At 36.8% G+C, this 144,179-nt stretch overlaps 2 protein-coding genes and 1 pseudogene across 3 annotated transcripts; 1 reads left to right on the top strand and 2 right to left on the bottom strand.

Annotated features, from left to right (window-relative positions):
- Positions 1-29,140: 29,140 nt before the first annotated feature.
- Positions 29,141-30,723, bottom strand: LOC131143898 (zinc finger BED domain-containing protein RICESLEEPER 2-like). The gene is made up of 2 exons (XM_058092257.1): positions 29,406-30,723; positions 29,141-29,157 (listed from the first exon to the last, which is right to left on the bottom strand). The coding sequence occupies exons 1-2, from the start codon at positions 30,721-30,723 to the stop codon at positions 29,141-29,143; spliced, it is 1,335 nt and encodes a 444-aa protein (XP_057948240.1).
- Positions 30,724-56,456: 25,733 nt separating this feature from the next.
- On the top strand, positions 56,457-128,059 carry LOC131144522 (SH3 domain-containing protein 3). 2 transcript variants are annotated; one of them, XM_058093220.1, is made up of 10 exons: positions 56,457-56,953; positions 60,073-60,195; positions 92,926-92,995; positions 93,113-93,258; positions 125,158-125,259; positions 125,342-125,539; positions 125,676-125,738; positions 125,830-125,919; positions 126,331-126,405; positions 127,590-128,059. In XM_058093220.1, the coding sequence occupies exons 1-10, from the start codon at positions 56,894-56,896 to the stop codon at positions 127,707-127,709; spliced, it is 1,047 nt and encodes a 348-aa protein (XP_057949203.1). In that variant the 5' UTR covers positions 56,457-56,893; the 3' UTR covers positions 127,710-128,059. The 2 variants fall into 2 exon arrangements, with proteins under 2 accessions (XP_057949203.1, XP_057949204.1); XM_058093221.1 differs by lacking the exon at positions 125,830-125,919 and having other exon boundaries at positions 56,512-56,953.
- A 281-nt stretch (positions 128,060-128,340) lies between these two features.
- LOC131143897 (ABC transporter B family member 9-like) lies at positions 128,341-134,231 on the bottom strand (annotated as a pseudogene).
- Between the last annotated feature and the right edge of the window lie 9,948 nt (positions 134,232-144,179).

Genomic DNA, 144,179 nt, shown 5'->3' with positions numbered 1-144,179 from the left:
CAAAGGATTCAAGACTTGTTAACTGCAAAAGAGGCTGCAGAATGCTTGACTAACTACGCTGGTGATGATACCGCTTCGTTCAAACGGTTTGGCCGAGAGGGAAACAGTGGAAAGTCTTTCAAGAATGGTAAACCCAAAAGTGGGGAGCCAACTCTAAACCATCAACGTCAAAGGAAGTTTCGTCATCTTAAGGGTTCAACACACCCAATGGAAAGGGGAAGAGTAAAATTTCATGCTACTTGTGTGGTGGATCTCACAAAATGAGTGAGTGTCAACACTAGAGATTACTCAATGCCTTACAAGCTTCTACTTCGGGTAAAGGGGTGGAAAGCGAGGAGGAAGAGGATGATGCCTCGAGGGTGGGTTTAGTGCAGCTGGTGAGCGCATTGGAAAAGCAAGAAAAAACACCAAAAGTTACACGAGCAAAAGGGTTAATGTTTGTGGACTTGAGGATAAATGGGAAGAGTACTTGCGCTATGGTGGATACGGGGGCTACTCATAATTTTGTTTCATAGTTGGAAGCATGGAGACTCAACTTATCCTTAGAGAAGGGTACAGGACATATGAAAGTAGTTAACTCTGTAGCCTAGCCTACTCTGGGAGTAGCCAAACAAGTGATTGTAAAGCTTGGACAGTGGGAAGGTCATGCGAATTTCACAGCGGTGCCATTGGTTAACTTTCTAGTCATTCTAGGAATGCAGTTCCTAAGGGGGACGAGGGCAGTGCTGATGCCTTTAGCTGGTTCCCTGTGTCTGATGGGAGATCACTCGTGCATGGTGCAAGTCGTTGCAACGAAAGGAGACGATGGGAAGTCTCTTTCAGCCATACAACTCAATAAGGGATTAGGTTAGGGTGAGCAGACACGTCTAGCCACGGTGGTGGTAAACAAAGAATTAGGCCAAGAGCTAGAGCCTACGACCATCCAAGCGGTGTTGGATGAGTATAAGGAGGTGTTGCCAAATAAGCTGCCTCACAATTTGCCTTCACGATGGACTGTGGAGGATGAGATCGAGTTGTTATCAGGAGTGAAACCACCTGCTAAAGGGCCATGTCGGATTGCGCCTCGAGAGATAGTAGAGTTGGGGAAGCAACTTGATGAATTGGAAGCAGGATGTGTTTACCCTTCCAAAACATCGTTGGGAGCATCGGTGTTGTTTCAGAGGGAACATGAAGAGCATCTATGGAAGGTGTTCGACAGGCTGAGGGGAAACAGTCTAGATGTGAAGAAGGAGAATTTCTTTTACGCTCGGCGAAGCAACAAATTCCTTGGTCAAGTGGTTGAATAAGGTCGTTTCCGGAGGGGTATGAAGGAGGTAAGGATGATTCAAGAATGGAAGATCCCCACGACAGTGAAGGAGTTGCGTTCCTTTCTTGGCCTTACTAAATACTACAGGAAGTTCGTTGAGGGATATTCGCGGAGAATGACTCCAATGATAGAACTACTGGGGAGGTATTATTGGCTGCACACGCGGGATGATGTGGTTGATTATACCAAAACTTGTCTCACTTGCCAACAAGACAAGGGGGAGCGGAAGAAGTATGGTACTTTCATGGCTGCACCAAAGTACTGTTTGGCATAGGAGACGACACAATTGTTCTTTGTGACTGTTGTGAAACATTGGGGTGTTCCCCAAGTTATTATTTGTGACCAAGATTTAACGTTCACTAACAACTTCTTAACAGTGTTTTTCAGGATATTCAGGTCACATCTTTACATCTCTTCGAGTTATCACCGATAGACATACGGACAGATGAAGAGATTCAGAGAGCTGTTAGATGAGTACTTGTGCCATTTTGTCAACGACAACCAGAAGAATGATGTGCAACTACTTGATGTGGCTCCATTCTGTGGCAACACCCAAAGACGCTCAACAACCAATAAGAGCCCTTTTGAGCTTGTTACATGCCAACTACCGCTGTTACCTCACACAGTGGGCGAGCCTTACAGACAAAAGAGTCCTAGGGCGTACATCTTCACCAGTGAAGGGAGACAGAATGCAAAGTTTGCCCAAGCCTATCTGGAGAAAGCTTCTGAGCAGATGAAGAAGTGGGCAAATCATGAGAGAAGATCGCAGTTTCTTGTCAACTGCCTCAAGCCATTCAACGCCAACACCATCGACTTGAGCAGAAGTCATTCAAATAGCGCAAAGTTGAAGACAGTGCAATTTGACAGACATGAAGTTGAAGAGATCCTTGTAGATAGAAAGTTCATATCCTCAAGGAAGAAGTGGCAGAAGTTCCTAGTGAAGTGGAAGTGCCTTGATGACAAATAAATCAGCCGAATTTCTGTGAAAGATTTGAAGCCATTCGTGGACAAAGTTGAAATGTACCTACCGCCAAAAGTCTATGAGGACATCGACCACATAAGTGGGGGAGAATGTCACGAGCTAACCTTGTCCAGGGCATTATGCTGCCTGTGACCGCTTATCTCGTGTGCTTTGGATGAGTTTCCATCATGTAAATACTAGTGTAGGGTTATTTTCTGCTAGTAGAATCTTTCTAAGCCAAATAAGGCAATATGACTCCTCGGTCACTTTGATGTTTCCAAGTGTCGAGATGATAATTACATAAAAACCTCTTTAGGGCAGGTTGAGTGTTCATCAGTCATTGTAAAACTCACTAGCAATTGTCAACGTGCTTAGCCTACTTGCCTCCCTCGCTAAGTACACCATGTCAACGGAGGATTTGTTAATGAATTACGTTTGCTTCAATGTTTACTGTTTGCTTACCATGGCTTTCATGAATTGATTATTGTTTCCGCTGCTATCTAAATGAAAGTTAAGGAAAGTGCTTTGTGGATGAATGTTGGTAAACGATAGGTTGGTTAGTTAAACAAGAGTGTTTTAGCTAGCGCCGCACGACCCTTCACAAGGGTGTGAAAATAGTCGGACCGTGACATTTGGTGCCACATCGGGAGGTTCAAAGGGTTTGTCGATGGCTGAAGTTCCCATGTATACCCAAAAAAAAAATTTATAGAATGTTCAGTACTTCAAAAAAAAAAACATAACATAATACATCAAAAAATATGTCAATAACTTTTTTTTAATAGTTTAAAATCATTTCTATTGAGTACTGAGATTGCAAAATATAAATAAAAGTGTAATGCAGCATAATACGTGTAGTTGCAACTTTTCAAAAAAATAATTAAAATATATACCTATAATATATTTTTTTTATTCAATAACGAGTTACATTCAACCTGAAACATGCAACTAATTCTATGTTTGATTTACAAAATATTTATTTTTAGGAATAAATTAGTTATATAAAAGTTTATGTTGATATCATAAAGTGAATAATGATATAAATTTTTTATTAAACTTTACTATGAGAATATTTCTTTCTTATTCTATATTGAATGAAATAATAAGAAATATATAATAAATAACTATTATTAAAATTTTCAAAATTTCACTATATTTTATTTTCTTATAATGAATAGTTATTTTGTGAACCAAATGAGGCATATAATTAAATTCCTCCCTTTAGAATTTGGTAATATTATTTTTTTAAGTCGTCCTTGGATCAAAGATTTTGTTTATAAAATAAATAAAAAAAAGAAGAATGAAATTCAACTTCCATTGCTATTTCTCTTTATTATAAAAAAAATGAAAACTTATTTCAATATGAAAAATTAAGAAATGTAATATGCTAATGATGTGTAAATCAAAATTTTCTTCCTTGATTTTGTATTTTATTTATTTGATTTCTCACTTTTCTTGATAATCAAATATTAAAAAAAATCCTTCATATTTTTTTCTTCCTTAATTTTATATGCTATGTATCTTTGTGATGGATTATTTATTTAACTAGATATATTTGATGCTAGGAAAATGTTTCATTTTGGATTTGTTAGGTATTAAGTAGGTTTTATATGCAATAACTTTTTAAGTAAACTGTGTGGATACACGTGCATAGCTTAACATTATGCAAATGTTTCAAATTAGTTTTAAAAAAATCTAAAATTAGATATTGTGATTTGTGGTTGAACGTTAGTCATATTAATAAACAAAATTATCATTTAAATTTAATGCAATATTTAATATCTAACAACAAATACTACTAAAATTAAACTATTAATTTGATTTGTTGAAAGGAGCTTCCATCATTTGAATTTTGAAATTTCTATGAGCTAAAAAAATTAATAAAAAAAGAAAAGACAATAAGTGAGGACAAAAGAAACCACCTATAAATTTGAATAAAAGGAAAGGTGTAATGTAAATGAGGTTCCCATTATTAAAGAAGGGAAAAGTTAGGCTAATTCCAAGTTTGTAATTGACAGCCAAATAAATGCAAGTGGTCATGCTTTTAAAGACAAACAAATGGACCAAGTTTGAATTTGGGCAAGAGAAAAGGGGAAAAAAAAGAAGTCATGAATTAATATCAATACATTTCCCATGTTGGAATCAAATTTAAGTGAGAATTGAGTTGCATGCCCTCCTAATATATATATATTTTTTTGACCCCAAACTCCTGTTTAGACAGACCCTTTAGATTCATTCAAATGGTACCAAATCAAATAAAATCATTGTCATTTGCCTATTAATGCACTGGTGTTAATTCACTAGGCAAATCACAGTTGTGAATCGAACTTAGGATTTTAAGATCTTCAAAGCCCAATTTCGCCTTTACCTATTGAGTAAACCCAGTTGTACTCTCCCCAACATTGAATTTAAATGACATAATCTATATGTTAATTACTTACTGATTTATTTATGTGAATTCTTTTGAAAGCTTGTAAAATAGAAAGTTCGTGGAGACGAGGAGTGAGATTACAACAGCAGTAGATGTTTTTATTAAAGTTTTCACATCCTCTATGTAACGACCCCAAAACTATATATATAAGATTAGTAGAATAATTTTAAAAATAAAAAATAAAAAAAATAAAAAATAAAAAATAATTAATTAATTAATTAATTATTATAATGTAATATAATAATATATTAATATAATATTATATATATATGATTACTTCCTAAGCTTCAAGAATCAAAATTGAAATCCCCCCTTTTGTTCTCCCCCTTTTCTCACCCTCTCTCTCTCTCTCTCTCTCTCTCTCTCTCTCTCTCTCTCTCTCTCTCTCTCTCTCTACTTTCTCTTTCTATCTCTTAATTTTTTTACCATTTCTTGGCCAAATTGAGATACCAACATCATTCTCGGGTCCCAGCTCCATTCTCCAAGGATTTAAATAGAGAGATTTCGTCATTCGCACGTCGTAGGCACCACTCCAGGGTTAGTATAAGTGGGTTAGATTATATCAGATTTTACTTTAAAATATGCCTGAATTAAATTGATTACGTTAATTTAATTATATCCTTATGCCTGAGTTAAATTGTACTGCGAGGATTTGATTATATCGGTTTTCTGATTATATTAGTATTAAATTAAATAGGTGGATTATTATACATTTTCTATGATAATTTGTTAAAACTATAATTATTAGACAAATTGTCTGGCATGAGTTAGTTTTATATTTTTGCATAATTGACCAAATTTAGGTTTTTTGCAATGTTATGCTTATTATGTGATTCGTTGAAAATATTCACGCGATTTGATTATAAATTTGATGTTGGGGAAATGTTCGGATTATTATACGGTTTAATTGTATAAATTGTATTATATGTTTTAAGAACCTGATGGTTATAGTTACAGACGAATATTAGTGCGGTCACATTGTTGTGGAAGTGTTGGTGGTGGATAGTCAATTTGGCCTGAGTATGAGAATGAGTATGATGATGTGATAGGCAAACTGATCTTACAGACATAAACTTTTGATTTAATCTAGTTGGTTGGTGGCCAACCAATTGAGTCCAGTCTTCGGACCGCACAACCCGGTCATGGGGGTTAAACATGACATGACCAAAAAGGAGTTCTTTATACATATTTGTGTATTTATGTGATTATAATCATATGATAGACTTAAATTATGATTTGAAGGAAATTATGTATTATTAGAGAAATATACACTTTCTATTTAGAGAAATATACACTTTCCACTTTTTCAATTCTTTCATGTATATATATACCCTTGTAATCCCTGTAATAAACGAGTATCAATAAAGAAAATTATTTTTCTCCAAATTTAACATGGTATCAGAGCCATTACCCTAAATTTTTTTCTTCCTATGTCCCGCCACCGTTGGCAGCTCTCTCGCTCAGTCCGGCGTTCCCTCAGCCCGGCGCTTTCTCGGCGTGCTCTCTCACTCATTCTCAGCTGCATCTCTCGGCGTTCTCTCGAACCGTTGCCATTGGCATCACTCTCTGCTTGTGTTCAAGCAACTCTCTCTCTCTCAGTCCGGCGTTCCCACAGCTTCTCCGGCATTGCTCCCTTCTCTCTCTGGTTTTTTTCTCAACCGACTTGCAATCCCGACTTCTCTGGCTAGTCTCTCATAGTTCTTTGACTTCTCTAGTCCTCTATATTATTTTTTTTTTGTTTTTTGGCTATTTTTCAGTCCCGGTCATCTGCGTCTTCTCCATTCTAGCATCTTCTCTAGCATTCTCGGAACGTGTCTTAGTCCTTCAGCAGTTTCTCAAGAGGGGGCAAGCAGCAGTCTTCTCCGGCCATATCTCTAAGTCTCAACCTTCAGTGCTCGTTGTATTTCTCCGACATGTGCTTGAAGTTCTCTCAATTTCTCAGAAGTCATCATCTTCGTCACCAGCGAAAGCAGCAGCAGCGGCAGTACTATTGTTTCTCTTAGTTCTCTCATCGTCTCTGGTGCTCACGTGTTCTCAACAGCAGTCCTCTTCACCGGCACTCATCATCGTTCACTCTATCTCTCCGACCTCTGGCTTTCTCTCATCCCTTAGTTATAAGTTCTTACAGCGAGATTATTAAATCGAAGGTTTATTTTTTTTGGTCGTCGCAAAGATCGACTTTGATCTGATTCGGCGGTTTTATTTATCTGAACTATCTGACGTTATGGAAGTATCTGGTTCTTCAATGGTTGCAAATACTGTCATAGGTTCTTCAACCTATTTTAAGATTGCTATCCCTGGTCTCACCAGCTAACAATATTGTCAACTCTTGGATCTTCTATCGCCCTTGAACACCAACTCTGCAAATTTTGCTAGTAACCTTGCCTCTTGTCATTCTGCTTCTTTTTCTAATACTAAATGGATTGTTGATTCAGGTGCCTCCGATCATATGACTTCCAATTTGTCTTTTCTTGATAATATTAAACTTCTTAACCAGCCATGCCCCATTAAGCTTCCAAATGGTGACATTGGTCTTGTAACTCAAATTAGCACTATGCGGTTTTCTCCTAATTTTTCTCTTTCTAATGTTCTTTATGTGCCTTCATTTAAATTTAATTTATTATCAATCAGCAAACTTACCACTGATCTCAATTGTGTTGCTATATTTTTTCCTACCTTTTGTATTTTTTAGGACCTATCAACGAAGAGGCTGATTGGAACGTGTGAAGTACAAGATGGGCTTTACCACTATAAACCTCCCTCCACCTCAATTTTCCACTCTTAGCATGTTCCTGACACTTCTCTTTGGCATCGACATCTTGGTCACCCTTCTACCCCATGCATTCCGAAAACCTTAAATATTTCTTCTTCTCATTTGCCTTATGATGTTTATGCTAGAGCAAAGCACACTCATTTACCTTTTTCTTTGAATATAAATAAGTGCACATTTTGTTTTAATCAAATTTATTGTGATATATAGGGTGGTTATCCTACAACTTCACTTTCTGGTGCACATTATTTTTTAACAATCGTGGATTACTACTCCCATGCTAAATGGATCTATCTTATGTGCATGAAATCTTATACTTTCTCTTGTCGTAAGAATTTTTGCGCCATGGTTAAAAATCAATTCAATTTCACCATTAAGCATGTGCGCACTGATAATGGTAGAGAATTTCTATTCACTCCACTTCAAAAATTTTTCCATGATCAAGGCATTTTTCACGAGCGCACATGTGTGGATACACCTCAACAGAAGGGTGTTGCCGAGTGTAAACGTCGTCATCTTCTTAATGTGGCTCGATGTTTACGTTTTCAAGCTAATCTTCCCATCTCTCTTTGGGGTGAATGCATTCTCATAGCCATTTATTTAATTAACTGCACTCCTTCACCCAGCCTCAATCATAAGTCCCCTTATGAACTTATTTTTCAGAAACCACCATTGTATACACACTTGCAAGTGTTTGGGTGCTTGTGCTATGCCTAAACTGCTCGCCAACATCGCGATAAATTCGCTCCTCGTGCTTTTCGATGTGTTTTCTTAGGTTATCTTGCTCATCATAAGGCTTATCGTGTATACGATCTTGAAAACAAAAAAAAGTTCATCTCCTGTGATGTCACTTTTGAAGAAAAAGTTTTTCCCTATTATCTCATACCTCCAACTCCTATATCCTCTCCAGTCCTTTCCCTTCCTATTCCTGATATACACCCTTCCTACCCTTTACCTAGCCCCTCATCTCTCCTTCCTTCTCCCTTGGTATCCTCACCAACACCCTCACCCTCACCCCCTTCCCCACCACCCCCTCCACCCACCTCTTCACGACCCAAACGAGCTGTCACTCATCCCTCTTACTTGGCTGATTATATCTATCTTATTTTACCACAGTCCTCCACGACTTCACAGGTTTCATGATGTCCCTCAGGTACGGTTCTTTGTCTCTCCTCTTTTTTATCTTATCATCGTTTCTCTAATCAACATTGTTTATATGTGGTCCACTGTTTTTCAAATACGGGTTTAAGAGTTAAATTATTAAATTAAATATTTACAAATGCCATTTATATTAGAATAGAATTATTGAATGTATTTTTATACTACAACTCATTTTAGCCATATACTGATAATAATTTAGTCCATACTTATTGAGAGGTGTCTCACCCAATTATTTGCATACATTTCAGATACCCTAAGGAGCCTAACCGAAATCAAAGTAGCGTAGTGAAAGCGTGGGTGGGATAGAAGAGTTATTTAGAATAGATCTTAAATTAACTGTATTTTTAATGTTTTAGAATTTTAAGGATGATAATGTTTGATATTGGAGATACTGTTGTATAAGGGTTTTTAGTACTTTGGTAAATATATTTGAGGTCTTCCGTTGTATAAAATCCGGATCACTACAGTTGGTGTTGGAGTAAATTTTCGGGTTACTACAGTTGGTATTAAAGCACCAAGATACATATTATATAGACTTTAGGAATGATTTTTACCAAACTATAGGTTTGAATTAGGATAAGGGTAGGAATGGGTAGGTTAGAATAAGCCGAAAGTCATTGAATGCAACAGTCTCAGCAGTGGTAACTCAACATCCTAACCTATCCATTTCTACCTTTATCCTAATTCATACTTATACTTTGGTAAAAATCATTCCTAAAGTCTACAGAATCTACATCCTAGTGCTTTAATACCAACTATAGTAACCAAAAAATTTGCTCTAATACCAACTGTAGTGACCCGAATTTTTTCTCTCATACCAACTATCAACTATAGTGACCTGAATTTTATACAGCGGAAGACCTTAAATATATTTATACCATAGTACTAAAAACCTCATTATAATAACAATATCTGCAATATCACATTTAATACATCCATAGAAATTCTAAAATATACACAATTAAAAAATTTAATATTTAACCTAAACCGCTCTTTCTAATTCTACCCACGCTTCCGTTACGCTACTCTGATTTCGGCTATACTCAAGGTATTTGAAATGTATAAAAATAATTGGGTAAGACATCTCTCACTAAGTATGGACTAGATTATTATCAGTGTGTGGCTAAAATGAGTTTTAGTATAAAAATAATTTAATAATAATAACTGTTAGAACTGCATTTGAATAATTGTAATCCAATTGTATAGAATTAAACTTACTTTCCTTCAAATCATAACATAGACCTAATAAATGGCCCTGATCGCAGAAATATATAAATATGTATAAAAGACTCTCTTTGGCCTATGTCTGTCATGTTTAACCCCCTATGACTGGGTTGTGCAGTCCGAGGACCGGACTTACCTGGTTGGCCGACCAACCAACCAAACTAAGTCAAATATCACATGTCTGTAAGATCGATTTGCCTACTGTATCCTGGTCTAGAAACAGGTGGGTACTCCATCTCTAATCAGGCCAAATCGACTATCCACCGCCAAACTTCCACAATAGTGTGGTTGCACTAATAATCATTTTTAACTGCGATACCTAGCACACATTCAGACCATCAGGGTTCGTAAAACATATAAATATAATTTATGTAATAAAAACATTATCATAATCTCATATGCATAATCCTGCATAAAAACAAACAAACTTACTCATTATTCACAATCAAACATGTAATAAATATATCACCGTAAAAATCTCATCATTTTCTCAACATATCATTTGTAACAAACTCTCATCATTGTTCCCAATAAAACACGTAATAAATATATTGCAAAAATCTCAAATATGCTCAATTATGAAATGAAATAAAATAAACTAATGCCACACGATTTGTAAAACAATTATAATTTCATAAAATATCGGAGAGAATGTTTAAAAATATATTCAGGTATATTTTAATAAAAATGCGGGCATGATCACCTTCCCATATTTCAATTTAATCCTCAATATATTTTGAAAAACCCAAATATGATCAAATCCCCACTATATAATTTAATTCAGGCATATGGATATAATTAAAATAAAAATAATCATGTTAAATCAGACATATTTTAAAATAAGTTCTAACATAATCTAGCACACTTATCCTAATCCTGGAGTGGTGCCTAGGCGTATGAATGATGAAATCTCTCTGATTAAATCCTTGGAGAGTGGACTGAGACTCGCGAATGATGTTCGCTTTTCAATTCAACCAAGAAATGGCAGAGAAATTGAGAGAGAGAGAGAGAGAGAGTACGGTTTGTAGGGGGTGACTTTTGTTTTCCTGAAGGTTCGGGTTACATCCTGAACCTTCAAGTAACTTATATATATTATAATATTATATTAATATAGTATTATATTATTAAATTAATAATAATTATTAATTCATTCATTCATTTAATTAAATAAATTTTTTTTTTATTTTTTATTTTTTAGGATTATTATACTAATCTTATTTAAATATTTTTGGGGTCGTTACACTCTATCTTTATGATACAGTAAAAAAATTAATCTACTTTACATATAGTATTATTACTCTATATTATTTGTGGGAGTAATTAGTAACCAATATGTGGATAAAAGCATCAATTCTTATTGCATTGTAATGCATCTTGTACTTTAAACATAAATGTCAAACATAAAGTTATCACTTTGTTAAATCTTTGTTGGACAACCTCTCACTTTTTAGCTTTTTAAGTGGTGCATCAACTAACTTCTACAATTAAACCAACCACTATTGAATTAGGCAAAATTCATTAACACCACCTTAGGTTTTTGAAAATGACAAAGAACCCCAAATAAATGTCTAGACATCCTTTGTTTAATAAAGCTCGCGGTAAATGTCGAGGACAAAATCGTTAGAGTCTGAACACTTGAAAGGCAAGGGCAAATTGGCAAAATTCAGAACATTTTAAAGTCACATATGGTGCAGCCCTACCATGGACAAATTGGCCACGTGCAAGTTACGTAGGATCCAAACCTACTATAGGCATGTAGTGTAGACCTATAATGGGCCATGTAGTGCAAACTTCCCATGGGTAGGTTAGCCACATGCGGGTTACGTGGGGATGCAAACCTACTTTAGGCATGTTAGGCCACGTGTAGGTCATGTGGGATGCAAACCTGTCATAAACAGGTCGACCACGTGCAAGTCATATGGGATGCAGACTAACTCTAGATGGGTCAACCATGTGCAGGTCACATAAGTTGCAGACTTACTTTTAGCAAGTCGGCCACGTGTAGATAACGAGAGATTTAGACCTACTCTAGGAAAGTCGGCCACGTGTAGGTCGCATTGGATGCTGACTTGCCAAGGGCAGGGCACCCACATGACCTATATGTGAGATGCAACACTTATCTAGGGAGGTCGACTATGTATGCATGTGCAGGTCATGTGGGATGCGGATCTACTCTATATAGGTTAGCCACACGTGTCCTAACGTCCTGAAGGGTCATCCTCCTAGCAAAAGGACACATTTTGAGCTATCTTGACATGATGGAAAATTTTGTTTTTTTTTAATATTTTTATTATTTTTTGTGGATTCGCCACTAATCTATATTATATCGATGTGAATAGAATACCATATTTCATGGTGTTGTGAATGTGGCTCACATTCAACAAGGAACATGTTGTGAATGTAGCTCACATTCTAAAGGAAGGCATGAAGAAAATCTAGGAGCAGCAGTGCAGCAGGGGGCAGTATTTCTATTCTGTCTGAAACCACCAACGGCTTGTCTAAAACTGCCAACGGTTTGGCTCGAAACAACCTACGCATATTTTTGAATTTTGAATATTTGGAAGTTATTTTGGTTGGGTTTCAGGGGAAAACTTCCCAGGAGACTTATATATACATAGAATACGTTGTAAATAGTGCGTTTTTGTGCCTTTTGTGAGTCAAAGGTGCGAAGTATGGTTAAGAGTATTCTTGAGAGGACTCATGTATTGTTCATGTAATTTGAATAAGGAGATAGTGTGTAACGACTTGCAAAATTCTAAAAATAATTTATAACTTTCCAATAATAAATACTATGAAATTGCACTAATCCGATGCCTTCTTATATATATATATATATATATATATATATATATATGACTATCAACCTATGCAGCAGAAAGTTGAATTCATATAACCAAAAACGCAAATATACAATACTAGAGTGCTAAAATGCTCTCAAAATATGCATATACTACTGTTCCCAAAATACCCTCAGCTGAAACTAGGCTATACAGAGGTGACCTCCCAAAAATACTCACATTACTAACAGAGTAGCACTGTAACCCCTCTACCTGCGAGCCTGATTTGATCGCCTAGCTAAATCATCTAAAAAATGTCAATTTAATGAGAAGAGACGATGCTGAGTAAGGCAAAATATGTTATTGCTAGTGTGTGACAAGTGAATTACATTTCCATAAAAAATATGATTCTATAAAATCATGAATAACTAAATCTTGAAATACAGGTACAAATAATATATAATACCACCTTGTTCACGTTGCTTACATAACTATCTTTATAAGTTTTCTATTCATAATACTTCTAATATACATAAGTACATCTTCTGTTTCTATAAACTATATATACATATAAATATTGAAAAAACTTCCCTATGGATAACTGTATGCCATGATTTAACCCCTCATCACAGGGTTGTGCGGCCCGTAGGCGGGATCTATCACTCGCTGGCCTACCAGGATAAATCACTATACTTCATAAGACAAATCGGCCCCCTCAACCCATATCTAATGGAGAGCTTGTCCACGACATAGGCATGATTGACTCTGTATACCACATATTATCTAAATATGTGGTTGCACTCTGAACTGTATATAGCTTACGGTACCGTATTCTATAAACTGTATCTATAATGGTTCATCAGGGTCTAATACTATATATTACGTTTCTATATATAACTATCTGTTTCACCATGATTCTGTAATAATTGTATTAACCATGACATTGTAATAAACTGTATCTACATTAACTATCATTCTGAAATTAACAGTAAAGTTGTATGTCATGGTACTGTAAAACTAAATAACCATGGTATTATGAAAAATACTATAAAACATGTTCCCTGTCTGTATATTCTGTAAAACAAAATCCTAAAAATACTGTAAAACATATTTCTGTACTGTATCCATATTCTCATGCCACATAGTAATTAAAACATCTTAAACATAATTGATAACTGTATAAAATTCCTGCTGTGAATAATAATCTGGTACAAATACATATTTTATACTGAAAATCTTACTAGAACTCCCTAGCATAGCATATTTCCCTTACCTGATTCCTACTAAAATCTGCTAGTGTGACAGGTCCTACACCCGCAGGGTTCCCCACTCAATACCCCGAAAGCAACATTTCGTAGAGCAAAATATCATTATTTCTACATCTACTACATTTTCTACAACTATTGGAAAGTCTAACTTTGAATAAAAGGTCGTACTTTGAATCTGGGATGGAATTCAACTCAATCCCACCAACGATCCGCTCTGGTAGACTGGGAGAGAACTTCCCCAAGAGCGTCGTGGTGGTCTCTGATCGTCGATTCGGTGACTAAAGGGGCCAAAATTGAAGAGAGAAGAGGAAGGAACCGTAGAGGAGAGAGAGAGGGTTTTCTGCTGAAATTTTTTGCGCAAAATCCGAGTTTAACACTATTTATACACTGGCCTTCATCAACGAGCCACGTCACCTGGTCGACGAGGTCAAGAAGGCAACTCGTCGATGAACTTCCCCCCTCGTCGACGAAATTTAGAGTCATCACCCAGGTATCCTCTCGGTATTTACTCGTCGACGAAGCACACCCTTGTCGACAAGCCCAATGTCCGCGTTCGTCGACGAAATCTGCTACCTCCTTCTGTTCTATTTCCATTTCCCTCTTTTTATTATTTAAATACCATTAATCTTCGAGTCATTACATTCTCCCCTCCTTATAAAATTTCGTCCTCGAAATTTACTATTCATATAACTCATCATCCCTTAAAGGCAAAATGGTCTATATATTTTATTACTTACCCTCACTTATGGCGAAGAAATACCGTGGTTACATAGGTAGTTCTGGGAGATTACAACTATAAAAGAAAATTCCCCCAAAACCAAAATACTACCTATCCTATACTGTACATTACAATTACATTGTACTAAACAAAACAAAATTACCACTACTTTAATTCACACATCACTGCTATAACCCACTAAACATGTGGGGGTATTTCTGTCGAATCTCATCTTCAAGCTCCCAAGAAGTTTTTTCTATTGTGTGATTTCTCCACAGGACTTTTGCTACTGGTATCTTTTTACTGCACAATTCTTGTTCTTTTCTATCTAAGATCTGCACTGGAGCTTCCTCATATGCTCGAACATCACCGAGTTCCAATTCTGCATAGTTGATGAAATGGGAAGGATCTAGGACGTATTTCCTTAACATGGAAACATGGAATACATCATGAATCCTGAATAAAGATCGTGGTAAAGCTAGCCGATAGGCAACCGACCCAATCTTCTCGAGTATCTCAAATGGGCCAATAAACCTAAGGCTCAACTTACCCTTCTTTCCAAACCTCATGATTCCCTTCAATGGTGCTATTTTTAGAAATACATGATCACCCACTTCAAATTCTAATTCCTGGCGGCGAGTATCCGCATAGCTTTTCTGCCGACTCTGTGCTACACTGATTCTATCTCAAATAATTTGAACTTTATCGTATGCCTGTTGTACCATTTTTGGTCCCAAAACTCGCCTCTCACCTAGCTCACTCCAGTATAAAGGAGAACAACACCTTCTACCATAAAGTGCTTCATAAGGTGTCATGCCTATACTAGCATGATAGCTGTTGTTGTAGGCAAATTCCACTAATGGCATATACCGGGTCCAGCTACCCTCAAAATCCAATACACATGCTCGTAGCATATCCTCAAGTACTTGGATCGTTCTCTCTATCTGTCTGTCTATCTGAGGATGGAACGCCATGTTGAATGCCAATTGAGTCCCCAAAGCCTCCTAAAAGCTTTTCCAAAATCGTGATGTAAAACACGGATCGCGGTCTAAGACTATGGATATTGGCACTCCATGAGGTCAAACAATCTCCTATATATAAATTTCTACTAATCTGTTCATAGGGTAGCCAACTTTAACGGGCAAAAAATAAGTCGTTTTTGTCAGTTTATCAATAATCACCCAAATGACATTCTGACCATGCGGTGCCGGTGGTAGCCCAGTAACAAAATCCATGGATATGTGGTCCCACTTCCATTTAGGAATGAAAAGTGGCTGCAATTGTCCAATCGGCCTCTGGTGCTCAGCCTTAACCTGCTGGCACGTCAAGCACTGCTACGCAAATTTTGCAATCGCTCTCTTCATGTTGCTCCACCAGAAATACTCTTGTAGATCCCTATACATTTTCGTACTGCCAGGATGAATAATGTATAAATATCTATGTGCCTCTTCTAGAATTGTTCTCCTAATACTATCATCCGCAGGCACGCAGAATCTAGTGCGAAATATCAGAGCCCCGTCATCAGAATTGCTGAATTCTTCTCCCTGACCATCCTTTACCTTGGCTATTACTTCTACTAATTCTGGATCTTTCCCCTGGGTTGCTTTAATTCTTTCATATAGTGTAAGCTGTACAACTAGACTGACAATAAACACCTAAGGATCATCTTCCACCAACTCCACGCTAAGCCTTTCTAAGTCCATCTGGATTGGGTGTTGAATTACTGCTATTAACTGCGTTGTGTCATCTAATTTACGGCTTAATGCATTAGCCACCACATTTGCTTTACCTAGGTGGTAACTGATGGTGTAATCATAATCTTTGATGAGTTCCAACCATCTCCTCTAGCGCATATTCAATTCTTTTTGCGTAAAGAAATACTTTAGACTCTTATGATCAGAAAATATTTCACATTTCTCACCGTATAAGTAATCCCTCCAAATCTTTAGTGCGTGCACTACTACAGCCAATTCCACATAGTAATTAAAACATCTTAAACATAATTGATAACTGTATAAAATTCCTGCTGTGAATAATAATCTGGTACAAATACATATTTTATACTGAAAATCTTACTAGAACTCCCTAGCATAGCATATTTCCCTTATCTGATTTCTACTAAAATCCCCTAGTGTGACAGTTCCTACACCCGCAGGGTTCCCCACTCAATACCCCGAAAGCAACATTTCGCAGAGCAAAATATCATTATTTCTACGTCTACTACATTTTCTACAACTACTGGAAAGTCTAACTTTGAATAAAAGGTCGTACTTTGAATTTGGGATGGAATTCAACTCAGTCCCACCAACGATCCGCTCCATCATACTTGGAGAGAACTTCCCCAAGAGGGTCATGGTGGCCTCTGATCGTCGATCCGGCGACTAACGGGGCCAAAATTGAAGAGAGAAGAGGAAGGAACCGTAGAGGAGAGAGAGAGAGAGAGGGTTTTTTGCTGGAAATTTCTGCGTAAAAGCCGAGTTTAACACTATTTATACACTGACTTTTGTTGGCGAGCCACATCACCTCATCGACGAGGTCAGGAAGGCAACTCGTCAATGAACTTCCCCCCTCATAGATGAAATTCAGAGTCACCCAGGTATCCTCTCAGTATTTACTCATCGACGAAGCACCCCCTCTTCGAGGGTCACCCACGTATCCTCTCGGCAATCTCGTTGCATTCGTCGATGAAGTCTGCTGCCTCCTTCTGTTCTGTTTCCATTTCCCTCTCTCTTTATTATTTAAATACCATTAATCTTCGGGTCATTACATAGTGAACTCTTGCTGTTTAATCCTATGGATGTAGGCATTGCTGAACCACGTAATTCCTAGTGTCATTGTTCTTGTTTTTGCTTTCTTTATAGTGTTATGGTTGTAGAATTGTTTTATATTCACCATTAGATTGATGCATTGTTTTGTTTGATCCTTTTTCACAATTATATATTCAGTTTTTTATGTTTGGGGGTTTTTACACAACAAATGGCATCAGAGCATTGTTGTAATGGCCTTTGCATCTTCATATGCGAAATTTGAAGTTGTCAAGTTTGATGGAACCGAGAATTTTGGTTTGTGGCAGAGAAGGGTGAAGGATCTTTTGGTGCAGCAAAGCATGGTGAAGGTTTTATACAAAATTCAACCGGATAGCATGGATGAAGCGACTTGGAATGAATTGGGGGCAACAACAGTATCAAACACCCGTCTATTTTTGGCTGATGACGTATTGTATCACATCATAGATGAGGATTGTTTAGCATCAGTTTGGCGAAAACTAAAAATCTGATATATGTCTAAGGGTTCGTCAAAATTTAAAAATGTAGTGGAGGAAGATTCAGAATGTAGTAATGGGGATATGTTATGTGTTTCATCGAGTTCGGAGTGCCTCACGGATGATTCTTGGATCCTAGATATCGAACGCTTCTTGGATCCTAGATAATGGATGCTCTTATCACATGACAACAAATAGAAAATGGTTCGACACCTATAGGTCAGTTAATGCTAGTCATATTCTGATGGAAAATGATATTTCATGCAAAATACTTGCTATTGGAAATGTCAAAATCAAAATGTATAATAGTGTTGTTAGAACCATATGTGATGTAAGGCATGTACCGGGCCTAAGAAAGAATGTTATTTCATTGGGCATTTTAGACTGTAATGGATAGAGTTACAAGTCTGGAAGTGGGAAAATGAATGTGTGTGAAGGCAACTCATTAGTGATGAAAGGAGAAAAGGTAGCGGGAAATATCTATGCACTGCAGGGTACAACAGTTGTAAGTGGAGCTACAACTATAGAATCTGAGTTAGATGTTCTATGGTATATATGGTTAATGCATATGGGTGACTACATGTATTCAGATGTTTGGGGACCGGTGAGGATAGCATCATAGGTAGACATATATTTTTCGTGGGTGTATCACGAAAGCTCTTGGTTTATCTCATGCGGCACAAGCCTGATGAATTTCCCAGGTTTAACTTGTGGTTGAGGTGGAGAATCAGACTGGGAGAGAGATCTTTATGTCAAACATTGGGACTGAGTACGCCGATTTCGTTCAAGAAGTTTTGTGAGCAGGGCTAGTTATATGCAGAGCTTACAAGGTACTTCTTGGTGAAGTCAATGAGTACGATGTGTTTCTCATGTGACCGATCGCCAAATGTATCATTAGATGGGAGAGTTGTAGGTGAATTGTAGGTAGGTTTTTCGGTAGACTACTTGGGTGTGAGTAGATGTCCACTAGTGCACTATTCTAGTGATGGAGTATCTAGGTTTGGTGTAATGTATAGACAATACATCTTGCCGGATTATAAAAAAGGTGGGTGCAAACTAGGTGATCTTGTGGTAAAAAAAGGGTGATCGAGGACATAACTTTAGGTGAGGAAGCCATGGGGGAGCGTACTCAGGTAAAGGAAGAGAAACAAATGCCAAAAAACTGCGGCAATAGCAAACATGTAATTCAGGTGGAGGTAGATACTTAGGGCAGAAATGCCTCTCGGGTCAATAGTATTATAATATGAATGGGCTTGTGATGCAGGTGGAGCTACATAATCAAGATAGAGGTGACATTATTCATGTTGTAGGGAGTTTCAGCTCAGAAGACCAGCAAAATCACGGTGGGCTCATGTACACTATCAGATTGTCGTTTAGGTATAAATTTGACATTCTGGTGTTATATGCATTCATTACTACCAGCAACAAGGTTCTTACTATTTTCAAGTTGCAATGCATGGCCAAGGGAAAAATAGAGGAATAAGTGTTATAATGAAGGAAATGGAGGTATTACATAAGAACCAGGTGTAGGATGTTTATTTAGGTGTAATCCCAAGAGGAGGGGGGTGAATTGGGTATTGAAAAGTATTTTGGTATTTCAATCCTTAATTGAAAACCCAACCATACAAGCACAAATTTGGATATACACAGATTTCAATATTATACAACTTAATTGATTTAATCAGTAGATATCTCAATTAATTTAGTATTACCCAATTATTCTCACATATTTTAGATATTCATATATACCAATATCTAAAACATGCACAGTAGATATAATATGAATATAAGTGTAGAAATGTAAAGAGAGATAGAGAGAAAGCACAAACATAGGATTTTTAACGAGGTTCGGCCAAACCCAACCTATGTCCTCACCTTGGAAAAAATACCCAAGGATTACACTAATCTGCTCCTTAAACCCAAGTGGAGTTTCCCATTACAAATCTACAGCTTACAAGAGGCACGACTTCCTCTTACTTCGCTGCTTACAAGAGGCACAACTTCCTCCTACTCCGTTGCTTACAAGAGGCGTAGCTTCCTTCTTCTCGGTTCACGGCCCAAACCATTAATACAAGTGATAACAAATAAATTTGGATACACTCAAATTGCTTCTCAACAAGCTAATGAGTACAATAAATTCCTAAGCACACTAACAGGATATAATTTGAAGCTCAATGAGTGTATGTGATGTTTTCAATAATATTTTTGCAATAATCAAATATATGATCTTTGTATATAAAAATATATATGACATGTTTGCTCCAAAGATCTAAACTTTATTTAAAATTTTCTCCACAAAAGATATCTCAAAAATATGGATTTTGGAGATTTTAGGATTTACTCTCAAATAGTTTTTGCAATAATGGAATACGATAAACTCTTTGAATAAAGTATAAACGTAAATGCTTTCAAAGATTTAAACTCTAGCAAAACTTTTTCCAAATAAAGGTTTCAAATAATAAATCGATGAAGAGCTAGAGTTCTTGCTCTAAATAAGATATTTAATAAAAATATGAGAGAAGAAAAAACTTTTACAATGAAGATTAAATGCCTAAATTTAAAACATTGTATACCAAACTTCAATATCAAAACGTGCTTGTAAGATGTGTGCATGAATGCACTTGAAAAGCTAAGAGAATGCCCAAAACAATGTATGAACGTGATAGAGTGTTGGCATGATATGTAAGAGTTGTTCAACTAGGGTTTAAGGTTTGATATTTATATGTATTTTTGGCATCTAAAAGATTTCTGGCCGTTGGATCAATCACAGATATTTTTAATTAAAAAAAATCTGCTCGTTTTAGTGCTAGAGCATCAATTCGCCTGTTGGACTCGTCGATAGGTGGACACATTTGTTAATGAGTGTTCAATATCGTTCTTTTACGAGAATGTGAGTTCGTCGCCAAATGACCTGTTTAAGATTTTTGAGCTCTCGATATTTTCTTGTCGACGAGAGCAGATCATTTGTTGCCAAGTGGCCTTAAGAACTCGTTGACGACACCAGAAGATTCATTGATGAGGGCTCTGTTTTCAATCCTATTTTGCCTCTAAAATAAAAATCCAATCCTAGGATAAAAGCATGTAGATTTTTCATATAAGGCATAAGTCCTAGGGTCAGTCTATTCATCATTTTGAGCTCCCAATTATATCTTATGAAATATGTGAATAAAAGTGAGACTAAACACACATTACAACTGAAAATCTAAAGTATCTTAAGCTTTTTGCTCTTTTAATTTCATGGAATGTGCCAGGATGAATGCGCTTCAAGTTCCTTATGGCTTCCATAGCATTCGTATCATCTATGCGTGCTAAATAATGACCCCGTTAAAAGGCTCAATGCACAGATGAGATAATTGTGTTTTGTCATTATCAAAAAGGGATCGGACTAAAAATGTCAACATAGGAGTTGGTGAGACTTCTAGTGTGGAAGAGGGTGATAGGATGCGATGGAGTGATGTATCTATTGTGTGTGAACGACATGCTATTGGCTGGCAATACTTTGACTCAGGCTAATTAATTGAGAACTCTATTAAAAATTTTTGACATGAATATTTTGCGTATGGCTAATAAGGGTATTGGTTTGATGATTCACATGGATAGAGTTGCAAGGAGATTAGTGTTATCTTAGGGTGGCTTTGTGAATAGAGCTGCAGGGAGATTGGTGTTATCTCAGGATGGCTTTGTGGACGGAACCGAAAGAAGACTTTATTTGCCATCTCAAGGGGGTTCTGTGGAGAATCGATATGGAATGTCTACCACTCGGTACCTAAGGACAGGTTGGGATGTCTGGAATATGTCAAAGGCCCCCATGATGATGTAATGGGGTGTTTCGATAGGCAACAAAGTGAACCGTCAGTTGTTAGTTTTATTAAAGACTATGTAGGAGGCTTTGGTGATATAAAGTTTGCAGCAACTTTTGTGTTTACTATTTTAGGAAGGTCTTGTTGGAAGCGTAGGGTGAAGTCTTCAGGGTGTTGCATCTACAACTGTGTCAGGATTGATAGTAGAAGCTAAAGTTGCCAATGACAAGTTCAAGTGGCGTTGCTTGGACTTGGTGTTTGTCTCTAGTTGCTAGACGGGAGAAGGTCCCAACCTAACATCCCAAGTTTAAGGTGGAGTCGCAGGTTCATGTTTTCGGTTTCTCCTAAGGGGTGTATGTTCACCAAGGTGGAGATTGTTGTGAATGTGGCTCACATTTTAAGGGAAGGCATGAAGAAAACATGGGAGCAACAGTGCAGCAGGGGGCAGTATTTCTATTCTGTCTAAAATCGTCAACAATTTGGCTCGGAATAGCCTACACAAATTTTTGAATTTTGAATATTTGGATGTTATTTTGGTTGGGTTCTGAGGAAAAACTTCTGAGGAGGCTTATATATACATAGAATACATTGTGTATGGTGTGATTTTGTGTGCTAAGGGTGCCAAGTGTGGTTGAGAGTATTCTTGAGAGGATTCATGTATTGTTCATGTAATTTGGACAAGAAGAAATTGAATTCTTGTCATTTGCTCCCATGGATGTAGACATTGCCGAACCATGTAATTCCTAATGTCATTGTTATTGTTATTGCTTTCTTTATATTGATGTAGTTGTGGAATTGTTCTCTATTCACCATTAAATTGTTGCAATGTTTTGTTTGATCCTTTTACACAATTATATATTCTGCTGTGCATATTTGGGGGTTTTTACACAGGATTTGAAAATCATAAATATCCTAATCATGTGTATAGGTGGTCTAAAGCCCTTGTTGACTTTTTGAGTCCGATCTCTGGTTTTGATGCTAACGAAACACGAGGATCTTATGTGTGCATCTAACTTGTGAACAGGTTTATATTACATCGCTCACATGAGAGAGGATTGATGGAAGCCTAAGGGACATAACGATCATACCGTATGGCGTATTCCATGATTTGAGGAGCAAAGGAAGAAGAAGAAGATATTTATTTTAAATGTAAATGCATTTGGTATTTGTATTTTGGGTCTATAATATTTGCATCTGCATGCATGATATGAATAAGCTCAATGACCATAGTTTGAACATAGCAAACACAGGACTGTTGGGCCTTCAGTCGACAGACGTCGAATTTTTTGGACTTAATGCTTAAGGCCATAGATTGACTTCAGGTCACCAAAATATCACATGAAAAGTCCCCTATAACTTAGAAGTTATAATTATGTGAATATGGGTGACATTAAATGAAAATTTGGACATGAATGCACAACCTTTGTGTAACGACCTGCTACTTCTTTAACATTTTTTTTCCATTTATATACATATAATATAATATCATCTGTCTGAAATACTACTGATAACACCTCAGGCTCAAAGGAGCACTCGAGAAAACTCTGTACATCGTACATATCTAAGCAGCGGTATACAAAAACTGGGAACTAGTATATACAATACCAAACAACTATAATCTTCTAAAGTATATTTACAACACAAAATACCCAGTGACGACATCAAAAACCTGGGATCTACCCCAACTCACTGGCACCAAAATACACCTACCCTCTCAGCAAGGGTAGCGCCAAAGCAACCTCTAACCGCAAGCCTAATCTGCTCGCCTAGCTGGATCTCCTGAAAAATAATAAGTCACTAGGACGAGACGACACTTAGTAAGAGGAAATATGCTATCACTAGTGTGTGGCGGCTGAGTTGTAAATATAATAATTGAAATAATACTGATACTATAAAAATGAACAAACTGATATACTGCACAAAACATATGTAATGTAGTTTAAAATATAACTATGTATCTGAACTCGCTATCTGTACATACTGCTAATATAATAATACAACTGCTGCTGTATGATATATCTGTACATAGGAACTTCTATTATACCCTGGAATCTGTATATCATGATATATCCCCTCATGATAGGGTTGTGCGGCCCGTAGGCTGGACTTTCTCTAGTTGGCCTACTAGGCAAGTCAATCTGAATCTCTAACATTTGCCAATCTGTGTAAATCTGGCCCACTGCAATCACTTCGGACCAATCATACCTCTATCTCATCTAATCGGCTACCTCAACCCAGCGTGTTGGGGAGACTACAATCTCTCCTCACATGGTTAGACGGAATCAACATACTATCTAAGTTATGTGGTTGCACGTGTCTGAAATAGCAACGGTACCGTGCTCTGCTGTATATATCTGTCGGTAATTTCCACAAGGATCTAATATTGTGTAATACAGTATACATATATAAATATATATTTATCTTACTGATTTTAACATGATTTTAGAATAACCATAACATTTAATTATGTATTGTAAATACTGTAATATCTGAATAACATAATTGTAACATCTTGATGCTATAACTGTGTATCTGACTATATAAGCTATCTGTATAATCTATCTATATAACCTGTCTATAATATCTGTAATATCTGTGTATAAGATCTATAATATCTGTTTGTACTATCTATAATATCTTTTTGTAATATCTGTATGTAGTAACTGAAATATCTGTCTGAGTGTTATGGTTTAGAATGATGTTACTTTGAATAATGTTGTAAATCATGCTTTCTACTATTTAACTGTATATCTGGATATCTGTAAAATTTCACAATCAACATATTAAACTATAATAAATTCAGGCCACACAACTGTGTAATTAAAATCTTATGCTTCATTTCTGTAATTCCGCTGTAAAACTAATATCCATGACATTCTAGAAAAATAATATGATCTGCATGCTTGTAAATACACATTCAAAATCTTCTGATTTAAATATTAGAAAACTCTAGCATAGCATATTTCCCTTACCTAAATTCTGGAAAACCCCTACTATACTCCGGCCCTATACCCGCAGGGTTCCCCGCTCAATATCCTGAAAACAACATCCCCAAGAACAAAATATCAGTATTTCTTTGCATACAACATTTCTTACAACTGTAAGGAAAGAAAATACTAAATAAATTATCTTACCCTTAAATTGGGATGAATTTCAAACTAACTCCACTAACGATCGACTCCGGCAAACTTGCAGAGAACATCACCAAGAGCGTCGTGGTGGCCTCAGACTTCGGTTTGACGAGAAACAGAGCCGAGATCGAAGAGACAAAGGGAGGGGAGCATTTTGGAGAGAGAGAGAGAGGAGATTTCTTGTGCTGAAATTCTATCAAAATCTGATTTTAGAAGTACTTATAGGCTCGGATTCGTCGACGAGACACATCATCTCGTCGATGAGTCCTGAAGAGAGTTCATCGATGAACCTGCACCCATCGTCGACGAATTTCAGACTTCCAAAAACCCCTCTCAGTATCTTCTCGTCAACGAGACGTGTCTCTATCGACGAGATCCTCATGTGCGCTCGTCGACGAATCCCTTGTGTTTGTCGTCAAGGCCCTGATTAATTTCTCAGGTTATTACATTCTCCCCTCATTATAAAATTTCGTCCTCGAAATTTATTGTCTGTATCATACATCATTCTCTGAGGAAAATGATCTACTTATTTTATTACTTACCCTCACTTATGGCAGAGGAATACCGTGATTACATTCTATGTTCTGGGAGATTACACATGTAAAACTAAAAGACTACTTACTAACTAAATTAATACATATACCTACAAAAGAAACGCTATCTAACTATTATACTTTACCTTTTTACCACTAACCCTTCTGGAACAACTGCGGGTATCTCTGTCTTATCTGCTCCTCAAGCTCCCAAGAAGCCTCCTCTAAAGCATGATTCTTCCACAAAACTTTTACTAACTGAATTTCTTTAGTGCGTAATTCTTGTGTCTTTCTATCCAAAATCTGTACTCATACTTCTTCATAAGCTAATGAATCCTTAAGCTCTATTTTTGCATAACTGATTATGTGGGACGAGTCTGGGACGTATTTCCTTAACATAGAAACATGAAACACGTCGTATATTCTAGATAAAACTGGCGGCAGATCTAGCCTGTAGGAAACTGATTCTATTCTTTCTAGTATCTCAAAAGGGTCAATAAACCTAGGGCTCAACTTGCCCTTCTTCCCAAACCTCATAACCCGTCTAAGAGGTGCTACCTTTAAGAATACTCGGTCTCCCACGTCAAACTCTAACTCTCGGCGGCGAGTGTTTGTGTAGCTTTTCTGCCGACTTTGTGCGGTACTGATTCTTTCTTTAATTAGTCGGACCTTATCATATGCTTGCTATCTCTGGACCCAAAACTCACCTCTCGCCTACCTTATCCCATAAGAGAGGAGAACGACATCTTCTACCTTACAATGTCTTGTAGGGTGCCATACCAATACTAGCCTGATAGCTGTTATTATAAGCAAATTCAACTAGTGGTATGAATTGAGTCCAGCTGCCCCCAAAATCTTGCACGCATGCACGAAGCATATCTTCTAATTTCTGAATCGTCCTTTCCGTCTGACCATCTCTCTGGGGATGGAACGCGGTGCTAAATGCTAAGTGTGTACCCATAGCCTCCTGAAAACTTTTCCAAAATTGTGAAGTAAACCGAGGATCTCGGTTCGAGACTATAGATACCGGTACACCATGGACGCGAACAATCTCCTGAACGTATATTTCTTTCAGTCTGTCAATGGAATAACCGACTTTAATAGGGATGAAATGAGCAGTCTTCATTAGATGATATACAACAACCCAAATTGCATTCAATCCCTATTGCACCGGTGGTAATCCCATAACAAAATCCATGGAAACGTGATCCCACTTCCACTCTGGAACGAAGAGTGGCTGCAATTGTCCGACTGGTCACTAGTGCTTAGCCTTAACCTGCTGGTACGTCAAGCACTGCTGTACAAACTCAGCTATCTCCCTCTTTATATCACTCCGCCAAAAGTACTTTAGTACTACTAGGATGAATCGTGTATAGTGATCCGTGAGCCTCTTCCTAAATCATCCTTCTAATATCATCATCTGTCGCACACACAATCTAGTACGAAATCTCAGAGCTCCGTCGTTAGAGATACTGAACTCCTCTCCCTGACCATCCCGCACTCTAGCCAGCTAATTCTGCGTCATCACCCTAAGCCGCCTTAATTTTCTCATATAGTGTAGGTTGTACAACCAAGCTAGTAACAAATGCCTCAAGACTATCTTCTACTAATTCTATGCTAAGTCTCTCCAAATCCATCGGGACCGGGTACTGAATTTCCATAACTGCCAATGATGGTCCCATCGACTTTCTCCTTAGAGCATCTACTACCACATTCACTTTCACATTCGCTTTCCCAGGGTGGTAACTAATAGTGCAGTCATAATCTTTAATGAGTTCTAGCCACCTTCTTTGCCTCATATTCAGCTCTTTATGGGTAAAGAAATATTTTAGGCTCTTACGATCTGTAAAAATCACGCACTTTCCACCATATAAATAATGCCTCCAGATCTTAAGAGCGTATACCACAGCATCTAACTCCAAATCATGCATAGGATAATTCTTATCATACTCTTTAAGCTATCTAGAATCATATGCAATAACCCTACCGTGCTGCATCAGTACGCACCCAAGCCTAGGGGTGAGCAAATGGTCGGTTCGGCCGAATTCGGGTAATTAACCGAATTAACCAAAAAATTCGGTTAAACAAAACTATTAACCGAACCGATCGAATTGGGCGTGCAAACCAAACCAGAACCGAACGGGTAATTCGGTCAACCATTTTAACCGATTTTAACTAATTTTATTTAAAATTGATAATTATACAAAAAAATTAAAAAACAAAATCAAGCTTAATTAAATACCTTATTTATTAATTTTATTAATAAAAATGATATTTTACCATAGAACAAAGAACCCAAAACAAGAAAAACGACGATAAAATATAATAATAATAATAATAATGACGAGTATAATTTGGGAGGAGATAGTGATTAAGGATTTAATATCCTAGAATCCATCAAAAGAAATGATCCATGATCGCAAAAATTTGCGGAAAAGGATATATATATATATATATATATATATATATATATTTCAAGAGGCTGGCAGTTGCAAATGAAGCCTTAGAAATTTCTTTCAAGAGGTTGGCAATTTTTTGGCTGGATTATATAGAGACTATAAAGTTCAAAAGATACTCTGAACACTATATCCACCAATTGATTGAAGAGAGAAAAGGGTATAGAATATAATGTCACTTTTTGGAAGATGATCTAATTCCTGGTCTGTAAAACTTGCATGTTAGCAGAGCTTTATTGTGGACTACTCCTAGGATTGTCCATTTGACTAGATGAAGAGAATCTTATGCACTTTTCTTTTAATAAAAATTATTAATTGTTTGACTAGTGGGGTATGATGCCAAATCTCACGCTCCTAGTGGAAGCCCTGGCACATAACCTCTTCACTCCTTCAAGACATCTCTGGCACTTACTACTACTACTACTTCTACTGCTACTATTATTATTGATACTGACTTTTATCATCTACCCATGTATTGAAACTTGGATTTTTCACCATTTGTGCAAATTCCTCTTTGTACCATAATGGTTGTTTGGCTTACTGGTAAAATCTCTTCTTTTACAGCTCCTGCATCTCTACCTCTTTTAAATGACCAAAGGTGATAACTAGGTATGGCCAGATGAAGCTTCAAAGGACCTGGGAAAGTAAAAATACGCTCTTCACGGAACTGGTGAAATAGTGATATGAATAATGGAAACAAATAATCTGTATTTTGCACAAGTTTAGTTTCTACTAAAGGCAAATTAAGCAAGACAATCCCAGAATTCAATAGAAAAAAAAAAAGTGGGGTGGAGTGAATTGGGGGTAGGGTTACCCATCGTCAGTTGAATTAAGAAATTCTTAATTTTGAAGAAAAAAAAAATCTATAATGACACCATCAGAGGCTCACAACTAGTCAACTAGGTGTCTTATCCCTGTTTAGATAAAATATAATCAATGTAAAAATAGAAGTATAGAACCCTGTTTACATAAAATCTAATAAATGTAAAAATAAAATCATCTGCATACCAAAACAATCTAGAAAATCTTCCTAAAAAAATATAATCACAGACCAAAGTCACCAAACATGAAATTTAAAGGTCTGCAGTGTCTACTTGGATTTGAGTTCAAGAGTACAAAGTTCATAATATTATATTACAGACCAATGTAAATAGTTTGTGCAAAATAAAAATAAAAAACAAACATAAAATATAAATTGTTTCTAAAAAATTAAAATAAAAAACTAGAACTTCAATGCTTCATACATCAGCTGACAAGTGACAGCTACAATTTCATGGCTTCTTGTATTAGAAACTCCCACTTTTCAGCTTCTTACATTGCAAAATACAAAGCACAATTTCTCTACTTATTTCACCTGTAAGTCTGTAACAAACCAAAATAATGATAATTGATAGCATGTAATTTATATGACAAAACACTAAAGCATAATCTCAATATGAAAGTATGAAACCAACCCTTTGTCTTTCTTTGTTTGTCTTATTCACCAATTGTGGACTCCAATGCAACCTTTGACAACTCTAAAAAATTGTATAGAAGCACTCGTAAGTTGTAATAATTAATCATTCAATGAACAACTGAAAATTTTTGACAACATATAAATATAATATTACCTTTTTCTAGATTTTCAAGGTCATCTATGTCTTCTTCAACCTTAATTGGAGTATGTGAACCCCGAATCCAATCTTGTGTATAGATAAGAGCTTGAACAATTTTAGGAGTCAAAGAACTCCTAAAGGCATCGAGAACACGCCCCCCTGTGCTAAAAGCAGACTCTGAAGCAACTGTAGAGATGGGTACTGCTAAAACATCACGAACCATATGTGAAAGGACGGGAAACCTTTGACTATTTAACCTCCACCACTCCAAAATATCAAAACCCTCCACGTCCTTTTCACAATCCTCCCCCAAATACCTATCCAACTCTGATTTATTATCTCCACCTCCAATTTGAGTCTTGTACTTTTGATATAAAACTTTGAACTTTCGTTCTGCTGCTTCACCTTGACCAGTGGAGCAAGTCGAGCTTGAAGTTTCACTTCTGTTTGATTCTTCATTTTTAGATTGTGATAACTTTTTATACTCAGCAAACAATTCCATTGTTGTATCCTGTACCTTTTTCCTTACCAATAAACCTTTGTCGCCTTCATACATAGTAGAAAGAGCATATTGCACAAATCCCAACTTACGTCTAGGGTCAAGAACAAATGCAACAAAAATCAACATATTCATTTTGTCAATGTTTCCCCAGTACTTAATGTATTTATCCTTCATTTTCATTCTCATTAAACTCAACTCCAGGTCATCACTATTTTCCCACTCTTTTAGAAGACAATCAATCCCACTAATTTCATCAAAAAAGGTATTACTTGTAACATACAAAGAACCTGAAACTGGTATAGTGAGTTCATAGAAGTGTTCCAAAAACATCACAAATTTTCTAACTTGTTCCCAATCAAAACTACTTGGTATGCCATCCCTAGTCTCAAGCTCAATTCTAAATGAAGGATCTTCATCCCTAAACCTTTCAAAAGCCATTTCATATCTTTGAGCTGTGTCTAGCATCAAATAAGTAGAATTCCATCGAGTGCTAACATCTAGGCATAACATCTTTTTGCATTCTACTTTTTCTACTTCTGCGCAACGCTTGAAATTTTTCAACCTAGCAGGTGAATGCCTAACATATCTGACTGCATCTCTAGCATGAGCAACTAAATCCCCCATTTCTTTCAAACCATCTTGCACAACTAGGTTAATTATATGTGCAATGCACCTCATGTGCAAGAATTTGCCTCCACAAATGTCTTTTCTCCAATTTGAAACTTTTCTTTTTATGTAGGCAATTGCAACGTCATTTGAACTTGCATTATCTACAGTCATTGTAAACACATTATCAACTCCCCAGTCAAGCAAACACCTCTCAATGGCCATACCTATCTCTTCACCTTTATGACTATAAATTGGACAAAAGTTAAGGATCTTTTTGTTCAATTTCCAATCATTATCTATAAAGTGTGCAGTCAAACACATATAATTGACCTTTTACAAAGAAGTCCATGTATCAGTTGTGAAACTAACCCTTTGAGAGGAGGTTTTTAAAAACTTTTTCAACTTTAACCTCTCTTCCATGTAAAGATCATAACAATCCCTAGAAATTGTCCATCTTGATGGAATTCGAAAATGAGGGCATGCAACTTTCATAAGATGTTTGAATTCCATATTCTCTACAAATTTAAAAGGCAATTCATCAACAGTAAGCATGTAAGATAATGCCTTTCGAATTGCCTCTTGGTCAAATTTCCAATTTGTAAGAGTTGCCTCTGAGCCCTCTGCATTTTTTAAGGCTGGTTGATAATTTAATTGTGTCTGTTTTGTTTCTTCAACATGTGGATTTTGTGCACATCTAACCATATGATATCTAAGTGTGCCCGTACCATTCTTTTTAGGATCAGCACAGTAATCAATATGACAATAATGACACTTACCCTTCATTTCACCAGACTCCGTCACAAATTTAGTGAAGTGATCCCACACTTCAGATCTTGGTCTCATTCTCTTCCTAACTTTTTCATTTGATTGAGTAGGAGGATTAGTAGCACTCTCACTTGTCATACTGGGATTTGAAGGCTGATGTTGGGAATTAGCTTGCGTCATTATTGCATCTTCCAAGTTTGGCACCTCCACCTCTATAGGCAAGTCATTGCTCATTTTCCCTTTAATATCTGAAAAAAAATAAAAAAGAAGGGTAAAGTCCATCATAGAAGACTAAGAAGAGTACTAATCCAAATTTTAAAAAAAAAATACTCTAATCACAACATAAAGCTTTCTTACCTTAAAAACTTTTACATAAAACAATATGCTTACCTATTGCATTCATATTCATAACTTAGCAAGTGGCAATTATATGTAGAAAGCTCAAAAAATGTGGTTTTGGGTTTCAATTATTAAAAATGCATGCAATGAGCACGCATTGAGCATTCCACTGAAATTTAATTGATGCATTTGTTGTGAATAACATTTTAATGAATAAATTTGCATCACTTATTTCTGGCTAAAAGATAATAAAATTACAATACAACGTTTTTCCACAAAATAAAATGGAAGCAGACACTTGATAATGTTTCAATGGAATATGTTCTCATTGAACTTTCAAGATTAAAAATTTTCAAGCACTAAATAATGCATTCCAATAAAACCAACCAAGAACTAGGATAAATTTTCTCCAGATTTCACCTAATTTTCACGGCTCTAAGGTGGTGTTTGGGAGCATCCATTAAATATTTTGAAGCTGAATTCGTTAATAAACACAAAACCAAATTTGTTGAATAATCTGAAGGTCCTAACTATTTACACTAAAACTGAAATACTCATCCTAAATGCAAAATCAACTTCAAAGACAAATCATATTTTCCATTCTAAACCTTCTAATAATTTCTACCGGAAATTAAAAATAAAGCAGCAAAAATGTTGATAAATGCAAACCCAAAAAACGCACATAAATATAATAACAAAAGTGGAAGAAGAAGAAGAAGAAGAAGAAGAAGAAGAAGACGAGGAGGAGGAGTTACTGACTTACTGGCTTACTGCCACTGCCCACTGGGGTTCGGCTTTGCACGGCGAGGTCACGGCGAGGTGGTGCACTGGTGGCTGAGACTGAGAGTCCGAGATGCTGTCACGCTGAGGAGTGACTTAGTGAGGACCGAGACAAGAGGCTCCAAGCCTCCAAAGGTGGTCCGAATGTCCGACGACTCCGATGGAGAGGCAGGAGAGGAGAGCTGCGGCCTGTGGGGCAGATCGGCACTCGGCACTCGGCGGAGCACAGAGAAACCGAGGAACAGAGGACTGAGGAAGCGATGATAAACCCTAACTCTAATCCCCAAATCCCCGATTCCCCACTGTGAGTCTGTGAGAGTGTGAGTCTGTGTGTGTCTGTGCGACTGTGCGTGTGCCTCTGTGGAGTGTGGAGCCTGGTGCTGTGGACCGAGAGTGTGGACTGTGGACTGTGGAGTGAAATGAGTGAAGGCCGGAGGCCCGGAAGGCACCGCACGGAGCCTTTTTTTCCCACCAAGCCCAGGCCCCAAGCCCCAAGCAGCTAAGCGGGCTAAGCCCGAGTCGCCCGCCCGCGGGCCCTATTATTAATATAGTATAAAGTATATTAAAATTTCGGTTAACCGATGTTTTTTTAAGCGTTAACCGAACTGAACCCGATTAACCGAGATTTTTAAAAATTTTAACCGAACCGACCGAACTAACTTTTTTACCCGAACCGAACCGGCCAATTTCAGTCGGTTAATCGAGTTAATTCGGTTTTAACCGAATTATGCTCACCCCTACCCAAGCCCCTTCAAGGACGCATCATTGTATATCACAAACCCGTCCTACCTTGATGGGATAGCCAACACTGGGGCAGTAACCAATCTCTATTTCAATTCCTGAAGGTTCTGCTCACAGTCATCAGTCCATTCAAGACTCACATTTTTCCTCGTTAGTCGCGTTAACGGACCTAATAAACTGGAGAAACTGTCCACAAAGCGCCGATAATAACCTGTTAAACCCAGAAAACTCCTAACCTCTTGAATATTTCCTGGTCTCACCCAATTTACCATTACCTCTATCTTACTCGGGTCAACAGATACACCTGCCTCAAAGATCCCATGGCCAAGAAAAGAAACATGCCTTAGTCAGAATTCACATTTCTTGAACTTCGCATATAACTCTCTCTCTCTCAATGTTTGCAAATACCAGCCTCAAATGATGTTCGTGCTCCTCAAAACTCCTCGAGTAGACCAGTATATCATCAATGAATACAACCAAAAACTGGTCTAGGTACTGATGGAACACTCGGTTCATTAAATCCATGAATACCGTTGGTGCGTTAGTCAACCCAAATGGCATTACTAAGAACTCGTAATGCCCATATCTCATTCGAAATGCTGTTTTTGAGACATCTTCTGCCCTCACTTTCACCTGATGATAACCCGACCACAGGTCAATTTTGGAATAAACCTAGGTCCCTTAGAGCTGATCAAACAAGTCGTCGATCCTAGGAAGAGGATATTTATTCTTAACTATCATTTTGTTTATCTCCCTGTAATCTATACACATCCTCATGGTCCCATCTTTCTTCTTCACAAATAAAACTGGTGCTCCCTAGGGCGACACGCTGGGTCTGATAAATCCCTTATCAACTAATTCTTACAATTGATCTTTCAGTTCTTTTAACTTGGCTAGGGCCATTCAGTAAGGTGCTTTAGATACTGGCGCTGACCCCAGTAGAAGATCCACTGTAAACTCAACTTCACGGTCTGGTGGTAAACCAGATAATTCTTCTAAAAATACGTCTGAAAATTCTTTGACCATAGGAATATCAGCTTGTTTCAATTCTTCTTTTGGAAATTCCTTAATGTAGGCAACAAATCCCTGACAGCCTTCTTGAATCAGTTTTCTCACCTAAATAGCCGATACAAGTTGTGGAGAAGAACGTACCCGCCAACCAAGAAATCTGTATTCTCGCTCGCCAGAGGTCTGACAATCACTTCTTTCAAATAACAATCAATACTAGCATGATTATATGCCAACCCATACCCAGAATTATATCAAATCCCTGGATTTCTAATATCACCAAATCTGCTGGCAATATCTTTCCCTGAATAGTTACTGAAAAACCCCTCAGTACCCTGCTACATCTCACCACTTACCCAGTCGGCATAGCTACAACTAACCCAATATTCAACAACTGTGCCTCATATCCCGTTAACTTAGCATATATCGATGAAATAAAAGAGTGGGTGACACCTGTATCAAAGAAAATAATAATTGTATATGAGAAAGCAGTAAGGGTACCTGTAACTACGTCTCCAAGTGCATCGGCATCACCCGGCGTCAATGCGTACACTCTCGCCGGTGTAGTGTTCCTTTGTTGTCCTCCATGGGGCGCCTGATAACCACCCCGAAATGGTCGGGGAGCTGGTGCCTGAGCTGGCAATCCCTGACACGACCATGATCTATGCCCGGGTCTCCCACAATGGTAGCAGACGTCCTCTCCCATTCTGCATTCACCTGGATGTCTACGACCACATCTAGGATAGGTAGGAACAGCCCGTCCACCCTAAAAACCACCACAGCCTGACATCCATCCCTAACCACCTCTATAGAGATCTCCTCTCCATGGCCCTCGGCTAGAGCTTGCTTGTAAATCCTGAGGCGCGGACCTTTTCCTCTGACCCTGAGCTGCCGCACCTCTCTGCATACCACTCTCAATAATAACAGCTTTATCTACCACCTTTGTGAACGTCTGAGCCCAAAAGTCGATAACTTGCTCGAATAAACTTTGCTTCAGACCTTCTTTAAACTTCCTTGCCTTTTTCTCCTAGTCTGGTTCCAAATGTGGGCGAAACGGTACAACTCAAGAAATCGCGCAGCATACTGTGTCACTGTCATCAACCCCTAAGTCAGATGTAGGAATTCTGCTGCCTTTGCGCTCCGAACAATAGCAGGAAAATATCACTCGAAGAATAATTCCTTGAATCTACTCCATGGCACTGGCACTGGATCCAGCCTCTGCTCCTCAATCATCCGTGCTAATCTCCACCAGCATTTTGCTTCTCCTATAAGTTTAAACGTTGCAAATGCCACTTTCTACTTGTCTGTACATTCTAATACTGCTAAACTCTCCTCTACGTCCTTAACCCAATTCTCAGCTACAATCGGGTCAGGTCCTCAAGCAAAAGAAGGAGGCTTCATCTGCGTAAACTGCTCGATCGTGCAACTACGCTCTCCTTCACTTTTGGCCATCTCAGCCACCACCTATTGGGTGACGCTGCGTAATACGACATCTGTATCTCCACCTCCCATACTAGAGGGTCCTGGTATGTCATCTCCAGTATATATACCACTACTCCTTTGATCCATCCTGAAAATACACAGAACATTGTTTCAGAATCCTATCTCCCGTACAAGTCTAATCTATTCATTCAACTAAAATCTCAGTTTCTCTATTAACAACTCCCCTTTTTCTTACCCCAGAATCCAGTCCTGCAACCCAAACATACGACTCGTCGATAGTTTACTATGATTTTTCTGAAATCGTCACCCTAGGAAAAACATAGAAACCACCACGAAATTCCTGTATCTAGACCATAGATCAAACCTCAAATTCGTTTCCTATATTCTAGTATTGTTCCTGCTGCACTCTAAAGTTTACAGAACCTAACAACCTAGGCTCTAATACCAAACTGTAACGACCTCCTACTTCTTTAACATTTTTTTTCCATCTATATACATATAATATAATATCATCTGTCTGAAATACTACAGATAATACCTCAGGCTCAAAGGAGCATTGAGGAAAACTTTGTACATCATAGATATCTAAGCAGCAGTATACAAAAACTGGGAACTAGTATATATACAATACGAGAAAATTATAATATTCTGAAGTATATTTACAACACAAAATACCTAGTGCTGACATTAAAAATCAGGGATCTACCCCAACTCACTGGCACCAAAATACACCTACCCTCTCAGCAAGGGCAGCGCCAAAGCAACCTCTACCCACGAGCCTGATCTGCTCGCCTAACTAGATCTCCTCAAAAATAATAAGTCACTAGGATGAGAGGACGCTCAGTAAAAGGAAATATGCTATCACTAGTGTGTGAAGGCTGAGTTGTACATTTAATAACTGAAATAATACAAATACTGTAAAAATGAATAAGCTAATATACTGTACAAAACACATGTAATGTAGTTTAAAATATAACTATGTATCTAAGCTTGCTATCTGTACATACTGCTAATATAATAATGAAATTGTTGCTGTGTGATATATCTGTACATAGGAACTTATGCTATACCCTGGGATCTATATATCATGATATATCCCCTCATGATAGGGTTGTGCGACTCGTAGGCTGGAGTTACTCTAGTTGGCGTACTAGGCAACTCAATCTGAATCTCTAACATTCGCCAATCTGTCTAAATCTGGCCCACTGCAATCACTCCAGACCAATCATACCTCTATCTCGTCTAACCGACTACCTCAACCCAGCATACTGGGGAGACTGCAATCTCTCCTCGCACGGTTAGACGGAATCCACATACTATCTAAGTTATGTGGTTGCACGTGTCTGAAATAGCAACGGTACCGTGCTCTGCTGTATATATTTTTCTGTAAATTTCCATAGGGATCTGATATCGTGTAATACTGTATACATATATAAATATATATTTATCTTGCTACTTTTAACATGATTTTAGAATAACCATAACACTTAATTCTGTACTGTAAATACTGTAATATCTGATAATATAACTGTAGCATCTTGATGCTATAATTGTGTATCTGACTATATAATTTGTCTGTATAATCTATTTATATAACCTGTCTATAATATCGGTAATATTTGTGTTTAAGATCTATAATATCTGTTTGTACTATCCGTTATATCTTTCTATAATATCTGTATATAGTATTTGAAATATATATCTGAGTGTTATGGTTTAGAATCATGTTACTCTAAATAATGTTGTAAATTATGCTTTCTACTATTTAACTGTATATCTGGATATCTATAAAATTTCACAATCAACATATTAAACTATAATAAAATCAGGCCACACAACTGTGTAATTAAAATCTCATGCTCCATTTCTATAATTCTGCTGTAAAAATAATATCCATGACATTCTGGAAATATAATCTGATCTGCATGCTTGTAAATACACATTCAAAATCTTCTAATTTAAATATTAGAAATCTCTAGCATAGCATATTTTCCTTACCTAAATTCTGGAAAACCCCTACTGTACTCTTGCCCTATACCCACAGGGTTCCCCGCTCAATATCCTGAAAACAATATCCCCTAGAACAAAATATCAGTATTTCTTTGTATACAACATTTCTTACAATTGTAGGGAAAGCAAATATTGAATAAACTTCCTTACCCTGAAATTGGGATGAATTTGAAACCAACTCCACCAACAATATGTTCCGACAGACTTGGAAAGAACTTCACCGGGAGCGTCATGGTGGCCTCAGATCTTCGATCAGGCGGGAAATGGAGCCAGGATCGAAGAGAGAAGGTGAGGGGATAATTTTAGAGGTAGAGAGAGAGAGAGGAGATTTCTTGTGCTGAAATTATGTCAAAATCCGATTTTAGAAGTACTTATAGGCCCGGATTCGTCGACGGGACACGTCATCTCGTTGACGAGCCCTGAAGAGAGTTCATCGACAAACCTGCACCCATCGTCGACAAATTTCAGACTTCCAAAAACCCCCTCTCGGTATCTTCTCGTCAACGAGACGTGTCTTCGTCGACGAGATCCTCATGTGTCCTCGTTGACGAATCCCCTATGTTCGTTGACGAGACCCTAATTAATTTCTTGGGTTATTACACTTTGTGTGTTCGGTTGACCAAACCAGAACACACATAAACCTTCGGTCGAACGAACCTTTTCAGGTCAACAGTTGACCATTTGGTCGACCAAACCAAAAGATACTAAGACCTTCGATCGACCGAACCTCCCCAAGGTCAAAAGTATAACCATTTAGTCGACCAAGTTTGAAATAAACTTCAATGCCCTAGTCAACCGAACCGGCACATGGGGATTTCCCAACGCCCTAGTCAACCAAACTCCCAATTATCAAATAGCCTGGATGACTGAATGTGCAAGTTTGGTCAATCGAACTCTAGCTGGTCGACCAAACCTCGGAGGTTCTAATATCGCCTTAAGTCCGGTAGACCAACACTTCAGTTCAAAAATTCTTTAGTCAACCAACTGAGTAACTTGGTCAACCGAACCTCTTGAGTTGCTCGAATTTTACCAAGTTTAAAACGAGGTTATTTTTTATTAACCTTTCTTAAACTTTCTCAAAAATTCCTAATACGTCCCTAACGGTCAAAAATCCTCCTAAGTCTATATATACCCCCTCCATTACTCTTTTCTCAATAAGAAGATTAGAGAGAAAATTCTCCCAAAATTATTTTTTCTTCATTCAATTTTACACTCTCTTTTTCATTCTTTTGAAAAATTCTTTGTTAAAAAGGAGCATTCTTATTTTGGGCCTTTGTTATTCAAGGCATCCGCTCTCTCTTTGATTTTCATTTTGAAAAATACCTTTGAGAGTGGTCTTATTGTTTCTCCCACATGTTTTCATTTGATAAATATCTTTGGGAGTAAACTTTCTATGCTTGTGAATCTTGCACATCTATTGCAAGATTTCAAAGCTCATATTGTTTTATTGGAAAATCCTTTTTGAGCTTGAATGCTAGATCGCCTACACTTTATTATTAAATATATTTTGGAGATTTCATTTGAAGTTTTCTTTAGATTTTTGAAGAGCACATATTTCATATTTCATTTTTATCAAAGATCATATATATTGTTTTTGAGAAAAATCATTTGAAAGCAAAAACCCTAGGTTCTCCTGAACTTTATTTGAAAAATTATTTTTGGAAGAAAATTATTTGTTTAGGGTTTAAATCTTTAAAGTGCTTTATTATATACACCTAACTCAAAGAGTGCTTAAGTAATTTTGAGAAAATCACATACTCACTTGAGCTTATATTTCATATCAGGTGTGAGTGTATTTGAGCTTCATATTGTACACATAAGCTTGTATTAGAATCATTTATTTGTACACATTTGATTATCTATTGTACTCCTGGCGTATGGTCAGAAGAGGGAGACTAGCCATGTGAATAGTCCCAGACTGGTTCAAACCCGGTTAAGAGAACTACGTGCACCATCCTCGTAAGGTGCTGTAAATGGTGTTGCTCCACTCGTGAAGTGAGCAACTAGTGGAATCCTATTGCTTGTGAGCTTGAGGCGGGGACATATGCAGTATTGGCCGAACCCTGATAACATATCGTGTGTTTGCTTCTATTTTCCGCACTTTAAATTTTAGCACTTGAATGTTTGCGCTTAATTGTTTAAATATTTGATTGAGCTTTTAATTAAATAGAAAGACATTAGGTTTGCGTAATACTGGTTGAGGAATTTGATTTAACCTGGGCAAAAGTTTTAAATTTTCAATTCACCCCCCCTTTTGGGAATACACCAATTCCAACAGCCCTGTATGGATTGAAACAAGCTCCTAGAGCTTGGTATGAGATGCTTAATGGCCTTCTTCTAGAAAATGGTTTTACCAGAGGCAAAATTGATACTACACTTTTCATTAAATCTAAAAATGATCATATGCTCCTTGTACAAATATACGTTGATGATATTATCTTTGAAGCTACAAATGATGAATTGTGTAATGAGTTTACCGAATACATGCAAAATGAATTTGAAATGAGCATGATGGTTGAACTAAGTTTCTTCCTAGGACTCCAAATTAAACAAGCCAAACATGGGACTTTCATATGCCAATCAAAATATGTTAGGGACTTGCTCGAGAAATTTAATATGGAAGACGGTAAAATTCTAGGAACTCCTATGAGCCCTTCCACTAAAATTGATAAAGATGAGGAAGACATCCCTGTTGATGTCAAACTTTATCGTGACATGATTGGTTATTTCTTGTATCTTACTGCTAGTAGGTCTAACATTATGTTTAGTATTTGTATGTGTGCTAGATTTCAGGCTGCACCTAGGGAGTCTCACTTGTTAGCAGTTAATAGGATACTTAGGTACCTTGTTGGGACTATTGAGTTAGGTTTGTGGTACCCTAAACATACTTTATTTGATATTGTTAGTTACACGGATGCTGACTTTGCCGGTAGTAAAGTAGATCATAAGAGCACTAGTGGCACTTGTCATTACTTAAGACAATCTATAGTTTCTTGGTTCTCCAAGAAATAGAACTCTGTTGCCTTATCCACAGCCGAAGCTGAAAATATTGTGGTTAGAAGTTGTTGTGCTCAAACATTGTATGTGAAGCAACAACTTATGGACTTTGGGTTGCACTATGACACGGTTCCAATCAAATGTGATAACACTAGTGCAATCAATATTTCAAAAAATCTCATCTCACATTCAAGAACCAAACACATTGAAATTAGACATTATTTTATTCGTGATCATGTGCAAAAGAGGGATGTGGCACTTAAGTTTGTGTGCACTAATGAACAGTGGGCTGACATACTCACAAAACCTCTTCAGGAGGATAGATTTATATAGATTAGATGTGAGTTAGGTCTAATGCATAGTACAGATGCCTCCTAGAAATATGATAGAGTGCACAAACTGAGAGGGAGCTATTTAACTTAGAAAACTACGGCTCTGAAAATTTTAAGTCTATCATTGCTATATTTCAAACTTTGTGAGATTATTTATGTTATTCATTTTGCATTGCATGACTATTCTATCTTTTAGATGTTGATAGTTATACTTATATTGATTGTTTTGATCCATATTGGACTGTTTGAGTTGATTGATGTGGATTATTGGAAAATTGAAATCAATCAGGTCCTTAATATACAAATGTTTTTTTTGGCAAATGCTCCACTTTCAAATGGCGTGTGGCTGAAAATTCTAAAAATTCCTTTTCCAAAACCATATCTTGTATTTGAATGACTGTTATCCATTGCTTGCTTATAAGCTTTTATCTTTTCTACCTTATCCCTTTTGTCGATGTCAAAAGCAAAAGGGGGAGAAGTAGGCAAAATTGGGTAAACTTTTTGATTGCATGTTTATCTTTCCTCATATGCTTGAGCTTTAAAATTCCTTTATGCATATTCTCAGGGGGAGCCTTTCATGGCTATAGCCACTTTTGTACGAAGTATTTGTCATCATAAAAAAGGGGGAGAATGTTGACCTTATTAGTCATATCCCGTTTTGATAATGACAAATATCTTTGTATTTAACCTATGTCCTGAGTTTGTGTGCAGGATCACTCTACACATGAAATGGAAAAGGATCATATCTCTTGGTGGTGTATGGGGAGACTCAAGGAAAAATGAAGACAAATTATTTACATTTGTATTTTATATTTTTAATCATTCGGGTCTATAATAATAATAATCAAAGGTCTGTAATAATTAATGCATGACATGCATGGTAGGAACTATAAGCTCAAAGACCTTAGAACGACCCTAGGTCCCTACACAATCACTTGGAAAAATTCATTCTACACATCATAATCATGCAAACAGGGGAAACTTTTCTTAAAAACAAGACCTAGATGTTAAGTTTTAAAAGATTTCGGGCTACCAAACCTTGTGCGTTGAAAACGACTCGATCGACCGAATATGTAAAAAATCAAAAAGGTTGACTTGGCTTGGGCGACTGGCCCAAAATGAACGCATTGTTCACGGTCGACCGAACCATGAATACTGACTTTTTGACCTTCCCCGGGCACCCGAATACTTGGTTCAAATATACACCGAGTGACCGAAGTAAGAAGTTAGGCATACCGAACTGACCACTGAGCGACCGAACCTTGAATGATTGGAAAATCAACTTAGTTCAGCCACCCAAACACGTCTTTGGGCACCCAAAGTTAAAAGTTCAACTTTTCCAATTGTGAGTGTTCGGACGACCGACCCTGAGGTCCCGGCGATTGAAACTCTCGGGTTGCCATATTTTTATCTACGATAACTCGGATTAATTAAGGTTAAAATGTTTTAAAACAATTTAAATTATCCCTATCGATCCGAACGATTACTTTTCTGGTGAAGGCTATATATATGCTCCCATTTGGAAAGATTATAAATAAATTAAAGATTTGATTAAGAAAATTTCTCTCTGAATTCTCTAGTGCTTTTCCTTCACATACAAGCCCAAATACTCCTCCTTTGCTTATTCCCTTGAAAAATCATATTGAGTGAGAGTATTGTGAGATATCCTACACTTCCTATACTAGCTTATACTCTCATTGTTGTGATTGCTTACTGATTTTATTGAGGGTTAAGCACAAAAGTTTTTTCCCACAGATTTAATTCATAAATTCATTTTTTGAGAAAACTTTTATTAGCTTGTGAGTCTTTGCATTTTTATTGCAAGACTCTTGAGCTTATCTTGTGTTTTTTTTTAAGAAAATATTTTTTGACAAACTTGTGTTCTAAATATCTCTTGTGCTTGATTTTTTGGAAATCTTTTTGAAATATTTGATTGTACTTTTGAATTCTCATTGTTGTGATTGCTTACTGATTTTATTGAGAGTTAAGCACAAAAGTTTTTTCCCATAGATTTAATTCAAAAATTCATTTTGTGAGGAAACTTTTATTAGCTTGTGAGTCTTTGCATTTTTATTGCAAGACTCTTGAGCTTATCTTATGTTTTTTTTTAAAGAAAATTTTTTTTGACAAACTTGTGTTCTAAATATCTCTTGTGCTTGATTTTTTGAAAATCTTTTTGAAATATTTGATTGTACTTTTGAATTCTTTGAAACCCTATTTTTGGTTGATATATTTATATATATTGTTTCAAAGATGTTATCATAGCACACTCTCACACTTTGATTGCCACACTGACATTATCTTGAGAGTTATAATATTGTCTTCACTGAGCTTATTGATCTTATCATTTTGAAGCGCATTGGTTATAGTGGTACAAATATGCTTATTGGAGAATCATGTATTTTTGTACACGAAAATTGTATTGCATATTTGTTGTATTCCAAGCATGGCCTGAATGGGTGATAATCTAGCCCGGAATGTAATGACCCAAAAATTCATACCATTATATATATATATATAAGCTGTAAAACTATATTACTCTGATACCCCTGATAAAATCTACTATAACATTTCGCTCCCAAAGTGGGCACCAAAGAATTCCTGTTCATAAGATAACACCCCTATTCAATGAAAAACATAATTACAATACAAGAATTCAGTATTTTCCCAAAACTTGTATATACACATCTCTCTAGTATTTTCTATTAAATCATCTAGGATTTACACAAAAATACGTCTCCCAGCATTCACTTACCTTACAGACAGGGCAGTACAAGATCCCCTCTATCTTCGAGCTTGATCTGCTCGTTTAACTGGAACACCTGAAATGTTTAAATTACTGGGATGAGACAGCTCTCAGTAAGACGAAATATGCTATTACTAGTGTATGGCAACTGAGTTTACATGAACAATATACTTTTAATCAGCTGAAACTGAGATAACATGTAAAATAAAATACAATATAACTCACACCTATGTGACTTAAAATACAACTATTTGTGAACTTTCTATTTTGTTATACTTTTAATAACTATAGGTATATTGATTGTTTTTTGTAAATCTATATATATATATGCATAACTATGAAAACTTCCCTGGATGGATAACTGTAAGTCATGATTTGACCCCTCATGACAGGTTGTGCAGCCCGTAGGTGGGACTTAACACTAGTTGGCCTACCAAGATAAATCAACTGAAACCTCTGATAACTATAATTATATAGGTTGTTTTATGTAAATCTATATATATATATATATATATATACAAAACTGTGAAAACTTCTCGAGATGGATAACTGTAAGTCCTGATTTGACCCCTCATGACAGGGTTGTGCAGTCCGTAGGCAGGACTTAACACTGGTTGGCCTACTAAAATAAATCAACTGAAACCTCTGTCATCAGATCGGCCGCCTCAACCTGGACTATCAGGGAGCCTGCAATCTCTCCCAAGGCACGATCGACTACTCATAAAATTCACACACTATCTGAGATATGTGGTTGCACTCTGAATTGAAATAGCTACGATACCATGCTCTGAAATCCTATCTGGTCCATCAGGGTCTAATACTGTAATGACCTGCTTAACTAATCATATAATAGAACGTAGTAAATAAAATAGTGAACCCGAACCCGTAGGTAGCGGGACACCTGTTATACACAGTGGAACCTAGGCAGCAGTAAATGTAAATCATCAATCTCAATACCACAAAATACATAATTCCAGAGTTAACTATAATCCCAAAACACAGTGTTTATATACAATCTCTTAAAATACAAAAATATCTCTAGGATCCCACATCAGAATTTCCTGATCCTAGTTTAAGACTTACCCTCCTAACGGGGTAGCACGACAAACTCAATGGCAGCCATGATCCGCCGATCCTTCTAGGTTTCCTAAAAATCATTTAATGTTCGGGGGTGAGACACTTCTCAGTAAGTGAAAATAAACTAAACATAGTTGTGTGGCAACATGAATATTTAATGATAATATAGATTTACAGTACATTTTCCATACCAGAAAACATTAATCATTTAATAATCGCATAAACGTATACCTTCATATTTTTAATAAATAATGCTAATCATAACTGTCTGGTATAGCTAATAATACTGAAAACATACCCAGGATAAATAGCCAGCTGATGTAATGTATTACCCCCATGACGGGTTGTGCAGCCTGAAGGTGGGACCTGACAATGGCTAGCCAACCACTGCTGAGTAAAAAATGTCTGTATGTACGATGGGCCCACCACACCCTGGTCCAAACTGCTAGGTGGACGTCTACAACCCTACACTAAAAGTCACATCGACTATCCATCTCCCACCCCCTCGTGGGGTGGTTGCACCAATCTGAACAAAGATATCTGATCTATATAGTTACGGTACCGTGTTCTTGAAACTGAACTAAACTAACGTTCGAGTTCTGATAACATATAATACATGATAATATAACATTTAACATAAATGAATTGATAGCATTTTCTATAATTTCATAAATATGGCCTTACGCCGAACATTTCATAAATACGATCTCGTGCCGAAATCATACGTAAAACACGGCCTTGCACCGACTATCAATCACGGCCTTGCGCTGAATATCTCATACATATCATTCTGAATAAATAAATCAATTATCATGTATTTTCAAAAATCATAATGTACTGTATTATTTTATAATTCCTGAAAACATGTTTTACTCATAAAATTTGCCATAACATAATACTTATCACGTAAAATAATATTCATGCCACACAATGCTGAGTAAAATCATACATTTCATTCTAAAAATACATTTCCTGTATAGCAGCAGCATTTTCCAAAATATGCATTTTCTCAATAATATTCAAATATAACACATGCTTTCCTAAAAATTAATTTGCTGATAAATAATACTAATTTGTATGGAAAAATAACTGCTTTAGTTTATTCATTTTCCTAACACTGGAAAGAAACCCCCTAAAAATTCCGATCCTACACTCGTAGGGTTCCCCGTTCAACTCTTTGAAAATAATAACTCCCAGAACTAAACTTTAGTATTTTTCTTTGAATATCATTTCGTATAACTACAATAAGACCAAATTTGGCATGAGAAGTCTTACCTCAACTCGGTGATGAATTTCAACTCGCTTCCACCAACGATCCGCTCCGGCAAATTTGGAGAGAACTTCCACAGGAACGTTGTGGTGGCCTCAGATTGTCGATTCGGCGAACAACGGAGCCGAAATTGAAGAGAGAGGAGAGAGAAACCGTAAGGAGAGAGAGAGGGAGTATTTTTTCTGATTTTTCGGCTAAAAAACTAAGTTTTAGGCTATTTATACTAGGAGCTTCGTCAATGAGCCACGTCACCTTGTCGACGAGGCCAAGAGAAAATTAGTCGACAAACTCTCTCCTTTGTCGATGAAATTCAAAGTCGCCCAAAACAACCTCTCGATATCTTCTCATCGACGAGGCACACGTTCGTCGACGAACCTATACTACGACGAAGGTTGTTGCCTCTTTTTGTTCGATTTCCATTTTTCTCGCTTTTCTTTATTATTTGAATACCATTATTCCTCGGGTATTTACAAATACTATATAATACTACTGTATATATATATATATATATATATATATATATATATATAATATTACTGTTTACCATGATTCTGTTTCAAACCATAACACTGTAATAACTTATCTGAATAAACTGTAATTTCTGAATGTTATGGTTTTGTAATCTGTATATCATGGTATTCTGTAAATGCTGTGAAACATCTTTCTGTGTGTATACTGTAAATCATGATTCTGTAAATTCTGTAAAACATCTTTTTGAAAATATACTACAAATCATAATACTTTGAAAGCTATGTAAATTCTATACTGAATAGATATTTACTCATGCCACACAATTAAATAAATAAGACCCATGTACTATAATCTATAAAGCTGTATTATTTTTACTCTGAAAACCCTTATTCTTATACTATATTTCATTGGTAAAAATCTCTAATTTAACTGGCATAACATATATCCGTAACTAACTGATTGGGAGGTCTGACTCCAACTCTATCCTCACGCCTGCGACGTACCAAACTCAAAACCCTAAAATAATGTACATTTCCTAATTCAATCAACCCAAACTCAGAATAATAACTATACTCGCCTTTTCCTCGGGATCACATATCTCTTTTATCCATAAAATTCTAAACTTCTAGTTATTTATCAATGTTACTTGAGTTCCTAAGGAAACACCCGCTGAGATCCTCAACCCATGTCTGTGGTGTTCGAAAACCCAAACCCTAAAATCACAACACCCTAGTTTAATCAACTCAAACTTCAGTATATTTTTATCTAACACAAAATCTAGGTTCAGAAAAGCCTGATAACCATGAAAATCCTAAAATAACCTACTTACCCTGATTTTAAGATGGTGCCCAAGGACTTCAAATCAACATTCTGCTCTGGTAATCTTATAGAGAATCACCCCAGGATCAACGTGGTAACTTCTGATCGTCGAAATGGGGTGAATCGGAGCGAGAAATGAAGAGAGAAGGAGGAAGATCGAGAGAGAAAACAGAGAGAGAGTGATTTTCTCTCCAAAATCTTACTTTTTGCGTATTTATAGATGGATGGCCACGTGGTTTCGTCAACGAGACACATGGACTCATCGACGAACTTATGAACGGAGTTTGTTGACCAAGATAATGAATTCGTCGACAAACCAAAGGGTCTGAATTTCCCATCTTGGTATCTTTTCGTCGATGAAATACTGAAGCTTATCCACGAACCATATAAGGGAGTTCATTAATGAAATCAGGTGGTTCGTCGACAAACCCTGACTTTGACCTTTTGGAATTTTCCTTTTCCTCCCATTTATCTCTCTTTCTTTTTATTATTTAATTACTATTATTTTTTGGGTCTCTACACGGAAGGATTGTATGTAAAGGTTGAGGTCAGCCCTACTGATTTGACTTGGCTGTAACCAGTGCCGCTCCACCTATGAAGTGAGCCGTAGTGGAATCCTCGGGCTTGCGAGTGGAGGTAAGGACATAGGCACATTTGCCGAACCTCGATAACATATCTGGTGTTATCTTTTCTTTACTCGCTTTTCTATACTGTGCATGCTTAGTTGATTTACTTGTGCAAATTTAATTCAGTTGTATTAATTAGTTTATTTTTATATGTGCTCTAGATTGACCCTAGGTTTGTGAAATACTGCTGCTGGTTATTTGACCTAGGTGAGAAAAACTTTAAAATTCCAATTCACCCCCCTCTTGGGATTGCAGTAAAGTCAACAGAGATCCAAGTTGAAGAGCAGAATTGGTCATGATTTGACTAGTTAGGGTTTAATGACATGAATATGGTAGTTAATAGGGAACCGTATGAAGCTCCAGATGCATATCCAGAGGTTGAAATAACTCTAAAAGCGACACCTACACCACCTAGGGATGAACTAGATTCCCCCACTGCTCAGAACCTGAAGAACCATCTCTTGAGAATATTCTTTTGGTAAAGTCTCCTATTGCACCTCCTACTAATAATAATATAGATACCGCTACTAGTTATATTTTACCTTTTAGGCACAATCGTGGAAAGGCACCAAATAGGTACTCTCTAGAAATTGAGGAACGAAGGTCAAGGTATCTGATTGCCAACTATGTATCTACAAAGCAACTATCTAAACCCCTCAAAACATTTGCACACAAACTTTCCTTGTGCCATGTTCCTGCTAATGTCCAGGAAGCTCTAGCAGACCCTAAGTGGAAAAAGAACAAAACATGGACTTTTGTGTCGTTGCCTAAAGGAAAAAGGACGGTGAGGTGCAAATGGGTGTTCTCCATCAAACACAAAGCATATGGATCTATCAAATGATATAAAGCAAGGCTAGTCACAAAGGGCTATACACAAACATATGGCATAGACTATCAGGAAACGTTCTCACCAGTAGCCAAGTTGAATACAGTTATAATCTTGTTATCTCTAGCAGCAAACCTCGAGTGGCCGCTGCACTAGTTTTATGTAAAGAATGCCTTTCTTCACGGTGATCTTGAGGAGGAAGTGTATATGGATATTCCACCAGGCTACACGACAACCTCAACAACTGAGGTTGTGTGTAAATTACAATGCGCATTGTATGGCCTAAAGCAATCACCACAAGCATGGCTTGGGCGATTTAGCTTGGCAATGAAGAAATATGGTTTTCAACGAAGCAGCTCAGACCATGCACTCTTCCTTATGCATCAACTAGGTAACAACGTTGATAATCTATGTAGATGACATGATTATTATAGGAAATGATTCAGAATAAATTTTGAAACTCCAAAAGTAGTTGGCAACTGATTTTGAGATGAAGCAAATATGTACTTGATCAACTACATGAGGTGGGATTACTAAAGTGTAAACCTGCTAAGATACCAATAGTCCAAAACCATAGGCTTGGAGAATATCCAGATGAAGAAAGGTACCAGAGGTTAGTTGGGAAACTTATCTACCTTTCACATACTCTTCTAGATATTGCTTATGTTGTAAGTGTAGTAAGTCAATTCATGGATTGTCCTATTAAGGATCACATGGATGTAGTGATCCAAATTATACGACACTTAAAGTCATCTCTTGGAAGAGGACTTATGTTTTCAAAGAATAATCATTTGAGGGTTGAAGGATATACTGATGCAGATTGGGCAGAGAATATCTTGGACATAAAATCCATTTCAGGTTACTTCATGTAATCTGGTGGGAACCTAGTTACATGGAGAAGTAAGAAACAAAAGGTAGTGGCATTTTCGAGTGCTGAAGCCGAATTCCATGGAATGGCTAAGGGTCTTTGAGAGCTCCTCTAGCTGAGGAGACTAGTAACGAAAATCGGCTTTGCTCCTAGGTCCGAGATGGATATGTTTTGTGACAATAAGACAACTATTGATATTTCTCGCAACCCTGCCCAGCATGATCATACCAAACATATAGAGGTAGATCGACACTTCATCAAACAAAATCTTGAAGCCAAGACAATTCGCTTTCCTTTTGTGAAGTTTGAAGACCAGTTAGTAGAAATACTTACAAAGGCAGTGTGTAGCAAGAACTTCTGCAAACTCACTTGACAAGTTGGACATAAGAAATCTGTATGCACCTGGAGGGGGAGTGTTGGCGTAGTTGTCATTAGAATCAATTAGAGAGATTATAGGGATGAGCTTTGATTGTAAATCCCCTGATTCAAGGACCATCCTTTATTCTAGCCATAATATTTGTGCATCCAAAAATAGGTTTCAATTATCTTCTATATATGTGTATTACCATACTTATAAAATTATGAAGGAAATACAATTTTTTCCCAAAAAGTTTGACATGTATGTGCGTCTCTTATTTTTCAAAGTCAAAATTTAAAGAAAAAGTCAAAAAATAAGGAAAAAAAGAATCAAGTTACAGTGATGAACGATCAACCGTGCGCGGACACCGGTCTACCACCTGCAACAACTCTTTTTTTTTTTCTTTATTTATTTTATAAAAAAATTTTAGACACTTAACCTCTTTTGAAAAAGCTTTCTAAAGTTTATACAGACAACTTAATCTCATGAAAACTCTACTACTTTATACATTTTCAAAACAACAAACATTCAAGCACAAAGAAAGATAAAAAAAGAAATGTATAAAGAAAAGAAAAGGAATGGAATTTATGCTTTTGGTTATTATGACTAAGTCTATTGAGTAGATTGCCTACATATCCTATAGAGAGGAATCAAGTCATTTATAGTTTATCAAAATATTTTCAAAGTTGAATTAGAAAATATTTTGATGATTCACTTGAAATCACTTGAAAACTTTTAGAGTTTCAATTTGAAAAATCTTTGTTTTATTTTAAAAAATTGACTTTTCAATGGAGTCTCCACAAAAATAGAGATATGAAACCAAATTTAAGTTTGAAGGCACAATATTCTTCCACCCTCAAACCACTTTACAGATGATAACTTTAAAAAAATGGTAATTCACTTAAACTTAAAAATTTATAGATTTTTTGTACGAGAACCACAAACTTGTCTTGAAAACTTATTTTTAAAAAACTTGAGAACACTAGAGAATGCCTAAAAGCTATATATGAGCATTCACTCCAGTTTTTGGTTTGAAAAGTTCTTTTTGAATATAAAACTTTGGTGTTTTATGAAAAAACCACGACAATACCCAATTTAAGAATTCAACTGCCTTGATAACAATTTGTTAGAAAAAATAGGGAATAATTAAATCTATACAAAATACTTGCAGAACCTAGAGATATAAACACTATATTTCAATTTCAAAATTTAACCTGACAACTTAGCAATTAAATCATTAAATAAATCAACAAATAATTGATAAGTAAAACAATAAAACACCCAAAACACAAGACACCAAGAATTTACGTGAAAAATCTCAAATTAGAAAAAACCAGAAGAGCTTCAATTTAGGCCAAATCCATTGGATAAGAGAAAAATATAAGGGTACACAAACTCTACAAGAGCTCTCAATGATAACAAAAATGATAATAAATCATAAACAATCTTACTCGAAAGCCGATCTCACCAATAAGAACTATAGATCAATAAAATATTGTCTCACCAAAAAAATAAAAATTCAGAGAAAAATGGTATGATCAAAGTCGATCAAGTCAAAACCCCTGTTATTCTAATCACATATCTAAAATTTCAAGTCAATCAGGATTTGTTTTAATCCAAATGAATTTTCTTCTTCTCCATGTCGTCTTTTCATCAACTATCATCAATCCTTCTTTCTCTTCTTAATTTTTTTTTTCACGCACAGACATGCACACAACCCTATCTCTTTATATGTATATATATATATATATATATATATATATATATATATATATATATTCTCTTATTTATTTATTTATTTACAAAGTTACCCCTCCTCCTAATAGCACGTGAGGAGGGATACACAACACAAATTTCAAATTTTTCATTGTTAATTTGATTTTTTAAATAACTACAAAAATATCACATCATTTCTTATTTTTTAACACTTGGATGGAAAAAGTGGAAAATATATTTTTTATAATCTTAAAAAAGAAAAATTAGGTAGGAATTTTTATATAGACCCAGAAAAATAATAATAATAAAAAAATATAGCAATAAAAAGAGGAAATTTGGTTCAGTGTGGAGCATAGGAAAATCGTTGACGATTTGAGTTACCGAGGCTCAATAAAGGTAAAACAGTATAAAAGGGGGTTTGGTTAAATACCAAAATGTCGACAGTTTCAGGGAAACCTCAACGGTTTCCACCACGGCAGCAACCTATAAATAGGTTCTAACTCATTTTTTTTAAGGAAAAATTCACTCTCTCTCAATTTCTCTCTCTAGCTACGGCTCCTTCTCTCTCTCTCTCTCTCTCTTCAATTTTTCACCCGAATTAATCCCGAATTGACTAATAAACATCATATCGGGATCCCAACGTCGATTCTTTGCAATTTAATCGGAGCAAATTGGTTATTTGGGGATCCTAGGCACCACTCCAAGGTTAAGATAAGATAAATATATTATGTTAGGTATTTTTAAACATTTAACCGATTAAATTGTAATATGAGATTACAGGAAATATATAAATGTTTTTTTGGATATTCTAGTATATGGAAATAGGGATTTTGAATTATGATTATTATAGGTATATATTTTTGGGAAAACGGGTATATTGAGTTGATTAAATCCTAGAAGATGATGATTCTTTTAATTTTTAGAAAAATATGCATATTTTCTAGGCAGTTATTAAATTATGGATTATCACCCAAATTGTGTAGCATGAGTATATACTGGTTTTATAAAATGTTGTAAAAAATTATGGAATTATGATATGAGTATAGACAACTGTGTGCTAAGTATAGATGGCTGTGTGCCGAGTACAGATGGTTGTGTGCCGATTACAGATGGTTGTGTGCAGATTATAGATGACTACGTGCCGAGTTATGAAATAATGGTTTTATAAAGAGTTATGAAATGACAGATTTTATACAGAATTGTGATTATATCAAATTTTATACAAATTTATGAAAATGTCGTAATGTTACAGTTTGACTATATGAAATGTATTATATGGTAGTAGAACCCTGATGGACGGGTTCAGATTGAGAGCACGATACCGTAGCTATTATGATAGTCAGTGCAACCACACTACTTAGAAAGAGTGTTGGTAACGAAAGTTGTTGGAATTGATGTATTCCCAAAAGCGGGTGGATTGGGTATTTAAAATTTCATAGGTTGATTTCAGTTCCATGAACAATATTTCCCAACCTAGGGTATTATGCAATCCCAAATGCGCAGATAACTATAAAGTGGGGAAATTAAGTCAAACGCAACATTCACGGACTATTAAAAGTAACATACACGTACAGTAAATAAATTACAGAAATATAAATTGCACACACGATATGTTATCGGGGTTTGACCAATACTGCCTACATTCCCGCCTCAGCTCGCAAGCCCGAAGATTACCGCTATTGCTTACTTAACAGGTGGAGCGGTACTATTTACAACCAGGTCAAATTCTCAAGGCTAACCTCAACTTTTACACACTCTCCTTACGGGGTGAAGAAGACCCTATCGATCCTTATGGGTTAGATCAACACCCCCTCAGGCCATGCCTGAAATACAATAGACAATTTAAATTTGCGTACAATTTTAAAGCTTCTAAACACAAACAAATTTGTACCGATACTGCATAGTATAATCAATGCACATCAAATAAATAAGAACTGTGAGCTCAGTGCCAATGAAATGTAATCACACTCAATCTAATGTCAATAGGCAATCAAGTGCAAGAGTGCATTTTCAAACAATCTTTGAAACAATAACCCAAAGTATATCAATCACAAGTATGGTTTCAAAGATCTCCAACAAGTGTAATAAAAATATCTCATAAAATAATTTTCCCAACAATCTAGCACAAGAGATATTTGTAGTATAAGCTTATCAAAAGTTTTTGCAAGAACACAATACAAGACAAGCTTAATGAGTCTTGCAACAATAGTGCAAAGACTCACTAGCTAAAAGTTTACCCCACTCAATGAGTTTATTAGTTAAACCGGGAGGAAAAAATTTTGCTAAAAACTCTCAATCAACAATCAACAAGCAATTAAATAATGAGAATTTGTGCAAGTAAGAACAATGTGGAATCACTCAAGGACACTCTCACCAAGTTTGATTTAGCAATGGAATAACAATGTGTGAGTCTATAGGATGTGCATTGGAAAAATAAGCTCTCAAAATATTCAGAGGATTTTTTGGCTAATCCAATCACTAATCACCCTTTAATTGTGCAAATGAACTCATATTTATGAACAACGCCAAAATTATAACCATTGGGGATACCATGGGGGATTTTTAAAATTGTTTTAAACGAGTTTAATAAAAATAACCCGGTTTTAACCTCGGTAAAAATCGAGCAACCCGAGAGTTTCGATCGACCGTATTTTAAGTTCGGTCGACCCAATTGCCAAGTTCGATCAACCGAGGCATTTTTGAATTGTAGGTTCGGTCGACTAAAATAAGGCAATTTTGAACCCTCTGAGATTCAGTCGATCAGAGCATGTTCAGTTGACCAAATTCAGAGGTTCGGTTGATTAGGTCAAATTTGGACTAAGATTTCGGTCGACCAAGGCGTTGGAAATTCCCCACGTGTCAGTTCGGTCGACCATATGGTTCAAGTTCAAAAATGTTCGGTCGATCGTACGAAGTCAAATTGTTGACTTCCGTACGATTCGATCGACTGAATCTTTTATACTGTATATGTTCAGTCAACCGAGGCTTAAGTTCCTCAGTCAACAGTGCTTCAATCGACTAGAACATTATAACTAGGCTGGTTAGGTTGATCGAGGCCCTTTCAATTTTCATTTTAGTTCCTAATTTTGTATTAAAGGTCATCCTTGTTCACATGGTTATAACTTTTAAGTTATGGGGGACTTGTTATGAGGTGCTTGGGGACCTAAAGTGAGTCTATGGCTTAGGTTTTTAAATTAAGCCCAAAAATCAAACATATCCATAAGGTCAATCTATGGTCTTGAGCTTATAAGTTCCTACATGCATGATATGCAGATTATTACAGACCGATAATTAATTATTATAGACCCAATGAATTGAATATGAATTACAAAGAAATTGGACACTTTGGGTCTTCTTTTTCTTCAAGCCCTTGTATATCGCTATATGATTTTGAACTTATAAGTTCCTATATGCATAATATGCAAATTATTACAGAGCGATAATTAATTATTATAGACCCAATGAATTGAATATGAATTACAAATAAATTGGACACTTTGGGTATTCTTTTTCTTCAAGCTCTTGTATGTCGCTATATGATTTCGCCAATATGATCCTACACACAAACTTGACAAACATTAAATACCAAAATATTTGTCATAATTAAAACGGGATATGACCCATAAGGTCAATAGAAGTCAATTTGGCCTGCAAAGAGATGTTGACCGCCCCTGGGTCCGGACCAGGCAGCGGTAGGCAAATCATACTACATACGCGTTAAATTTGACTTAGTCTGGTGGTAGGCCAACCATGGCTAAGTCCCGCCTTCGGGCCGCACAACCCGATCATGTGGGGTTGTTACATGATGATATATGATCATCCATTCAGAGAAAATTCCTTATGTATATATGTATATGATGTTTCAATTATTGTTGCAGAGAATTGTGTATTATGATACAACATGTTTTGAAAAGGAAGTATGTGTTTTCAAATATATACAGTGCAAATTTACATGTTTTATTAATTAAAGATAATTATTTAATGGATGTGTTTTTGGAATACTAAAATTCATATTACCATACACTGATAATAATCCATTCCGTCTTACTGAGAGATGTCTAACCCCTATAATTTCTAACATTTCAGGAAATCCTCGAAATCAAGCTTAGTGTGCTCCAAGGCAGGGCTGATTAGAGTTTGTTCAGGATAAGTTTTTGTGAGACATAATTATGTAAATGGGTACATTTAGTGTTTCGAGGGATGTATTTATGGACTTGTGGAGAAATATGTATGTGTTTCAGGTGACAGTAGAACTCTAGTATTGTATTTAGAGTTTGTACATGTATGTTTCGCTGTGTTGTATTATATGGGTTATGAACAGGTACATTTCGTATCTATTTTGGGGTATCAGAATACTATAGTGTAGGGTATTAGAGCATACTTATAGTAGAATTACACAAGGCCTTACATTTTATAAATATTAAAACATTTGAAAATTAAATAATTTTGAACAACTTAATAATTTAAAAAGTATTTAACCTTAAAATTATGGTAGATCATGAAATTTATGCGACCTGATCACATTATCGTTTGACATGACCTAAGACATTGAAAGAATGTTAAAAACCTATCAAAATACAAAAACTAAAGTCTTAAAAAAAAAAAAAACAGGTATTGCTATGCTATAAAAAATATTAATTATCAAATTACTTGTTACTTGATTTTTTACTGCACATGCTTGGAGAGGATACATAATTAGGACAGACCTTTTTTAAGGGAAATATTCTTCTAAGTAAAAAGATAATATTACTTTTAATTAAATTACAATAAAATGAATCGAAGTTTCTTTCTTTCCTTCTTTTTTCAAAGACCAATGATAAGGCTTATCTTGGGTTTAACCCCCATTAAGATTTGGGCCCAAAATGTTAAATTGTTAAACTATTAAATCTCATTGTTCTTCTTGGTTTTCATTTACCATTTTAGATGGAAAAAGCTTCAAATTGTTGAAGTCAGATTGAATCTCTGTAAAAGTTTATCGAAGGGTAATATGTATACATTTTAAGCCTGCAAGGAAGTCTACTGTTGATGAAGGCAGCGAGGAGCAGTTTGTGTTAGGGTCATCAGTGTTTGCTATTTTTCTGTTCTCAGATCTGAGAAGTGAGAAGTCCTTCAGTCCAAATTCAATTACAACTTCATACCCAAATCGAACTTTTCTGTGATACGTAGAGCTTTTGGAGGATTAGAGACTGAAGACATTACAATGGACGCTCTAAGGAAGCAAGCTAGCAAGCTCAGAGAACAAGTCGCCAAACAACAACAGGTTTCTTACCCTTTATTTTGTTGATTCTCTGCTCGATATTTTTTGTTCTTTTTGTTTTCAATTTCGTTTTTTGGCTCCCGGGCGAAAAAGGGGGGGGGGGGGGGGGGGGAGGGGGAGGGAGGAGGAGGAAAAGAAAATAAAAGAAATGCAAGGAAGGAGACCCTCCTCGATTGGTTGTATCCTGGCAAGTTCGGCGGAAGTGCCCGGGTCCAAGAAATAAATTATATAAAAAAATTGAAAATTTTGTTTATATAAAAAATTTGAAAATTTAGTTTTCTTTTATGTTCTTTTACTGCATTCTTATTGGGGATCAAACACGAGTCAGATTCATTTGAATGAGAGAGTCCCTTGTTTGGTGGCATTGTATAATGAGGGTTCACTTGAAACTGAACATTGGACGCCGTTTTGATAATCATGTGCTATGTTGCAATATTTGTGCATATGAGTGTGTGGTTTTACTGAAACTGTGATTATAATCTCGAGGGAACTCGATTGAAATGGCATATATTTGTCTTGTAATTTCATTTATTGAGATGTCAAACTGAGGGCTAGTCAGTAGTGGCCTTTGTAAATTCTGAGATTAGTAGCCGTGGGCACGCACTTTGTGCATGCTCTGAACTCTTTGTTTTTTTAAACTTTTAAAAAATTATAAAGAAATAATAAAGAATTGAAGAGTACAAGGGTATTTTGGAATAGTTACGGATAATTACGGGATATTTTGGGATAATTATGAGTAATTATAGGGATAAATTTGACATAATTATAAGGGTATTTTGAGATAGTTGTGGATAGTTGAAGGGGTATTTTGGAATAGTTATTGGTAGTTCTAGGGTTAAATTTGATATTTTTGAAAGAAGACACCAAAGGGGGAATGCCCTTTATAGAATTAGAGATTATGTTAGTTCAATGTTAGTGGGATGTGCTTCTTTCAGTTAGAAGGCTGTAACTTAGATTATGCTAAACATGACAACCATTTCACTTATAATCCACCATGACATTATGAGTGGCATTGGGTGTTGTGACTTGTGATTCACAATAGGGGAAAATCTACCGGTCTTCCCCCCTCCGAGGTTTTGAAAATGACACTACATTTCCTCTGTTTTTTAATATGATTTTGATGGTAGAAACACCCCCTCTAATTTAGTTGACCATTATTGAAATGTTAAAATTTTTGGACTTTACTAAGCTGTTTGTTTTTTGCTTTTTATTCACATTTGATGATAAATTATTAGTTTTTCATTTGAAATATTGTATTCTGTAATTTATTTTTGCTATGAGGACATGATCTGTCTGCACATGTGTATGTAAGCACGTGTGCTTGTGCAAATATGTGCATGCATGTGCATGTGTGAGTGTGTGCATATGTACATGTTGGTGTGCGTGGATGCACACATTTGTGTGCATGCATGTTTGCGTATAATTGCACACACATGTTTGCACATACATGTGTATGTATGATGATACATGCACATGTTGATTTGCATGTGCACATGCACATGTATGTGCATGCATGTTTGCAAATACCCACGCATGAGTGTAGGTGCAAGCATGTCTATGATTATGTGTGAGCTTGTGCACCTGTAAATTTTCATATGCACGTGTGCATGTGCAGAAAAATAATGTTGAATTTAAATATATATTTAAATAATCTAAAGACCCTCACCCTCTGCCCCAAGAGCTTGGAGTTTGGACCTTCGATATGGATTTGATTTTTTTCCAAATCTAAACAAATCCAAATCCAAGGCCTGAAATCCATGCTTCCATAGCACCACACATGATGTCAATTTTTAGGAAGAAGGGAGAGGGAGGTGTTTTTTAGAAACGCAGGAGGTCTAGAGTGATTTTCGAAAGAACAAAATTGTCTAGTTCAGTTGATGTTAACTTTTATCAATCCAGAGGGTGCATTGAGGTATTTTGGAAAACACAAGTGCAGTGTCATTTTCAAATACTTCTAGGGCTATGTTTGATTTTATCCTTTTACAATGTGGAAACAAAAAGAGCACCAACCAAAGTAGGCTTTTTGTGTATGTAGAGAAAATGGTTGTAGATAATGAGATTACACCTGTACTGTGATTCACTCTTCTTCCAGTGGGAATGAAAAACTCATATAATTTCCTTTGTTCTAGATATTTCTCACTCTTTCTTGCACGACAACATAAAGCAAGAAGATAGCTGGTTGCTACACCAATAAAGGAAAAAAGCTTGTCATCAGGCATGCCTGTATACCACTAGATTTGAGGAGTTTCTCTGGACACTTTTCTGGTGCACTTGTCCTAGCCCAGGGAGCTTGACTTTAAAAATTTCCAAACTTCCTAAATAACACTGGCATTAGTCAAGTCATCATTGTGATTTGATTGGCTCTTTGAGACTTTTGGTCACTTAGAAACTTTGTTAGGCTGAATAGATTTTGAATGCACAAATTGTCACTTTTTCTTCTTGCATTCTTCCCTATATCTCAACCACTGACAAGGTGTGAATGTCATTGGGCATCATCTAGTTCATTCAAAATCAGGAAAGTTTTTAGCTAAAGAAATTAATTAACCACCAGGAGCACTCATTGCAGCCATGATAGATGTTAAATAACTAAAGTATGCACATAAAATGCATTGTAGCTTTCTTCTCATTGAATTGTTATATTGGACATAAAATGCTTTCTATCTTTCCTCTTATTGACTTGTTATACCAGCAATGGCTTGTTCTGGTTTCTTGTGTGCAAAAATGTGCTTGTCTGTCCCCCCACTGTCCCCCTGCTCTGTTTGTGCGTGAATGTTTGTGTCATGTTATGGTGGAGAGTCATTATTTTTAAAGAATGATCAGAAAGAGTGAATGAAAACTTTTTCTTGGACATCTTGACAAGGCAAATCATGATGAGGCACAGAGTCCATTCATCTGAGCTGCAAGCCTGATGCACTGTCCTTTCATTTTTAAATGTATCCTCAATATATTCACTTAGCTGCTGGCATTCATCTAATATGAGTTATGCTATAATTGTAATGTTGCATATTTGTACTATGTTTATAGTTGTCTTTACTATGAATGTCTAGTATTTTCTCTAGCAATAATGTTTGCAATGAACCCCCAGCATTGTTTACCGGCAATTATGTTTTTGTGAATTTCAGGCTGTAATAAAGCAGTTCAGCGGCACTGGTTATGAAAGTTCTGATGTAGTGGTTATAGATGAGGTTGAGATGCAGAGACATCAACAACTAGAGAAACTTTACCGGTCTACGCGTGCAGGAAAGGTGGAGATGGTTTTCTGTTTAGTGTTTATATTTTTTTTGACAGAAACTGTTCAGTGTTATCATTGCCTCCCTGGTGGAAGATTAGTGTATTATGGCTATTTAGTGTTTCCCTTCTAAAAGTGATATTTCCTTTTTTTTTTTCCTTGAAAAGAACATTTTAGTATTAAGCCCATTTATATTTTTGGATTAAAACAGTTAGATTATATGATCATTATTAAATAAGTTCACTGACTCTCAAAATCAAGTAGTTTGGGAGAAAATTGAAAAATGGGGAAAAAGGAAAGAGATATCACAAATGCATCAAATTATTGATATCCTTTCAAAAGTGCTGCATAATATTTTTTTGACTAGTAAATCTGCGATCTGCTGTGTAAATACACCAAATCAACATTTGCTCTCTTTCTCTCTCTCTCTCTCTTTATATATATATATATATATATATATAACTATCAATTTTTCTTTTTAACTCTTTGTGTTTGGAAATGTAGTTTGAGCTCAGCTAGTAAAGTTTGTAGGGTGGTTGCTCCATGAAAGAGGATTTAGTGAAATCTTTTGATCCCCTTGCATAACAACAGCAATGATGACAACAACAACAATCAAGGGCATTTTCCTCTTGCCGGAGTCAGCTATATGAATCATTTTCCTCCAATTCACACTATCAATGGCATTTTCCTTAGCTAGCTTAAAAGCTATTAGATCCTTTCTCACTACCTCATCTCAAGTTATTTTAGGTCTACTTTTACCTCTTCTACTACTATTAATAATAAATAAAACTCACTCCTCCTCACTAGAGCACTAGTGCACTACTTGGCCAATGTTTCAAATGCCCAAACCATCTAAGTTGCCCCTCTTTTCTTATCTTCTACTGGTGCTATGCCTACGTTATTGTGAATATGTTCATTCCTTAATTTATCCTTTAAAGTTATTCCACTCATCCACCTTAGCATTCACATCCCCTTGCATAAAGAGGAAAAAAATGCTGTATGACCAAACGTTGTTTTAATTCTTAATTTCTTAATTTTGATTTAAGTGTCACATCTAGAAACCTTTAACCAATGCAATGCTGATCAATATCCTTGTTGCTATGTAATATTGTCTTGTCAAGTGTGAATCAACCTTTTTAGGATTTCATATTTCACAAAGAAGAATGACAATTTCTAAACTAAAATTGGAACATTTGTGTAGAAATTTTTATTTGGTATGGTGACTTTTATTTATTTTTTGCTATAGTTTTTCCTTAGATGTTTTGAATTTTATTACATTGAGATGCCCATACTAGTCACTTTCCCAAGAGCGTTGATTTGGTAGTTAGGCCATTCCTTAAGAAGATTTCTTGGGTTGGAGGTGCAATACTATCCTGAGTTGGTGGATTGCTTCCAAAACTGAAAATTAGACCAGGAAAAAATGAGTTGATGTGTTCAAAATTAACAATTTAGGGGTGTTTTGTGAAATCATTCTGTGTATAGCTGCTTGGTCCATGAATAATTTTTGCTTAATAGCTATGTTTCTAAAGAAATCCGTTATTGCTTCTATAATAGCCTTTTTTTTTTCTCCCTTTTTAATTTCTGGTTTTTGATTGCATGTAATGTAGCTGGCTCTGTAGTGAAACCCCGGGGGGGGGGGGGGGGAAGGGGGATTTTAGTCTTCTGTTTATGACTTGTATGCACTTTGTTGTGAGAACATTGACTTATGAGTGTAGAACTCTAGACTTTTACTCCAACCTCATCCTATCACCTAGGCTTGGCTTAGGGGCCCTTAAGTTTCATATCTTGGTTTCTGAAAAGTGATATCTGCCTAGTTTAGTTGTTTTCTGATGTGCAGTAGAGGGGTTCTTTAGGGGGCGCTTGGGTTAGGTTATCCTATATGGCTAAAGTCCATCATAAATGTTCTCTTAGAATCGCTTTTGTGAAATATTACGCCCTGGAGTAGGATTACTATTATGTTTGGGTTAGGTTATATTGAATGGCTAAAATGTTCATCCTAAATGTACTCTTAGAATTGCTTTTGTTTTCGTTTGCTCATTAGGATTTCTAGGAATATAAGATTGCACTGTTTGGCATAACCGACTATTCTAATACTAATTCAATAACATTACTAGACTACCCTTAACTTTAATGATAATAATATGTACGTGATGTGTATGTATATGTATAATGTATAATAATAATTGCAATAATATTTATTAATTTCTTTAATAATTATCAATTAATCATAATAAAGAAAATAAATAACAACAACAAAAATAATTAGTAAATTGGAGTAATTAAAAGAAATAATAATTGATTACTATCGTGTTTGGGTTGGATTACCCGAAATAGCTAATTGTCCTCTTAAAATTGCTTTTTTGGTATCTTATGTCTTGGAATACGATTTCTATCTCAAGGGTTTGGTTCACTCATTAGGATTTCTAGGAATATAAGATTGCATTATTTGGCATGGCATGGCTATTCTAATACTATTTCAATTATATTGCTAGAATACCCTTGACTTGTCATGATGATAATACTATTTGCAGAATGTGAATGTATACATATGATAATGATTGTGGTAATATTTAATAATATCTTTTAATAATTATCATAATAATGAAAATAAAGGACAACAGCAACAATAAAAATAATGACTTGATTGGAGTTATTAAAAGAAATAATGATTATTAATAATTGTTTAAAGGCATTGAAGTGGAAGCTAGAGGAGGCTCTTCTCCCTTGAGTCACCATGTGTATACCTGCAATTCCTGCAAATTGGGATGATCCAAGCGACGGGAATGACTCAAGCTGGATGAAGATGTAGGAGGATTCATACAAATAGTAGGTTAGGATCTGGTAGGCAAGGCAGAGGAAGGGATTGAATAAGGTCAATAAAAACTCAAGGAATCAGAGTAGTATGGTGTAAACTCAAATAAGGTGGCATCAATAGGGATGAAGTATTAGTGTAAAGTAGGGCTATAACATCGATATCCCTTTTGAGTATAGGAATACCTAGAAAAATACATTTGATAGCACGAGGATCCAACTTATTGGTTCGTGGAGCTAATTGATGGACAAAAGACAACCAAATATACGAGGAAGGGAGAACAAAGGAACCTTAGGGAAGATAATTGAATATGAGATTTTACCACCAAGGATAGAGGATGACATCTTATTAATGAGGGAACAAGCAGTGAGCATAACATCACTCCCAAAACTCTGGGGACATTCATTTGATACAATAGGGTATAAGTGACTTTTGAGAATATGTTTGTTTTCTATTTTGCAACTCCATTTTGCTGTGGAATGTGGGCACAAGATGACTGATGGATCATACCAGAATTAGTCATATAGGTATTGAAATGTGAAAGAAGAAACAATTGAAAAATATTTTTCTTCATTATATTGTTCTTCTGTACAATCCAATATATAATACGATTACCTATTCTAAACAAGGAAACAATTTCCTATTGAATAATATCAAATCCCCCCTAATTACCCACTTTCCTAATTTGTATTTTATTTACAAAGATATTCGGGATTGATATTTTAACACTCTCCCTCAAGTTGGATCATAAATATTAATCATCTCCAACTTGCTAATAAGATCATCAAAGCTGTGTCGTCCCAACCCTTTAGTGAGGATATCTGCAGTTTGTTCCTTGCTTGGCACATAAGTCATACATATAATTCCTTCTTCAATTTTTTCTTTGATGAAGTGCCTGTTTACCTCCACATGTTTAGTCCTATCATGTTGGACTGGATTAAGAAAAATGCTAATAGCTGCCTTATTGTCACTGTAGAGTTTGATAGGAAGGTTCACCGGTACCTGTAATTCCTCCAATAGTTTTCGTAACCACAATCCTTCACAAATCCCTTGAGCGACTGCCCTGAATTCAGCTTCAGCACTACTACGAGCCACCACATTCTATTTTTTGCTTCTCCAAGTTACGAGATTTCCCCAGACGAATGTACAATATCCTGTGGTGGACCTTCTATCTTCCACTGATCCTGCCCAATCTGCATCTGTAAAGATCTCTACTTCCTTGCTTTCACATTTCTTAAAGAACAGTCCTCTTCCCAAGGATCCCTTGAGATATCTAAGGATCTTGTATACAACATCTAAGTGAACTTCCTTTGGTGAATGCATGTGTTGACTTACTACACTGACTGCAAATGCAATATGTGGTCTAGTATGTGATAGGTAGATCAGTTTGCCAACCAATCTCTGATACCTCTCCTTTTCTACTCGCTTTCCACAATCTTCAACCCTCTTTACTGTTTCTATTGGGGTTTCGCTGGGTTTGCGCCCTAGCATGCCAGTTTCAACTAGGAGGTCGGTAACATACTTTCGCGGAGAAACACTAATTCCGTTTTTCATTCTTGCCACTTCCATGCCCAAAAAATACCGCATCTGTCCCAAGTCTTTAACTTCAAATTCAGTAGCCAGGATCTTCTTCAATCTCTCCATTTCTACAGTATCATCACCAGTAAGGATTATATCATCAACATACACTATTAGAATTGTTCTCTTACCTCCTTCAGACAGTTGGAAGAATAGTGTATGGTTTGATTGCCCTTGTCGATACCCTTGATTCTTTAGTACCTTTGCGAATCTGTCGAACCACGCTCTAGGAGATTGTTTAAGGCCATATAATGATTTCTTTAGTTTACACACTCTGTTTTCTTCACCTGTTCTACTGAATCCTAATGGTACAGTCATGTAAACTTCCTCTTCTAATTCTCCATTTAAGAAAGCATTTTTAATATCAAGTTGTTGTAGTGGCCAATTTAAATTGGCTGCCAGGGACAAGAGAACCCGAACTGTATTTAAGTTTGCCACTGGTGCAAATGTCTCAGTATAGTCAATGCCGTAGGTCTGTGTAAAGCCTTTTGCAACAAGTCTGGCTTTATATCTTTCAACTGTTCCATCAGATTTACATTTCACTGTGAAGACCCATTTACAACCCACTGGCTTCTTCCCTTTCGGTAGATCTGTCAACTGCCAAGTTCCATTTTTTTCTAGGGCTCACATTTCTTCCACGACTGCCTCTCTCCATTCTGGTATTTCTAGAGCTTCCTGAATTTTTTTGGCATTTTCATCCTGTCAAGATTAGAGACAAACGCATGATATCCTGTAGACAAGCTTTTATAAGACATGTATTTCGACCGAGGGTATTGAGTACATGACCTGGTTTGTTTTCTGATTGCAATAGGTAAATTGATATCATCAGGTGCAGAATTATCAGAGGAAGACTCAATTACCAGATCAGGATAAGGCGAGGGCTCATGATTATTCAGAGCCATCACCAGTTCCAACGGTCTTAGTGCCTCAGGTATGAGATTCTCCCTCTCCTTTGTTTTCGGCTTTCTTGAGTAAACCAGTATGTCTGCGTTGTTTTGCTCTCCTGCATCTCCCCCTGAGGGTAAGTGTTCAGTTGTGTTTGGCAAGTCGGGAAGTAATGTAATGGAGGATTTAATGGAAGACTCAATTGATGGGTCAGGGAATGGAGTAACTGGAGTAACCGCAGATTCAGTAGTAAAAGGATCAAAGAATTGATCTTCACTCCATTTCTCCCCCTGAAGAGAGGGCTTTGGGAAGTAAGGAGTGGTTTCAAAGAAAGTGACATCAAGACTAACGAACAATCGTTTTGAGACCGGATCATAGCATTTGTAGCCTTTTTGGGTAGGTGAATAACCAAGGAATACACATTTAATGGCACGAGGATCCAATTTATTGCGATGGTGTGCATGGACATGAAGAAAGGCAGTACAACCAAAAATTTTCAGTGGGAGACTGGAAGGGAGTCGAGAGGTAGGAAAGTGTTCCTGAAATTTCTGAAGAGGGGTGACAAATGAGAGTGCTCGACTTGGCATTCGATTAATGAGATGTGTGGCTGTTAAGATGACATCGCCCCAAATATAATGTTTCATGTGGGTAGTGAACATTAATGCCCGGGCTACTTCAAGTATATGTCTGTTTTTTCGTTCAGCAACCCCATTTTGTTGAGGGGTATCCACACAAGAACTTTGATGAACAATCCCATTATCTTGAAGATAAGTTCCCAAGATGGTATTAAATTATTTCGTACCATTATCAGTATGTAGGATCTGAATATGAGTCTGGAACTGTGTGTGAATCATGGTATGAAAATTGATGAAAATGGAGCGGACTTCAGTTTTGTCTTTCAGTAACTAGACCCAACAAAGACGAGTATGGTCATCGATAAAGGTCACAAACGATTTTGTATTGGTGCGATTTAGGGAACGTGAGGGACCCCATACATCATTGTGAAACATAGCAAATGGGCGAGATGGTTTGTATATGGATGATGGAAAAGAAATACGACGATGTTTAGCAAGCTCACATACTTCACATTGAAACTCAGAAGCCATTTTATTTGAACAAAGAGAAGGAAACAAACTTTTTAAATAATGGAACTTGGGATGACCCATCCGTGAATGCCATAACAAAAGTTCACTATTTCTAGAAGTACATGCAGAATCACAAATTGCCGTATTACATTGTTCACTCAAATTTGCCTCCTCAAATTAGTAGAGTCTCTCATACGCTTTAGCAGTGCCAATCGTCTTCCCCGATGATAGGTCCTGAAAAACACAATGAGAGGAAACAAATTTAGGGGAACAATTCGAATCGTTTGTTGACTGACTGATAGATAACAGATTGCATGATAACTTGGGGACATGTAAGACCGATTGTAAAGTTAAGGAATCAGATATGGGAATACTTCCTTTTCCAGCAACTGGTGAGAGAGAGCCATCTGCAATTTTTACCCTCAAATTCCCGGCATATGGTGAGTAGGATGAAAAAATATTGATAAGACCCAGTCATATGATCGGATGCACCTGAATCAATTATCCAAGGACATTTGTAACAAGATGTGGTTTTTAAAGCTGACAGATGATTACCTCGGTGAGCCAGGGAACCAGAGGAAGACTGACCCGATGTTTGCATTGATGAAATCATCTTATATAACTGATCCAATTGTTCAGGACTGAATGCACTGTTGGATGGGGTATTGTTGTTCTCTCCTTGTGATCTTTCAATTGATCCGTCAGTGTTGGCCTGGTACCCACAATTTTTTTGGTATTGTCTCGGTTTCCAATCTGCTTGTTTTCCATGAATCTCCTAGCAGGTATTTTTTCAATGACCTGTTTTTCGGCAATGTTCGCACCATATTTTTCCTCTTTGCGGTCGTTGACTAGGTCCCCTTGGGCCTTTTATTGTAAGAGTTGAGGCATCCAGCCCAGCGTGTAGCCCATCTAATTTTTGGGCGGATACAGGTACAGCCAGGTCCAGCACAGCGGATCTATTTTTGAGGCCGTAGCATCACCCGCCTCCTATTCTCTTCCCTCCTGACCTCTGCGAAGACTTCTAGGGTTGAAGGGAGAGGTCGCCGGCCAAGGATCCGTCCCCTCACATCATCGAGCTTTCGATTCAGGCCAGCAAGAAACTCGAAGACCATCTCGTTTTCGAACCTCCGTCGTATCGAGTGCTGTCGCTGGAGCACTCCCACTCCTCATCGATGCTCAGATCGAGCTCCTGCCAGAGATGATTCATCTCCATGAAATACTCGGTAACACCTCTCTTGCCTTGCCTCATCTGCCACAATCGGGTCTTGATGTCGAAGATTTGTGAGTAGCTTTTGACATCGGAGTATGTCTCACGTACGGCTTCCCAGACTTCCTTCGCCGTCGGCAAGAACAAGTTAATTTTTCCGATTGATGGTTGCATCGAGTTGACGAGCCAAGCCGTGACCATGGAGTTTTCGGACCTCCATCTTTGCAGGGCTACAGGGTCGGAAGGGTCTGGCTCCTCCGCTCACCGGTAAGATATCCAAGCTTCCCTTTTCCCTCAATCACCAGTTTCATGGACTGAGCCCATTCACGAAAATTTTTTCCGTTTAGTTTTTCCAATGAGAGTGGAAAGACTGTGTTATCCAGTCCATTCGTACCCCCACCGGACGTAACCTCTGAGTCACCGGTGATGTTTGCAGAGGAGTTAGAGCCTCTGCTATTAGCCATTGTTTAGCTGGGTTTAAGAAACCCTAGCTCTGATACCATGAAAGAAGAAACAATTGAAAAATATTTTTCTTCATTATATTGTTCTTCTGTACAATCCAATATATAATACAATTACCTATTCTAAACAAGGAAACAATTTCCTATTGAATAATATGAAATCCCCCATAATTACCCACTTTCCTAATTTGAATTTTATTTACAAAGATATTCGCGATTGATATTTTAACAAAATGGGTATTGAAATACTCTTTAGCATTATCACTATGAAATATCTTGATTGGCGTATCAAACCAAGTCTTAATTTGAGAACTGAAGGCACAAAAGATATTAAAAAACTTAGAGTGATATTTCATTAAATACAACCAAGTTATCCTGGAGTATTCATCGACAAATGCAACAAAGTACTAAAACCCCAATTTCGACGTGACATGACTAGGATCCCAAATATTAGAATGGACAAGCATGAAAGGATTATATGTCATTTGTTGACTTGGGAAGCAAAGGGATTCAATTTGTCAATGTATGGATTACCCAGGCGACAATGGATTTGAAGCCGTGTAGCAACGATTGTGCAGGCAATGGGAGAAGAGAGCAACTCAAAGTAGTAAAGTCCACGAGCCTCACACCTTGTGCCAATTGTCTTCCTCGTCTTAAGATCTTGAATAATCATAGAATCAAGAAAGAATATTACAAAACAATTCAGTGCCTTTGTAAGATTATTAACTAACATGAGATTGAAAGGGGACTTAAAAAGGTACAAAGCAAAAGAAAAAGATATGGAGTAGGATTTACTGCTCCTATCTCCTTAATTGTAGTTATGAACCCATCAGCAAGGGTAACTTGAGGTAGATTTTCAGGATATTGGAGGGTAGAAAAGAAGTTGGTTACACCTGTAATATGGTTAGTAGCAGTAGAATCAATAATCCAAGGATTAGTGGGAGAGATACTAGATGACATATAAACTGTAGGATTACCTTTCTGAGCAAAAGATGCAATTTGATGAGATGCTTGTTGGGATGCTTTGTAATGACCTGCTTAATTTACCATATTTTTTTTCATAATTCATTTAACATAATAAGCCTGATATCCTGTTCAACTGAATAACATAATCAACTTGGACCCATGGGTACTAGGGATATATCTAAAATACAACTCTGATACCTAAGCAGCAGGAAACGTAACCACATACATATCATCCAATCATTCACAATACCAGAGTTCTACTAAACCTGTTATATATACAATCATCCACCAAAAAGGCCAAATGAATCCTAGGGTCATAACCCAAAAATAAACCTGACCCTAGCTCAACAATTCACCCTTCATACAGGGTAGCCCCACCGGTCTCTACTGTCGCGGAGCTTTAACCGCTCCTCTACTTGAATTTCCTGAAATGTTTATATAGTTGGGGTGAGACACCTCTCTCAGTAAGGGAAATAAACTAATATCAGTGTGTGGCAACATGAGTATTTTTGTGTTATACACAAGGACTTAAATTTCGATTTCGATGGAAATTTCGATGGTCTCAATTTATGGAAATTTCGATTTCAATTTCGATTTCGATTTCGATTTCGATTTCGATTTAAAGAAATTACGGAAATTTATAGTAAATAATGGAAATTTAAAATAAAACTTTAGGAAATATTAGAATAGATGATTATGCTTAATATGGTATCAAAATACATTAAAAAAATGCATATATGACAAGTTTCTAGTGTGTAGGATATTAAACTGCATATCGCGAAACAAACTATGAACTGAAGAACATTCAAATGATTATAAAGTTTTGAAGCTATTCCTTTAAGATTTAAGGCAACAAATTATCATTTAAACAACTACATTTTCAATAAAAATTATACATTTAATGATCTAATACCACATGGACTTTCTTGGTGGCTCAAAGTCATCTCTCCTATCCCTATCATTAGGATTTCGAGATGACATATATTGTTTACAATAATCACTCCATGTCATATAATTTCCAAAATATTGAGTATAGGTGTACATGTGTTGTTCATACTCCTCCGTAGTCATCTGGTTCATGGCAGTTTCTACTCGGTCAGAAGATCTTCGTGTGCTAGGATTTCTTCTTGCATGTTCTACTTGTTGTGTATGTCCATAGGATTGTTTTGCATTTACATACTGGTCATACTTATACCCATATTCTTGACGTGTTTGTCCATACCCATAGACATGTGGTTGCCAATTTCCATATTGTTGTGCCTGCTCATTTGCATGTGAAAAAGGTTGGCCATATGTAGATTGTGAGGAGCTGTTCTGTGTAGATTCATAACTACCATAACTATTAGAGTCGTGCTCTGTTCCTATACTCATAGATTCCATACTAAGGGAAAAGGTATCCTCTTCTATTTGATGCATCTTCCCTTTTCCTCTGTACTGCCTATCAACTGGACGTGTTTCTCTTTGTGGACCCTCATCTTCTAGTTGGGAAGGACGTGTATATTCCACTTCTGGTCTATAATCTTGCCATCCTTCATTTCCTCCATAGTCCCCACCATCACCACCTTGCCCACTGCTATCGCCGGGGTTAGATCCGTCACCACCAGCATCATCGTCGTCATTATCATCATCACCACCAGAGGGCATAGATGAAGTTCCATATCTAGATCCAAGATTCATTTGAGAATCATCACTACTAGATATTACTTCTTCTACCATTACCTGATTAACATCGATGCCAAAGTCATCTTGTGCATGCTTGGCCATTTGTGGATGGGGACTTCCGTCTCGTTCATCAAGATGAGATGGCCTAATCCATTGAAAAAGTGGATACTCATCCTCATCACCCAATTCAACTGATATGTCAAGAAGGTCCAGGGGATCTTGTTCAGCCACTTTTTCCATTTCGGCCTCCATATCTCTTATTCGAAGCTTCATGTTGTAATAACAAAAAACAAGCTGCTGAAGTCTGCTGTAGGCTAGTCTATTTCTTTGCTTTGTGTGAATGAGTGCAAATGTGCTCCAATTTCGTTCACAAGCTGATGAAGATGCGGTTTGTGACAAAATGCGCAATGCTAGCTTTCTTAGGATTGGAGCACTTGATCCATACATCATCCACCAATCAGCTGTGCAAGATGTTTTAAGAACACAAGTTAGTATTTACTACTTAGTAGATTATACTTGAAGTTTGTAACTTTGTATTGTACATTTATATAAAAATACTTACCAGGTGCCATGGTTGCCCTAGCTGCTAAAGCAGCTGCTTCTCCAAAGCTTCTTTTAGCATCTCTAAATATAATAATCTAAAAAAAAATATTGTTATTGAATAATTAAACATGGATTAAGACTTATTTTATTTAAAAATATACCTCATTTCCAATTTGATCCAGGCCCGAGGAATGTGGCTCAAGGGTGTTAAAAACTTTGTGAACTGCATCATGAAAATAAGGATCTTCCCCAACACCTTCTTTGTATTGACATTTTGGATTTAAGAAATAAGCTGCCAATTAAATAAAGTAAAATATAAATATGTAATAAGTATTTTGATATATGAATTTCTTGAAATTTATAAATATTTTATACCTGCTGCATGAAGAGGATGTTCAAGGGTTCTTTCCCACCGGTCATTGATGACTTTGAGAACCCATCTTGCACTTCTTGCACCTATTTCAATGGCCTCTTTCATCACCCTTATTGCTTCAAACACAACTCCTAATGTTGGCCACACTTCACTGTCAACTATACGCAATACTCGATATATAGGCTCATAAATGTTACAAACTTTTGCCACTCTATCCCAAAATTGATGGTTAAGAACTGTACTTTCAATTTCTCTACCCATTTTTGTTCGACTAAGAGCATGCTCAGCCCATTCATCAGATGTGAATAGAGATTTTAAACCTACTCTTTTTTTTTGTAGGCTATCAAGTGCAATATAGTTTGTAGCAAATCGTGTGGCCCCTGGACGCACAATATCCCCTTGACAGTGCTCCCTCATTTTAGCAAGCAACCATCCATGATTATATATAAAATTAGTGATATGTCTCCCCTGCAAGATCACTATGCTTATTGCCTCTCTTTTTCCGATCTCTTCAAAAATGAGATCAATACAATGAGCGGCGCAAGGAGTCCAATACAAGTTGAATTTTTTCATTAATTTTAGACCCGCTTTCTTGTAGGCACTACCATTATCGGTCACCACTTGGACAACATGTTGCTTTCCTACCTCTTGCACAACATGTTTTAATAAGGAATATATGTATTCATGGTCTTTTATTTTGTCAGAAGCATCTACCGACTTTAGAAAAATTGTGCTTCCTTTCGAGTAAACCATGAAATTTATGATGGATAATTTTGTAGGGCCTGTCCATCCATCACACATTATAGTGCAGCCATACGTGGTCCACTTTTTCTTCACTTCTTGTACGTGGTCTTCCATTTCTTTTACCTCTAAATCAAGGTATTTTGTTCTGATTTCATAGGGTGTCGGTGGATCGACTCCCGTTCCAGCTGATTGGCAACCCCATACCATGTTTTTAAAATGAGGTGATTTTGCCTTCTCAGGTGGAACATTATCATATATAAAAAACTTCGAAATCAACCTATTCATTTCTTCTTTTATTTTACCTCCTTTGAATAAATTTTTCAAGTTTCTTTGTTTTGCTGCATCTGACTTGTAATGTTGAGAAGGCTTTGAAATATATGGCTCTATTTCTGGCTCTCTCACACTTTGAGATCGCCTCATCTGAGGTTGCCCTGCACTACTATCAGCCCCTGAACTGCCTCCTTGTTGCCTACCTGCAAACCTACGAGATTGGTCTCTTTCTCATTCCGTCTGTTTTGAAGCATAGAATGCTTGACGATATGCAGACCTTTCATAGGAAGAAATGTCAGGCGGGTATGCAATATCGTCAACATCATCAACTTCATCAATTTGTTGTGATTGCATCAAGTTCCCACGCATTTCATTTTTTATTTGATCCATTCTTTCTATTTTTTTGGCCTTAGCTGTTGTTTTTCTTTCTAAAACAATTCTCATTTCCTGCTTAACTTCTGGAGGTACTTTGTCGCAGAATTTTATATTATGTTGCGGGTCGTAATTTGCTAGGTGCATTTTTAATCTTGTTGCACCACCACTTTTCATTTGTATTCCGCAGTATTTGCAAATAAATCCATTCTTGACATTGGGCATCGGGTATCCATGTTCCCATGCTGGATCTTGTTTTCTTCCTTCAGACATTTTTGTAGATAATTTTACTTTCCTACAAGGTAACAATGAATCAAAAATTAGGTGTTAAATTAGTCAACAATTTTAAAAGAAAATTATTTGAGATGTTTTATTATCAATATAATCTCAATAAATAAGACAAACATTAAAATATTAAATTAAATTTACAAAATTTAATGATAATGTACAAAATTACCAATAAATTATGAAAATTAAATTAGTCAAATAAATGAAATAATTTAAACTATATTAAGCTAATAAGTACTTTAATTTATTTAATTACTAGGCTATATTGATTAGATGTTAAATTACTCTAAATTTGTAAAAAAAAAAAAATTATTTGGATGTTACTCTATAATTTTAAAATAAAAATATTTCGATGCTAAATAAAGATAAATTAATTACTAAGAGAAATATTAAATTATTAAATTAAAATTACAAAATTAATGATAATTTTTAGAAAATTATTATTAAGTAATAAATTTTTAAAATGAATATATTTAAATAAATGAAATAATTTTTTAATTTATACTATAATAAGACAATAATAGTAAATTATTCTAATTTTATTTAATTATTAAATTTACTAGTTATTAACTAATTATTTATTATACATTTATACTAACTTATTATTTAGTATACTAGTAAAGTAGTAAGTAGTAAGTTAGTAACTAGTAAGTTAGTAACATTAACTAGGGGGTAAATAGTAAATGAGAGAGGAGGGCATTGCTGTAAATATATTGGGGGAAAGGGGGATTTTGAGTAAATGTAAAAACTTAAGAGTTAAGACATCTAATTTAAAATATAAACCAGCCTTTAAGGCAGCCTTTTTATTTTGTGGAGCTGCTGGCTGCTGCTGCTCGTGGAGGGAGGGGCGACAGAGGCTCCAATTCTCGTCCCTCGTTTCTCTTCTCTCGGTTTCTTGCTCGCAGCTCAGCGAGGGCCTTGGCAGAAAGGAAGAGTGCAGGCTGGAGTTCTTGCGGCTGGCTGCGACTGTGTGTGACGCTGACAACGATGGAGGTGGAAGGTGAAGCCGAAGGCTAGAGGCAGAGGCTCGAAGGGCTGGCAGGAGGGGATTCGAAGGTTAGGGCTTTTCAGAGTTCGAACTTCAAAAGTGGATGCAGGAGGCAGCAGAAATTTGGAATCTGGGGTTTTTTTTTTGAAGTTTGAAGATGGAAGAAGAAGAAGAAGGCTTTTGAGAGTTTGAGCTTGAGGTATGTATCCGAATGCATGTTAATTTATAGAAATAATTTGTGTAGTGGTCGATGGAATTATTTGTTTGAATAATGGATCTGCAGAGTGCAGAGTATCTCTGCGAGATTTTTTTTTTCACTGTATAAGCTCACGGGTTTCACAACGTGTACAATCACGTGGGAAAAGGCAAAAAAAAATCTGAGAATACTCAGAATAGTGCTGAAATTCCTCCCTCCAATTTATTTTTTTTTTCTTCCACATGAATTCCAGGAAATTTCGGAAGAACAGCCGAAATTTTCGAAATTTTCGAAATTTTCGAAATTTCGAACGAAATTTGCCGAAAGCTCGAAATTTTGGTCGAATTTTTACAAAATCAAATCTGTCTCTCAATTTCCTTTCGGGACCCCTCGAAATCCGAAATTTCGGTCGAAATTTCGACATTTCGACCGAAATTTAAGTCCTTGGTTATACATAATATCAGTACATACATCATAACTGGTAAAAACTGTTGATATCATACCTGAATAAAACATGATTCTTCATAGCATAATATAACGTACTAAATTACTAACATGAAAATCATCTTATATAACTTTACAATACTGAAATATACCCAGGATAGATAGCTAGCTGATGTCATGTCTTACCCCACATGATTAGGTTGTGCAGCCCGAAGGCGGGACCTAGCAATGGCTGGCCGACCATGCTAGATCAATCATAAGTCTGTAAGTACGATGGACCCGCACCTACCTAGTCCCGGGACTGTCAGGGGGACGACTCCACTCTATACTGATGCCACATCGACTGCCATCTCCCATATTACTAGTCGTGTGGTAGCACTATCATAATTATGAACATATAGCTACAGTACCGTGCTTCTGAAACTGTACTAAACCATGCCATCTGGGTTCTGATATCATATAATAAATTCCATATACTGAACATAACTGTTTCGTATTTCATAATAATAATTGTCATGTAAATATTTCATAAATTCTATTTTATCATACTTGATTATGGCATCTGCGCCAACATGAACCTCGACATTTGCGCTCGAATAATATAACATGAAATACGACATCTGCGCCGGCATAACATAACATGAATCACGACATCTACGCCGGCATAGCATACCATGAATCACGACATCTGTGCCGGTATAACATAACATGTATCACGGCATCTGCGCCGGTATAACATAATATACTGAAAATAATTTTTCTGTACTGTTTAATATGTAAAATCATGTTTCCCACATTGTTTTATAATTGCCATGAAAACCATCATATCATGCTTGATCTAGGAAAAACATTTTATTCTGATATACACAATTATATGGAAATTAAACTCATGCCACATAGAAATGGGTAACATTCTGAATATAAAATCTGTTCTAAAATCATGATTTCTGACAAATCATGTTTAAATCATAATCCTGCTCATAACAGTATTTCCCAAACATAGTTATATAATATACTTATTTTCCTGAAATTTAATACTGTAAAATTATAAATAATTTCATGGAAAATCCTGACTTAGTTTATCCCCTTACCTGGCTTATCGAGAAGCTCACAAAATACTCAATTCTTCACCTGTAGTGTTCCCAGCACAACCCCCTGAAATTAACATTTTTTCCCAACAAAATTTCAGTATTTCTTTTTCTAACATATTCTACTCAGTCCAGAAATACCAAATACCCAATAATACTGAAATTAACTAACTTACCCAAATTTTGAGATGGTTCCCAAGTTAGCCTAATCGACGATTTACTCCAGCAGATATGAAGAGAATCTTCCCAGGAGTAGCGTGGCGGCTTTGGATCGTCAAACCGGCGAAAACCCGAGCCAGAAACTTAGAGAGAAGGTAGAGGAGACGAAAATCCAGAGAGAGAAAGGTCTGCATGCGAGTTTTCTGCGCTGAAATCCGAATTTGGCATACTTATACACTAGCCTTCATCGACGAGGTCAAGAAGGGAGTTCGTCGACGAACTTATAACCTTCGTCGACGAATTTCAGGCCTCGAATTAGCCCTCTCGGTAATTCCTCGTTGACGAGACACGTGTCCCCGTCGACGATCCCAATAAGCCGTTTGCGTTCATCGACGAGACCCTCTTGTGACCTCTTTACAATTTCCTTTTCCTCTCCTTTCTTTTATTATTTAATTGTTATAATTCTTTGGGTCTCTACATGCTTGATACTGTAGGAACCTTGAACACTCTTTCGTCGAGATAGTTATAGTACGTTGTTCACCTAAACAAATGCCTGACGAGGGGAACACACTTTTGGGATTTGAGGACACGATCCCAACACACACACACACACAACCTTGATACAGCAACAAATCAGAAATACACAGCGAACAAAATGCTCTTGGGATTCCAAAAGTGAACTTCTGGACAACCGAAACAACCACAAGTGAACTTCCGGACCAGTAGAAATGAATACAAACGAGTCAACCACTGATTCAACTATGAATAAGTCACCAACAATTGGACATAGCACTGCCCCAGCCCTACAAAATCAATGTATAAGCACTGCCACTGCTCCAAGAGACTTAGACACAGCCCCAAGAAACCGACACACAGCACTGGAAGAATTGGAGCAACCACGAATAAGGTGATTCACCATTTATGAGTAACTTAACTAGTATAAAGCTTCCACGGCCCCAAGCAACTTAGACACAGCCCCAGGAAACCAGTACACAGCTCTAACAGTACCAAACAGCCTCTATGCAGTAGCAAATAAAAAATACACAGCGAACAACATACTCCTGGAATTCATGGACACGATCCCAACACACAACGTTCGACAACCAGTGCAAACCGCAAGCGCATGATGAACAAGATAAAAACGAATCAAGAGCACAGCAATAACACCGTTTCAGGCCTCAATGAACTCAATAAATATTGACCAACTGCTTTGGGCATTAGCAAACAATCATTCCCGAGAATGCTGCCCATGAGCAACTAAAAAGGTGATGTATTTGAACAAAAAAGATGACAAACAACTTCGTATTATGGTATGGGGAAGGATTCAAGACATTTGTGAGGAAATCAGAGAAAAATGGATTTCCAAAAGACTCTCACGCACAGGTGCGTGGGGTCGGCACTGCCAGATTTTGGCTGTCGCATGGCAGCATGGAGGCTCCTCTGGCTGTGAATTTTGCAGGCTGGCCAATCAGCAGGTTCTGTGGCTGGCTATGTGGTTTTGCAAAATGTGAGGTATTTTTTGAAGTTTTGAGGAGGACAGCAGCATCCGGGATTTTTCCAGCGATTGCAGCTTTTTCTGGCAACTCCTGAACCTGCTTCTGGACTTGTTGATGCTGATGATCTTTCTACAGAAGCATGTTGCGTGGTAATTGGTATTATGATGCTTAGGGTTTGAGTTAGCCGTGGTCATGCAATTGGGATTTAGGTTGGATCTTGCTTTGATACCTGGAGGTCAATCTAACAATAATATTTTTATGATAATAGTCATGATGATGAAAGCAAATATTTTTTTACTCTATTGTAATAAATTAATAAATATGAGATGATAATAATCAGAATAGATAAAGCCAGCAATGATCATAGTAGTGAGGAAATTAAAATCAAGTAATTATAATTTTTTTAATTATCTTTGTTATGATAATAATCGTATTAGTGCAAACAAAAATAATAATTAATTTTATTATTATTATGATTATTATCATCATTACTACTATTATTATTTGTGAACAAGAAGGGGAAATTTTGTCCAAGGGCAATGAATGCTAGGGATAATTTTGAAGTTGGATTCTCATGGGAATCCACGATTACCTAAGGGAGAATAGTGAGGACAGCAAGGATGCAGAAGTAATGGTGGGATGAAGATGGGAATTTAAGCAAGCTACTCTTTACAGAGAGAGAATGTAACTACTCCGGCCTGCTTGTTTTGCACTGGAAGCGTCAACTATGTTTATTTTTTTTGATAGCAAAAGAAATTCATTAGATAGAATAAGAATGTACAATCAGGAAAAGAGACACATTAAGTCTGGGAAACCCCAAGGAAAACAAAATAAGAAAACCAAAATATGTAAAAAACAGCTCAAAGAAATCAGCACTTCCTAACTCAACAGAGAAATCCTATCCCGCTTAATATCTGAGAAGCATATCCCCTTGAGATTACCATTACTCACGCACCAAAGAGAAGCCAGAAAATGAATGTTCTCCTGCACCAACAAAATTTCTAATTTCTTCCCTGAAAATATACGTGAGTTACGTTCCTTCCATAAACCCCAAAATACTGCAAATAAAGCACTAATTCTTCCTCCCAAACCCAACAAAAGATATTGCCAAGAACTCCTCCACTGTCCCTGTACAAACCCACCTTTCTCCAAAATAACTGAATAACTTGTTCCAAACTGTCCATGTAAAATTACAATTCAAGAAAATATGTAGAGCAGATTCTGAGCAGTTAAAACAAAGCATGCATATATCTGGAGAGAGAGCCTTTAAAGGCCTCTGCAGAAAGTTTTTAGTATTTATTCTATTAAGCACAACCAACCAAATAAAAGCTTTGATTTTTGGGAGGGTTTTGGCCTTCCACATAGTTTTGTATAAAGGGAAGGAAAGTTAGTGCTGACCGAGAATTCACAAAAAGATTTTCAAGAATAGACCCCTGAGGGATCCAAGAGCCAAGATCGGCTATCAGCTTCTGAAGATACCCAGCTATTATTCAACAGGACCAACAATGAAGATAACTCATTTGTTCCTTATCATTCAAATGTTTCCTAAAATGAAAATTCCAAAAAGGTAAAGGGCCATTCGGAAGCATTGACTATGTTATGATTTGTTTACATGCAAGTGATCAACAACTGACCTAAAAAATTAAGATTAAGTAACTTCAACTTATTCAACTTAAACCTTATATACCCATAATCCATGTCAAGCTACTCCCACACTGATGTGGGACGATTTTCCACATGCTTCACCATTCATATTTAAACCAAAGGTGTAGTCCCAAGAGGAGGGGGGGGGGGGGTGAATTGGGTTATTTAAAATTTTTCTTTTAAGTCCCTTTTTGAAATCTTACCCTTTTACAATTCTTTTTAAGGACTTCTTATTTTCTTGTTGATTAGGCAATCCACACGAAAAACTTACGTATTCTATTCAATCCACATCCACAACATAAACAACCAAATAATCAACTATTCAAACCAATCAAACGCAATACAAGTAATCAATTAATGTATGCTTTGCAGTATTTAGCTTAATTATTAGCAGCCCTGTATATGAATGTGCAAGTCCTGTAGTTGGCCTTTGAACTGAAAATTAAAATAATATCCAATCACTCTTTTCAATAACTCAGATTTTAAATAAACCCTTAATTAAAAGAATTTAGGAGTTGATTAACCAACGTACTCCCTTTCAGTTTCCGCAATCAATGATGATCAACCCAATATATTTTAATCTTAGGTTTATTTAATATCCAAGGTTGTTTGTAAGATAAACACATCCACGCAGTTTATATTGTTGCTGGAATTTAAAGAGAATAAGAGAAGAGAGTGAGACGGTGTTTTTACGAGGTTTGGCTTACCCCAGCCTACGTCCTCGCCTTAGGTTAACCACTTAAGGATTCCACCATACCTTGTTCTTTCCGGGTGGAACGAAAAACCTTTACAATAACCAACCTCTTTTTCAGGAAGAGAAACCTCTCCAAGCAACAACCTATGCTTGGTGCAACGATCCAGCTATACCTTAAACCGTCAAAGATCTAATAGAAAGGAACGAATATCTGCGTACAAAAACACTCTCAAACACAGAGCAAGTTGTACAAGTTAAATCACTAATCGTACTTCAAAACCAAAACTAAATAGAAAATATGAAGTTCAAGGTTTAGAAGTCACCAATGGTTCTTTCTTATTGATATAGAAATTTTAGTTGCAAATCAGAACCAAAGCTTTTTAATCAACCAACAATTTCGTAGAGTTTTCCCCCAGTAAAAGTGTGAGCAAGTATGAGCTTTAGGAGAGTTTTAGCGTAGAAACCGTGTATTGCTTGAGCGTATGTTTTCATTGAGCAAGAAAGGTATTTATAGACTTCTTAAAGAAAAGTTTCCTCATTTAACAAGTTGACATGGAGTATTTAGGTAACTTTTCAAAAGATATCAAATCATAGAATTAATTTTGAAAAACTTCCCTTATAGTTCGAAATTCAAAATCTCCGTAGAGTCAGTCGGCTGACTCACTCAACTTGGTCATTTTTGTACTAGTCAGTCGATTGGACAGGCGGTTGATAGCATTCTGTCTCTCAAAAAATTAATTCTGATAAATTGTTAGTCGGCTGACTCAACTATGTTCAAAATAGTTAGTCGGCTGGACAGACCAGGGAGTCAATTGACTGACTGATCCCAGTTCAAAAATGGTCAGTTGGCTAACCAGTCCTCTTTTTCATTTTTGATTTTTAAACTCTAGTTCATTTTGAAAAGCTCAAGTACCACTCTTTCAAAATCATTTTCAAGAGTTTTAGAAGAAATGGTTTCTAAGTCTTCTTATCCTAAAGAGCTTCACATATCTAAATAGTAATGAATTTGAAGTACTTACAAACATTCTTCTAAGCATGATCTCCTTAATCACTAAGTCTTGCAGCCTCTTGAGGTTCAGTCTTTACTTTAAGTCCTGCCAAGCCTTTAAGCTCTTCATGTGTCTTTTATTTCTTCAATATTTTGAGAAGCTTTCATTTGGTTATCTTTGATTTACAACTTGCTTCTCTTATTAATCATGAGTGTCCTTTTACTTAGACCTAAAATAAAGCCACTCAACAACACATGTTAAAACATCTTTCATTTTGTTATGATCAAAATAAGATTGAAAAGCCTAGTTAGGCCAACAATCTCCCCCTTTTTGATGATGACAAACGAGGAGTAAAGATGAGGGTTCCTATAGAAAGGCTCCCCCTTACTATAAGCATTCTTTCAATTAAATACTCAACATGACTATTTCTACTCATCATAAATTCAGACGTAACATTCATCATAAGTTCAAGGTACATATCATCTACATATCATTCATCATAAGTTCAACCATAAGTTCAAACATACATCATATAATAGCATATTACATATCATCTTTGCTACATTTCACAATCTTTCCCCCTTTGGACATCATTCAAAACAAGGGGAAAGAGTTAGGCCATAAGTACAAGAAAAGTAATCAAACAGAGTTCAAGACATACAAAATATTTAGTGCATGCAAAAACGAGCCTTGGGTTTTCTGTTAGTTGACTGACCACTCGAATGGCTCGGGTTTTTATAAACGAGCCTAGGGTTTTTTCGTCAGTCGGTCGACTGACCTCAGGGTCAGTTGGCTGACTGCTCTTTGGTCCAGGAAGAATAATTTAGTTAGTCGGCTGACTTCAGAGTCAGTTGGCTGACTGACCTCTGTTTCAGGAAAACTAATTCATTCAGTCGGTTGACTTCAGAGTCAGTTGGTTGACTGTAGATTTTGCTTTAAGCTTTGTCCTTTCACTTAGTTTCTCTATTATGTAATAAACCAAGCTCTCTTCTAATGGTTATGAATCTATCTTCTGAGAGAGGTTTAGTAAAGATATCAGCCCATTGATCATTTGTATTGATAAACTCAAGAATGATGTCTTCTTTTTGAACATAATCTCTTAGAAAGTGATGTCTTATGTCAATGTGCTTGGTTCTTGAGTGTGAAATAGGATTTTTAGATATATTTATCGCACTTGTGTTGTCACACTTAATTGGTATGGTTGTATATTTCAAATTGAAATCTCTTAATTGCTGTTTCATGTATAGTGTTTGTTCACAACAACTCCCGGCTGCTACATATTCAGCCTCAGCAGTTGACAAAGTCACGGAGTTTTGTTTTTTAGAGAACCAAGAAACTAAAGATCTTCCTAAGAAGTGACATGTGCCACTTGTACTTTTTCTATCTATTTTATACCATGCATAGTTCGCATCCGAATAACTAATCATTTCAAATCCAGTGTCCCTAGGATACCATAGTCCTAAGTCCATGGTGCCTATTAGGTATCTTAGGATTCCCTTAACAACTATTAGGTGTGATTCCTTAGGTGCTAATTGAAAACGTGCACACATACACACACTAAACATTATGTCGGGTCTACTGGCTGTTAGATATAGTAGACTTCCAATCATACCTCTATAATACTTTGTGTCTGCTGGTTTTCCCTTTTCGTCTTTGTCTAGGCTGATGGAGGTACTCATAGGTGTTCCTATGGGTTTACTATTTTCCATACCGAATTTTTGTATCATTTCTCTTATGTATTTTGATTGACTTAAGAAAGTCCCATGCTTGGCTTGTTTAATTTGTAATCCAAGAAAATAGTTTAACTCTCCCATCATGCTCATTTCAAATTCTTCTTGCGTACATTTTGCAAATTCTTTACATTGATATTCATTAGTAGCACCAAATATATCATCTACATAGATTTGAATTAGGAGTATATCATCTTTCTTGGTTTTGATGAACAAGGTACTATCAATTTTCCTCTTGAAAACCCCTTCTCAATTAAAAATCCACTAAGTCTTTCATACCAAGCCCTTGGGGCTTGCTTTAATTCATATAAAGCCTTAGTTAGTCTAAATACATGATTAGGATTTTCTATATTTTCAAAACCTGGGGGTTGTTCAACATATACCTTTTCATTAGTATACCTATTTAAGAATGCACTTTTGACATCCATTTGGTATAACTTAAATTCTTTGTAGGAAGCATAAGCTAACATCATTCTTATAGCTTCCATTCTAGCTACAGGGGCAAAGGTTTCATTATAGTCTATCCCTTCTTCTTGGTTATACCCTTTAGCTACAAGTCTAGCTTTGTTTCTAATACTATACCATTCTCGTCCTTTTTATTTCTAAATACCCATTTGGTTCCTATGATCGAATGATTTTCAGATTTAGGTACTAATTGCCATACTTTACTTCTTTCAAATTGGTTTAATTCTTCTTGCATAGCAATTATCCAAGAGTCATCTTTAAGGGTCTCTTCAACATTTTTTGGTTCATCTTGAGATAGGAATGCATAGTGATTACATAGATTCTCTAAAGAAGATCTAGTAGTTAGACCTTTAGATGGTTCACCTTTAATTTGATTTTGAGGGTGATTTTTATATACTTCCATTCTCTTGGTAATTCAAGATTTTCTATAGGTTCATCTTTTGGGGTTTCTTCATTAACTTCCTTTTCTTCCTTGATTTCTACCTCATCCTCATTTTTGAAAATATCATCCTCTTCTTCATTTTTGACTTCTCTTGAAAAAGGATTTGATTCATCGGTCTACGTGAATTGATTCAATTATGGTGAGTGTTCTTTTGTTATAGATCCTATAGGCCTTGCTATTTGTAGAATATCCTAGGAAAATTCCTTCATCCGATTTAGCATCAAATTTTCCTAAGTTATCTTTGTTATTGAGAACAAAACACTTACACCCAAAAACATGAAAGTAAGTTATGTTAGGCCGTTTTCCTTTCCATAATTCATAAGGTGTCTTGTTTAGACTTGATCTAATAGAAACCCTCTTAATTACATAGCAAGCTGTATTTACAGTTTCGGCCCAAAAATACTTGGGTAAGTTATTTTCATTAAGCATAGTTCTTGCCATTTCTTGAAGAGTTCTATTTTCCCTCTCCACAATTCCATTTTGTTGTGGGGTTCTAGGTGCTGAAAAGTTGTGACTTATACCATGATCATTGCAAAACTTTTCAACGTCTTGATTCTTAAATTCTCTTCCTTGGTCACTTCTTAGGTTTGAAACATTGTAGCCTTTCTCATTTTGAAGCTTCTTGCATAGAGTGATTAACAAATTACAAGTTTCATCTTTGTTAGCTGAAAACAATACCCATGTGTATCTAGAGTAATCGTCAACAATTACGAAGGCGTATTGTTTTCCTCCTAAGCTTTGAGTTCTAGTAGGACCAAACAAGTCTAAGTGTATGAGTTCTAGGGGTCTACTAGTTGATATATGTTTCTTCCTTTTAAAGTTTGTCTTGATTTGTTTTCCTAGTTGACAGACATCACAAATTTTATCTTTGATAAACTTGGTATTAGGCAAACCTTTAACTAAATTCTTTTGGGAGAGTTTAGATATGAGATCCATGCTGGCATGTCCTAATCTTCTATGCCAAAGCCAACTATTTTCACTCATAGCAGCTAAGCAAATTATATCTTGAGAGATCAGGCTATCAAGGTTTATGCAATACACATTATTCATTTTATGTGCAGTGAGTAGTGTCTTATGATCCTTAGAATTCTGTATTATGCATTTGTCTTTTTTAAACATTATTTCAAATCCTTTATCACTAAGTTGACTAATGCTTAATAGATTATGCTTTAGACCATCTACTAACAAGACATCATCAATAGTGAGTAAAGAGTCTTTACCTATTTTACCAATTCCGATGATCTTGCCTTCTGCATTGTCACCGAAGGTTACATATCCTCCATCCTTTTGAGTGAGAGAAGTGAACTTTGATTTATCTCCCGTCATATGTCTTGAACATTTGTTGTCCAAGTACTATTTTTCTTTAGACGGAGTGGACCTAAAACCAACCTACTATTTGGAACCCAAACTTTCTTAACTCTATTTAAGTCTGGTCTAGTTTTTGTGTTTATCTTCCATTTATTTTTCACTTTGATGTACTTTTTCTTGAGTGGACAATTAAACATTATATGTCCTTTATTTTCACACATGTAGCAAGTAGTATGCTCATAAATGTTTGTGGATGAAGTACTTGCATAGTATTTAGATTGCTTTACAAAATACCCCATAAGCAATTGTTTCTTTCTTTTGGTTGGTGTTCCATTGTAACCAATTCCTTCTCTATTGTTAGCCATCCTTTGTTGTCCTATCATTTTTTCAAAGTTTACTTTACCTCTAGTGAAGTTGTAAATAATCTTTTCCTTGTCTTGAATTGAGTTTTTAAGATCAATTATTTCTAGCTCTCTCTTGCCATCTTCATTCACTTGAGACTTAACTAATTTCTGAGACATGTCATTTACTTTCTTCTCAAGCTCATCAATTTTTAGGTCTTTTTCTTCTTCAACAATTTTCGAAGATTTAAGCTGATTTCTAAGTGTTTCATTTTGTTGTTTCAAGCTTATGTTCCTTTTTGAGACCTTGATGAATTTATTATGAAGAGAGAATAATTCAGCTTGAAGTTCTTTATAAGATGACATACTTTCACACGAATCGTTACATGATTCATTACACGAATCTACCGAAAAAGAGTAGTAAGAGTTTACCTCTTCGTTGTGTGCCATGAAGCACATGTTTGCTACTTCTTGTTTGCTGGATTTGCTCTCCGATTCACTCGAACTTGTGTCATCCCAAGTTGCTTTCATTGTAAGCTTCTTTTTCCTCTTTTCCTTCTTGAGTTGTGGGCAGTCCGATTTGATGTGTCTAGTCTTTTTACAGTGATAACAGGTGGGTGGTTCATTTTTGCTCTTGTATTCCTTTTTCCTATTTTCACCTTTTGCAGTTTTTGATCCTTTGAATTTTCTAGTGAATTTCTTGTTTCTTTTGAAGAATTTTCCAAGTCTTTTAGTTATGAAAGCTAATTCTTCATCTTCTAATTCACAGGATTCATTATCTTCTTCACTTGGAATGTTCTTTCGAGGCTTTTAAAGTTATAGACTTCTTATTTTTATTTTCAGTGCTTCTTTCTTTCAGAGCCATTTCATAGGTTAGAAGTGATCCTATGAGTTCATCTAATGAAGTTGTTTTGAGGTTTCTACCTTCTGCTATGGTTGTAGCTTTTGGTTCCCAAGTAGGTGGAAGTGGTCTTAGAATTTTGCAAACCATCTCATGGGTGGAATATGTTTTTCCTAAGGCACTTAGTGATTTATGATATGCGTGAACCTAGTATACATGCTTGTGATGGTTTCATCGGTATTCATCCTAAAAGCTTCGTACTCACTAGTCAACATATCAATTCTACTGTCTCTAAGATCTACTGTGCCTTCGTAGGTTACTTCTAATTTTTCCCAAATTTCCTTTGCTGTTTTACACACCATTACTCTATTGAATTCATTTGCATCAAGTGCACAATATAGGACGTTTATTGCACTTGAGTTAATTTGCAGCATTTTGTAATCTGATTCGATTAGTTCTTTTCTTCTTTAGGTACTTCTTTTCCATCCACTAGTTTAGTAGGGATCAGATTACCATTTGTGACAACATTCCATGCCTTCCAATCCATTGTTTGAAGGTAGATTTTTATTCGTTGTTTCCAAAAGATGTAATTGAGTTCACAAAAAATGGGTGGTCTAGTTGAGGATTGACCCTCACCAAATCCCTTGGCGGACTTCTGTGATTTTCTGATTCAGTCGACGGTTTCAGAAAGTCACGGTAAATCCATCGATGGTGATGTTTCTTAGTCATGAGACTGGTCCTTATATGGAGAACTTGGATGTGTATTGGATTTAAAGTATATAATTGTGTTGTTGAGATTATGGTTTGGGATATAGTAAATCGTAGAATTATGAAAATAAAAGATCGGGTAACAATTTTCGAGGACGAAATTTCTTAAGGAGGGGAAAATGTAAAGACCCGTAAAATTAAAATGATAAAAATAATTTAAAAAAATAATAATAAATGAACAGATAAAAGGAATAGTATGAAAAAAAAATAATAATTAAAAAATTAAATTAAATTAATTATTAATTAATTTATTAAATATTATTTAATTGAATTAATAAATTAACTAAACGATATTTAATTGAATTAATTAAATTAAGTAATTAACTAAGTAATGTTAATCATTAGTTAAATTACATAACATAACATATTAATATATTATTATTAATTTAAATTTTCTTTTTTAAGTCCCTTTTTGAAATCTTACCCTTTTACAATTCTTTTTAAAGACTTCTTATTTTCTTGTTGATTAGGCAATCCACATGAAAAACTTACGTATTCTATTCAATCCACATCCACAACATAAACAACCAAATAATCAACTATTCAAACCAATCAAACACAATACAAGTAATCAATTAATGTATGCTTTGCATTATTCAGCTTAATTATTAGCAGCCCTGTATATGAATGTGCAAGTCCTGTAGTTGGCCCTTGAACTGAAAATTAAAATAACATCCAATCACTCTTTTCAATAACTCAGATTTTAAATAAACCCTTAGTTAAAAGAATTTAGGAGTTGATTAACCAACGTACTCCCTTTCAGTTTCCGCAATCAATGATGATCAACCCAATCAATTTTAATCTTAGGTTTATTTAATATCCAAGGTTGTTTGTAAGATTAACACATCCACGCAGTTTATATTGTTGCTGGAATTTAAAGAGAATAAGAGAAGAGAGTGAGACGGTGTTTTTACGAGGTTCGGCTTACCCCAACCTACGTCATCTTCTTAGGTCAACCACTTAAGGATTCTACTATACCTTGTTCTTTTTGGGTGGAACAAAAAACCTTTACAATAACCAACCTCATTTTCAGGAAGAAAAACCTCTCTAAGCAACAACCTATGCTTGGTGCAACGATCCAACTATACCTTGAACCGTCAAAGACTAATAGAAAGGAACAGATATCTGCGTACAAAAACACTTTCAAACATAGAGCAAGTTGTACAAGTTAAATCACTAATCGTACTTCAAAACCAAAACTAAATAGAAAATATGAAGTTCAAGGTTTAGAAGTCACAAATGGTTATTTCTTATTGATATAGAAAATTTAGTTGCAAATTAGAACCACAACTTTTTAATCAGCCAACAATTTCGTAGAGTTTTCCCCCAGCAAAAGTGTGAGCAAGTATGAGCCTTAGGAGAGTTTTAGCGTAGAAATCATGTATTGCTTGAGCGTATGTTTTCATTGAGCAAGAGAGGTATTTATAGACTTCTTAAAGAAAAGTTTCCTCATTTAACAAGTTGACATGGAGTATTTAGGTAAATTTTCAAAGGATACCAAATCATAGAATTATTTTTGAAAAAATTCTCGTATAGTTCGAAATTCAGAATTTCCGTAGAGTCAGTCGGTTGACTCAATCAACTGGGTCATTTTTGTACTAGTCAGTCGGCTGGACAGGCGGTTGACAGCATTCTGTCTCTCAAAAAATTAATTCTGATAAATTGTTAGTTGGCTGACTCAACTATGTTCAAAATAGTTAGTCGGCTGGATAGACCAAGGAGTCAGTCGGCTGACTGATCCCAGTTAAAAAATGGTCAGTTGGCTGACTAGTCCTTTTTTCATTTTTGATTTTTAAACTCTAGTTCATTTTGAAAAGCTCAAGTACCACTCTTTCAAAATCATTTTCAAGGGTTTTAGAAGAAATGGTTTCTAAGTCTTCTTATCCTAAAGAGCTTCACATATCTAAATAGTAATAAATTTGAAGTACTTACAAACATTCTTCTAAGCATGATCTCCTTAATCACTAAGTCTTGCAGCCTCTTGAGGTTCAGTCTTTACTTCAAGTCCTGCCAAGCCTTTAAGCTCTTCATGTATCTTTTATTTCTTCAATATTCTGAGAAGCTTTCATTTGATTGTCTTTGATTTACAGCTTGCTTCCCTGATTAACTATGAGTGTCCTTTTACTTAGATCTGAAATAAAGCCACTCAACAACACATGTTAAAACATCCTTCATTTTGTTATCATCAAAACAAGATCGAAAAGCCCAGTTAGGCCAACACATATCTTTAAAGTGCTTCCTTATTGTGCCACACACTTGATTTTCTCTCTTGTATCACTGGTTCTTGGCTAGGTGCTGTTCACTTCTTGCCTAGATAGCCTTGCCACCAGTTGCTCTTTGCTCACAGTACTGGGTTTTTATTTTCTAAATTCTTTATGGAAAATCACTAGATGATAATATAGCCAGCCTGCTGCTCATTCAACTGAAGGGTCTTGTGGTCCTACCGGCCTCCTGTCAAGCTTTTCCTGAGCCAAAAGTCAACCAGAGGAGATTTGGCTCTGATACAGACTATAGTGAAAATCCAACAGTAGAAGCGATGAATAACTCATAATTTATTTATTGCAAGTGTTCAACAACCAAGCTAACCTTAAACTCAAGTCACTCCAGTTTAATGAACTTAAACTTATATATAGAGGTGTACAAAAATCATCAAAAGACCTAAACCTGATTGAAACCAAACTGTTTTACATTTTGCTTTCAGTTTCTTAATTTCTTAATTTTTAGATATTGGTTTACAGCTTCAGTTTTGGTTGCACAGGTAAATTGAACTGAAAGATTTGAAAACCCTAATTGTTTTTCTATTATTTTAATTTTAAAAGAATTTTTTGTACATTTTTTTGTTCATTATGTTTATTTTTTTTAAAAAATATTCTTATACATAATTAATTATATGCTAGATCTTAAAAAAATTGGTATTATAATAATATTTTCTTAAAGGGTGATGGATGCATTTCATAGGAGAGGAAAAGGGCAGAAGGCTAATCTCTTCTCCCAAAATGATGTGGGACAGCTGGACAAGGGAGGGTCCTTGGTTTGTTACATTCTCATGCTTCTTCACATTTCAAATGTGCAGCACTGCAACACTCTTTGTGGCTCTGTCACACATTGATTACATGCAAGATGGGGGAGCCTTCTCCCCTTTATGAAAAGCCCACCCTGCTGTGCTTTTCTATAAAATTCACGGGCGACAGCCAACGGTGTGTTTGCAACTGGGCATGCTCTTAATGGGTTTTTAGCCCCTGTTGAAAAGAAATAGGTCAGTTGGACCTATTGTTTGAAGTCGATAATTAAGTCATGAATCAGCAGAAAAACCAATATACCCTGGCCGTCATTTTTTTAAGTAAGCCATCGTTTTCAGTTCATCTGCAGTTTGCAAAATTAAAAACTGAAGTGGTTAGTTCAGTCATGGCTTTTGGACAAAACCAAACCAATTGGAACTGATTATACCCCTACTTATATACCTATGTCAAGTTCACTCCTAATTATATATCTGTACTTACATACCCCTGTCAAGCTCACTCCCACACAGATGTGGGATAAGTTTTGATGTGATGTACCGCACTTTTCATCTAGCTGAGGTGCTTCCTTTTGTTTTTTTTTTTCCTTTGGTTGCTATGCCCAATAGCCTTCTTCTCCTTTATTCGAGTGCTCCTTGGACCTTTTACTCACCTAGGAAGCCTTGTCACAGACTGCTACTTGCTCATAGTGTCGTTCCTTGTATGGTGAAATTCAAGTGATCACATTGCAATGACATCATGTGCTCATGGACTTCACAGCCTTACAATGAATCTAAATAGAGAAATTTTAAGGTGCGAATGAGCTTGGATATCCCCCAAAGAAGCGAGGGGGTATTTATGGTGGTCGTAGGGTGAGCACTATCAATATGGTGGTGCCATTACAAAGGAGAAGCCTTTTATGTGTCTTTGTTGGATGAAGGACAGTCCTATTGTCCAAGAACTTTGTGGGCTTGGCCAGAAGCTGAGTATGTAGAGAATTGAAAAAAAAATTGCAGCTACTCCCCTCGCACTATTTTTTGTATTGTGCGGAGGGATCATTTTCCAGAAAATGCTAACACCTTATCCAGGAATTGGTATGAATTTTCCAAAACATGGTACATTTTCGTTCTAGAACACTAAATATATCAATCCAAAGTTTTAATTCGATGTCTTTCACATAACTTTTTATTAGTTAAAAGTGGGATTCATCACATATTTAAGTTTATTTCTATTGTAATTAATCTAGCCCAGAGTAGAAAATATCTTTTGCATTAAGAAACACCTCAACGTCCTCTCCAAGGCATACATGTGACATCACACTTTTTTCACCAATATATCTATTAAGCATGCTCCTAAAGTTCCAAATTTTAGAGCATGTTCCGTACAGTGATCCGATCCCATTCCTGTTCCACGTACCAGAACGTTCCATGTTCTAGGTAACATTAGGAGGGATTAGGGAGAGAAATAGAAGAGCCCATTGAGGAAAAGAAACCTCTCTTATCTCGCTCAAATATAGATGGTTAAAAATCTTAACTTTCTGGTACACTGGTGCTCTTTTAGATCTTATAAATATTTTGTTCTGTAGGTGATTTGTAATTGGGTTGGCGCCTGGTTGGTGCTCTTCCTTTGAATTTGCTTATTTTACTGATTAAGAGTACGAAAAAAAAAACAGGCATGCTAGCCAATGAAAATGGGATATATGGTTGTTTCAATAAGAAGGTGACAAGTGTCTCATCCTGATGAAAGAATGCATGGAAGGGAGCCATGTGTCAAGTTTTCCAGAGATGGTAAATGGGTGGTGTTTGAGCTCACTAGGAAAGGTTTAGTGTTTTGGTTCCATTAGGAGATCCTAACCTGAGACTGCGAGGCCATTTCTGTCTAATTCATCAACTAGGGACCTTAAACAAATCCTGTAATTGACCCTCTTTGGATGCATGTTCATCCTCTCTGCGCCTTGCAAGATGCCAATTATCCCTTGATTATGATCTGATGAAAAATCCTTAATTAACAATCATCTCAAAGGTTAGTCAAATATGACAATGGGATGACCGTGATGACAACGATAACAACAAAAGCAGTGCAGCAATGACAACAACGATAATAATAGAAAAAATATAGATGTGGACTAAAATTAAAATTTCTGTAAATAAATTGGCAGTGGGCCTGTTTTCTTAGTGGTTATTAAGAAAATTAAGATAAATAAGATCAAATTGGGTCATTCATTGGGTGCAAACTTGTTATAAATGTCTAATAAATCATTCTTAATTTTCTAATAAAGTTTGTAGCATTCCTCCTTTCTTTTGTTTCCATAATAAGAGTTGAGCCCCACACTACTCCTTCCTTGTCATCCCCCCTCCCTTACTTTCTTTTTTCGTGGTGGGGGTTGGGGGGCGGGGTGTTTTTGAATTCACATTTATTAACTAAAACAACTTGATACATCTTTGTGGAGTGACTGCTCAAATATCATCCTCAACATTTATAGCAATAGACCTGGGAAATGCACAAGATGAAATTTTCTGTAAGGCTACAATTCCCTGTACTAGCAATACAATCTGCCACCTTATTAGCTTCTCATATCCTTGCCATTCCTGTAACACTGTTGTAGGACAGCTTGGAGAATTTTAAAAGAAAGAAACCTAGGTTGGCCCATCGCACATTGTGTAGAGTATATTGAAGAAGGAAGTGGTTATTGTTCCGATGTTGCTGAGGATTCTGTCCATGTCTATATGTATGTATGTAGCAATGATCATGTTTGAGGACTTAGTTTTCTTTGTTCACCAAATATGGGACTTTATTTCCATATTTTGGCTTTCTGAAATGTTGAATCTGCTTGGCATAATTGCTTTTTGTTATGAATATTTTTATGGTTATTAGATTCATTTTGTTAATATGTATTATACTCATTCTTCAGGATTTTCAGAAGGATATTGTTAGAGCAGCAGAAGGATTTACAGCCATTGGGTATAAGCAAATTGAAATGGGTAAAAAATCTGTTAATACTTTAACATTTGTTTTGTGAATATAACATTATTATTGCTTAATGATGCATATGCATGTGTAACTATGGACATATTCCTTATAAAATTTGTCATATTCAGGAACCAAATTATCTGAGGATTGTTGCAAGTATGGAGCTGAGAACTTCAATGATAACATTTTAGCTAAGGCTGCATCTATATATGGCGATGCTTGTAAACATGTGGAAAAAGAGCAAGAAGACTTGAATCGGCTGTTATTTTCACAGGTTAGCTTGTTATTATGTACGTTACCATTATAAGATTTTTGACGAGTCTTGGGTATTTTTTATCATCTATTGCCTGTAAGTGAAGTCTCAGTGATTCTGGATAATGGGATGTTGGGATTAAAATAGAAAGGGATATTGAGATAGAAAATGTAAACTATGATCTTGAACTTCTTTCAAATTTGAACTGTTTTGTACATTGTTAAAGACAATTATCTTGCTGTTATTCTGTTTCTTGTTGCTTTTGCAGTGTTGATGCTTATTTTGTTTTTTGTGTTTTGTAATTAGTACTGCTACATCCGACTGTATAAATTATAGTTTGAGAATGTTGATTAGCATGGTTTTGGATTGTTTGGTTGGGCATAATTATATTTTGACTCTTGTTGGGGCATAATTATACTGATATTGAAAAATTTGTGGTTTGGGGCTATAGTTAGAATTCTGTTCTACCATCTTTCCCATGCTGGATAGAGGAGCAAATAATATCAATAAAACTGCATTTAGACCAAGTATGTTGATTCAATATCAGAGAAAGAGGGTAGTCTAGCAAATATCTTGAATAAGGCTAGTTGTCAGGAGATGGAGGATTAATAAAATAAGCATAGGACAGACATGACAAGATTGAATTTATATGTGAGGTACCAAAATTTTGAAGAGTTTCCTCAAGCTATCTAACTAGGTGAGATGTATCATATATTTCATACAGTGCAGCTTTATGGGGACATTTTGCATGGACAATTTCCAGGAATCCCAATACAAGTGATAAAAACGTGATCCAGAATCTGAGCATGGAATTTAATTTATTTTTGTTTGATTTATTTAGGTAATTTATTTGTGTAATTTTTAACCCTCTATAAGTATAACTGAAATAGATATTCATTATCTTGATGATTTTAATAACTAATGTTTAAAATTAACATATTCATTTTGGTAATAATATGGTATACTACAGCATACAGAAATTTAGAATTGATATAGCTATAAAAATTTTTGACCCTATAATTATAACTAGAATAGAGATTCATTATCTTACAACTTCAATAACTAATGATTAAAACTAACATATTCATTTTGTTAATATAATATGGTATAATGCAGTGTACAAGATATAATTTAGAAATTTCTATGGCAATAACTGATCATCAAACTAAATTAAGTTTAATCTATCTCTGACAGAATAAGTTTAGACTTTATTTTATTTTTTATTTTTTATTTTAACATTATATTTGATTATTAAATTCTTATATTTCTTTATATGTTTTTAATCTATAAATATGTAACACACAAATCTTTATATCTAATATAAATATCTAATATTGAGATGTAAGGCCTGTCTTGTATAATAGTTGCAGTTGGCAGTTAATGTTGTTGCTGTTGCAGTTGTCTTGATTGGTGGTTGTTGTTGCAGTTCATGGTGACTATTGCTGTTACTATTGGAGGTTGTAGTTGAAAAAAAGTTGAAATATAGAGCTTTTTCCAACATTTGATTTTTAAAAATTTATTTGTCACAAAAGTCCGACCAAATTTTGTGTTTGCTAAGCGCAAAGGATTACTGAATGCTTAAACAGCTAAAATGCTGACTCTTTTGACTTCCAAAAGCATTTCAAAACATTATAGAAAACATACACATAGGTTATTGATAAAAATATAGTTGTGATAGATATATCAAAATTTTGAAGTGAATTTCTAATTACAAATTTGAACAGCAACAACAACAGCAAGCCTTAAGTCCCACTAGGTGGGGTTGGCTACATGAATCCTTTTCCGCCAATTCACCCGATCCAGAGAATTTTCCTCTATTAGATTAAGAAATATTAAATCCTTCCTCACTACCTCATTCAAAGTAATTTTAGGCCTACCCTTGCCCTTTTCATGCTAGAAACCATAACTAACGCACTCCTCCTCACAGGTGCTCTACTAGGCCTGCATTTTAAATGCCCAAACCATCTAAGTCGCCCCTCCCTTATCTTGTTTTCAATTGGTGCTATGCCTAAATTTTTGAATATATGTTCATTTCATACTTTATTTTTTAATGTTAAACCACTCATCCATTTTAGCATACGCATCTCAGCAACTTTCATTCTTTGTATATGTTGTTTTTTAGTTGCCCAACATTCTAAACCATAAAGCAGAGCTGGCCTTATAGCTGTCTTATAAAACTTTCCTTTTAATTTTAAAGGTATTCTACAATTACACAACACAAACAATAGTTTATTCAATTTCATTTAATTTTTTAAATTAAAAATTTGAAATTACAAAAAATTAATTACTGAATTATTAATAATTAAATTAATTAAGATTATATTTATGAATAGCTTCAAATTAATTCTTATAAGATCCCTATACAAACAATAGTTTATTCAATTGCTTAGATCGAAGAGGTAAGTAATATTTGAGTTTATTTAGGTGTCTAAATGTATTTTTCTTGCTCTCTAAGCTTTGGAAGCCTATACAGGGCCCTGTGTTGATTTCATAAAGATAATTTAATTGGCATAAGAGGGAACTCTGATCCAATACGGCTGTCTATGATTTAACAGGGTTTGTGATTTCAAATTAAATTGCTATGGCTGTCAATGATTATTATTTTTGTATTTTTTTTTAAATTTTATTTTTTACGAATTTCAACTTAATCTCTCTCTTGAGCCGCTGCCACCTGTGCCATCCTAGGACCACCATCATCTGCAACTAGCACAGCTATTTGCAAAACTACACACACCCTTGACCATCACTTAGTCACGGTTGCAGGAGTTGGAAAAAAGAAAACCAGCGCTGCTACTTCCCTTTTGCTGCATTCACCAATTGAGGACAAGGGTTGCAATCGAAGATGATCCCAGCAGATCTGACCTGATCCTCTCGGACTAATTGCCGCCATTTGAAGCTTTGAGGTGAAGCAGATGGGCTTCAAGTTGTATTACAAAAATCCATTGCAGTGGCTTTGACTGCATTTTGGATTACCAATCGTGCCCTACTTTTGCAATTCTATACCCACATCTAATCTCTATCTACAACAACAACAACAAAGCCAAGCCTTAGTCCCACTAAGTGGGGTCGGCTATATGAATTCCACCAATTTATGTGATCATGGACCATTTCTTTTGATAGATTCAAGGATATTAAATCCTTACTCACTATCTCCTCCCAAGTTATTTTAGGTTTAGCCCTACCCATTCTACTGCCCCCCACAATATTAAGTCACTCTTCCTCACAGGTGCACTATGTGGCCTACGTTGCAAGTGTTCATACCATCTAAGTCGTCCCTCCCTTATATTATCTTCTATAGGAGTTACACCTAACATACCATGAATATGTTCATTCCTTAATTTATCTTTCAATGTTATACCACTAATCCATCTAAGCATTCTCATCTCGGCAACTTTTACTTTTTGGATATTATGTTTCTTTGTCGCCCAACATTCCGATCCATATAACATAACTGGTCTTATAGCTGTCCTATAAAACTTATCTTTCAATTTTAAGGGTATTCTACGATCACATAGCACACTTGAAGCACTTTTCCATTTTACCCAACCTGCTTTAACTCTATGCATTACATTATCTTCAATTTCTCCTTCAGCTTGCATAATAGATCCAAGGTATCGAAATCTACAAGTGCTATTTATTTCTTCATGATCAAGTTTAACTTTGTTTCCAATATTCCTCTTATCATTACTAAAATTACATTTCATATATTCTGTCTTATCTCTACTTATCCTAAAGCCTCTACATTCCAAAGCTTCTCTTCATAATTCTAACTCAGCCTCTACTCCGTCCCTAGTTTCGTCAATTAATACAATATCATCTGCAAACAACATACACCATGGAGCCTCCTTTTGAATACCCTTAGTCAATTGGTCCATCACTAAAGCAAAAAGATAAGGACTCAAAGCAGATCCTTGATGTATGCCTATGGTGATTGGAAATTCTCTAGTTTCTCCATTTATAGTCCTTACACTAGTCATTACTCCGTCATACATATCCTTAATGACATCGGTATACCTAGTTACCTACTACATACACTCTTGTTTTCTAAAACCCACCATAGAACTTCCCTAGGTATCCTATCATATGCTTTCAAGGTCAATAAAAATTATATGCAAGTCCCTCTTCTTTTTCCTAAACTTTTCCATTAATCTTCTTAAAAGATAAATAGCTTCTGTGGTAGATCTCCCAGGCATAAAACCAAATTTATTTTCTCAGATTTTCGTTTCTAACCTTAATCTTTGTTCAACTACCCTTTTTCATAGTTTCATCGTATGAAAGTTTTATTCCACGATAGTTATTACAATTTGAATATCTCCTTTATTTTTGTATATAGGTATTAAAGTGCTTTTCCTTCATTCATTTGGCATTTTCTTAGTTTTTACAATTGTAATAAATAAATTAGTTAACCATATAATTCCGTTATCACCTAAGCATTTCCAAACTTTAATTGGTATGTTATCTGGACCCATAGCTTTCCCATTTTTCATCTTTTTTAGTGCAAACTTGACTTCATTAACTCTAATTTTGCGAATAAATTTTATATTTTTAGTCTTTTCCTCATTTGACAATTCTAAGTTTAAGCCTTCTATTTGGTTTTCGTTAAACAACTTACTAAAGTAACTTCGCCATCTTTCTTTAATGTCTTCGTTTTGAACCAAGACAATATCATCCTCATTTTTTATACATTTTACATTTCCTAAGTCCTTGCTTTTCCTTTCTCTAGTTTTAGCAGGTTTAAATATATCTCTTTCTTCTTCTTTTGTACCTAATCTATCATACAAACTATTAAATGATCTATATTTAGCTTCACTAACGGCTTTTTTTGCATCTTTTCTTGCCTACTTATATTTTTCAAAGTTATCTCTGTGTCTACATTTTTGCCACATTTTATACCAAATTCTTTTTGTCTTTATGATTTTTTTGTACATCTTTATCCCACCACCAACTTTCTTTGCTATTCGAGAATCTTCCCCTTGGTTCACCTAAAATCTCTTTTGCTATCTTTTTAATAGAGCTAGCTAATCTATTCCAAAGAGTATTTGTATCTATCCCATCCTCTATGGTCCAATCCCCATCTTTGATCATTTTATCGTTGAATTTTATTATATTTTCTCATTTTAGGTTTTACCATCTAGTTCTCTTACACTGGTTTATTTTATCATTTTTCTTCCATTTTTTAATACATATATCTAATACTAAGAATCTATGTTGTGTGGTTAGGCTTTCACTTGGAATAACTTTACAATCCTTGCATGATAAACGATCTACCCTCCTAGTTAAAAAAAAATCTATTTGACTTCTATTTTGTCCACTTTTAACGGTTATTAAGTGTTCTTCTCTCTTTTTAAAGTAAGTATTCATTATACTAAAATCATATGACATAGCGAAGTCTAAGGTCATTTCCCCAGACTCATTTTTGTCTCCATATCCATATCCTCTATGTATCCTCTCATAATTTTTATTATCTCTTCCAACGTGTTCATTCAGATCTCCTCCTATAAATATTTTCTCAGTCCCTGGTATGCCTTGTATAATACTATTCATATCTTCCCAAAATTGTCTCTTAAGATTTTTTACTAAGCCGACTTGAGGAGCATAAGCACTAATGATATTTATTATCTCTTGTCCTAATACCATCTTGATTTTTATAATTCTATCCCCTACTCTAGTTACATCCACAACGTTATCTTTTAAGTTTTTGTTTATAATAATTCCTACTCCATTCTTATGTTTTTCTTTTCCAGTGTACCAAAGTTTAAATCTTGATTTATCGATTTCTCTAGCTTTCTCCCCCACCCACTTAGTTTCTTGAAGGCAAATTATTTTAATTCTTCTTCAGATCATTGTATCCACAATTTCCATGCTTTTACCCGTAAGTGTCCCTATATTCCAAGTTGCTAATCTAATACTAGTTTTTTGAACTAACGTCTTTACCTGCACACGTATAGAATGATGCAGGAACCCTCGCATATTTGACACCGTACCCGGGCGCCAACACAACGTGTTGCTTCGGGGCGACGACCTAGCCCACCCTCGCCCACTTTTCGCTACACCTGGGTGGTTCAAGTGCAACGCGTCGCTTGTAGGGGACACCCCAGCAAATATTCAGTAAGTATTCATATCATAGTGATCTGACAAATTTTATGCTGGCTGTTAGCCACCTAACGCAACCCTCCTCCTTTTCCCGGGCTTGGGACCGGCTGTGTGTGAAAAAATTAGGACATTAAGTGCATGATAGGCGGTGTTATACATCTAATCTCTATCTCTTGATCCAAATTGCTTAGGATCAATCCAGATTCTGCCCTCCCCAATTTAACCTTCAATCTTCCATTAAACAATCCAGGCTCATTAAACCTGGCCCATAACCCAAGCTGCACAAGCAGATCAGTCCGCACAGGCTATGCCCGGCTGAATTTGGTGATATTTTATTTTGACCTGTAGTTGCGTGACATTAACATTCTCTTGTAGAAAATCAATTCTGCTCATGATTTTTTATTTCTAATGATGAGATATTAGCCTTCCGCCAGTGGCTATTGAATCTGATATGTGGATTAAATTGCGGCAGACTGAGATTTTGCTCATTCTTGCTACATATTCTAATATACCATGAGAAATCCATGTCTTTTTGTGAAAGATGGGAAGCAACAATGGCGATGAAGGATCAATTTGTCCCTTGGCTCAAAAGGTGGGCAAATGAAAGACCCTAGGGTTTTATTATAGGGAAGTTGGGGAAATTGAAAGGATGGAAATTGAAAGAGAAATGAGGTCTATCATTCTGAGAGGATCTGCCTCCGAATTAGCTAAAGGGCTCTGAATTATGTTATTTCTGAATGAAAAAGCCCTATATGGTTATCTATAGGTCAGGGAACCCTGCTCCTATTCGGAATGTAAAAAATCCCAATCCAAGTCCCTAATAGAATCAATCCTAATTGATTTGGGGATCCTAACACATTAAATAGAAAGCCTATTTGATTTGAGACTATAACATTAAATAGAAATCCTAATTGATTTGGGAGTCCTAACACCTTAATTAGAGATCCTAATTGATTTGGGAATCCTAACACCTTAATTAGAAATCCCAATTGATTTGGGAATCCTAACATTCTCGCCTCCTTGTAATCAGCCTTGTCCTCAAGACTGAGCAGCAATAAACTCTGGGAATCTCTCCTCCAAGGATTGATAAGTTTCCCTAGTTGCATCTTTAGCTCGTAAGTGAGATCAGTGAACTAAAACTTCTTTGATGTCTCAAATTCTACATTTGACCACTCGGCGGTCCAGAATTGCTTGTGGACAGCAGTTGAATCTCACCAATATTTGCAATATCAGGCGCGTGGCGCTGCACAATAACTTGCTCCCCCGAACTTCTTCGTTGAGGCAAGATAATTGAACAACTGGAATGTACCACTTAGAACCTAATTGGGGTGTCAAAGCAATGAGCAACATGCCTATACGTTTCAGGATTTATAAGGTCATCGGAGTTAGGAGACAACGTTGTTGAAGAACGAACAGTCACTGATATATGTCTATAGGCTTAGCCTGAGAAAAACCCAATCTCCACAGTGAGATTCCCTTTCACATGATGCTTATCATCTTGCTTCTTATGGCTTGGGCTGCAAAAGGTTTTCCTTAAGGAGCTGAACACTTTGTCTCAATCATGTTCTATTAAAAAAAAAAATTGTCTCAGTCCTGTAACTCCTTGTCAACTGATCATTCTGGGAGGATCTAGCTGAGTATCTAGCAAGGGCAGAAATCTCAAACGCCTCTAATGAGTTTGACAGAGAAATGATGAGTGATATTGTACCACCCTTCACTCAGGGAAGCTATCACACCCAATCCTTCGGTTGTCGCTAGAAAACAACAGGGATAAGTCCTCCAAGATTTGATTGTGGATGATTATGCAGTGTTCATATTCAATTGTGTTCATTACAAATGGGAAAGCTCGCCCAAAGTTGGGTGGTGAAAACTTTGTCATGACAATAACAATAAACTGAGGAATTCCATGCACTTGACAATGTTTCAAAGCGTCAAGCACCTTGTAGCAATATAAAGGGTGAGTGATACACAAAATGAGAATATTTTGCGATTGTGCACAACAACAAAAATAGTGAGATTTCCATGAGATGGTGGCCGCTCCTCAATGAAATCCTGTAAAGGCCCAACTTTTTGTAATAGGAAGATGCTGTAGAAGCTTGGACTTGCCACTGTTTCACCCTGTCTTCCATTGCCAACATAACGTTTCTACCAACTTTTTGATTTCATCCCTTCATTTCCTGTCCAAGAAAACTCTAAGAAATGCACTTGCAGGTTCGAAGAAATCTGAGTGACTTGCAAACTGTGGGTTATTATTCTGGCTGTATGATTTTTATTGTGGGTTTAATTAGGGACTAATAAAACCCTCCCTTTCATACGCCATGTATAGAGTCCCCCAAAATTAGGAGGGACGGAGTGGACTCTTCTTGTAGCCTTTAGTAATAGCTCCAGTATCTGTAAATTTTGCCACTATTCCTTCGTACTTTAGTCCAGGAGTGGTAAAGGCAGGTACATAATAGCACAAGTTTCACTGCTCAAGAATTTGTGAGAGCGCATCTGGCCTCCACAATTCTTTATCTTTTTTTTCGTAACTAATCTTATAGTCATAGCCAACAATTTTTTTTTGACCCATTTTTGTTTATTCCAGGGAAGAATTCGTTGCTCCATAAATACTTCATTCTTTTGTGATTAGTTTGGATTTGGAAATGCTGACCAATTAATAGAGTCTCCACTTTGTAATGCATGCACATGGCTAGCATCTCTTTGCATAACAAACAGCTGATGTGGGATGAGAAATCTCATTACTGATAAAAGCAATGTGGATTCTGTCTTGCATTGAAACGCAACCAATCGAACACTTGAGCATCAAACTCAATGATAACACCTGTTGAAATATGGCAAGGCGAAGACTGGTGTTGTGGGCAATTGCGTGCTTAAGCATGACAAAGGCTTGTTTAAGCTTCTTGACTCCATTTGAAGTGCATCTTTTTCTAGCCTTTCAATCCTACCTATTTTTATTTTGTACCTCCCTTTAGTGGCTCAAAGTTTGGTACTGGCACCTATTTCCCTCTCCCTTTTAGAAGCTTCTACTACGATAGCTTAAAACTGTAGTGACATTACACACCATTTTTCATTTAAAAGTCACTTTCTAGCTGTTCCATGAACTTCTTAGCACTCATAGTCTTTTTAGTGGCACAAAAAGAAATCAACATGCCACTCATGATTTCCATAGTAAGTTTAACCTTCGGACACTCGCTTTGATATGTCAAGGTCCTTCCATCTACAACCTTCACATCAACTTTCACATTGCTGCACATGATAGGTTAGCTATTTAGCAATTTACGCATCATGAAATTATTCGCGCTCCTGTACAATACGATATGAAGGTGGGCATTCTAGGAAGCCATTTAATTTTATGTTTGATGATTGGCAGACCCATCTAAAGCCTTTACTTAAGATGATATTTCATCCTATCATCAAATTCCAAATCTTGCCGTACCTAAATAGCCCGTCATCCCAGCCTCCTTTAGCTCTCCCACTATTGAATCTCAAGATTTTCCCTTTTTTGCACGACTTCCCTATACCACTTTTCACCTGCATGGACAACCACTTCGCCATTTTCTCTTAAGTTCCTTCAGTCATGTTTGTTATGAGGATTGTGAGGAGCAGTGGTGGTGATAGGTTTGTTGACATTGCTGCTAATGGTTTTGTCAGGAGCGACCTGGTTCTTCTCTCAACTTCTCTCTTCTAACCGTGCAAGGAAATTGCAGTGGTTCATATTTCTTGGCCGACGCTCTTTGACCTCATGCTAAATTCAGGTAGGAGACTTTCAATAAAAGTACTAACAAGTTCGCTTCATTCCAATCGTCTTTCTGTTTGATAGTTGCAAAATAGTGGCGGGTCACTCAAGACAGTGTCTATTTTGGCGATTCTGGCATCTCTCCATCATATTCTAAGATTCTTATGGGCCCAATCTGACAGGTCATCCATAACAAATTCTCCCCATAAAGGGATTCTAGAACTCTTCAACACCAGTCATACAATTGAATAGCATTGTCATCTAGACCAATAGTGCAAAGCTCAACTTTGATGTTCCTGCAGTGCGGTGAAAGCAAAAGTATTTTCCAGCCCTAAAACCCACTAGTAGGGCCATCCTTCGCCTGAGGAATTTCCCTTTCACATGATAAGGACCGTGAGCTCGATCTTCTTGGTAATCTCTTCGTGCATTATGGCTTGCTCCCTACGAATAGCTTATTTTTTTATGTAGCGTCACTCAAAAAACTTCTCTCCCTCTTTAATGAGAGCACTGAGTAAGTTAGAGAGGGATTCCAAGATCTCGTCAAATTGAGGCTTTATCATATTGGTCATTTAGCCTTTAGCCTGCTTCAACCCAATTTGATTTGGGTTGGCAAGCTACTCTTAGGAATGTAAAACAAATCCCACCCAAGTCCTTAAGGAACTCAGTCCTAATTGGTTTGGGAATCTTAACGAAATCCTAATTGGATTTAGGAATCATAACTTAAATAGATATCCAAATGAAATTGGGGAATCATAGCAAACATAATAGAAATCCTAACTGATTTGATAATCTAAATTGAACAAAAATCCGAAATTTGATTTGAGAATATTAACACGTACTTAAGAAATCCCAATTGATATTTGGAATCCTAACACCAAAATGCCTAAAGAAGAGTGCAGCAGTAAAATCATTGAATGAAACCTCTAAGGAGCTTCGCAATTCTCAGGTTGGCTTTCTCAAAATCAAATTAACTATAGGTCTATCACTTGACATACTGGAAGTTCGATGCTCTCAAGTCCAAGATTGCCACTAGTCTGAATATTATTGTTCTGATAGAAAACAGAAGGGAGTGATGGATATCAATGTACCTTCGAGTACCTCGACGCTCTTTGTCTCATGATAATCCCTACGTGGCTGCCCCTAAAAAACTGAGTATGGGCTTGGGTTCACAATGGGGATCAATAATGCTATTTTTTGGTTCCTCCAAATTAAAATAAATCTTTGTTTACCTCTATGGTGCCAAAGCCTAGAAAAAGTTGGCACGACTGTTTTATTTGCTTGAGGGCCTTGCAGTGTACCTGGCAGGTCATAGTCTATCTCCATCAATGAAGACGTTTGTCGGCAAAATGCAACATATTATTTCTGTAATAATTGAGGGCATTCATTACGGATTGCTATTGGATTGCAGTCCTTTTACTCTAGCCTCAATTGAGAATCAAGCCTTTGCTTTGCTGAGATTTATAAGAACAGAGCAAGTATTGGGTCTTCCTTCATTGATGTTGGCAAAAATTTCTCGTGCTCTCTTCTCTTGTTTTGGTGAAGGCTTGGTGGCTTCTCATGTCATGGGAGGATTTCTTTGCAAATGAGTTTTAGGACAGACTCTTTATCCTCTGCCAAACCAACAACAAGGCCACTGCTCTTATCGTTTGCTCCTCTCTCTACCTCTGTTTTTAATTTGCCCGGGCTAGCGTGGGAGATCTAACAGGTCGGAGCGGGTGAAGGAACTCATGTAGGCACTCAAATATCCAAGGTTTATAGACACAATGTCTAAACAGGTACTCGGGATATCACCCACTACTGATGTTTTGTCTCCCTGGGTGGGGCGCAGGGGAGGGAGGAGGGGACCAGGCGAGGCGCGGACCGCTGGGGAGGGGAGCAGGGGGCGCAGGGGGGAAGAATCAGGAGCAAGACGAAGAATCTAGGGGGGTGGGGAGGAGGCTGTCACTGGGAATCACGGTACACAGCCCTTGCATGATAACCGATCCACCCGCCGATAAAAAATCTATTTGACTTCTATTGGGGTCCCGTGGAACGGTTAGGAAGTGTCCGGTCTCTCGTGTAGAGGAGGATGCAGGAGCCGAAAGCAGATGACAGAGCGAAGCAAGGTCATTGCCCAGACTCAGTTTGTCGCCAGAAAGCCAGATCCGCTGGTTCCCGCTCAGAATTTTTATTATCTCTTCCCATCTCTTCCCAACGTGTTCATGGCAGAGCGCCGCCAGAACGAGGGGCGCACAGCCCGGGGAGGCCGGGAGAATACAGGCAGAGCGGCCCAAAAGGGGGGGCGCGGAGAAGGGGGTGACGAAGCCAGGAGGAGCAGAAGCACGAAGGGAGGAGGAGCGCTTGTCCGAAGACCCAGCCGGGAGTGGAGACGGCGAGCCCCCTACCGAAGGGACAACCCAACGGGAGCGGGGAAAGGGGGGGGGTGAGAAGAAGGCCGACGCTACGACTCCGGCGGATGTGGGGGGCGGGGCCGGGGACCAAAGGGAAAGCGGGGGGGAGGGAGCGAGGGCGCATAGCGGGCATCCCCCACCCACGTAGGGGCGGGAAGCAAGGAGTGGAAGGCGGCGGCAGGGCAGGGGGAGCCCACAAGGGCCAGGCGGGGACGGAGACCACGGAAGGGGGGCCCGATATTCCAAGGGGGCGAGCGAAGACTAGGGGGGGGAACGAACGGCGGGACCTGCACACGTATAGAATGATGCAGGAACCCTCGCATATTTGACACCGTACCCGGGCGCCAACACAACGTGTTGCTTCGGGGCGACGACCTAGCCCACCCTCGCCCACTTTTCGCTACACCTGGGTGGTTCAAGTGCAACGCGTCGCTTGTAGGGGACACCCCAGCAAATATTCAGTAAGTATTCATATCATAGTGATCTGACAAATTTTATGCTGGCTGTTAGCCACCTAACGCAACCCTCCTCCTTTTCCCGGGCTTGGGACCGGCTGTGTGTGAAAAAATTAGGACATTAAGTGCATGATAGGCGGTGTTATACATCTAATCTCTATCTCTTGATCCAAATTGCTTAGGATCAATCCAGATTCTGCCCTCCCCAATTTAACCTTCAATCTTCCATTAAACAATCCAGGCTCATTAAACCTGGCCCATAACCCAAGCTGCACAAGCAGATCAGTCCAGCACAGGCTATGCCCGGCTGAATTTGGTGATATTTTATTTTGACTGTAGTTGCGTGACATTAACATTCTCTTGTAGAAAATCAATTCTGCTCATGATTTTTTATTTCTAATGATGAGATATTAGCCTCCGCCAGTGGCTATTGAATCTGATATGTGATAAATTGCGGCAGACTGAGATTTTGCTCATTCTTGCTACATATTCTAATATACCATGAGAAATCCATGTCTTTTTGTGAAAGATGGGAAGCAACAATGGCGATGAAGGATCAATTTGATCCCTTGGCTCAAAAGGTGGGCAAATGAAAGACCCTAGGGTTTTATTATAGGGAAGTTGGGGAAATTGAAAGGATGGAAAATTGAAAGAGAAATGAGGTCTATCATTCTGAGAGGATCTGCCTCCGAATTAGCTAAAGGCTCTGAATTATGTTATTTCTTGAATGAAAAAGCCCTATATGGTTATCTATAGGTCAGGGAACCCTGCTCCTATTCGGAATGTAAAAAATCCCAATCCAAGTCCCTAATAGAATCAATCCTAATTGATTTGGGGATCCTAACACATTAAATAGAAAGCCTATTTGATTTGAGACTATAACATTAAATAGAAATCCTAATTGATTTGGGAGTCCTAACACCTTAATTAGAGATCCTAATTGATTTGGGAATCCTAACACCTTAATTAGAAATCCCAATTGATTTGGGAATCCTAACATTCTCGCCTCCTTGTAATCAGCCTTGTCCTCAAGACTGAGCAGCAATAAACTCTGGGAATCTCTCCTCCAAGGATTGATAAGTTTCCCTAGTTGCATCTTTAGCTCGTAAGTGAGATCAGTGAACTAAAACTTCTTTGATGTCTCAAATTCTACATTTGACCACTCGGCGGTCCAGAATTGCTTGTGACAGCAGTTGAATCTCACCAATAGGTGCAATATCAGGCGAGTGGCGCTGCACAATAACTTGCTCCCCGAACTTCTTCTTGAGGCAAGAGAATTGAACAACTGGATGTACCTTAGAACCTATTGGGGTGTCAAGGCAATGAGCAACAATGCCTATACGTTTCAGGATCTTATAAGGTCCATAGAGTTGAGGAGACAACTTTGTTGAAGAACGAACAGTCACTGATATATGTCTATAGGGCTGTAGCCTGAGAAAAACCCAATCTCCCATTGAGAATTCCCTTTCACTATGATGCTTATCAGCTTGCTTTCTTATGAGCTTGGGCTGCAGAAAGGTTTTCCTTAAGGAGCTGAAACACTTTGTCTCAATCATGTTCTATTAAAAAAAAAAATTGTCTCAGTCATGTAACTCCTTGTCAACTTGATCAATTCTGGAGGATCTAGCTGAGTATCTAGCAAGGGCAGGAGAAGCTCAAACAGCCTCTAATGAAGTTTGACAGAGAAATGATGAGTGATATTGTACCACCATTCAGCCCATGGAAGCTATCACACCCAATCCTTCGGTTTGTCGCTAGAAAAACAACATGGATAAGTCTCCAAGATTTGATTGTGGATGATATGCAGTGTTCATATTCAATTGTGTTCATTACAAATGGGAAAGCTCCTCCCAAAAGTTGGTGGTGAAAACTTTGTCATGATCAATAACAATAAACTGAGGAATTCCATGCAACTTGACAATGTTCTCAACAGCGCAAGCAACACTTGTAGCAATATAAGGGTGAGTTATGACACAAAAATGAGAATATTTTGCGAGTGTGCACAACAACAAAAATAGTAGATTTACCATGAGATGGTGGCCGTTCCTCAATGAAATCCATGGAAAGGCCCAAGCTTATTTTGGAATAGGAAGATGCTGTAGAAGGCTTGGACTTGCCACTGTTTCACCCTTCTGTCATTGACAAACATAACATTCTACCAAACTTTTTGATTTCACCCTTCATTTCCTTCCAATAAAACTCCTAAGAAATGCACTTGCAGGTTCGAAGAAATCTAGAGTGACTTGCAACTGGTGGGTATTATTCTTGCTGTATGATTTTATTGTGGGTTGAATTAGGGACTAATAAAACCCTCCCTTTATACAGCCAGTGTATAGAGTCCCAAAAGTTAGGAGGGACTGAAGTTGACTCTTCTTGTAGCCTTTAGATAATATCTCCAGTATCTGTATTTTGCCACTATTCCTTCTTAATTTAGTCAGGAGTGGTAAATGCAGGTACATAAATAGCTACAAGTTCAACTTGCTCAAGAATTTGTGAGAGCGCATCTGCCTCCACATTCTTTACTCTTTTTTTTCGTAACTAATCTTATAGTCATAGCCTAACAATTTTGTGACCCATTTTTGTTATTCCATGGAAGAGATTCGTTGCTCCAGTAAATACTTCATGCTTTTGTGATTAGTTTGGATTTGGAAATGCTGACCAATTAAATAGAGTCTCCACTTTGTAATTGCATGCACAATGGCTAGCATCTCTTTGTCATAAACAAACATGCTGATGTGGGATGGAGAAATAGCATTACTGATAAAAGCAATGTGGATTCTGTCTTGCATTAAAACTGCACCAATGCTAACACTTGATGCATCAAACTCAATGATGAACACCTAGTTGAAATATGGCAAGGCAAGAACTGGTGTGGTGGAAATTGCGTGCTTAAGCATGACAAAGGCTTGTTAAGCTTCTTGACTCCATTTGAATGCATCTTTTTTCTAGCCTTTCATCCTAACTAGGTTTATGTTGTAACTCCTTTAGTGCTCAAAGTTGTACTTGGCACCTATGTCTCTCCTTTTTAAGAAGCTTCTACATACGATAGCTTAAAACTGTAGTGACATTACTACAACATTTTCATTTAAGAGTCACTTTCTAGCTGTTCACAGTGAACTTCTTAGCACTCATAGTCTTTTTAGTGGCAACAAAAAGAAATCAACATGCAACTCATGATTTTGCATAGTAAGTTTAACCTTCGGACACTCGCTTTGATATGTCAAGGTCCTTCCATCTACAACCTTCACATCAAACTTTTCACATTGCTGCACATGATAGGTTAGCTATTTAGCAATTTTAGCATCCATGAAATTATTAGCGCTTCCTGTATCAATTAAGATAGTGACAGGTTGGCATTCTAGGAAGCCATTAATTTTAATGGTTTGATGATTGGCATACCCATCTAAAGCATGAACTTAAGAAGTGATATATTCATCCTATCATCAAATTCCAAATCTTCCTGACCTAAATTAGCCCAGTCATCCCCAGCCTCTTCTAGCTCTCCCACTAGTTGAATCATCAAGAGTTTCCCTTTTTTGCAACGACTTCCCCTATACCACTTTTCACAATGCCATGACAAACACTTCGCCATTTTCTCTTAAGTTCTTCAGTCAGTGTTTGTTATGAGGATTGTGAGGAGCAGGTGGTGTGATAGTGTTGTTGACATTGCTTGCTAATGGTTTTGCAGGAGCGACATGGTTCTTCTCTCAACTTCTCTTCTTCTAACCGTGCAAAGGAAATTGCAGTGGTCATAGTCTATGGCCGACGCTCTTTGACCTCATGCTAAATGTCAGGTAGGAGACTTTCAATAAAAGTACTAACAAGTTCGCTTTCATTCCAATCTTCTTTCTGTTTGATAGTTGCTAAAAAATCGTGTCTGGTACTCCAAGACAGTGCTAATTTGGCGTATTCTGGCAATCTCTCCATCAATATTCTAATATTCTATGGGCCCAAATCTGACAGGTAATCCATAAACAAATTCTCCCCATAAAGGGATTCTAGAACCTGCTTCAAACCAGTCATACAATTGAATAGCATTGTCATCTAGACCAATAGTAGCAATCTCAACTTTAGATGTTCCTGCAGTGCGGTGAAAGCAAAAGTATTTTTCAGCCCCTAAAACCCAACTAGTAGGGCCATCGCTGTCCCACTGAGGAAATTTCACTTTCACATGATAAGGACCGTGAGCTCGATCTTCTTGGTAATCTCTTTCGTGCATGTATGGCTGCTCCCTACGATTAGCTAATGTAGAGTCATCTTCATCTCCCTCTTTAAATGAAGATGCACTGAGTAGTTTAGAGAGGGATTCCAAGATCTCTTCAAATTGAGGCTTTAATCATATTGGTCAGTTTAGCCTTTAGCCTAGCTTCCAACCCAATTGATTTTGGGTTGGAAGCTACTCTTAGGAATGTAAAAAAATCCCAACCCAAGTCCTTAATGGACTCAGTCCTAATTGGTTTGGGAATCTTAAAACGAAATCCTAATTGATTTAGGAATCATAACATTAAATAGATATCCAAATTGATTTGGGAAGCATAGCACATTAAATAGAAATCCTAACTGATTTGATAATCATAACATTGAACAAAAATCCTAATTGATTTGAGAATATTAACACGTTAATTAGAAATCCCAATTGATTTTGGAATCCTAACACCAAAATGCATGAAAGGAAGAGTGAAGAAGTAAATCATTGAATTAACCTCTAAGGAAGCTTCTCTCAATTCTCAGGTTGTTGCTTTCCAAAATCAAATTAACTATATGGTCGATCAACTTGACATACTGTAAGTTCGATGCTCTCAAGTCCAAGATTTCCACTATTCTGAATATTATTGTTCTGGATAGAAAACAGAAGGGAGTTATGGATATCAATGTACCTTCTAGTACCTCGACTGCTCTTTGTATTCATGATACATCCCTACGTGCTGGCCCCTAAAAAACTGAGTATGGAATTGAGTTCACAATGGGGATCAATAAATGCTATTTTTGGTTCATCCAAATTAAAAATATATTTGTTTACCTATATAGGTGCCAAAGCCATAGAAAAGTTGGCACGACTGTTATTTGCTTGAGGGCCTTGCATGTACCTGGCAGCATAGTCTAGCTCATCAATGAAGACTTTGTCGGCAAAAGCTGCAACATATTATTCTGTAATATTGAGGGAATTCATTACGGATTGCTCATTGAGTTGCAGTCCTTTGACTCTAGCTCAATTGATCAAGCCATTGCCTTTGCTGAGATTTATGAGAAGCAGAGCAAGTATTGGGTCTTCCTTCATTGATGGGTGGCAAAATTTCCTTCGTGCTCTCTTCTCTTGTTTTGGTGAAGCTTGGGTGGCTTCTCATGTCATGGGAGGATTTCTTGCAAATGAGTTTTAGAAAAACTAAAAAAGGACAGGCCTTGTGTAAATTTTTTCCTACTTTGTGGATCTTTTGGATCACGTAGTTTCAAGAATCTTCAAGGATTACATATCTTCCCCTCAATTTTTGTGGACCCTCAATTTTTTTGGAGAATTGTCTTTCTTGCCTTTTTTTTTGGCTTATCTGTTTGGGCTTTTTTGGGGTTGTTGCTGCCCGACCTTCAAAGGGATTGGAGGGCAGATCTTTTGTAATTGTTTTGGCTTTTCTTTGGCTTTTTTCTCTCGAGGACATCTTGTTCTCCTTGTATAGTACATCCTTTTCAGATATTATATTTTTTCTTATCAAAACAAAGAGTTTTTGAAGGATAGTTGCAAGAAAATAATAGATGTTGAGTTCTTACACCAACTTAGCAAACTGGACTTTAAAGGAATAAGACTTGAATGTCACAGTTGCAGTCAATGCCCAAAGAAAAAAAATATATAAATATTGAGGAGCATATCTAAACTAGGAAGCTGAGATTGGAGAAGAGCTCTTCCAATGATCATATTGTCTATGCAATTGATTACTCATGAATGAAGATGAATTATTCAATTAGCTACCAATAATTTATGCTTTTACTTGAGGCTGAGTTCATTTTTAAACCTTGGGAGGGGGGGCTGAATGGCTGATAAATTATGCGAATATGGTATTTTATTTTTCTTTGGTTTGATATATTTAGGGAATTTTTATTTGGGTGATATTTTTTGGATTTTAGGTAATAGGAAAATGGTATTTTGAGTTGAGTTAGGTTTCCAATAGTATTTTCCTTGCTCTCTAAGCATTGTTTTATTTATTTTTTTGATTGGTGAAAAGAGGATATATTAAAGGAGCATCAAGGGGATGCCAAACCATAGTACAAGAAATCAAGCAGGGTGTCACAAAAATAAAAAATTTCATTAAACTCATTTGCTACAAGCTCACTATGCCAACTAGTAACTGGCTAACTGCAGTAAACCACTGTTCTTTGCTGAACTGAAGCGGAAAGATTGAATTTTTGAAAACCCTTTATTCCTCTCTTTCCGTGCACACTAGAAAATTGCGAGAGCTGAGAGGATCGATAGACAAAGCCTTCCTATGTTCCTTTGCCTGAATCCCTCTCCAGGCCCAAAGTTGCCCTCCCACAGATCAAGCGGTAACCCACCTTTGTCCGATAAGAGTCAAAGCCACATTTCAAAGATTTCTAGTCCAGGGGCAATGGAGAAGGGTGTGGTCTACTCATTCAGCCTCAGCCATGCAAAGGGCGCATCTGTTGGCAATGGAGAACCCCCTTCCCTGCAAGTTGTCCAGGGACAAGATCTCACCATGAGCTGCTACCCAGGTAAAAAAGGCAACCTTATTTGGGAAAGCTGTCTTCCATAATTGAGACCAAGGGGAGTGAATGTTGATTGATTCTCGGATAAAAAGTTTTCCGTGAAAAATCTGACAGTGAAGACCCCCCTTCCTGTCCAAGGACCAAACAGGAAGGTTACGAGTGTTTGAGGCTGGATCTTGTAAAGATGACTGTAGAAATCAGTGAGCTGGTTAAGTGACCAATCTTCCACATTTCTATGAAAAGGGATATTACAGAAAACCCCCTGTAATGATGCTTGAAGCTGCTGACTAATGCAAGCATCTCTATCACAAGCTGAGACCAAGGGGAGTGAATGTTGATTGATTCTCGGATAAAAAGTTTTTTGTGAAAGGATCTGACAGTGAAGACTCCCCTTCCTGTCCAAGGACCAAACAGGAAGGTTACGAGTGTTTGAGGCTGGATCTTGCAAAGATGACGGAAGAAATCAGTGAGCTGGTTAAGTGACCAATCTTCCGCATTTCTATGAAAAGGGATATTCCAGAAAACCCCCTGTAATGATGCTTGAAGGTGCTGACTAATGCAAGCATCTCTATCACAAGCTATGTTGTAGATGGCTGGAAATGAGACGCTGAGAGCCTCCAGATAAATCCACACATCATGCCAAAAATAAATGTTGTCTCCATCACTCACGTGAAATCTAAAGAGGGAGAAATATTCATCCCAACCTTTCCTAATGTATTTCCACACCGCTGTGCCATATGGTCCTCTGCCAGTCCGAGAGGTGAGCGTGGGACTGTGGGAGTAACCAAATATTTGAGGGGAATTGTACTTCAATAATTTGTTTCTGACCTTTTGTAGTACTTCCTGTTCCCTGTTGTCTCTGTCCAAGTAATCTCACTGATGAAGGAAAAATTCTCACAAGATGTTTTGAAATTTTGTTGGCTCATTCAGTTTATTTTCAAATTGATAGGATTTGAATGGATTGTTTAGGGTGCCTGCTTTGGTCAGGATATTGGTGGTTTTTCTTGTAAAAAAGGGATTTGGGAGGATGAAGTAGGGCTGTAGAGGATAGACATAGTTTGTTATTTATATTATTATGCAAGCATACAATACTTAGTTCATTACCATAATAGCTTGATATATGTTGTGTTTTGATTTTATGAATGTTTTATGAATAAATGAAAGTACAACTGAGAACATCTTGACCTTTGAACTTCTTATTATATTGAAATTTGGGACAGCAATATAATTAAAACAGCTCTAATAAGTTATCTATTCGTATTTACTTTTTAGAAATTTAGTAACCATAAGGAAACTCTGCCTGTGATGCACTTAATGTCTTAATTTTTTCACACACAGCCGGTCCCAAGCTTGGGTAAAGGAGGAGGGTTGCATTAGATAGCTGACAGCTAGCGTAAAATTTGTCAGATCACTATGATATGAATCCTTACCGAGTATTTTCTGGGGCATCCCCTACGAGCGACGTGTTGTACTTGTACCACCCGGTTGTAGCGAAAAGTGGGCGAGGGTGGGCTAGGTCGTTTCCCTGAAGCGACGCGCCGTGTCGGCTAGTTTTTTTATTTGAATTACTTCTATTTTTTTTTTCTTTTGTTTTTGTAAATACGAAGAAAAAATTCGAATTTCTCTCCTATTTACTACGGCAACGAAGAATCAAATTATCACTATATTTATTCCCTTTTCTACTTCTTCTTCCAAGTGCAGGATAACCCCAAGGGGTTGTTGGTTTTTTTCTACCAATTGGGGCCTAGGTACGGTGTCAAATATGCGAGGATTCTTGCGTCATTATGGACATGGGCAGGTAAAGACGTTAGTTCAGGAAACTAGGATTAGATTAGTAACTTGGAATATAGGGACAATTACGGTAAAAACATGGAAATTATGGATACAATGATCAAAAGAAGAATTAATATAATTTGCCTTCAAGAAACTAAGTGGGTGGGGGAGTAAGTTAGAGAAATTGATAAATTAAGATTTAAACTTTGGTACACTGGAAAAGAAAAACATAAGAATGAAGTAGGAATTATTATAGACAAAAAATTAAAAGATAGTGTTGTTGATGTAAATAGAGTAGGGGATAAAATTATAAAAATCAAGATGGTATTATGACAAGATATAATAAATATCATTAGTGCTTATGCTCCTCAAGTCGACTTAGCATAAAATCTTAAGAGACAATTTTGGGAAGATATGGATAGTATATTATACAAGGCATACGAGGGACTGAGAAAATATTTATAGGAGGAGATTTGAATGGACACGTTGGAAGGGATGATAAAAATTATGAGAGGATACATAGAGGATATGGATATGGAGACGAAAATGAGCCTGAGGAGATGATTTTAGACTTCGTTATGTCATATGATTTTAGTATAATGAATACTTACTTTAAGAAGAGAGAAGAACGTTTAATAACCTTTAAAAGTGGACAAAATAGAAGTCAAATAGATTTTTTTTTAACTAGGAGGGTAGATCGTTTATCATGCAAGGATTGTAAAGTTATTCCAGGTGAAAGCCTAACCGCACAACATAGAGTCTTAGTGCTAGATATATGTATTAAAAAATGGAAGAAAAAAGATAAAATTAACTAATGTAAGAGAACTAGGTGGTTTAACCTAAAAGACGAAAATATAGGAAAATTTAAAGATAAAATGATCAAAGATGGGGATTGGACTATTGAGGATGAGATAGATACAAATACTCTTTGGAGTAGATTTGCTAGCTTTATTAAAAAATAGCAAAAGAGATTTTAGGTGAATCAAGGGGAAGATTCTCAAATAGCAAAGAAAGTTGGTGGTGGGATAAAAATGTACAAAAAGCCATAAAGACAAAAATAATTTGGTATAAAACGTGACAAAAATGTAGAAACAAGGATAACTTTGAAAAGTATAAGGAGGCAAGAAAAGATGCAAAAAAGGCTGTTAGTGAAGCTAAATACAGATCATTTAATAGTTTGTATGATAAATTAGATACAAAAGAAGGGGAAAGAGATATATTTAAACTTGCTAAAGCTAGAGAAAGGAAGAGTAAGGATTTAGGAAATGTAAAATGTATAAAAAATGAGGATGATATTGTCTTGGTTAAGGACGAAGACATTAAAGAAAGATGGCAAAGTTACTTTAGTAAGTTGTTTAATGAAAACCAAATAGAAGACTTAAACTTAGAATTGTCAAATGAGGAAAAGACTAAAAATATGAGATTTATTTGCAAAATTAGAGTTAATGAAGCCAATTTTGCACTAAAAAAGATGAAAAATGGGAAAGCTATGGGACTAGATAACATCCCAATTGAAGTTTGGAAATGCTTAGGTGATAACGGAATTATATGGTTAACTAATTTATTTATTACAATTGTAAAAACTAAGAAAATGTCAGATGAATGGAGTAAAAACACTTTAATACCTATATATAAAAACAAAGGAGATATTCAAAATTGTAATAACTATCGTGGAATTAAACTTATGAGTCATACGATGAAACTATGGGAAAGGGTAGTTGAACAAAGATTAACGTTAGAAACGAAGATCTTAGAAAATCAATTTGGTTTTATTCTTGGGAGATCTACCACAGAAGCAATATATCTTTTAAGAAGATTAATGGAAAAGTTTAGGGAACAAAAGAGGGAGTTGCATATGATATTTATTGACCTTGAGAAAGCATATGATAGGATACCTAGGGAAGTTCTATGGTGGGTTTTAGAAAAAAAGGGTGTATGTAGTAGGTATATTGATGTCATTAAGGATATGTACGATGGAGTAATGATTAGTGTAAGGACTATAGATGGAGAAACAAGAGAATTTCCAATCACCATAGGTGTACATCAAGGATCATCTTTTGAGTCCTTATCTTTTTGCTTTAGTGATGGACCAATTGACTAATAGTATTCAAAAGGAGGTTCCATGGTGTATGTTGTTTGCAGATGATATTATATTAATCGATAATACTAGGGATGGAGTAGAGGCTGAGTTAGAATTATGAAGAGAAACTTTGGAATCTAGAGGCTTTAGGATAAGTAGAAATAAGACAGAATATATGAAATGTAATTTTAGTAATGATAGGAGGAATAGTGGAGACAAAGTTAAACTTGATGATGAAAAAATAAATAACTTTTATAGATTTCAATACCTTGGATCTATTATGCAAGCAAAGGGGGAAATTGAAGATGATGTAATGCATAGAGTTAAAGTAGGTTGGGTAAAAAAGAGAAGTGCTTCAAGTGTGCTCTATGATCGTAGAATACCCTTAAAATTGAAAGGGAAGTTTTATAAGATAGCTATAAGACCAGCTATGCTTTATGGATTGGAATGTTGGGCGACGAAGAAACATAATATCCAAAAAGTAAATGTTGCTACGATGAGAATACTTAGATGGATGAGTGGTATAACATTGAAAGATAAATTAAGGAATGAACATATTCGCAGTAAGTTAGGTGTAGCTCCTATAGAGGATAAGATAAGGGAGGTATGTTAAAATCTCAATCCCGAGTATCTTTGTAAATAATATACAAATTAGGGAAGTGGGTAATTATGGGGGATTTGATATTATTCAGTAGGAAATTGTTTCCTTGTGTAGAAGAGGTAATTGTATTATATATATTGGGATGTACATATGAACAAAATTAATGAAGAAAATATTTCAATCGTTTCTTCCTTCATGGTATCAGAGCTAGGTTTTCTTAAACCTAGCTGAATGATGGCTAACAGCAGAGGCTCTACCTCCTCTGCAAACATCACCGGTGACTCAGAGGCCACATCCGGTGGGGGTTTGAATGGGATGGATAACACAACCTTTCCACTCTCATTGGAAAAACTAAACGGAAAAAATTTCCGTGAATGGGCTCAGTCCATGAAATTGGTGATTGAGGGAAAAGGGAAGCTTGGTTATCTTACCAGTGAGCGGAGGAAACCAGACCCTTTCGACGCTGTAGCCTTGCAAAGATGGAGCTCCAAAAACTCCATGGTCACAGCTTGGCTCGTCAACTCGATGCAACCATCAATCGGAAAAGTCTACTTATTCTTGCCAATGGCGAAGGAAGTCTGGGAAGCCGTACGTGAGACATACTCCGATGTCGAAAGCTACTCACAAATCTTCGACATCAAGACCCGATTGTGGCAGATGAGGCAAGGTGAGAGAGGTGTTACTGAGTATTTCATGGAGATGACTCATCTTTGGCTGGAGCTCGATCTGAGCATCGACAAGGAGTGGGAGTGCTCCGGCGATAGCACGCGATAGTGAAGCAGGCTTGAAAACGAGAGGGTCTTCGAGTTTCTTGCCGGCCTGAATCGAGAACTTGACGACGTGAGGGGACGGATCCTTGGCCGGCGACCTCTCCCTTCAACCCGAGAAGTCTTCACAGAGGTCAGGAGGGAAGAGAACAGGAGGCGTGTGATGCTGTGGCCTCAAAATGAACCTGCTGGGCTGGACCTCCCCGTACCCGTATCCGCCCAAAAATTAAATGGGCACGCTGGGCCGGATGTCTCGGCCGTTGTATCAAAAGGCCCAAGGGGACCTAGTCAACGATCACAAAGAGGCAAATTATGGTGCGAATATTGCCGAAAAACAGGTCATTCAAAATATACGTGCTGGGAGATTCATGGAAAACTGGCATATTGGAAACTGAGACAATACCAAAAAAATCGTGGGTACCAGGCTAGCACTGACGGATCAACTGAAAGATTACAAGGAGAGAACAACAATACCCCTTCCAGCAGTGCATTCAGTCCTGAACAGTTGGATCAGCTATATAAGATGATTTCATTAATGCAAACATTGGGTCAGTCTTCCTTTGGTTCCCTGGCTCACCGAGGTAATTATCTGTCAGCTTTAAATACCACATCCAGTTACAAATCTCCATGGATAAATGATTCGGGTGCATCCGATCATATGATTGGGTCTTATCAATATTTTTCATCCTACTCACCATATCCCGGGAATTTGATGGTAAAAATTGCTGATGGCTCTCTCTCACCAGTTACTGGAAAAGGAAGTATTCGCATATCTGATTCCTTAAATTTACAATTGGTCTTACATGTCCCCAAGTTATCGTGCAATCTGTTATCTATCAGTCAGTTAACAAAAGACTCGAATTGTTCCGCTAAATTTGTTTCCTCTCATTGTGTTTTTCAGGACCTATCATCGGGGAAGACGATTGACACTGCTAAAGAGTATGAGGGACTCTACTACTTTGAGGAGGCAAGTTTGAGTGAACTATGTAATACTGTAATTTGTGATTTTGCATCTACTTCTAGAAATAGTGAACTTTTGTTATGGCATTCACGAATGGGTCATCCCAATTTTCAATATTTAAAACGTTTGTTTCCTTCTCTTTGTTCAAATAAAATGGCTTCTGAGTTTTAATGTGACGTATGTGAGCTTGCTAAACATCGTCGTACTTCTTTTCCATCATCCATATACAAACCATCTTGCCCATTTGCTATGTTTCACCGTGATGTATGGGGTCCCTCACGTTCCCTAAATCGCACCAATATAAAATGGTTTGTGACCTTTATCGATGACCATACTCGTCTTTGTTGGGTCTACTTACTGAAAGATAAAACTGAAGTCTGCTCCATTTTCATCAATTTTCATACCATGATTCATACACAGTTCCAGACTCATATTCAGATTCTACGTACTGATAATGGTATGGAATATTTTAATACCATCCTGGGAACTTATCTTCAAGATAATGGGATTGTTCATCAAAGTTCTTGTGTGGATACCCCTAAACAAAATGGGGTTGCTGAACAAAAAAATAGACATATACTTGAAGTAGCTCGGGCATTAATGTTTACTACCCACATGAAACATTATTTTTGGGGCGATGCCATCTTAACAGCCACACATCTCATTAATCGAATGCCAAGTCGAGCACTTTCATTTGTCACCCCTCTTCGGAAATTCCACGAACACTTTCCTACCTCTCGACTCCCTTCCAGTCTCCCACTGAAAATCTTTGGTTGTACTGCTTTTGTTCATGTCCATGCACACCATCGCGATAAATTGGATCCTCGTGCCATTAAATGTGTCTTCCTTGGTTATTCACCTACCCAAAAAGGCTACAAATGCTATGATCCGGTCTCAAAACGACTGTTCGTTAGTCTTGATGTCACTTTCTTTGAAACCACTCCTTATTTCCCAAAGCCCTCTCTTCAGGGGGAGAAATGGAGTGAAGATCGGTTGTTTGATCTCTTTACTACTGAATCTGCGTCATTCTCTCCAGTTACTCCAGTTACTCCATTCCCTGACCCATCTATCGAGCCTTCCATTGCATTACTTCCCGACTTGCCAAACACAATAGAACACTTACCCTTAGGGGGAGATGCAGGAGAGCAAAACAACGCAGACATACTGGTTTACTCAAGAAAGCCGAAATAAAGGAGAGGGAGAATCTCATACCTAAGGCACCAAGAGTGTTGGAAACGGTGATTGCTCTGAATAACCATGAGCCCTTGCCTAATCCCGATCTTGTAATTGAGTCTTCCTCTGATAATCCCGCACTTGATGATATCAATTTACCTATTGCAATTAGAAACAAACCAGGTCATGTACTCAATACCCTTGGTCGAAATACATGTCTTATAAAAGTTTGTCTACAGGATATCGTGCATTTGTCTCTAACCTTGACAAGATGAAAATGCCAAAAAACATTCAGGAAGCTCTAAAAATACCAGAATAGAGAGAGGCAGTCATGGAAGAAATGCGAGCCCTAGAAAAAAATGGAACTTGGAAGTTGACAGATCTACCGAAGGGGAAGAAGCCAGTGGGTTGTAAATGGGTCTTCACAGTGAAATATAAATCTGATGGAACAGTTGAAAGATATAAAGCCAGACTTGTTGCAAAAGGCTTTACATAGACTCACGACATTGATTATACCGAAACATTTGCACCAGTGGCAAATTTAAATACAGTTCGGGTTCTCTTGTCCCTGGCAGCCAATTTAGATTGGCCACTACAACAACTTGATATTAAAAATGCTTTCTTAAATGGAGAATTAGAAGAGGAAGTATACATGACTATACCACCAGGATTCAGTAGAACAGGTGAAGAAAACAGAGTGTGTAAACTAAAGAAATCGTTATATGGCCTCAAGCAATCTCCTAGAGCGTGGTTTGAAAGATTCGCAAAGGTACTAAAGAATCAAGGGTATCGAGAAGGGCAATCAGACCATTCACAGTCTGAAGGAGGTAAGAGAACAATCCTAATAGTGTATGTTGATGATATAATCCTTACTAGCGATGATACGGTAGAAATGGAGAGATTGAAGAAGGTTCTGGTTACTGAATTTGAAGTTAAAGACTTGGGATAGATGCGGTATTTTTTGGGCATGGAAGTGGCAAGAACGAAAAAGGGAATTAGTGTCTCTCAGTGAAAGTATGTTACTGACCTCCTAGTTGAAACTGACATGTTGGGATGCAAACTCAGTGAAACCACGATAGAAACAGTAAAGAGGGTTGAAGATTGTGGAAAACCAGTAGAAAAGGAGAGGTATCAGAGATTGGATGGCAAGCTGATCTACCTATCACATACTAGACCAGATATTGCATTTGCAGTCAGTGTAGTAAGTCAACCTTTGCATTCACCAAAAGAAGTTCACTTAGATGCTGTATACAAGATCCTTAGATATCTCAAGGGATCCCCGGCAAGAGGACTCTTCTTTAAGAAATGTGAAAGCAAGGAAGTAGAGATCTTTACAGATGCAGATTGGGCAGGATCAGTGGAAGATAGAAGGTCCACCACAGGATATTGTACATTCGTCTGGGGAAACCTCGTGACTTGGAGAAGCAAAAAACAGAATGTTGTGGCTCGTAGTAGTGCTGAAGCTGAATTCAGTGCAGTCGCTCAAGGGATATGTGAAGGATTGTGGTTACGAAAACTATAGGAGGATCTACGGGTCCTGGTGAACTTTCCTATCAAACTCTACAGTGACAATAAGGCAGCTATTAGCATATCTCTTAATCCAGTTCAACATGACAGGACTAAACATGTGGAAGTAGACAGACACTTCATCAAAGAAAAAATTGAAGAAGGAATTATATGTAAGACTTATGTACCAACCAAGGAACAAACTGCAGATATTCTCACTAAAGGGTTGAGACGATAGAGCTTTGATGATCTTATTAGCAAGTTGGAGATGATTAATATTTATGATCCAACTTGAGGGGGAGTGTTAATATCTCAATCCCGAGTATCTTTGTAAATGGTATACAAATTAGGGAAGTGGGTAATTATGGGGGATTTGATATTATTCAGTAGCAAATTGTTTCCTTGTGTAGAATAGGTAATTGTATTATATATTGGGATGTACATATGAACAAAATTAATGAAGAAAATATTTCGATCGTTTCTTCCTTCAAGGGACAACTCAGATGGTATGGACACTTGCAACGTAAACCACATAGTGCACTAGTGAGGAAGAGTGAGTTAGTTACTATGGGGGGCAGTAACAGGGGTTGAGGTAGACCTAAACTAACTTGGGAGGAGATAGTGAGTAAAAATTTAATATCCCTGAATCTGTCAAAAGAAATGGTCCATGATCACATAAATTGGCGGGAAATGATTCATGTAGCCGACCCCACCTAGTGGGACTTAAGGCTTGGTTTTGTTGTTTGTTGTAGTAATCATAAGGAAAAAATAGTTGAAAACAAAAATATTTATGTTTTAGCAATTTATTTGTATTACTTGGTGACTTCCCCTTAGATTCCTTTTGTAATTTACACACTTATAGAAAAAGTAGTTGTAAAGAAAAAGTTGAAAATAGAAAGGAAAAAATCATTAATTAATACCTTGTAGCATAGTTCTCTATTAAAAAGCTTGCAGGATAGTTGTTAAAATTGTATGACTCGATTTGCCAGCCTATTGATTCAAATCTAATAGTTGAATTGAAATGAGCAAGAAATGGCTTGAATCTTACAATTTTCAAATTGAATCTTATGATTCACAATTCAGTAAGCATTTACATCCAAGTATCCAACTTAAATTCAATTGATCCAATTAGTTCCCAATCAAGCACAACTATGTAAGAAGTCCTTTATTCACTATTTTTCAGTACTCACACTATCATTCTCATAGAATAAGCTTAATGGATCTGGTTTGCAGTCTATATAGGCAAGGTTGGCTCTAGGAAGCTTCTATGATAAAACGCTATTATCAATGTATCATTATGTATATTTATTTGTTTGTTTGTTTGTTTGTTTTGTTTTTTTGGTCTTTATGTGTGTGTGTGCATGTTTTTATTTCCCGGGGGGGGGGGGTGGGATTGGGGTTATTTTCATAAATAGTTTTCAATTAATGTGATAAATTCAATAAGAAAATATGTAACTTATAAACTATGAGGGCTGAAGGAATCCACCTTTGTTTTTATGAATGCTAGTCAATGCTCGTCAATTGTTACTGGTTAGAGAATTTGAAACAGTGTACCACTAAATGCTTTAACAAAACTATGGTGCATGATCTGTTGATTCGGTGCCAAATTTGAATTTTTGTGTCAAAGTGCCACTGACAATTGTAAAGAGGGATTAGGTCTGTGTTGGAGGCTATTTTAGACATGATTTTCCTTATGATATGCCTAAAAACTAGCAGACATGCCTATGATGCCGTCAAAGTCATCAGATTAGTTTTTTTGACCTCGTCGTCCTGCTTGATGAGCAGACTGTGCAAGTTGATGAGGATTTAACTTGCAGTGAACATGTTGGGACAGGACTTTTGTTTTTTCAGAAAATAGCAGAATTTCTTTTATTTTGATTGGTGAAAATTTTCATTAATGGCACCAAGGTTGTGCCAGCTCCATATAAAGATAAAATATAATGGATGGGAGGAGAGTTGGGGGTTTACAGCATATGAACACAGAGGGGCGGAGCCAGAAATTTGGTCCATGATGTAAATAGCTAATATCTTAGAGATCACTAATTTAAAGTTTTGATGCCCTATGCATACAATAATTTTATGTATTGATGCCACATTTTAGTCTTGAGGCCTGGCTCAGGTGTTAAATGGATAGGGTGGGGTAAAGGAGGTCTGGGTTTCAAATTGTACCCACCAAAAAATCTGTTCTGATGCCCACACAGCAATATAGCTCGCGCCTGGTTGCTTCATGGGTGTGCATGCATGTGTGCTTTTGTACCCTATGTTTTATTTGTTTATTTTAACCTTGATGTTGTGCATCTGCTAACTTGGTGTCAAGGTTCTGAAATGTTTTTGTCAGTTTCTACGGGTTTAAGATCTGTATAATTGTTTGATGAGAATAAAATTGTTGGGAGTGTGACTGGAGAGTTTTATGATGACAGTGTTGTCTGCAATTTGTTCCATGAAGCAAGCAAATGGATCCATGTGATTACTTATATTCTGCTTTCAATAGCGTGCCAAATCAATCAATTGTTGGTGCTTTTTGTGCATAATTAGAAGCTATGAGTGTATCATAATTCATAATTAGAGTAGTTAGAAGCTTCTTTTATTTATTTATTATTTTATTTTTTTTTTGGGGGGGGGGGGGGGATAGTTGAAGAAGTATTATTAATCCAGAAAGAAGGGTTCAGAGAATGAAGAATGAGATATCCTCCAATAAAAAAACCAATAGGAAAACTAAAAAAACTGCTATTGGAACAAAGCCCTCCAATTTTTTGCACATTATTTAGCTGTACTCCTCTAAACAAATCAGAGTCAAGAGTACCAAAGTGAAGCCAAAAAGGGAACCCTACTAGAAACAAGTCGATAGATATTACTGGACCATGGAAAATTCTACTTTCTAAGGTTCAGGTCCAACCCAATACACCAAACCAAAACAAAAGTAGCTCATCTCCGAAGTAGCTTCCCTTAGTACAATCAAGTTCCGGGCCCTTAGACTTCAGCGCAGAAGGAAACTTCCCAAAGGAGGACTCAGCCAATGCTTCTCTGAAACACCAAAAGCTTGTTCCAATGCACCAGAAAGATGAACCGTACCAAAAAATAAAAATGTGCATTGTCTTGTGACTTTGGAAACAGAGTAAAAACATCCAGAGACTATGCTTTCTAAGGTCTTCTTATCAGGAAATCCTATTGGTATTAATCCTATTAAGGACCGTAGACAAGGTAAAAACCCTAATTTGGAAGTGAGTCTTTGCTTTTTAAAAGAGAAAATGCAAAGGAAACTGAGCATTGTTAGAATCACAAGTTAGATTATAAACAAAAGATATATGAGAAAACTCCCCAGAGGCATCCGAAGCCCAGACTCTCTATTGTGTTTGGAAGAAAAGCAAAAATAATCAAGCACCCTTAATTACTGAAAAAGATCATCTATTTTTTTACACTATTAGAAGCTTTTTTATGCTATCTGAACTAGTGGATATTAAAAGTATGCCTTTTCCTATTTTTTTCTGCCATGCAGTATATTGCTAAGCTAAAAAATTCATTTTTTAGCTTTCTTGTAAAGCTTGGATTTCATATCATTAGTATTGTAACATTACATCACCTTTCACTTCAGATGCAATCAGATGTGTAGAACTGATACCTAGTTTAGCTTGATAAATAACGTGATGTCTGCTGTCTCTTTTAAATATTTCCAGATTATAGATCCTTTGAGGGCAATGATCACTGGTGCTCCTTTGGAAGATGCTCGTCATCTTGCTCAACGTTATAGTCGAATGAGACAAGATGCTGAGGCACAGGTAATCAAAGATCTGGCTATTGGGTTATCTTCCTCCTCTTTTAGCATTTGTTATGTGATAATCAATTTTGACCATAAAACAGGCAGCAGAGACTTCTAGAAGGCAAGCACGGGTAAGAGAAGTGCCAAATCCTGAAAATGCTTCAAAGTTTCATGCAGCAGAATCTAAAATGCAGGAACTAAAAGCCAACATGGCAGTTCTGGGTAAAGAAGCTGCAGCTGCATTGGCTGCTGTTGAGGCACAGCAGCAAAGGCTAACTTTCCAGAGGCTTGTTTCAATGGTACATCTGCACATCATCTTAAGCCAAACTGAACGAAGAGGAAAACAAAAAAAAAAAATGCTAATGATCTTGAGAATATGTCTTCTATTTTGGGGCACATAATCATTTATAACTTTTAAAGCTTTTGCTGTTGAAGGTTGAAGGAGAAAGGACTTATCATCAGAGAGTGGCTACTATTCTTGGTGAGGTTGAAGCTGAGGTGAATAGAAACCTTTCATATTTTTGACAAGGATCACTTTTCTATATTAAATTATTTTACATTCATGTGTTGACATGTAACTCGGTTTTAGATGGTTTCTGAAAAGCAACGGAAAGAGTCTGCTCCTCCTGCAATTCTGCCTGAGAACTGCTCAGAAAAAACAATGTACTTCTTGGCTGAAGTATGGTCTCCATTCCTAAAACCCACATTTTTAAAACACGTGTCTGCATGTAACTTAAGGGAATAGTAGCTTCTATGTAAATTCTACTAGTTTCTTAGTCATATTTGATTCATATAGCAGTGAGTATTTTTTGTTAGGGCAGTGAGTATTTTGCCATGCATAAATTCAAAAGAAGCTAACAGGATCTGTTTTTGTAGATAAAATTTAGACATCTTTGACCATTGAAAGTGGACTATTCTGCCTGATGCGTGTTATAATTATCAATTTCACATCTTTTTCCCTTTAATCTGTGCTGAAACATTAACTTTATGGCTATTTCAATTTATTTTTCCTTTTAAGTGGTTCTGCATGACACCGTAAATTATATAATGGTACAGTTTTAACACTGAAGTTTCTTGTTCATTGTTGCAGGTAATGCATGCTTTTAGTGCTGAATCTGAGAAGGAGTTGAGCTTGGCTGTGGGTGATTATGTTGTTGTTCGGAAGGTTTCTCCCATCTGCATTAATCCTAGTTTTCAAATGTTTTTGAGCTGCAGTTTTGTATGTAAAGTATATTCCCGAACAAGGTTTTAAGTTTTAACAGTCTCTCACTTGGAAGTGTTAAGGTGTAGTGTAAAATGATGTTATGCTAAAAAAAAACTTTAATTTGTCAAAATGAAAGAAATGACTTCTCTAGTTATTCAAAGGTTTAGAATTCAATTTTTGCACTGTAACAGTTAACAGACTGTTTAATGTCCCATGGAAGCTGAATGCAGATTTTCTCAGGCACAAATTTTGTCTCTCCCAGAAAGTTTATTTTACTGGGAACTTGGCTTAAGATTAATGTGAAATTTGATTCTTTTTTCAGAAAATCATTTACATTGTATCTTGACAGATGCAATATATACTCACAAATGTTCACGCTGCTGTTCTTTTATGTTTCCAATCTTTGTTTGATTATTATTATTTTTTTAAATTCATTTCTGAAAAGGCATATCTTTAATTTTTTCAATCATCTTTTAAAGTCTGTCCATAATCATTTGCCTACTTATCAGGACACATTTCCTGTTTCCATTTTCATGTTTTTTTTTTCCTCAGTATAATTATCTGTCTGGTGTGCAAATTTTTTCTTGAAAAACTAAAGCAGTTGTTTCCTATTTATTCATATGACATTCAGAAATACAGTGTGACTACCAGGTTGTTTCTAATTGCCACCTTGTTGCCATCACTGTAGTCATAAATAAGAATGTTCACATCATATTTCTATAGAGCTATAGGATCCATGCTCTGTTTAGATGCTATGGCATCTGGAGGCAAAGAAAAAAGAAGATCTATGGGATTTCCATTTTGGATTTATAGTAGACATGAACAAGATGTGAAGAAAAAATTTACTTTATTTTTCATTTTGCATCCTAGAGGATTTTAATGCCTTATGAGGTAGTACGATTTTTCAATTTCTTTCTAGTAAGAAAGTGGTAAACAGGCAGGTGCTCTATGATTGATCTTATCATTGTGCATTCTTGTTATAAAAGCTGCAAAACGTAAGTGGTGAAATTATTCTGTATTCTTGCCCAGTTTTCCTTAGCCTGATACAGCTTTGATATGAAAATATAGCACCATTCATTGGGATATTGAAGACATCGAGTAAAGATGTTTTTTGAGTATTCTTTATACTTTTTGTGTTTCCTCAGGTGAGTTCATCAGGTTGGTCAGAGGGAGAATGCAAAGGCAAAGCAGGCTGGTTTCCATCAGCCTATGTGGAAAAACGCCAGAGAATACCCACAAGTAATGTGGCAACTGAAGTTTACTGAGGTATATCTGGGTGCACTGTTGTTAGTTTACTTTGTGTCTTCATGTTCAGCGAACTACATGCTTTGCGTCTGGTTGGCTGCTCTTTATTCATTTGCTCGAGTGGCTTTGTTGGTCGCAAGGAGCATAATGAGTATTTCAAATAGGCGTTGTATGCTCTTTTTTGTTTATTTTGAGGGCCAATAACTTATGATTTCCATTCTGCCCTTGTTTTCCTTTGTGCTACTTGGCTGGGACTATTGTCCTTTATGGTTTTGTAATGCCTCCTGGCTCCTTTGCTGTTGGCATAATAAACTCACATTCATTCAAATGGGAAAAAGAAAAGGAAGAAACAACTCAAGATTTCCGTTTAGGGCTTTGATCTTTGTCGTGATTTTATGCTATTATATTATGTATGCATTATGGACTAGGAGTGAGTGAGCACGGTTTTTTATGGAATGTCATGAACATGTGGTAATGAGTAGTCCCATTGTGTTGAGTTGTTTTATGTTAAATTCAAAATGTATTCTCAGACTCTTCTATTCTCATACTCGTATATTTATATTTTACATGTGTTATGGCAGTAATTAAGTTGACTTTTCCACAATGTATCCACATGATTTCGCAACTCTATCTAAATGAAAAATAGGCCATCTACACTCTCTGTCTTATTTGAAAGCTAAAAGCTATACATTGTGGGTCCCTTTGTGTGCTGAACTCATGTGAAGCAACTAGAGAAGCATAAGCCCCATCAGGTATCTTCAACAGAACTTCATGTCTTCCTGTCTCTGCAATCAAACTTGACAACTGCAATTGTGTTAGCTTCTTTAATCGTGGAAAGATGGTGGGTTATGACAACAGTTGTTCTGTTCACTATCACTCTGTTTAATGCATCTTGCACCACATGTTCTGACTCAGCATCGAATGCACTTGTTGCCTCATCAAGTAGTAGGATCTTTGGGTCCTGAATTATTGCCCTTGCGATGGCTAGCCGTAATTCTGCCCACCAGAGAGTTGCACCCCTCGTTCTCCAGCAGAGGTATCATAGCCCTGAGGCAATCCTGATATGAAGTTGTGCGCATTTGCTGCCTTTGCAGCTGCAATGATCTCGTCTTCTGTTGCTTCTCCTTGCTTGCCATAGGCTATATTGGCACGGATTGTATCATTGAAGAGAATGGGTTCTTGGCTGACCAAACCCATCTGTTGCCTCAGCCACCTTAGTTTGAACACTTGGATGTCAACTCCATCCAGCAAAACACAACCAGAATTAGGGTTGTAGAACCTCTCTATTAGGCTAATTATTGTTGACTTTCCATTCCCACTCTCTCCAACAAGAGCAATGTTCTACAAAATGTTTTTGAGGAAAGAAAATGTGCGAAAGAGAGAAATAAGGGTGGGGGATGTTAGACTACGAAGTGCAGCAAAGGTCAATGGATGGTAAGATCATTAAGCCTTTTTCGATGAACACAAGTTTCCTACTAAATAGGCAGTAGGAAGCTCTTTCAGTGATACAGGAATTGGTGGTGGATCTACTGCATAAAAATGAGCTTCTTTGAATACTTTTTCTGTGGGGATGCTCAAACATAAATCTCTAAAAATTTGAACATCAGGTCGTGTTGGATATTTGAAGCTGACATTTTGCAACTCAATATCTCCCTTTATAGTCGCTAGTGTTATGCCCTCGTTGCTGCTTGAATCAATCTTTGGCTTACTATCAAGAAGTTCAACTATAGAAGTGGTTGAGTCCTTAGCTTTTTTTGCTGCTTGAATCAATCTTTGGCTTACTATCAAGAAGTTCAACTATAGAAGCGGTCGAGTCCTTAGCTTTTTCATAGTCTGGAAACATCGCACTGGTTTTGGAAATCCGAATTGCAGATATTGTCAAAGCCAAGAAAACCTGCAGACAACCTATTAGAACTGAAACAAGGGCAATCATGAATTGGGTTTAGGGCAGAAGAAGAAACAGACTGCTCAATTTACCTTGAATACTTATCCAAATGATGCTTTCCCATTTTCCACTAGAATAGCTCCAATGTAAAAGCAAATTGCATTTGTGCAGTAGAGTGCAAAGAAAGAGAAGCTGAATCCGGCAGTGCTTACTAGTCCTTTCCAGATGCCATGTTTCATGGGGGCTTTGCATTTCCTTTGATATAAATCTATCATCTTATTTTCAGCACAGAATGATGCAATAGTTCTAATAGTGCTGACAGCATCATTTTCAATTTGACTTGCTTCTTCATACATTGCCTACAAACAATTCAAATATTCTTAGTTTACAAATAAACTGCCACTTCATATAGTGCAAGATCTGGTTGTTGGACCAACCTTGGCATCTGCACTGAACCCTTTCATAAATTTCACCTGGAAGTATCCTTGCAAACCCACCAAGGGCAACACACCAAGAATTATAAATTCTAATTTCCAGTTTGCTGTGAATGCTATGACAAGACCTGCAACAAGGGTTGCTATGTCCTGGACATTTAGTGCCAAAGCATCACCCACGAGATCCCAGACGGTTGAAGTATCGGTTGATAACCTTGCACCAACTACACCACTGAAATAAGCAACAAATTTTACAGTTAAAAGAGTCATGGTTTTTACCAAGGTTTGACATATGTTGTTGCTTCACGACCAAACAGCTTAAGATTTTGAGTGAAGTGATGATCAATGTTGTATAAGAGCAATATTTGTGAGGCCCTCATTTTTAGTCGTATCACCTGCACTTATTTTATGGTTAAACATTGCCAAGGTTGTTAGAATTGGGATTCTAAGTGGGATCATTGGAGGGGTCTGCAGGATCGAATCGTAGAATTGGAATCGGATTGAGAATCGTAAGATTATACTTTCATAATAAAATAAATAATAAAAAATTATATATGTGGAACTTTATGAAAAAAATTTAAAAACTTGGTTAGTAACTTAGTAAGTATAAGAAGTTAAAAATACAATAAAAAGTTAAAACAATAAAAAGAAGAAAAAGAAGAAGAGCAAGAAAAGGAGAAGAAGGAGAAAAACAGTGCTCATTATTGAGTCTTTTCATGAAGCAAAAAATTTGTTTCAAAGCATACCTCTGCAGCTCTGCTGGGCCAGCTGGCTTGGCTCTTTTCTTGGTTGCTGCTGATCAAACAAGAACTCTGTGTTGAAGAGGACTGATGTGTTCTTGTCGAACACCAAAGATGGAAGAGGACTGAGGACTGAGTTTTTGTGAGCCCCAGGAACTCTGGTTGTTGAACACCAAAGAACTGTTGATCAAACAGTAAGATTGCTAGCTGCTGCTGATCAAACACCAGTCAGCAGATGGAGGGCTCTCTGGTTGTCGAACAGGAGAGAAATTCAGGTGCTGGTTGCTGAATTTCAATGAGGAGTGGAGGACTCTGGTGCCGAACTCCAGGGAAGTCAGGTGCAGATTCTGCTGAATCTGTTCACTGATGGGAAGCTGGAGCCTTTTTGCCCCAGCTTTAGAAGACTTTGGACCAAACATAAACCTCCTGGGGCCTTTGGGCGAATAAAAACATGTATTGGGCCACATTATTGAAACCCAAAAAGAAAAAAAAATCCCAATCCAGGTAACAGAGTTGGACCTGTACGATTCTACTTACGATTCTACAATTCTGATCCTATGACTACTGATTTTTTACAATTCTACCACGATTGTACTTGATTCCGATTTTTCTTGCAATTTGGATCGTTTGGGTGAATTGGGATTGTAGAATCGTATGATCCTACGATCCAGATCACGATTTTAATAATCATGAACATTGCTTTATTCCCTGTAATGGGTGTTATTCAGTTTTTAGTTTATCTCTGTGGTGTTGAGGCTTGATACACAGCTGGCCCACAAACCTAACAGCTTAAGCTTTTTTAGGTGAAGTGGTGATCTAACAGGGTTTGAGCACGTGAAAATTACATTTGGCTACAGACCTTGAATTTTCTGGTTTATCAAACCAGCTGGTTTCTTGGTGAACAACTTTTTCAAATGACATGAAGCGAATTCGTTGCATCATTCTGTCATTGGCAACTCCAAAACAGTAATGCTGCAGTGGAACTGCTGCTATAGTGACAATGCCCAAAACCACATAAATTAGTGCCGAAAACTTGGAATTTTTTCGTAACTCCTGGGGAGGTTCATAGAAAATTTTAATGGTTGTTGAAATTAGAAGTCCAAAAATGGGGAAGACTACGCCACAAATGGTTGCAGCAATAGATCCAAGCAGCAAAATTGGTTCCTCAGGCTTATTTAGGTAAGCCAGTCGTCCAGTGGAGACCTTTTGAGGATTCTTATTGTCCAGTTGAGTACTTTCTATGTTCTCATCCCCCACTATTTCAGCCTCATGGATACCAATAAGATCTGGACCACCAAAGCTAAGTGTGAAGTAGTGCGGGCCACCAGATGACCCTCTGCTTATGGATCTCATAGACAGTCCCTGGCTCCCAAACCTGCTTATAGTTTTTTCTGTATCGAAACTTGCACTTATTTCATCTGTGTCGATTGTTTGACCATCTTCAGTTTGACTTGTTCCTTGTAGTTGATAAGCTGTGAATAAGCCCCTTTTGGATCTCTGATCAATTCAGCATGAGTTCCTAAAGTTCAATTAAAAAGAAGTTTGGTGAAACTGCATGATTCCAAAATTTTCAGTAAAATACCATCTAAACAACAGTTGTCCAATTGGACATAAGTTTTAGCACTGCATCTTCGACAACATGTTCTGACTTGCATCTAGTGCACTTGTTGCTTCATCAAGCAGGATTTTTGGGTTCTTCAAGATGGCTCTTGCAATTGCAATTCTTTGCTTTTGTCCTCCAGATAGCTGAGTTCCATGCTCACCTACCAATGTGTCAAACCCCTGCTACCCACCCCAACAGACAAAAAGAAAATAGATAAGTGCAAATGCATTGTAAATATTAGAGGAAACCTAAACCTTGTTGTGGAAGTACCTTGGGTAGCTTGTCAATAAATGTTGCAGCATTAGCAAGCTTAGTTGCTAATATGGCCTCCTTATCAGTTGCATCTTCCTTCCCATATAAGATGTTCTTCTTTATGGTGGTTGCAAACAGAATAGGTTCCTGACTAACTAGTCCAATCTTCTCCCTTATCCACCTGAGTTGAAACTTCTTCAAATTGATACCATCTATAAGTACTTCACAGGAATCTGGATCATACAATCTCTCCAATAGATTGATGACTGTTGACTTAAGGCTGCTGTTGTACCACTTGGGACATGCAGTCTTAACCCAAAAAATATCTGCCTTTCTGGTCGTGCTGGATATTTAAAGTGTACATCTTTTGAGTTCAATCTCATTTTTGATATCATCTAATACCAATCCACTGGTTTCATAGGCATCAATTTGTGGTATTCTTTTGATTGTCTCAAACATCTTGTATCCTGCAGCTTGTCCTGCTGCAAATGCATTTAAACTTCGTGACACTTGGCTTAATGACCTAGCACAAAAGAACATAAATGTGAGGGAGGACTTGATGGGTTGCAGCTACACATCCATACGTTGGACAGTATTGTTGTGCATGTATAATCAGCTAAATAATCAACAGAGTAACCTATTTAAAACAAAAAAAAGTATAATCATGCTTTTCAAATCAATTTCACACTTACGTTCAACTAGTCATGATTGACATGATGATATTGGTAACTTGCCCACCATTTACATCCTTTCTCAATGATCAGTTTGGACCCATACCATACAGCAAGCCCGTAACTGGTGAAACTAATGGATAAAACTACCGCAAATCCGACACCTGTGGCTGCTCCCTGCCAAACTGTAGAGGCATAGGCAATTCCCAACTTACTATTATATTTTTCTATTGCTCGCTTCTCTCCTGTGAAGGATGCAACCTTGATATTCATCCATAGAGGATTCAAAAAGTTAGCATTTCAAAAGTAGTTTCTACATGTATGTTTGAAGCAATAGTGAAAATAAACATGGTGTACTGTTCTAATGGCTCCAATTGTTTGCTGTACAACATTTCCAGCTTCTGTGTAGGCAGCTTGTCCACTGCTCGACATTTTTGACATAATCTTTGCCATGAATCCACCGGCAATGATAAGAGCTCGAATACATGAAAGCAAAACTAGGGGGAGAAACCATCCTCTTGCAAAAGCAACCACAAAACCTCCCAAAAAAGTTGATAGGGGCTGGATGAACATCCCAACCTGTCAAAGTAGTTTATTAGGTATGTCTATTTCTTTCTTTTGGACTTAAATATGTGTTCTAGCTGACTGTGCAGGAGATGGGATCAGAAAGAAACCTTTTAGGAGGGCTGTACCTCAAGAAGTTTTGTGAAGTTATTATGTTTGGCAGACAAGTTATGACTTGGCCATGGCAATGGTGTATTGCACTGCAATTCAAAGAATAAAACGTGCCTTTTCACCCATGGCTTCTTGAATGTGAACTGCTTCCTCAGCCATCCTCTCGATGACTACTCCAGTTGTTGTTTTAGTGTCGAAGAATGCAATGTCCTGTCTTAATATTGTTCTGAAGTACAAATCTCGAATTCTTGTTGGTCGTCTCTCTCCTGTCACCATCCAGCATGAGACCTCTGCATGACGCATAGCTACTGTTTTAGTATCAATACCTTCAAGGCTGAAGTCCCAAGTCATGCCAACCTTGAACTAAACATGGCTTCTAGTGATGAAACTCTTTTGCATTTAGGGGGAGACAGCTTCCTCTTGCAAAAGCAACCAAAAAACCTCCCAAAAAAGTTGATAGGGGCTGGATGAACTTCCCAACCTGTCAAAGTAGTTTATTAGGTATGTCTATTTCTTTCTTTTGGACTTAAATGTGTGTTCTAGCTGACTGAGCAGGAGATGGGATCAGAAAGAAACCTTTTAGAAGGGCTGTACCACAAGAAGTTTTGTGAAGTTATTATTTTTGGCAGACAAGTTATGACTTTGCCATGGCAATGGTGTATTGCATTGCAATTCGAAGAATAAAATGTTGGGAAGCTCTTTTGCATTTAGGACTTCTTATTGATTTAGACTCTTGATTTTCTCTACTTAGTGGTACTTAAGGCTTGGTTTGTTGTTGTTACTTCTATATGGCATTATAGATAGATGCCCCAAGGAATAAGTTGTCTAGAATCCTATTTCTTGGAATAATTAACATGATTCATATCTCATGGACTATTTTTGTTTGGTCCACGTTCTAGCACTTAGATTGGAATCTTCAACTCGTCCTCGAGGGAATAGGTAGGACTTGGGTCTTTCATATTGGGCATCAAATTTTAAACGTGTGAAAAGGTGAGAAGGAATATAAGATAAAGAGGTGAGCTCTTCCTTTGTGTAGCATTTTGTGAACAGGTGAGAAGGATATAAGATAAAGGTGAACTGTCCCTCTTTGTAGTTCCAGCCTAATTGATTCTCTCTCTCCCCTCTCTCTCCTCTCTAAGAAAAAAAAAACCCACAACTCCTGTACAAATAATATATCGTAAATAATAGTTCCATCATGGTAACTATAACCTATTAAGCCTGTGAGCCTAAAAGTTCCAAGTATCAATAATATTTCACATTAATTTATAAAGATATTTATCTTAATATCATAATATTATGCAACTGTATTATGATATTAGAGTCTCATTATGTTGTATTATATTTTGATCAATTTTGTTATCTTATTTTAATAAATAACATAACATTATTATAACATAATATGACATTATAATATATTTACAATGCTATAGCAATTTATTATGAATATCATACTAATGAATGATAATTATATATTATAATGTAAAATAGAGCATTATGTCATTTGATAAATATAATATACTCGTAACAGTGCTGTATGTTGTAATATTATTTACTGTCATAATAATAGTAATAATAATAATAATGCTTTCTATTTTCAACATTATATTAATTTCTTATTATATTATTGTGAGAGTCTGATGATACTATATTATGAGATAGAACACATTATTTTATCATTAATCCACAATACAGTGTAATATCTAAAAAAATATATTACGATCGAATATATTATGTTATATGGACAGTTTTTCTATTACGAGCAAATTATTGTGCACATTTTTTAATTTGTGAAGATAGCCATAGGAAAATGTGGGTATATTACGATCGAATATATTATTTGTACTTTTTTTGTGAAAAATATTAGGTGATTTATGAAATGGAATGACGCAAGAGTATAACAAAAGTTGTATAAAGAGTTAATAATTTATAAGAGAATCACTGTGTTTGTTTGATCTATCGAACGGTATAAGAATAGTTTAAGGAATACTCGATCCTTTTCTATTTCATTTTTTGAATTAGTAAAATTTTATGCATGGCCATTTCTTTTATAACAGTAACATGTTTGTCTTTATACAGTTTCCTTTCCATTCTTGCTCTATTTCAATTAGTGAACCAAACACAGCCCTAGTATTTTATTTTATTTGGCTATTCTTATATTTGAAATAAAACATTATTTGAATATTTTCAAAATAACTTTATTATTGTGGCATAATTTATATATATATATTTATTACTATTAAGTGAATATGTTTTGAAATAAACTATTTTTATTTGACTAATAGGACAGCCATTCCTTAAACTAGCCAACCAATGGAACAGTAATACAGTGGAGGGTATGCATGTGCAGCCAAACAAAATCAGAATACCCATTGAAAGGAAATTCTTATTAATTTTGTCTACCAAACAGACCCAATAAAGTATGCTTTTGAACTAAGTGATGCCGGAACCAACAGCCAGGTATGCGAACCCTAGGCATATCTGTAGTAATAACAAACACATCCTCTATGAAGTCAACATCATAGTAATTCCTGCATAAATATGAATATCACTTAGTAAAAGTAAATGGGTTCTACACGATTAAGCAATTTGTCACATAAAAATTGTTTAGAAATGTAATAATTTATTATGAAGTCACATTAAAATTTGTGTCATTCTATTTAAAATGATTGAAAAGGAAGGTGTACTCCCAAGAGGGGGGGTGAATTGGGATTTTAAAAATTTCTTTATAACCTCTTTCATTAAATCTTTCTCAATTCTTTTTAATTTCAACAATCACACATGTATAGTTGATGTGAATTTCAATCACTCGTTCAGCTGAGAATTAATTCATTTTTAAGTCTTTATGAATGAGAATACTAAATTGAATACTTTGCAAGTTTTCCAAGACTTATTCCAGCACTTTAAATCAACACCAAGTAAACCAATTCAATCAACCAAGATAAGCTTCACAATATGAAACAATGTATCAATTTCAGCAATGCTTCCAAGATTCATCTTTTGAATATTACAACCCACTCAACAAGATAAGTTGGATTTCGATATGAAAAGAAATAAAGAATTCAACCAAGCTTCCAAATCTCAGAATTTAAATAAACCGCTTTTAATATTAATGAGTCTTGGGTGTTAATCAATCAACATATTCCTTTACAGTTTCCGCCATATGTATTGATCAACTAATGTACTCCCTTTTGGTTTACTCAATTCCCAAAAGCAAATTAATTTTCACCAATTTGATATCCAATCCATGCAGTTGATATATGTGCAGAAAATTAAATAGAGTAGGGAAGAGAGTGACATAGAGAGTTTACGAGGTTCGGCTATCCCCGCTTAAGTCCACGCCTTAGGCAACATACCTAAGAATTCCACTATACCACTCCTTTATGGGCGGAGCAAACCTTTACAATACTCCTTCAATAGGATAGAGCCCTCCTCTCCAAGCGATACCCCACGCTCGGTACAACGATTCAACAATCCTGAACCGTCAACAAAACAACAAGAGAATTTGGTTGTTAAAATATCAATCCCGAATATCTTTGTAAATAAAATACAAATTAGGAAAGTAGGTAATTATGGGGGATTTGATATTATTCAGTAGGAAATTATTTCCTTGTTTAGAATAGGTAATCGTATTATATATTGGATTGTACATATGAACAAAATAATGAAGAAAATATTTTTCGATCGTTTCTTCTTTCATGGTATCAGAGCTAGGGTTTCTTAAACCTAGCTAAATGATGGCTAACAGCTGAGGCTCTACCTCCTCTGCAAACATCACCGATGACTCAAAGGTTACGTCCGGTGGGGGTACGAATGGACTGGATAACACAGTCTTTCCACTCTCATTGGAAAAACTAAACGGAAAAAATTTCCATGAATGGGCTCAGTCCATGAAACTGGTGATTGAGGGAAAAGGGAAGCTTGGTTATCTTACCGGTGAGCGGAGGAAACCAGACCCTTCCGACGTTGTAGCCTTGCAAAGATGGAGGTCCGAAAACTCCATGGTCACGGCTTGGCTGGTCAACTCAATGCAACCATCAATCGCAAAAATTTACTTGTTCTTGTCGACAGTGAAGGAAGTCTGGGAAGTCGTATGTGAGACGTACTCCGATGTCGAAAGCTACTCATAAATCTTCGACATCAAGACCCGATTGTGGCAGATGAGGCAAGGGGAGAGAGGTGTTACTGAGTATTTCATGGAGATGACTCATCTCTGGTAGGAGCCCGATTTGAGCATTTACGAGGAGTGGGAGTGCACCGGCGACAACATGCGATACCGAAGGAGGCTCGAAAATGAGAGGGTCTTCGAGGTTCTTGTCGGCTTGAATCGAGAGCTCGACGACGTGAGGGGACGGATCCTTGGCCGGCAACCTCTCCCTTCAACCCGAGAAGTCTTTGCAGAAGTCAGGAGGGAAGAGAACAGGAGGCGAGTGATGCTGCGGCCTCAAAATGAATCCGCTGGGCTGGACCCTCCTGTACCTGTATTCGCCCAAAAATTAGATGGGCTACACGCTGGGCCGGATGCCTTAGCTTTTGTATTAAAAAGCCCAGGGGGACCTAGTCAATGACCGCAAAGAGGAAAAATATGGTGCGAACATTGCCGAAAAACAGGTCATTCAAAAAATACCTGCTGGGAGATTCATGGAAAACCGGCAGATTGGAAACCGAGACAATACCAAAAAAATCGTGGGTACCAGGCCAGCACTGACAGATCAACTGAAAGATCACAAGGAGATAACAACAATACCCCGTCCAGTAGTGCATTCTGTCCTGAACAGTTGGATCAGTTATATAAGATGATCTCATCAATGCAAACATTGGGTCAGTCTTCCTTTGGTTCCTTGGCTCGCCGAGGTAATCATCTGTCAACTTTAAAAACCGCATCTTGTTACAAATGTCCATGGATAATTGATTCGGGTGCATCCGATCATATGACTGGGTCTTATCAATATTTTTCATCCTACTCACCATATGCCGGGAATTTGAGGGTAAAAATTGCAGATGGCTCTCTCTTACCAGTTTTTGGAAAAGGAAGTATTCGCATATCTGATTCCTTAAGTTTACAATTGGTCTTACATGTCCCCAAGTTATCATGCAATTTGTTATCTATCAGTCAGTTAACAAAAGACTCGAATTGTTCCGCTAAATTTGTTTCCTCTCATTGTGTTTTTCAGGACCTATCATCAGGGAAGACGGTTGGCATTGTTAAAGCGTATGAGGGACTCTACTACTTTGAGGAGGCAAGTTTGATTGAATTATGTAATACTGCAATTTGTGATTCTGTATCTACTTCTAGAAATAGTGAACTTTTGTTATGGGATTCACGGATGGGTCATCCCAATTTTCAATATTTAAAACGTTTGTTTCCTTCTCTTTGTTCAAATAAAATGGCTTCTGAGTTTCAATGTGACGTATGTGAGCTTGCTAAACATCGTCGTACTTCTTTTCCGTCATCCATATACAAACCATCTTGCCCATTTGCTATGTTTCACCGTGATGTATGGGGTCCCTCACGTTCCCTAAATCGCACCAATATAAAATGGTTTGTGACCTTTATCGATGACCATACTCGTCTTTGTTGGGTTTACTTACTGAAGGACAAAACTGAAGTCTGCTCCATTTTCATCAATTTTCATGCCATGATTTATACACAGTTCCAGACTCATATTCAGATCCTACGTACTGATATTGGTACGAAATATTTTAATACCATCCTGGGAACTTATCTTCAAGATAATGGGATTGTTCATCAAAGTTCTTGTGTGGATACCCCTCAACAAAATAGGGTTGGTGAACGAAAAAATAGACATATACTTGAAGTAGCTTGGACATTAATGTTTACTACCCACATGAAACATTATTTTTGGGGCGATGCCATCTTAACAGCCACACATCTCATTAATCGAATGCCAAGTCGAGCACTCTCATTTGTCACCCCTCTTCAGAAATTTCAGGAGCACATTCCTACCTCTTGACTCCCTTCCAGTCTCCCATTGAAAATTTTTGGTTGTACTGCTTTTGTTCATGTCCATGCACACCATCGCGATAAATTAGATCCTCGTGCCATTAAATGTGTCTTCCTTGGTTATTCACCTACCCAAAAAGGCTACAAATGCTATGATCCGGTCTCAAAACGACTGTTCGTTAGTCTTGATATCACTTTCTTTGAAACCACTCCTTATTTCCCAAAGCCCTCTCTTCAGGGGGAGAAATGGAGTGAAGATCGCTTCTTTGATCCTTTTACTACTGAATCTGCGGTTACTCCAGTTACTCCATTCCCTGACCCATCTATTGAGTCTTCCATTGCATTACTTCCCGACTTGCTAAACACAACTGAACACTTAACCTCAAGGGGAGATGCAGGAGAGCAAAACAACACATACATACTCGTTTACTCAAGAAAGCCGAAAACAAAGGAGAGGGAGAATCTCATACTTGAGGCACCAAGAGCGTTGGAACCGGTGATGGCTCCGAATAATCATGAGCCCTTGCCTTGTCCTGATCTGGTAATTGAGTCTTCCTATGATAATTCTGTACCTGATGATATCAATTTACCTATTGCAATCAGAAAACAAACTAGGTCATGTACTCAATACACTTGGTCGAAATACATGTCTTATAAAAGCTTGTCTATAGGATATCGTGCGTTTGTCTCTAATCTTGACAGGATGAAAATGCCAGAAAACATTCAGGAAGCTCTAGAAATACCAGAATGGAGAGAGGCAGTCATGGAAGAAATGCGAGCCCTAGAAAAAAATGAAACTTGGAAGTTGACAGATCTACCGAAAGGGAAGAAGCCAGTGGGTTATAAATGGGTCTTCACAGTGAAATGTAAATCTAATGGAACAATTGAAAGATATAAAGCCAGACTTGTTGCAAAAGGCTTTACACAGACTTACGACATTGACTATACTGAGACATTTGCACCAGTGGCAAACTTAAATACAATTTGGGTTCTCTTGTCCCTGGCAGCCAATTTAGATTGGGCACTACAACAACTTGATATTAAAAATGCTTTCTTAAATGGAGAATTAGAAGAGGAAGTTTACATGATTGTACCACCAGGATTCAGTAGAACAGGTGAAGAAAACAGAGTGTGTAAACTAAAGAAATCGTTATATGGCCTTAAACAATCTCCTAGAGCGTGGTTCGACAGATTCGCAAAGGTACTAAAGAATCAAGGGTATCGACAAGGGCAATCAGACCACACACTATTCTTCCAACTGTCTGAAGGAGGTAAGAGAACAATTCTAATAGTGTATGTTGATGATATAATCCTTACTGGTGATGATACTGTAGATATGGAGAGATTGAAGAAGGTTCTGGCTACTGAATTTGAAGTTAAAGACTTGGGACAGATGCGGTATTTTTTGGGCATGGAAGTGGCAAGAACGAAAAAGCGAATTAGTGTTTCTCAGCGAAAGTATGTTACCAACCTCCTAGTTGAAACTGGCATGCTAGGGCGCAAACCCAGCGAAACCCCGATAGAAACAGTAAAGAGGGTTGAAGATTGTGGAAAGCGAGTAGAAAAGGAGAGGTATCAGAGATTGGTTGGCAAACTGATCTACTTGTCACATACTAGACCACATATTGCATTTGCAGTCAGTGTAGTAAGTCAACACATGCATTCACCAAAGGAAGTTCACTTAGATGCTGTATACAGGATCCTTAGATTTTTCAAGGGATCCTCGGGAAGAGGACTCTTCTTTATGAAATGTGAAAGCAAGGAAGTAGAGATCTTTACAGATGCAGATTGGGCAGGATCAGTGGAGGATAGAAGGTCCACCACAGGATATTGTACATTCGTCTGGGGAAATCTCGTAACTTCGAGAAGCAAAAAACAGAATGTGGTGGCTCGTAGTAGTGTTGAAGCTGAATTCAGGGCAGTCGCTCAAGGGATTTGTGAAGGATTGTGGTTACGAAAACTATTGGAGGAATTACGGGTACCGGTGAACCTTCCTATCAAACTCTACAGTGACAATAAGGCAGCTATTAGCATCTCTATTAATCCAGTTCAACATGATAGGACTAAACATGTGGAGGTAGACAGACACTTCATCAAAGAAAAAATTGAAGAAGGAATTATATGTAAGACTTATGTACCAACCAAGGAACAAACTGCAGATATCCTCACTAAAGGGTTGGGACGACAGAGCTTTGATGATCTTATTAGCAAGTTGGAGATGATTAATATTTATGATCCAACTTGAGGGGGAGTGTTAAAATATCAATCCCGAATATCTTTGTAAATAAAATACAAATTAGGAAAATAGGTTATTATGGGGGATTTGATATTATTCAGTAGTAAATTATTTCGTTGTTTAGAATAGGTAATCGTATTATATATTGGATTTTACATATGAACAAAATAATGAAGAAAATATTTTTCCATCGTTTCTTCTTTCATTGGTGTACAAAGACACTCTCAACAAGAGCTTGATTAGTACAAGTTTAAGGCATAGCTATGTACTTCAAATCAAAATATCAAATATAGAGAATTTGAAGCTTTTGATATCTATCACCGTAATATTTTTCCTTTGATTGAAAGAATCAGAATTTGTGTGCAAATATTGGTGAGAAAATCTCAGCAAGACTCGGTAGAAAACTTCAGCAAGTATGTGAGCAAGAGAGCTTTTGAAGATTGTAAGCAATAAGGCTTGATGATTGATTTAAATTCTTGATTGGTATAGAATCCTTTGTCTTGGGGGGTATTTATAGAGTTTAGAAAGTGTATTTCGTGTTCCCCAAGTGACTTGGAGTGTTTCCCAAGTTTTCATAACGTTTAGAATTCAAAAACTCAATTTTGGAAGCCTCACGTTACTTTTAAAAATTTGAATTTGAAGGGTTAGTCGTCTGGACAGTAGAAAAAAAAATCTGTTTTTCATTTTGTTTCCAAAATCTTTTGTGTTCTTTTATACTTGTCAAATCACTTTGAGACTCTTGAAAATATTTTCTGGGGTTTTTCAAAATATGGTCTCTAAATCAATGGTTTATCCTAATAAGCTTCAAAGAATCCATATTGACTTTTGAATGAAAGACTTACATAAAGACTTTCTTAAGACTTAAAAACGTTCTAAGCTCGGAGTCTCCATGTTTGTCATTTGTTGAGTCCATCTTTACTTTGAGGTTCAATACTCTTTTAAGCTTTCATCAAATCATCTTTGAATCCATGTTTTCATACTCTTTAAGATTTCATTTTTCAACTTGTCCTTGGAATGTAATCTTTCAATAAAGCTTGTGATTACTTAATCTTGAACTCATATACTTGATTCCTGAAACATCATCACTTTAACCAAAACATGTTAAATACCCCTGATTTGTTATCGTCAAAATAAGATTCGTAAGCCATGTTAGGCCAACAATCTCCCCCTATTTGATGATGTCAAATAAGGAGCAAAAAAATGAGTGAACCTTAAAAAGGCTTCGCTTTACAAGAAGCATATTTTTAACAATATTTGGAAAGTAAGGCAATTAATTTTATGATGGTATATCAGGTAATATCAGATTTAGTTTCAGACTTCATGTAAGTTCATTTTCCAAGGTCAAACAACAATATGTGTCTCAGTTTTGCGCAATAATTCTCCCCCTTTTGACATCAATCAAAAAGAGATAAAGCAATAAGCATATGCATACTAAGACAATGATGAGAATTTAGCACAAAAACAGAGAATACCATGTGCCATGTAAGAAGTCCTAAACATAAAAACATGACATAGCAATAACATGCTTTCGAAGAGATAAGCAATATGAGCAATAAGCAACAAAATAAGGCACAAAGCTGTTTGTAATACAAATTCAGAATAAAGCTAAGCGTTCCTAACATCATCATCAGACACATCATCTTCTCCTTCTTCTTCATCTCCTTCTTCACTTTCATCAGAAGCAACTTCTATTGGAGCCTTTCAACGTGAAGGGGAAGTGCCGGTCATATACTGCTCAATCCGGCTAAGTCTCGTGTCTAGAGAAGCATAGTTTGCCTGAAGAGTGTTGTAGTTAGCACGCATTTCTGTTCTAAAGTCTGTAAACTACTGATGATAAGATATAAACCATGAAGGTGCATCAAGCAGAGGAGCTGGTTGCTGAACAGGAGGTGGAGTTGGTTCAGCAGCTTGTCTCGATAGTCTCCTTCCTCTCAGAAATCAACCTTGCTCGTGTTTCTCATATTCCATTTGTTTCAGAGTTGTGGAGCCAAAAATATCATATCTAGTCCGTTTGATGAATAACTCAGTGGGA

The sequence above is a fragment of the Malania oleifera genome, chromosome 12 (genome assembly GCF_029873635.1).
Source record: "Malania oleifera isolate guangnan ecotype guangnan chromosome 12, ASM2987363v1, whole genome shotgun sequence".
NCBI lineage: Eukaryota > Viridiplantae > Streptophyta > Magnoliopsida > Santalales > Ximeniaceae > Malania > Malania oleifera.
The sequence above is the reverse complement of the archived record's forward strand: the minus strand, read 5'-3'. Positions and strand labels throughout refer to the sequence as shown.

Coding starts and splice junctions, on each gene's coding strand:
- LOC131143898 (XM_058092257.1), bottom strand. CDS start 30,723: ATGGCCATTGAGAGGTGTTTGCTTGACTGGGGAGTTGATAATGTGTTT.
- LOC131144522 (XM_058093220.1), top strand. CDS start 56,894: ATGGACGCTCTAAGGAAGCAAGCTAGCAAGCTCAGAGAACAAGTCGCC. Junction 93,259..125,157: donor ATCGGCTGTTATTTTCACAG/GTTAGCTTGTTA, acceptor AAATATTTCCAG/ATTATAGATCCTTTGAGGGC. Junction 125,260..125,341: donor GACAAGATGCTGAGGCACAG/GTAATCAAAGAT, acceptor ACCATAAAACAG/GCAGCAGAGACTTCTAGAAG.